A 116,312-nucleotide genomic window follows, 5' to 3' on the forward strand; every position below is an offset into this window, starting at 1 on the left:
AAGAAGGCCTTTCAGACGAAGGAGCCGGCGTTAGAGGTGACTGCACCGGGGGAACTATGTGGCGGCTAACTGAAAGGCAAAAAGCGGTTCTCAGAAATGGCAAGAGCAGGAGGACATTTCAAATCCGGGGGCTACGCACCTCCAGAGGGGAACGAGGAGGTTATGGGCTTTCAGTGCTACAAACGCATCCTCACGTTTCGACTTGCGTTGATGTACGTTCAGTCAGGTAGCTCCCAACTTGCAGGAAGCCTGGGGTTGAGGGCAAAATCTCTCCTGTGTTCTGATCCCTCAGCCCCAAAAGAAACCCCTTGAGGTGCTTCCTGGCTGGCTGTGGTCTCCCGGAGCCTTCCCGAGCAGAGCAGCCCCTCTCTCCCAGCCGGCTCGGCGCTCCTGGGCAGGGAGCTGCGGGAAGCTGCTGCCAGAGAGCAGCCCGGCCCTGCTGTGGGCAGGGAGGGCAGGGCAGAAGGCGGCGGGACCGGGGCATCTGCCAGCCCTGGGGAGAACTTCATCTCAAGCCCCTCGGGGACCCGGGGTGGCACCTGCAGGCTCCTGGGGGGTCTGTCACCTGGCAATGGGTGAGGTGACAATGAGCCCTGTCCATCCCCCCCACCCCCCCATTGTGACACTGCCTGGGGCCACTCAATTTCTGGGATCACGGGGTGCCTGGGGGTCACTCAGTGTCTGTGCGGCACCGGGTGTGCGTGAGGCACTCGCTCGGAGACACTGACCCTCTGTGGGTCCCTCAGTGTCCGAGGGGCATTTGGTGTGCGTTGCGCACTCTGTGTCCTTGAGTCCCTCTCTGTCCGTGTGTCCCACAGTGCCTGTGGGGCTCCTGGTGTGGGCGAGGCGCTTGGTGTCTGTGGGTCACCCCCTGCCCGGGGCTCACTTGCTGCCTGAGGCGAGGGGCACGAGGAGGAGGAAGGCTGCCCGCTGACCACCCTCCCACCCTCCCGGCTCCCCTCCAGACACAGAAACTCCTGTCCCCCCCCGAGGAAATCTCTGTGTTTCCAGGCAGGGCAGCAGCCATGGCCTCAAACACCCTGTCCCAGTATCTGGACACCGCCTTCGTCACTCCTGACTGCCACAACATCAACTTCAAAGTGCTGTATAACCTGCTGCAAGCCATGGTCCAGCGCCTGGGAGACCCACCCGCAGAGGTACAGCCCAGACAAGAAGGGGCACAGGGCGGAAAGCGAGGCGGTGAAGGTTATTTGGTCACCACGTGGAGTAGACGGTGGGAGGGAAACGGGGCAGGGAAGGGGACAACCATCCGTCTCCAGACCCTCCCTGCTGGGCTGTCTGGGAGTGATGGGGCAGTTACCACGCTTGGAGAGACTTGGGTCCTGCTCATCCCCAGGGAGTTCAGGGATGGGGAGTGGGATGGGTTTCATCAGAGTTGCCTTGCCTCCTGCTTCTGGGGTCCTTGGTTTTGCCGGCTGGAGGTCCAGGACCCCTGGCGTTCCGGCCCCATCATCCCCTTCATCCCTTTGGTTCCTGCTCCTGACCTAGCGCTTAGGTACCACGTGTGCTCCTCGGGCAGCTGAAAGGCTCCAGCAGCACCTCCTGGGGCTCACCTCCCACCGCAAAACCCTGTTAGGACAGAGCCCCCTTCAGCGCTGCAGGGCCAGAATCTGCTGGGGCTGGGACCTTTAGGGAATCCACACCCTGCGGACGTATCCAGGCTCCCCTGGCACCAAGAGCACTTCCCCAGGGCTGCAGCCTGGCTGCCCCGGGGCCCAGGCTGTCGGGGCAGTGACCCAGCCAAGGGCTCCCAGCCTCAAGGGCCAGCAGCCAGGACCCCCCGGCACGGGTCTTGCGGGGAGCCTGGTGTGGGCAGGCAGGGCTGGATCCATCGCTGCCGACTTGGCTTGTGCCACAGCCCCCGCGGGGCAGGGCTGGGGGCTCTGGGGAGCTGCTGCCCCTTCTTGGCCCTTGAGGATGGGACCAATGTCTCAGTGCTGCCCGTGCTGCCCTCTCAGCCCGGCTGGGCTGGACCGTGCCCTGTCCCCGGGCTCTGTGCCGGCCACAGCGGGGAGGAAGGTCCTGCTCCCCAGGGACCCTCCACTGGGGCTCATCCCCACCAACCCTCTCTGGGGCTGTGGCTTTCTCACAGGTTCTCCTCAATGAAATTAAAGACATGAAGGCCACACAAGCCCGTTTGGAAATGGATTTACAGAAGATCCAGGAGGCGCAAGTCAAGTAAGAGGACAGCAGAGGGTTTCCTACCCCGTGGGGCTATGAGGGAGACTGGGAGGCCGAGGAGCATCCCGGTTTTGGGGCACGCGGCCCCAGCAGCCCCGTGGAGGCTAAAACCTCCCATGGCCCCATCTCGCTGGCCAGGTCCACTCTGCAGCTGAAGCAGGAGCTGAATGAGCTGCGAGAGCAGCAGAAGACGGGCAAGGCCACACTGGAGCAGCTGGTGGCCCAGACGGCCAACCAGCAGGCACAGGTGAGGTCTAGGGCCGAGCACTCCCACTGCCAGCTGGATCACTGGGGTGGTCCTGGTGGGGTTCCCAACCACGTCCCTGGGCTGGAGGAGGCCTTGGAGCCTCCATGGTCTCTGGACTCGTTGAGTGCATCCATCTCATCTCAGTGCCCATTGCTTCTCCCATTCTCGCAGCTGAATGACCTTAAGGAGGCTCTGGTGACCATCAAGAAGGAGCAGGTCCAAGTGCAGGCAGCGCTCTCTGCCAGCACAAACGCGCAGGAGGAGCTCAAAAGCTTAGTAAAGAGTGTCAAGAAGATCCAGAAGCAGGTGGACTCCTCTGCCCACCATGCAGCAGAGAAGGTAGGACAAGCAGAGCCAGGTAGGGAGAGGCTGGCAGGGGTCGGTGTGGGTTCCTGGTTGGGTGGCGTTCCCTGTAATGTGGGGGAGCCCCTCGCTGCCCCCCAGATTGGCTTGTTGATGTCATCAGGATGGTAGGCAACAAAAGCCTTGAGGAAAAGGTCCTGCAGGAACTGATAGTTCATAGTCACGGGCCAAGTGAGCAGGGTCCGTCCCCACGGGGCAGCCAGCCCCCCGAGCATGGCTCTGCATTGATATCTTCCTCCCTGGATGAGCAGGAGGAGCAGCTGAAACAGCTCCAGGCTGCAGTCAAGCAGCTGCAAGGGGACCAAAAGCAGGTCAGCTCCGCCGTGGTGAAGCTCCAGGACCACGTTGAAGAAAACAAGAAGGATATCCAGGTAGGTGGCTGAAAGCCCTGCAGGCTCAGAGCATCCTCCAGGCACATCCCGGCTGGGGACCACAAGGGACTTGTCCCCCTGCCAACGTGCTCGTAGCCCTGCCCAGCTCCAAATGCCTTTCTGGGAGGCTTTGGAGGAGGGTGGCGAGGCAAGGGGGACTCGAGGGGCTGGGTGGTATCTCAGGCCACGCTGGGTCATCACGGGCGGGTTTCTGTGTTGGAAGGCTTTGTTCCAGTCTGTGGGGAACATAGAGGAGGACAAAGCAGAGAAGAAGGACTTGCAGCAGCTCAGGGAAGAGATGAACTCCAAGGTGAGGACTCTCTTGTCCCCTCCAGGCAGAACTGGCATCTCTGGGGCCTGGCAGCCTCAGGCAGCCTCCCCGCAAGGGTCTCCCCAAGCAGCTACCCCTGTCAGGGACAACCACGTCCCATCGCGGGGTTGCTGGCTGACAGGGTGCTCCCATCCACAGCTGGATCGCGAGGAGCTGGGGCCTCTCACGCAGCAGGTGATGAAACTGCAGAAGATCCTGAATGAGCTGCGCAAGGGGGCATCAAATGAACCGCCTGCCAACGCAGCTTTGACTAAGTGAGTGTCACAGGGACAGTGGTGGCTTCAGAGACAGCACTCGACCCCTTTGTGGCCTCTGGCCATCTTGGCCAATGCCCAAGTGTGGGGATGCTGAGGAAGCAGCTGTGCCTTCTTCTCCCACCCAGAGCAAGGAGCAGCTTCCCAACCCTAGAGGAGGTCCCAGGAGGGGCCACCCCTGGTTTGGAGCCCTCCTAAACGCACACTGGGCTGTGGGTGCAAAGGGTTTCTGGTGCGAGGGCAGGGGACACTGGCTTGTGCCCTGGGGCAGGGCTAGGACACACAGCACCCACAAACTTGAGTTGTGACCTGTCCTCCTGGGAAAGTGCAGGGGTGTTATTAGAGCTGAGGAAGCGATGAAAGCCGAGTGAGGGCTGCTTTGGATGGCAGGCGTGGGCTCCCCCTCCTTCACCCCATGTCCTTGCTCACCCTTCCCAGCCACTGGCAGCTGCCAGTTTTTGGAGCTGATGGTGGGGCCGAGGGGAGCGTGCCATGGCGTTGGGACCTTGCCAGGGGAGCGAGGATAAAGCAGGCTCCCTCTCCAAAGGTTCCCCCCAGCCCCTCGCTGCTCCCCGCAAGCCACATCCCTGCCAGGAGCTCACCCAGCCTTTCTCTCCCCTCTGCAGGCAATCGCTGGGCCGGCGCTCCTGCCTCTCCTGCGACCAGACCCTGGCCACGTGGCAGCCTGGCCTGTAAGGAGCACTCGGCACACCGGGGGGAGTAGGGAGAGAGGGGTGCGGGGGACGCCCCGCTGCGTGGGACACGGGGCCTGGGTGTCTGGGGTGGGGGGGGATCCGACCCTGGCAAGCCCCTCGCACGGCCCTGTGTGACAGAAGTGGGACAGGGACACCTCCCCAGAAGCAGGGGAGCCTGTCAAGGGTACAAGCCCAAGGCGCTCCTGGCTGTAGGGTGGCACCTGGGGTGCCGCGGTGCCAGGCGCTGAGCTCCCTTGTGCCCCATCCCACAGGGAGCAGGCGGCCACGGGCACGTTCTCCAGGGTGCCAAGGAGCTGCGGGGGCCAGCACACCATCACCACCTCGCAGCAGCGCCTCGCGATCCGCCAGCCCAAACCACCCAGCATCCCGCGGCCGAGAAATGTAAGGACGACAATGGTAGGGACACGGTGGGGAGAGCGAGGCCGGGAGAGAGATGCTGAGCATGCAGAGGGGTCCGTGCCTCAGTTTCCCCAGGAAGAGCTGGGGGTGGGAAGGTTGCTTAGGGATGCAGGATTCGGCCCTATGATTCACCCAGTCTGTTTTCTGCTTCTCAGGATGATGTGGAGACATTTCTGTTGGGCCGAGATGGCATTGTTTACCGTGGCCGGCGGTACAGGCAGCCGACTCTGTTCCATGGCAGGGACGATGGTATGGCCAGGGCTGGATTATGGGGGAACCCGAGGGTGTGATGGGGACTGTGAGGTGGGCAGGGCGTCCACGGGGCTGGGGTCTCCTGGACAGCAGCACAGCTCCTTCGGGGTGGGGACAGGACCCCTTGTCTGTGCGTCTGCTGCCGGGCAGGGGTCCTGCCGCCTGCCCCGTCCTGGGCTGGCAGAGCTGCCCCGGGGGCTGCAGGGGGCTCAGCCCTTCCCCTCTCCCCCAGGCTGTTGAACCAAGTCCTGTGGGCAACTCTCCGGCCACTGCTCCTCCTGCCCCTGCAGAGTGGACTCGGCACGCTGGGAGCCAAGCGGGACAAGGAACACAACTGGTGGTGAGAAAAAGATTTGACATTTTTTCTTTTATTCATTTCACATTACTAAAATCGTTCAACTGCACTGGCGCTCTGGTTTTCATTTTAGCAAGACTGATTTGAAATCTGTCCCCTATCTCCGCCGTCTCCCTGCCCCCAGCCAGCCGTGCACCCTAGAAAGCTGTCACATCGGTCAAGCGTGACTTCCCCTTGGGCAGGCCATGGGGGACACTGCCAGCCACCTTCTCCTTGCTCCACCATGCAAGTCTCCTGCCTTCGGTGCTGACATTTATAGTGCAAGGAAAAGGCTTTTTTCTTTTTAAGACAGGCTTTTCTTAACTGCAGAGGAAGCAGATTATGCCATGCTTACGGTGCAAGTGGAGGAACTAAGTATCAGAAGATTTTGCAATAAAAGAATTTTTCTATTTGATGACATATGAGTGGGGGCTTGGCTTTGCTTAGGTAGCCTAGAGAGATGCTTGGCATTGCAGTAAGGAGATGGAACTGGACTTTCAGGAGGACAGGCTGCAACTGTGGCCTTCAAGGTAGATCAGCAGAGTTAAAACCAAACCTCTACTTTAAAAGACTGTCCAATAACTTCACACACTGGCACGCTGCAGCAGGAAAGGTGGACAAAACTAGTAAAATCCTTTCAGAGCTTGACTTACACTTAAAACTTCAAAAGCACTCAGTAGAGATCTGCGGTCAGAAACAGGGAAGAGAGAGGACAGCAAAAATACCTGAGAAGCCTGAAGGAAGCACTACAGTGGAAAGAAGCGCACACATGAAGGACAGGATAAGAGAGTGCTGCACTACATCCAGGTGAGAAATTTGTACTCAAACTTGGCTACACCACACTGAGACAGATGCCTGGAAAGATACTCATAGTGGGCCAGTAAAATCTTGGATTTCATACAGGTCCTTGCGGTTTCTTCAATAACATTTCCGGCAGCTGAGTTTCCTTCCTGGAGAGTTGTATTTGGACACTACTCCCTCCGACACCAGATCCACCTCTTAACTTCTTTAAGGTATTTACAGCATGACAGCAGTTTGCTAGAGAGAGGTATTATGTCTGCAACAAAAGGTCTTAAAACTATTTATGAATGACAACCCCAGACAATTGAAGAACGTGCAATGTGTTCTGGATCTGTGTTAGAACACTTTAATAATTATCTTTACAGTTCTGAAAGGTGATGCTTGGATGGAAAACTGCATGGAACTCCTGAATATAAAAGACACAAGCCAGGGTGTACCAGTTAAAACTTGGTTTCACACTAGGTTAACAAAGTCACAGATGAAGCTGGTTATGTCAGGTAGAGGCTAATATACAGGGAAGATGAACAAGATTCCTCTGTACCCATGCAGCCAGTGCAGTCTGACATCTTGGGATCCACAGAGGAAAGGCAAACTGTCTCAAATGTTTCTCCACAGGAGTCCTGGAAGTATGTCCAGAGCTTTGACAGGGAACTCAAAAGGACTTCAGCCTTCACTCTGATCCTCTTAGCACACTATCACAGATGACAGTCCTAAGACACGATGCTTATGGAAGAACATACTATGAAAAACAGGAAACAGTTTGTCAGCTTTAGCCACAAGAACAGTGACTGAAATCTCTTACAGGACTAGAAAGTGAAAGCATGGCAAGTTTCACAGGAATTGCTATTTTAAATAAATTATTATTATTATTAAATCCTTCCTATCACCACAGGCTGGAAGTACTGGGAAATCTGTTTAGCATGGCACCTTTCTTCCTGTATTTGGGGTTAGAATCCCATGGCTAGGCTTCAGTTACATTTGATTCCTGATAAAGCACCCCATTACCTGTTAATACAGCTCATCTAGTAATTTCTGTTAACACAGGAGAGTAGGCTTACTGCCTTAAGATCCTCCCAAGTTCTTGAGCCTCCAGAGAACATAAAATTTAGAGTATTAGAGGTCTGAGCTCAGTTCCTGCAAGCACTACTTGAAGCAAGTAGGAGAAACATTACATTCAGCTCTCCCGTGAGAAGGCAGTGGTTTTATTGCTGTACCAGACTGCCACACCAGAACAGAACAGCTTCTCCTGATGGTACGTGGTACAGCAGCAGCAAGCAGCTCTTCTCCTGCTTGTGAATAACTAGACAACTTAGCTCTTGTTTGGGCCTACAACCATTACCAACAGCTAACATGATTCAGCCTCTGCTGGAAGGTGAGACAAATTAATCATCAGCCAGCTTTATGCAAATTAATAGCATCCAGACATCCAACCAGGCAGTGGCACAAGTAAGAGTCCCTCTGGAAACAGCACAGGATTCCCTTCTTGCAGCTTTACTGAAAGCCTTCCAGTGATGGAACAGTGAAAGCTAAGCAAGAACCTTACAGAAAAAAGAATGACGTGGCTGAGTTCACAACAACACAGAACTAGCATGTGTAATAAGTATGCATTTTACCTTGTTTCTCTTTTTCTTTGAGTGGATCTGCATTATAAACTCTGAATCCATTTTCCATTCCACATGCAAAGCATCCTGTGGCAAAAAGCACATATATATACACACATATATCGTAACTGCAAGATACACTCCAGAACTAAGCAAGAGTCAGAGGGTTAAGAGAGCATTACTCGATAACAGCACTGTTAAAGCCGAGCTAAAGACCACCTGCAGGCTTTGTAAGTGATTGCAAGTGAAAGCCCTTTAGAGAAGTTGTCCTCTAAACCGGCCTCTAATGAGAGTGGAAAGCTCGCTATTTTCTTTTTAGGCAGGTGAAAAAACAATGAAAGGAAGGGAGAGCAATTCCCAACCCATCTGTATCCTATGCCTTGCACTACAGAGGGAAGGAAACCTGTATTTTAACTTCTACAACAGCCATTACAGAGCAAGTCCCCTCCTTTCTTATCAGCATTTACACCACAATTACAGCCCCTCCATCCATTTGTTCCCATTTCCACAGAAGAGAGATTCTCAAACACAGCTTTTAAAAATACTCTAAAGATAAGCTACCAAGTCAGATGCCAACAACTACAGGCTAAACCAAGGAACGAGTAGAAACCAGATTAAAATACTCTGGAAAATCGTTTTAGTTACTTTTATATACAGAGTTGTGCAAGTGCCTTTTTAGTGGAATCCCTCAAACTACCAGTATCCTGTCCTGCCGTTTAACTTGCTAATGGGTGAATGTAGCTCCTGATATATAAAGAAATGCCCCTGTGAGGTTACGGCAATTACAAGTCATTAAGAAGCAGCCACCGTTGCTAGAGGCAGACTGACAGAAGATTAGTTGCTACACAATTTACGTGCACTGCATCAAAAATCCAGTTAGGATGCTCGAGGTACTGGTACAGAGATACTCAAATTAGTCTGGTTTTATTCTTATGCACTGAAATGGCTGCAACAATTTACATCCCCCAAATAAAAATCAAGGAGCTATATCTAAGTACATCTTTTCCCCAAAATCAATACCCAAACCCCACAGGCTGGGTGGGAGAAGGAAGTCTTCGTTTTTAACAGAAGGTCTCCAAACCAATTGCTCCCAGCCACATGACCCAGGATTTCCTGCACACCAGACTAGACTGATTTGCTGTGGAGAGACGGCTCAGAAGCTGGCAAAAAGGCTCAGAATGCAAGAGACTGTTTCAGGTCCTGCTGGTGTTACAGGTCACAAACAGCTCACTGTGGTCCTCACACTGCAGGCAGCTGTTGGTCTTTGTGGTTTGCACACTGTTAGCTTAATATAGGCTCAATTAAAAACTGTATATGCTCACTAAAGACCAAGTGAGCAACGTTCAATACACACATTCCACTGATGCAGGTTAAGATATCCAAAGAAACATAGTTGGGGATGTCTTTTTGTTGTTGTTGTCATAACAATACAGAAACATATAATAAATTTGATCTTGACAACAGTATTAGTTTAAAAACACCATGATTTGGGGAAAAAATGCAGCCAATTTGAGATTCTTTTTAATATTTCGAGAGTTTCATTCCAAGTAAGACCACTTAAAAAAACCAAACAAACAACAAACAAAAAAAAACAACACAAAAAACCCCCCCAGAAAACAGAAAATCAACCAACCAAACACAAAGCTCCCCAACCAAAGCCCAGCAGCAACAAAAAGACGGCATCACACACCTCCTCTGCTTTGCAGACCAGTATCTGATGAGGTGGAGGGTGGATATCTAGAAGCATCCATAGGATTCCTGTTCACTGAACTCACACAAATGAAAAATGACTACAGCATCCACCTCTGTACCCTTTGATGCAGAAGGGAAACAGACCAACCCTCTTACTTTAAGTGCAGGCACTTGGAGCACTTACATGCCAGGTTGTTCTTACAGTACTGCAGTTAGCTAAACACACAAAGAGAGGGGTTAACAAGAGCACAATAACTATAGAAAGATTAGTAAATATATTGAAATAAATGCATTTGAATTAACTACCCTTATTTCGCCTCCTCCCTCCTCAACGCATTGTCCTTTAATTTGCTCTGTGAATAAGTAAGAGTGTGCTGCGCTGAAACCACAGGGCCAGTAAGCTGCCACCTTGTGTAGGATACTTTGCTGGGATAACCAGAAAGCAAATTACAATGGAAACATTTGTCTCTACATGAAGCACTTCTGTACAGGATGACAACTGATCTGTTGCTGGTAGCTGCATCTATATAATTGTTTTTCCAGTGACATTTTTATGTCACCAAATTATATTTCCAGGACAGAGAGAGGGGGGTGCTGGGATGCTGAAACCATTCTGTAGTAACAAAGCACGGTGAAGTTTTACTTGGGTTAATACCAGCAGCTCATAGCAAACGCAAATGGGGCGTTCCCAATGCAATAAAACACAGACATTACATTTCCTGTAGCACTGCTACAGCTTTTCTGCAGGGCCCTCCTCGTGACTAAGACACAGGCTGCTTTTAATGTCTTGGGAATATCCATGCTTTTAACTGCAGACAGAACTGAAGGAACATGAGTAATGGTGATACCCCCACACAGCTGATCATTACCGGCAGAGATAGGAAGTTCTCAGTCATGGCATCCCCCAAGCCAAACAAGAGAAAAAACACACAGGAAGATTACTGCTACTCGTTCAATTCCATGATACAGGAAGAGCTTTGGAGCTCAGTGTTTCCCACACGACTGATCCCAGCATTCAGTGTGATCACAAATTGGCAGTTCAGCTACAGCTCAGAAGCTCTTGCTGCGAGAGCAGTCAGAGAAGGGAATTGCTGCAGCAATAGGTGTGCTTCCTTCTACAGAAAGGTCACCTCTGGTTTACGAGGGGATAGACACGCTGTCAGAGTCACTGACAGAGGACAACTCAGATAATTAAATTCTTTTTAAAGTATTTACTTCAGATGCTCAGGGACCCTGCATCCACAGAGTGACTGCCCTTACACACAGCTGCACTGTTCCTGCAGGAAATGCAGTTTGCCAACAGTCCCAGTGAGGCCCCACTGAGTTTTGATTGTTGCTCTAAAACCATGGGAAAATGAAGAGTTAAATTAATGCCTATCCTAGCAGATGCCACAGGAGGAAGGGGTCATTGGAATAGGCAGGCTGGAAGGCCCAACATGTAGAAATTGCAACAGTGGAGTCCAGGGAAGTGACTCTGCAGGCTCCTAGCACCTTAGTTTTCCTCACTGCAGCAAGTGGTGTCTAAAGCCATAAAGGAGCCCAGAATCCTTCTAACACTCATGGGATTCTGTAGCTGAGCACTTCAGCCCACTAAACGAGAGCAAATGAATAAGCCAAGTGATTTAACACCAAAACAAGTCCATACCTGAGTTTTCAAACTTGCTCTAGACTACTACAGCAACCAAAGAGGGACTTGTCAGCAATTTACACAGATATTTTCTGGTGGGGTAATTTATTATGATGTTTTGTCTACTCATCTCTGTAAAGCATGTTCATGTCCTTCTGAAAGCATGAGAAAAGTGCCCAAAATCAGGAGTACACTAGCTTGAAATAAAGAACCTAAAGACAGAGTATTCCATCTTAAAACTGAGAACATCTGACAATACAGCCCTTCCCTTTTGGGGAGTTATATTATTTCTTAATTTTCTTGTTTTATAGAAGTGACAAAGGTGCACAATATAAAAATACAGCCTCACTCAAAAAAAAAGAGTGAGGGAAGGACACTTCAGAAAAACTGCCGATGCCAGTTTTATCACTTATCAGTAAGGGAAGGTATGACTTGGACAGACTTACTAGCTCATTCCTCCCATCCTCCCACCATCATGGGAGGGGCTAGTCTTAAATTATTAAGAAATTAGGTTATTGTGACAATATATGCAGACACCCACACTACTAAGCTTCAGCACTCCCTCCAGTGACTCATATTTCTATTTCTGGTAGGAGCAACAAGGAAGAAGTGAGCTTTTCCTCTTATCTACTCTTCTTTGAGCAGACAAAGAATCGCCTTTAATACTTTACTTGTTTAGGGTGTTTTTTTAAAAGCTAGCATGCTACCTACTGTTCAGAAGTCATCACTGCTAACCAGAAAGAGCTCCAGGATCCTGAAAACGAAAGCCAAACATGCTTTTTATTCAAGTTTCTGTTGTTATTCAGTTGGCTGGACAGGGTGGGTAGGGTGGATTATTGTTAGGATCAAGTTGCTCAGATCACAGATTCCCAAAACAAATTCCTTAACACACTTTGTATGTGATATTATTAAAAAAAAAAAGGTGTTTATGTTGCATTTACTAATACGAAATTTAAGGAAGCCTTGCAACAAAGAACAAGTTGTAAACCCCAAGATGATGTTCTGAGGGTATTCTGCAGTAAAAGAGAAACTTAGTATCCTGGACATTCTCTTTCCAACCCAGCCCCGTGACAGACCAAGCACCAAATATCACTGCATCTACAGACCCCTGCAGCTATGAAATGAAGCTACTCCTTGCAGATCATTTCCTCAGATCTGTTGCAAACACAAGATGAAGACAAGTGCTAACACAGTTGCTGAAAACCAAACTATTCTTACTGTCTCCAACTCAGCAGGACAGCACAAAGAGAGCTAGCAAAAGGCACACTTCATTAACAGCTTGATATACCACTGACAAATGTCACCAGAGAGGTTAGACTCCGATCAACAGAACAATTAGTGCTTACACACAGCTTCAAGAGCATCAGCAACAGGTACATGAACTGCAGTCTACCGTGACACAAGCTGCAAGAGTGTTTTAGGCAAGAGTGTTATTTGTTACGACAAAAGGACATTACAAAATGATGACCTGCTATTCCTTATTCCACAAAAATGACACTTACTCATAAGTCTAGTGCTATTTTTATATTGCAAATACAAGACAAGGCATATGCATCTCTATGCTCGGAAAAGCCTTCCCCTTTCTAAGCAAGAGGAAAAAGATAAAGCAAGCAGAGAACTCGGAAGCTTTTCAGTCATCCATGGATCTATACTTGTCTGCCAATATGACAATTGCCTTTAACCACCATTCTATAAATATAAATCAGGCCAAAAAAAGAAGTTACACCACTACTTTTGAATGCTTGGTTCTTACACTAAGACAGTGACACTATGAACTACCTTTCAGCATGGCTGTTTCAGGAGCTCAACCCTCTGAGGACAGGGTCCGAGGCAGCCCTGTAGCACCTCAGGAGGGAGCTGGCTCACTCCCAGGCACCCAGACCAGCCCACAGCCTCCATGAGCAGATGGATGCAGGGATGCACCCCAAACAAGCAGGTAAGTGTGTGGGGGATGCACCCAAAACTGCCCTGCTCCCACTCCTTCTCCACTCTGCTCTCGTGAGGCCCCACCTGGAGCCCTGTGTCCACTTCTGGAATCCCCAGCATAAGAAGGATATGGCACTGTTGAAACGGGTCCAGACGAGGCTACAAAGATGCCCTGAGGGCTGGAGCACCTCTGCTATGAGGACAGGCTGAGAGAGTTAGGGTTGTTCAGCCTGGGAAAGAGAAGGATCCAAGGAGACCTTAGAGCAGCTTCCAGGACTGAAACGGGCTCCACAAAAGCTGGGAATTTCTACAAGGGCTTGAAGTGATAGGATATCCTCAGAGGGAACGGTTTTAAATTGGAAGAGGGAAGATGTAGATTACATGTTATTGAGAAATTCTTCACAATGAGGGTGAGACCAGGTTGCCCAGAAAAGTTGTGGCTGCCCCTGCCCTGGAGGTGTTCAAGGCCAGGTTGGATGGAGCTTGGAGCAACCTGATCCAGTGGGAGGTGTCCCTGCCCATGACAGAAGGTTGGAACTGGATGGGCTTTGATGTCCGTTCCAACCCAAACCATCCCATGATTCTACCACTCCTCTCCTGGCACCACGGCCTGCCCCATTCCCAAAGCTTTCCTGCTGCCTCCCACAGTGGCCACAATGCCCGGGCCATGGGTGGCCTGCCTTCTGCCACAGGGCGCTCCTGGGGGACAGACCCTCTCCCTACACCCCAGTCTCTCCCCCCTGCTTCCCATCACGCAGCCCAGCCCCCCCATACCTCGGCCACTGTTGACCCCCAACCCCACGCCCCAGGTCCTTCCCTTCCCATCCCACACCCTGCCCCCACTCCCCCAGTCCCGTCCCCCACACTCCACAACACCCCAGCCTGTATCCTGGGTCCCTCCCAACCCCACAACCCAGTTCCTTCCTCCCTTTCCCCCCAGCACCCCAGGTTCCCCACAACCTCGCAGCCCAACCCCACATGCCCGCTCTCCCCATTCCTGTTCTGCATCCCAGTTCCTCCTCAACCCCGCAACCTCACTCCATCCCCCCCGTTTTCCCATCCCACACCCCAACCTCACACCTAGGCTCCCCCTTAATCCCACACCCCAGCCTCCCCCCCTCCTTTTCTGCACCCCAGCCCTCCTTCCCCCTTCCCATCCCACACCTCGGGCTCTCCCCGCTCCAACCCTGCACCCTAGCCTCCCCCTCCCCTTCCCTTTCCAGCTCCCCCACTCACATCCCGCGCCCCATTCCCTCCAGCTCTCCCATTCCCATCCCGGGTCCTCTCCAGCCCCACACCCCAACTCCCCTTCCCCTCCCTTCTCCCATCCCACACCCCGGGCTCCCCCCAACCCCACAGCCCGGCCCCCCAATCCCGCACCTCAGCCTCCCCATCCCCATTCCCATCCCCCCCATTCCCATCCCGGGTTCCCCTCAGTCCCACACCCCAGTTTCCCCTTCACACTTCCCATCCCACACCCCAGCTCCTCCCATCCCCCCGTATTCCCACCCCACACCCCAGCCCCCCCATTCCCATCTCAGATTCCCCTCAGTCCCACACCCCAGCCCCCCTCCCCCTTTCCCATCCCACACCCCAGCCCCCCCACTCCCATCCCAGGTTCCCCTCGGTCCCACACCCCAGCCCCCCCGCTTCCATTCCTCTCCCACAAGCCGGGCCTCGCCCAGCCCCCCCTCATTCCCGTCCCACAGCCCGAGGCCCCGCCGCCCCGGAGCCGAGCCGAGCCGGGCCGGGCCGGGCCGCCTCACCGTGGTCCTGGTTGAAGCCGGCGTAGAGCAGCCCGTTGCCGTGCGGGTTGGCCGGCAGCAGGTTCATGGCTCCTGCCCGGACGCGCCCGCCCGCCCGCCGCCCTTTAAACCATAGCGGCGCCCGCCCGCCTCAGCCCCGACGAGGGAGCCCGGGCCGAGCGGAGCCGAGAGGAACCGAGCGGAGCCGAGCCCGGGCCGAGTGTAGCCGAGCAGAGCCGAGCCCGGGCCGAGTGTAGCCGAGCAGAGCCGAGCCCGGGCCGAGTGTAGCCGAGCAGAGCCGAGCCCGGGCCGAGAGGAGCCGAGCGGAGCCGAGCCCGGGCCGAGAGGAGCCGAGCGGAGCCGAGCCGGACCGGCTGGCTGCTGCTTCCACCCCAGCAGGCAGCGCCGCCGAGCGCAGAGACCATCCACCCGCCTCTGAGGAGCGCCGAGCGATCGAGCGGCGGTGGCGGTGGTCGGGGGGAATGGCGGGCGCTGAGCGAGGGCAGCGGGGATCCCTGGGGCTTGAGGCACCGGGAGGGCCTGGCACGGCACGGCAGAGCCCCCGGGGCTGAGAGAGCTGCCGCAGCGAGGGCAAACGGGGACAAAGAGAAGACATAAATAAATAAGAAACAAAATAAACAAAGCAACTCCAAAAAAACCCAACCCCAAAACAAAATGAGCCATCCAAATGAGCCCTGAGAGTCAAATATTGAAACAGGAATCTAAAAATACTGGAGGTTTTTGAAAGCCAAGGCCATTGATCCAGTATGTGGAATATTTCAAAGTGGAATATTTTGATTTAAGCTAAAGTACTGTCAAGTTTCATCTCAGCAGTTGTGGTTTGAAAGTTAGACAGAATGTCCCTCTTACAGCACGATTTCTTTCTCTGAGAGCTACCTGAGAGGAGGTTGTGGAGAGGAGGGAGCTGGGCTCTTCTCCCAAGGAACAAGGGACAGGACGAGAGGGAATGGCCTCAAACTCTGCCAGGGGAGATTTAGGCTGGACATTAGGAAAAAATCTTCACAGAAGAGGTCATTGGGCACTGGCAGAGGCTGCTCAGGGAGGGGGTTAAGTCCCCTTCCCGGGAGGTGTTTAAGGGACAGGTGGACAAAGCGCTGAGGGACATGATTTAGTGTTTGATAGGAATGGTTGGACTCGATGATCTGGTGGGTCTCTTCCAACCTGGTTATTCTATGATTCTATGTTTTCCTTAAAACTGTGTTTTTCAGACGGAGCGATGATCTGTGCTGAACGGATGTCTCTTCTGTAATCACCTCTGCAGTATTTTTCTATCTCAATGCCGAGGTCAGGCAGAGCTGGTTTCAAAGCTGCAAATGAGCAAGACTTTTGACTATTGGAAAGTTTCATAACATTAAAATTAGACCTTGGACAGTAATACCTGCAGTGACCACTAGGTACAATATTCTTTTTGCACTCATACGTGTATATATATACACACATATATATACAATAGCTTGAGTCAGAAGGGACCTCAAAGATCATCTAGCTCCATATATATTTCTATGTTATATATTTATACTTATATATAAAAATAATCACATTGCATCCTTACAAGGTTTTGTGTCCTCAGGCAGTCAAGAGACTTAATACATGAAATGTAAAAAAAAAGCCAAGAAGAGCTTGTTAAGTCTTCTTTCCAACTACAGGCCCAGGCTTTACTCACTCCACATGGGATTCCTGCAGGCATTACCAGAAGGGAGGAGCGCTGCTGCAGCCTCTCCTTCTCTTAGCGGGCAGGAGGAGCAGCGAATCTCACCTTGAGGACACACACATCCATATTAATGTTCTCCCCAGCTGAACATTCTTACCGCACAGTACATACGGAAAGAAAACAAACTAATGACCTGGTGACTGAAGAGGCCAAGATTACAGTTTGGAAGGAGTTTATAGTCATGCACAGACCCCGAACACTCCTGAAGTTGGCATGTCTGATCCAGGTTTAACCTTTTGTTGCTCTGGGCTGCGATCCACATTTCTTTCAGCTGTGGACAGGCAGTCTCCATCATCTAGCAGCTTCACCCCAGGACCTGCAGCACACCAGCACGTGGAGCCTGCTTATCACCCAGGGAGACATCCCACAGGAAGCCCTCCCAAGGTCTTAAACTACAAGACTTGTTCCCCACTGCTCTTTTAAGTAGCGATGCCTTCCTAGGTCCAGGTCCTGGCATAACATCAGCATTTTACTGGCTTGAATTTTCACTGCTCCCTTGCAGAGGCTGTGGACATCTGTGCTGATCCAGAAGGAATATCATAGAGACAACTTGACAGCATCTCACATTAGTGAAGACACCTGGGAGAAACTAGGATGAAGCTACACCATCCCTGCCAAGGTCTATTATTGCTCAGGAGAGCACGTCATACAGTTCCTTTGCAAACAGAACGACTTGGCATGTGTTATTCTTCCATATTTCAGTTACTCACCTTGAAGACATGTTGTATCAAAAGCATTACATGATGCTTTTAGGATGACCTCACATTCCTGCTTCCTTGTTCTTCAAAATCTTCTAAAGGAACAACCTTCCCTAGTTAAAGAAAGCATAATAGGACTTCTTTTCCAGAAACATTTATTTATTTATTAAATAGTGTTCTTTCCTTATAAAGCAGCTCTTCAAGTCATGTTCCTTTTACCATAGTGTCTTTGGCATTTTCCTCCTAGAACATTCTTGGAGACTGGTATAAAGAGTAATTTTTTTTCTTTTTACAGAAAAATAAGTATTTAAACCACAAATTCATTTCCCAAAGTATTAAATAACATACCAAAAACTTTATCAAATCTAGTACATACACTAATGGGACAAAACCTTGTTGTGTATGTGCATAATAATTATATATACGTTTTTAGCTTAGTTAAGTTAGTGCTTCAAAGCTATTGAGGAAGCTTTAAAAAAAAATCCAGACGCACAATTGCAGCATTACTAAAATTTGTCCCACTCTTTGTAGAATTTAACAACGTACACGATACATTGCGTTTAAAAACCTCCGCCTGAATGGGCAAACCAAGGACTCATTTTTGTATTTTTGAATAGTTTGCAAAAAGACAATTTTTATACAATTACACAGCAAGTCACTTCCCAGATTTCAGGAAATTAAGAACTGAATATAATTATAATTAACCCCTATGTGAAAACAAGGGTATCATGCAACTAGAACGCAGTATGAAAATCCAACAGTCAAATGCCACGTCCTTCCAGTCACACTGAACACATCATTCATTCCAAAGCAGCATTACTGCGGGAAGCGAGCTCTGAAAGAAGACTCCTCTTCCTTATTTCTGTCTCTGCTGTGTGATACATACACAGAGTGGGCTCAGTCATTAAACAAGGAGTCCTGGTGTTCAGTGCTTCCTTCACACGAGGGGATTCCAGCCAGGTTCCCTTCCCCATAGGGAGCTTAAGCAATTTTACAGCTGTTTCTTGTACAGTTTTTGGGTGGGCTCTGCGGAGGATGGATGGTTTTAGCTTTCTTTAAGCTGTTCCTTTTATTGATGTTGCTGGATGTGAGGGAGTATGAGCGTCCATGCATCATCCCGGCATTAAGGCCGTTTGCCATAGAGAAAGATTTGAGGTGGCTTCTTAAGGCAACAGGGAGAGGGAGCTTGTCAACAAGATGCACGGGGGTACAGGAGACTACGGCACGGCAGCAAAGGTCCTGCAGACTCAGTACTTAAAAACAGACATAAAACGTGCATTGCAATAGCATGCTTATGTCAGCCATGTGGTAGCAGCACACCCAGCACTCTGCGGGCCCTCTGTCCTTCCAGGATGAATTCTTATTTCTCCTCCCACACCCTTTCCCACACACACATTATCCAAAAAATCTGCTGTTTCAGTTTCCTGTTTATGACTGAACATGTAAGTTCTATGAAAGACGTTATTCCCTAAAAAAGTAGGAACAGTTTAACGACTGCAGATATATTTTCTGTTAGAAAGCAAATTCTACAGGATATCTGGTTGTTCTTTTTTGATGTTTTTGCATCAAAATGTCTTTAAAATATTTTATATAAATGAACCATAAGTCTTAGCTAGAAATGTATTTACACATTTTCAGTGCACATCGCTTACCCTTGTTCAGCCTCCAGAGCCTGTCCATTCCGTGTCTCATTAATACTGTTCTTGCTAGCTCAGTGAAGGACTCTGTAATATTGAAATTACAAAGTGGACTGACTTCAAAAAAAGTCATGCCCAGTCTCTCAGCGTAGGCTTGTGCTTGCTCAGTAGACACTTGGCGCTTGAAGGCTAAGTGGAGGCGATTTCCAACCAGGATTTTTGGCACACCAGGAGCATGCTGAGCAAAGAGAAGTAACAAACAATTAATATTTTGGCCTCCATTTTCCCCTTCCCTCAATTAAACCAAACAAAAGCTTTTCTCAAGACTTCAAGTCTAAGTGGCAGGTTGGACTAGATGATCTCTAGAGGTCACTTCCAGCTTAAGATATTCTATGATTCTCTGATCTCTTCCTCAGGGAAGAGAGGCTTGCACAGATGATGTGGCAAATCTACAGCGACTGCGACTACAATATCAAATCTTTGCCCTCCATATGGTTTCCATCAACACCTTTAAAGAAATCAGATGCTTGAGCTGATACATTTCCAACTTTCTAGAATTATAAACATAGAGTTCTAATCTTGGCATCCTGGGTAATTCTGTAGTAAGCGCTGCCTGCAAATGCCAGGAAAACAGTAGGAAGTATTGCAAGCAGTTGGTTTTCATCATCCGTTAGAGACTAGGGACAGTCTGGGATTGTACCTTACCTCATCTATTTCTTTTATCCATCGATCCATTCCATCAAATGACCAACGATTTGTAATATCATACACTAGGATTACTCCCTGTATTAAAAAAAAGTTAAAAACTAAGTTTAACGGAGAATACAGTCACAGAATAACTCAGAGAATTTACCTGTAAAATCTCCAAATCTGAAATAATCGTGCAAGATGCTGAGCAACTTCTCAATGAAGCAGAACCTCAGCATCCTGTGAAACCAAGCTCCATTACACATCAGCCACGGGGCAGAAGACCTCGCTTCGTTTTCGGGTCTGATGTGTTGGCAAATATTCTTTTTACAGCGGACAAGTTTGTATGATCATACACACACACGTTATAGCAAATAAATATTCTCAGTCACATTCAGTAGCTTAAAGGTTCAGTGCTCTCTGCCATTCTGGAACATAGCAGATGCAGCTTCTCTGAGCCAACACACGTAATGAGTTTCAGCAATACCTCAAAGTCTGAAGCTGTAGTCATCACATTTCAGACTATGTTTGTATTATTTCATATTATTCTTCAGAGTTTTATGTTATCAATTGCTCTTACGGGCTCCACAGTTTTAAAAGTAGTATTAGGGTATCTTTCTCATAGTAACTGAAGTATGTTAGCTTACTTTGCTTGATGTAACCAACAAGAAGGCATAAGAATATATATTACTGTATTTTACCCTGATTCAAATTCAAATTCATGGATTTTCCTCCACAAAAGAAAATCCTGCCCCTTGTTATTTCCCACGTTTCATGTTACCTTTCAACTGTTATTGAATCTGTGTACAATCTACAAGGGAGCTACAGAACCCATCAGGATGGTTTGCCAACTCCACTTTCATTCATCTAACAATCGTTACAACTTTCTCAAGGATGAGTCCTTTGCTTACCTGAGCACCTCTTGAATAAGATCGAAATATGGTGCAGAATCTCCCTTGCCCTGATGTGTCCCTAAAGAAAGTAAATATATATATATTTTAAAGCAATAGGTGGCCTCCCATGTTCAGAGTTCAACTGGATTAACCTGTCTGTGCTGATCGCTATCAGCTCTTCTTCCTGTAAACAGGCAGTAGCAGTCACTAACGCATAAAAGCTCTTCTTGCTCTCAGTGCTTTTTCCCTTTCCTCTACATTTCTCAGGTTTCTCAGGCTAAGAGGACAAGAATTTCAAACTTTACTCTGGTCATCACCCTTGAAAAGCAACGCCTATTTACTCCAGGGTATGCCACTAGACTTTGCATTTAGTTCAGCTTGAAGAAAGATTCTGTTTTCATGGTAAAAGAAAAGTGGGAGGAAACAATAGCTTTAACCAAGGAAACTAATAGAAAACCAGTGAATACTTGAATACAGCAGCAACAGTTCATCAAGAGTCCAGTGGGACGAAGGTATCCCAAGAGCCATAGACAGCATAGATTTTTAATAAAGGGTGCACCAAAAAAAAAAAAAAGCATAAACAGTTTGGAACCAAAATCAAATTTATAGAGAAGGACATAAGGGGCAGAATTCCATAAAGACTTTTTCAGGTAGATTACTCTTCAAATGCAAGGCACATATTTCTGTATATGGTCAACTGTAGAAACATTTCCAATCTCTTGTTTTAAGGACTTCGAAGAACGTCTTTGTCCTTCACAAAAAAAAAATTAAAACATCTTCTTCCTGGCTGCTTCTCAGATAAGATTTAGGTGGTGGTTTTGCTAAGCTATATAAAGTGGAAGACAGAAGAAGAAAGTAGGTGAACAAAATATCAAGTAATCAAGATACCATTTGGCAGAATACTATTATCCATCACTTCATTTAACATGTGAAACGTTTTGAAAATCACAAAGGCAAAACCAACCAATGAGGAATAAACTAAAAATAACTTAGCTTTGACACACAGGCACCTAACTCCAGTAATTAGAAAAGTTTCAAACAACTTTTTTTTTGGTGTTTCTAAACACCAAAAGTAATTTTAAAGATAGAAATGGCACAGAACTGTTTCTTTATAGGAGGAAAACGATATGATCATCATTGAAGTTCATTTTCACCTCCAACTCTCTACTCTATCTGAACGCTGCTTGTTCCTAAAACCTCTGTCTCTAATTGTTCTAGATTATGGTTCCTCAACAATCACACTCCATCTCCTTTTTCTTTGGCACTGATCTTCCTTCTCCCTCTTTCATGCCATGAGTTCAGGGAAACAGAAAAGCAAAGTGCTTAGGAGGCAGTAACGCTGCTGCATTTTTGAAGTTATATCACTTGCTGAGTGTTTCTAAACAAACCAGAAGATGGCCACCTTCAACCAAAGCACCCTGAGAGATCAAATATTTGGCCCTACAGGGAAAACATTTGTTGTAAAATAATTTTATTTGTTCTTGATGTGTTTTTGTGAAGATCAAATTACATCAGATTGCAGATCAACTACATTATATGACAAATAATGCCGCTTTTTTTTTTTTTTTTAAATGAGACTGTGGATATTTAGTCAATCATGACTAGTAATAAATTGAACAAAGAGATGCTTCCATATGATCGCATACTTTCTAGGGTACTTCCGCAGTTCTCATTACCCATGTATTTTATAGTCTTTGAAGGCACTTCAAATCTAGCTCGAGGGCACTTGTAATATTTTGTGCCTCTCTTCTTCATGTTACTCATTTCTCACGCTGAGAAACTGCAGGGCCACCTGTTTTACATGAACGAGATGCAAAACAGGGTGAAAAGGAAGCGCAGCTCATTAATATTTCTGAAGAACAAGGGAACTCCTGCCCCGAAGATTTTCAGTTTTGTGTCTCTGCCATATAAATGATGAGGAAAGGTGGAGCAGATGCTTACCAGAGCTGCAGCTTGATTTGTCGGCCATCCAGAAGAATCATCGTAGTCTTACAATCGATACCTGTGGGGAAGAGAGTCGTACAAACCTTAGAGCAGCCTGCAGGTGTACAAACACACACCGAGCAACAGATTTTAAAGCAGATAACTTTAGAAAAGGTATTTGTCATTAGCACTCTATTAAGTGCATAGAGTTGTTAATATACGGTTACAAAGACCTTTCCTATTACTTAAGCTTGGTCCATTCAAAGCAGATGTCTCAGGCTCTCTTCAGGCTGATGAATGATCTGTTTTCATCATCATGACAACATGTATGCTCAAAGAGTTTCCTCTTTTCAACAAAAGGGCACAAAACTAGTTTTTTTGCCTTTTCTCTCACTAAACACTGTTTTCCCCCTTTGTTCCTTAGCTTTACTGCCACCATTACGTCTTCCTTCTTTATCCCCTCTGACTCATGGATGGCTCTTATATCAGATACTCACGTCCCTCTTTTGTAAAAGCAGCAGATGGTGCAAGAAGCAGCTTGCCTTTTGTCTTCCAGCCTTTCCCATTGCCACAGAGAACACCCTTCTCAGCCCACCAAACCTATGCAGCTGGTGCCCAACAGAACACAAGCAGGTTCCATTTATTCCTTCCCTTCCCATTCCCAGGCTTTGTGGCTGAGCTATAACATCTCTTTGAAATGGGCTGAAGAGGTAAGGCAGTATTTAAGGGAAGTATGTGTTCTCAATATGTGTACACAGTTATGCATATACACACACACACAGAGCTTAGCTCACATCTTCACTGTACATTTTGTAGTCTTTGCAAACATTCTTCAGTGCTATATAGTGTTACCTTTTTACTGCTAACCTGACATGCTCCAGAAAGCAATTAAACTACGTAAAAATAAGCTCAGGTCTAGCTTTACTGTTCTCTTCATCAAAAAAAGGTGTAAAATTAATAAGGTAAAACTAATCACAAATGGTTGTGCAGCTGCAGGTAACCCATGAAAATATCCACCACCACACCAGGGTCAATGGCTCTGAACACTGTGTTTCAGTACTGCATCCACAATTTGCATAATTATAAACATTAAAATAAAAAGAAGCCTTTATTTTATCAGATGTTATTTAAAAAGTGTGGATTCAGTGTTCACACTGTGCAGCCAAGCAACACAGTTTCACTGGTAAATGCATTTCTTTCATGTTTTCTTTGCTATGTCACAGTTAACTTCTTGAATTGAATGTTTGTTCACAGAGTCCTCCGAATGACCTTTAAAAAGCACAGAAACTGGCTTAAAAATGTACCGAAAGGTAATGAGACTCATATTGAAAAAGAGAGACACGCTGTATTTCCTGAGCATAAGCAAAACAAGGGGGTGAGAAAAATACATTGCCATGGAAAAACAAATGCCTGCAGATGGTGCCCTAATTACTACTACTAATTTCAACACATCTTTACCATAGGAGCAGGGATGACAGTGCTGAAGATGATCCTGTACGAGAGGGCTAGTTTCATCATTCCGAAATTCCTGGAAACACCTAACACACAGAATAAACTGTGCATAACACTACAGAACTCATTCCAGCATACCCTGCTACCGCTGACAAATACCTCCACTCGTTTATCTGAAGTTAATGAAGAGGCACAAATGATGTTTAGCAAACACTGACACACGCCACACAGCGAATGGACACCCATCCCTTGGTTACAAGACTTAGCAAGCGTAGAAAATCAGCACTGCACAGCTAGAGAATACTCAGCTGAATCAACCGGGCACTGTGCTTAGCACCACAGACCACAGACTGCTGCAAGCTGCTCGTGTTTGGCCACACATACAATAAAAAATGTGGCATTTTTTTCATATGACGTGCACGAGACAAGCCTGAAAAACACACCATTACCAGCTGCTGTTTATGAAAGCATCTCATGGGCTTCTCAAAAGAGATGGATTCAGAAAATTCCTATTTTCCAGCTATTATACAGACAGCAGCAGTTGGTAACATAACCTGAACATCTCTCTCATTAGCATTTGCCATTGATTAAGAATCAAAACAAAAAGCCTTTTACCACGAATCATCAGGAACAGCATGAAACCATAACAATGAGACCAACAGATATGGATTGTGCTGTTGCAGAAATCAAATGTCCTTCCAGAACATTATTCACTCATTTAGTAAGACAGAATAGCTTTGTTTGGATATGCAACTAGAATGTATCTCTATACAAGAAAGGGAATAAAAAGGCTGCTAAAATAACAAAAATCAACTTTGAAGTAAAACAGAAAAACCTCCAAGTGCTTAATACGTTCACATGGATTTTTTTAATAAAAATTATTTGCCTAAAGCCACACATGGAAATCAAAGAACATGAAACGAGCCACTCGCCTTGCTGAAGGGTTTGGATTGCTTCAATCTAATATGATTTTGTTCTTCTCGAACACAGAGTTAACAGATAGAAAACTGAAAGAAGTATTACCGAACGCAGGAATGTGGTAAGATTCCCAAAAGTGCATTCAGCTGTTTGGTAACAACCGCAGTAAACAGGAAGCCATCAGCCTTTCTGTATCAATGCTCTGCAGCCATGACCACACTAGGCTGTGCTTCACTGACCACACTAATTCTGTAAACACAAGTTATTTTAAGGCTTCCTGGGAATTTCTGCTTCTCTTGAAGCTTATAGCAGTGTATCAAAGTTTCTGGATTTGTGATGGGTCACTTTAGGGTAGAATCCTTCAGTTATTTAAGTTGCTCATCTTCTGGTCCACCAAAGGCAACGTTATTCACACCAAAAATGTTTTCTCTCAGGTTTAGTAATTTTGATTCCATGATTTACAGAGTTAACAGCCAGTCATTCAGCCTTGCAGCCCTGAAAAACAGATTGACATACTTGAATGAAGCCTGAATGCAATGGACTACAGACAGACCATAGGTTACCTCTTGATAATATGACACAGAGTAAAAACCAGGTTTGTTCCTCAAAATTTTTCATAGGAATTGGATGTTAGCCTAGTATTTTAATGGATTTGAGCTTGTTCTGCATTTGCTTTAGATCTGTGTTTCGATTTAGATAAATTCTACAACAGGGGAGGAAGAAAAATGTGAAAAAAAACCTTAAGAACTTTAAGACTAGATTCTTCAGAGCTCTGCTTTACCAATCCAGCACAGAAAGATTTTATTCAGTGGCACATTTGACTTACAAATGCTCCTAAGCCCAACCCTTTTTATACCTGAGAAAGGACAGGACACAACTTCATTTTTTTAACATGGTGCTTAGTTACATTTTAGCTCAAACCAATAAGAACTGGTTTCACTGTTTTTTATTCCTCTTAACGTGTCCTTTCTTTAAAGTTTAAGGCATGCTGTTCCTCATAAATAATTGATGTCAAATTAGCAGATTTCAGGTTTGATTAAAACTTCAAAATATTATAATAATAATCATCATTTAACTCCCTGCCTCCATGGCCTGACTGCCTTTCAGAGATTTCAATGTTAAACACCTCCAGCAATCATCCACTCCATCAGTTTGTCCAAATTACCCATTCCATCGTAGTTACTCAGACATACTGATGCCTCCTTTCCGCTGTCTTTTTCTATGCCAATAATTAAATGCCTATGGATTTCATACATCCTCAATGGGATTCTGGGCCTGTGTTTAACAACGCCCACTAAAAACATCCTTCAGGTTCAAAGACTGTCGACTGCACTCCAAAAATACAGGTCAAGGTTTCAGGGAGTGCTTAAACCTATTTTCTGTCAGGCATGAAGAGAATTCAACAATCCCATCACTTCCCACTTAAATTTTCCCTCAGCTATCTAGCTTTTCATATACACATACACACCTTAAAATTAAGATTTAACTTTTCTCTTCAGAACACATTTGTAACCATTTCAAATACATTTGAGAAACGGCAACTTCCAGCTCCATCCGTTTATTGTTCCAAGCAAAAGGATCCACAGCTAAGCCTTTGGTTCAAAACTCAGCTTTAAAAACTAAGCCACATTTCCAACATCATGCCCAGTTTTACTGCAGGGCTTGTATCTGTTGATCTGTAGGCACAAAGTTCAGGTTAAGTGATCATCAGATTTGCCTCTGCTTGCCATTTCAGAATAATCATATTTCCAAACTCCAATTTTTTCCCCATCACACTTAAACACAGCACAAAAAAAGCCATGTGTGAAAAACACAGATCGCCTGTTCAGATTGAAATAGACACTATATTTTTAGATCAAGACTGTATTCCTCACTTCATTAATCAAGCCATAAACCACAACTACAAAGTCTCACAGCTAATTCAGCTATTTCAATGATGTGAGAATTTTCCCATTTTTAAAGTGAAGCTGTTTGTGTCAAAACTCAGCTTCAGATTTAGCTTTATGGTCACGGACGCATGGCAGTACCGCAGGGCATCCTTCAGCCCACCTGCATGGCTCCAAGTGTTTAAAGGAGTTACATTCACAAGAAATCTACCCCTCAAGAAAACAAAAGTGCTTTTTAAAAGTAACACAGAAGCTTTTCCTAGTCACAGATTTTTAAGGCATTGGGTTAAAACCTGACAATCTCAGGGCACTCCTAGTTGGCTCTCGTCCAGGCTGTTGTACTTGGAACCAAAGCACATAGTTTGGGAGCAAGAATCACGGCGTACTTCCAATACTAATTTCAAAACAAACCCACTGAAACTCCCAAACCCGTAAAAGCCCTACAAAACTAATTAGCCTGCTAATTTACACAAGCAGTAACCCAACAAGTTTCTGTTCACCTCCTTACTGACAGTACTGGTAAGTAAACGAGCCAGCACTTTACATATAAAACTCACATTCTTCCCTAAAAGAACATGCAAATGCTGTAGGTACATTTTGTTTTCATCACGCTTTGGCTTGCAGCATTTCTGCTAAGGTGGCCAAAAAAGAACTCGGCGTTCAAGGCAGGTGACTGGAAAGAAAACTATTTGACATCAGCCAATAAACAGCTTTTAACCAAAACTAGTGAATGATCCTTTCAATTCAAGTTAAGGGGAAAGGAAATAAAGATCCTGAGATCCTACCTCGTTCTCCTCTGTCTTAACACGGACTTGTTCACAACGAAATGGCCCAACACATTGGATAAATCTTAATCCTGGCCCAGGCAAACACAATTTTGGTTAGGCCAAAGCAGCTTAAAAGGGCTCAGTTACCTTGAAGTCTGACCTGGGCTTTGTCTTTCTGTTGCACACCTGTCTGGGAGCCTCAAGGTAATTTTATTTTCACAGCCACTTTCCCTCAGATCTATGGAAAAAACTGGGGCAGGAGGGAAGACACCAGTAGCCCAAGGGCAACTGAGTCAGAATGAATGAATTTGCACAAGAAAGACAAAGGAAGAGGGGAATTGTTGCTGTAATCTCTTTTGCTACAACAATCTAAGGTGTTACTTGTAGCAACAGCAAATCTCCAATTCATTCAAGCAGGTTGGTTTCAGGCAGGAATCTGAAAAACATTCACATGGTGTTAATATTTTAAGGCTCCTTCATTCTGCAATTGTACAACACAATGTGCTTGACAAAAAATTAGGTTGTGGTGAATAGGCTTCGTTAAGAAACACCAAGACGAGGTATTGGAAAAGGCCATGGCAAGAAAATGCCTGGTTTGAATATGCGCGTGCGTAGAGTAAAACAAAGAAATATTATGATTACTATGGCCGAGTAGAAGAAAGCGTGCAATAAAGCAGAACTAATTTTATGAAAGGTCCACAGAAACATATGAAAACCCACACGCTGCCAAGCAGGCCTGGGAGTTCCGTTGCTCCATTAAACCAAGCAAGACAAATATTCATTGTTTGAACAGATGCGCAGGATCAGTTAACAAATACAAACCCCAGTACTGATGGGCTGATCTGATAGGAAACACTGCAATATCCTTTACCACGGTGTTTATGAAGAACATGGAAAAAGAGGTAAAAAGGCATCACTCAGCTACGCTGCCATGTATCAGGGAATAAAACACAACACGCTGCTCTCACGAGGCCAGCAATTCTTGGCACGACAAATCAACAGAATAGGTAGCGTAAGGCTCCAAACTTGAGATCTGGGGATGAGGGAAAGGCACACAAATGGAACCCAAGAATAAACACAATCTGAATTAAATAATTCTTTTACAGAATGGAAAGTACTTGTCATAAGTACAGCAAGAATAAAGGGGATCAGTGAAAGGAGAAGAGCAAGTACTGAGTAGCGACCTCCATTCAATGAACTTTCTTCACATGCAGTATATCATACAATTTAAAATTAACATCATTTGTCAGCAGCAAGCACAGCTCTGGTAAGACAGCACGTTAAGGGGTCGTCATAGTTAACATTTAGAGTAGGATCTATTACTGCTTTACAGACTCATCCCAAAATAGGCTAGATGCCCTATTTGAAGCAGCTATTTCTTCCCACCAATGCCATGGAAGCCTACAGTAATGAGCTAAGAAACTGGATGTCTTCTAGACATTTAAACTTGGTGTATGAAATTAAATCTTACCAGCTTTTCCTTGTACAAGGATGCAGTTTATTCCTCTTAAACTGGGATCAATGGACATACAACTGAATTTTAACAAAATGCAAGGGAAGGGAAATTACTCCTATTCAACCTTTTAGGAGAAGTTACTTCATGACAGGTAAGGATGCATCCAATGCAGTCAGGCTCAAATGATGTAGGAAAGGCTGAGGATACAGGCAGAGAAGGGATATCTTGTACAGACCATCAAAGAAACTGGGTGACTTACATGCAGTGTTCTAAGTATTTAGAGCTTGATACATTCAAGAACATTATAAACTGAGGACTGAGGAAATATTTGTTATGAACTTTCACAGTTGAAATCCATCCTTAAGACAGACTAGACTATAATATGTGTAAACATGGAGGCTCAGTAGGTACAAAAATCCTTAGTTATTGCCATGCCATCTGTTTATATCCGCCCTCCTCTTGTAACTCAAATCCCTCTCTTCAGACCTGCTCATCTTCTCAGGGGCAAGAACTTCTACCAGCCACTGTGAAACAGCAACCTTTGCAGAGCAGTTTGCAAGGCTCTGAATTACCGTACTGGGCAAACCTCGTGCAGCTCAGGCTGATAAATACCCTGGTGAAAAGATGACTATCCATAAAATAGCTCATAAAACTTACAGCCCTGTAAATACACATTTTGGAGTTATCAGTAGCACTGAAGAATTTCCAAGCTGGCTGGAATAATTCAGAAAGAGTATTTGTATTTCTTGGCTGTCAAGACATCAGTGCACAGAGTTATCGTGCTAGCCACACAACCAAAATGGGTTTTAAAAGCAAAACCACAAGGATTACGTGCAAAAGTCCAAAGGAAGTCGGCTGAGTTCAGGAGCTGGTCAAACATTCTCTCTCAAGTCACATCAAGACACATCACAGACTTCAGAGCGAGGGTTTATAACCTCGTTTGTGTGTACAGAACAGAGGTGCACCAGGCACCCTCTCCCCAAACCTCTGTCCTTTCTCTTCAACCCTCTGAGGAGCACGAAGACCAAACACACTGCAGCGTCCCGAGGAGTAATTTAGCAAAACTATTAAGCAAACACCTGAACATGTACTACAGATGCCTTCAAGGTACATTGACTCGTAAGGAATGGTACAGAGAACTCTCATTCCTCCCTCCCTCCAGTTCTTTCCTGTGAATCAGAACTACAAACTCAATGTAATAACGTATCCTGCAAAGCCTTCCAGTGAATTAAATAGTCACACACTGGCATTAAATTAAAGCAATGGGTAATTTGACAAGATAATTTGCTTTTTAATGTGCCACACGATATGTATGCATTAGGGGAAAAAAACAAAGCAAAACTTAAGAGTATGTAGAGTATGTTCTAGGCAAACAAGATCAGGGGAGTGAAATGAGTAGAATGGGAGGGAAGGAAAAGAGAAATCCCTGTTTCCCCGACCCATTATCTTAGTTTTAAATCAGTCTGCAATGTTCACAGCTCCCTGTCCTGCAGACAGAACATACCTCACTTGGATTGGGCTCTTCAGTCTTGCCCTTTAAACAGCTTAAGTGAAAGAACACACTACAAACACGAACCTTGATCTTAAAGGGCTACAAACATGACGGTGAAAAAAAGGGAGGAAAAAAGTTCTGCTCTTCTGCTCTTTCAGTGACAGCAATTTCACAGCAAAAACCTTTGCTGTTTAACAAAGATCTTTTACTAGAAAAATGTTTTCATTAGTATTTCCCTGACAACAGAAAAACAACAGCTGAGGAAGATAAACCCTGACCGCTACATTCTGTGGTTTAACACATTTCTCTTAACCTTGGTCTCTCAATACAGCTTTGCACACAGGATCCTCTCTGTGGGATTTTAAGCCCCAACCCCCTCTCCTTTCTGAAAACCACCTAATAGCAACTACAGCACATCTTTCCTATGCCCCTTCCCCTTTTGGTATTGACAGAAAGTCACTCTGAGAGCATGTTTCCTTTCAACGAGTGTATTTTTCAGTGTCCATTCTTCAAAGATGTTAACATCTTGTATTCAGTGTGATCTATGCCTGCCAGATACGTCTTCCTCTCTAATCAACACTTTTTGCAGACTTTCCCCATCTCAAATGCAGGGTCAAGCAGAGCTGGCTCCAAAACTCCAAATGAACAAGACTTTTGACTCTTGTGAAGTTCATAATAACATTAAAATGAGCTCTTGGCGAGTAATAGAATATAGAATCATAGTATCATAGAAAAACCAGGTTGGAAGAGACCCACCGGATCATCGAGTCCAACCCTTCCTATCAAAATATGCATGAAGTTCCTGGGAAAATTTATCCACATGCACGTGAGTGTGAAACACATCCTGCTCAGCTCCTGCCTGGCTGCACACGATGGATGAGAATCGCTCCTCGTGTGGCCCAGGTGGTCACTTGTTAAAACTCCAAAATGAGTCTTGGAGAGTTTATTTGCCGGCATTTTCAGTATCAGCTTAAATAAATAACTGGCTCCAAAGCTCCAAATTAATAAGAGACTTGACTGTTGTAAAGGTCATTAAAATTAGTCCTTGGAAAGGCAGAATATGCTTAAATTTGAGGGGAAAATTGATCCGCAAGCCTGTAAGGTTCAGGGAGGTTATTCTCCCTCTGTATTCATAGAATCATAGAATAACCAGGTTGGAAGAGACCCACCGGATCATCGAGTCCAACCATTCCTATCAAACACTAACCCACGTCCCTCAGCACCTTCTCCACCTGTGCCTTAAACACCTCCAGGGAAGGTGAACCAACGCCCTCCCTGGGCAGCCTCTGCCAGTGCCCAATGACCCTTTCTGTGAAGAATTTTTTCCTAATGTCCAGCCTGAACCTCCCCTGGTGGAGCTTGAGGCCATTCCCTCTCGTCCTGTCCCCTGTCCCTTGGGAGAAGAGCCCAGCTCCCTCCTCTCCACAACCTCCTTTCAGGGAGTTGGAGAGAGCAATGAGGTCTCCCCTCAGCCTCCTCTTCTCCAGGCTAAACACCCCCAGCGCTCTCAGCCGCTCCTCGTAAGACTTGTTCTCCAGCCACTGGTGAGACCGCTCCTCGAATCCTGTGCTCGGTTCTGGGCCCCTCACCACAAGAAGGATGTTGAGGATCTGGAGCGAGTCCAGAGAAGAGCAACAAAGCTGCTGAAGGGGCTGGAGAACAGGCTTTATGAGGAGCGGCTGAGAGAGCTGGGGGTGTTTAGCCTGGAGAAGAGGAGGCTGAGGGGAGACCTCATTGCTCTCTACAACTACCCGAAAGGAGGTTGTGGAGAGGAGGGAGCTGGGCTCTTCTCCCAAGTGACAGGGGACAGGACGAGAGGGAATGGCCTCAAGCTCCAGCAGGGGAGGTTCAGGCTGAACATTAGGAAAAAAAATTTCACAGAAAGGGTCACTGGGCACTGGCAGAGGCTGCCCAGGGAGGGGGTTGAGTCACCTTCCCTGAAGGGGTTTAAGGGACGGGTGGATGAGGCGCGGAGGGGCCTGGTTCAGTGGCAGGCAGGAGTGGTTGGACTCGATGACCCGGTGGGTCTTTTCCGACCTGGTGATTCTGTGATTTTAAGCGGGAATAAATTGCGTCCGGCTCCTGCCCGGCTGCGCTGGGGATCGCTCCCTCGTGCTGCCCAGCCCTGAGGAAGGCTGCCCGCTCTCTAAAGCTCCAAACCGCATCTTTTAGAGCCGATTTCCCTCTCTCCGGCGCCCGCTTACCCGCGCTGTGCCCGTAGGGCTGCTCGGCGGCGCCGTCCCGCAGGCTGCCCAGGATCTCGCCTTTGCCCACGTCGCTGTCTCCCACCAGCAGGAACTTCAGCAGGAAATCATAGGCTTTCCCCGGGCTCCCCGCGGGGCTCATCCTCCCCGCGGCTCAGCTCCGGCGGCATCGCGGGGTCGAGCGAGGAGGCGGCGGCGGCGGCGACTTCGTCCCGGGGCCCCGTCCCGCCGCGCCCCAGCGCCTCGGGCCCCGCCCCCCGCCCCCCGCCATTGGACAAGGGGAGGTTAGCCCCGCCTACAGCCCCGCTCGCGGCTCCACGATTGGACACCGGGCAGGGAGCCCCGCCCTCTTCCCCGCGCCATTGGACAATGGGCAGTTAGCCCCGCCCACATGAGACCAGCGGAGCGCAGCTGTTGGGCACGTGACTGTAGCCCCGCCCCCTGAGCACTGCCATTGGACACGGGACTATAAGCCCCGCCCCCTGAGCGCCGCCATTGGTCAATGGACTAGAAGCCCCGACCTCTGCACCATCGTAGCGCTACAACTTTTAGACGAAGAACCGTGTGAGTCCTACAAGAATGTTTGTTTGGGTTTTTTAGGTTATACAGTCGTGTCTGGACGCGCTGCAGCGCCTCAACGTCCTTCTTGTAGCGAGGGGCCCAGAACTGAACACAGTCCTCGAGGTGCGGCCTCCCCAGTGCCGGGTACAGGGGGAGAATCACCTCCCCGCACCTGCCGGCCTCGCCGTTTCTTGCTCAATCCCGGCCCCGGTTCCAATTCCCCGGCGCCCACGTAGCCCCCGGGGCGGCTCCGCTGGGAACAGCGCGGGGGGCGGCGAGGGGCTGCAGTACCGTGAGTGGCCACGGGGCGGCAGCACTGTGAGGTGTCCCTGGCGGGAGGCGAAGCGCGGCGGGTGCAGCCCCGGCTTTCGGCCACGCGGCGGCGCCGCCCCAGGGCCCCGAGAGCCCCCCGGGTGCAGTACCGCGATCCGCCCGCCAGGCGGCAGCACCGAGGGGGGGGGGCCTGCGAGGGGCCTGGAGGGATCACAGAATCACTAGGTTGGAAAATACCCGCTGGATCATCGAGTCCAACCATTCCTATCAAACACTAAACCATGTCCCTCAGCGCCTTTAAACACCTCCAGGGAAGGTGACTCAACCCCCTCCCTGGGCAGCCTCTGCCAGTGCCCAGTGACCCTTTCCATGAAAATTTTTTTCCTAATGTCCAGCCTGAACCTCCCCTGGTGGAGCTTGAGGCCATTCCCTCTCGTCCTGTCCCCTGTCCCTTGGGAGAAGAGCCCAGCTCCCTCCTCTCCACAACCTCCTTTCAGGTAGTTGGAGAGAGCAATGAGGTCACCCCTCAGCCTCCTCTTCTCCAGGCTAAACACCCCCAGCTCTCTCAGCCGCTCCTCATAAGGCTTGTTCTCCAGCCCCCTCACCAGCTTTGTTGCTCTTCTCTGGACTCGCTCCAGAGCCTCAACATCCTTCTTGTGGTGAGGGGCCTAGAACTGAACACAGGATTCAAGGTTTGGTCTCCCCAGGGCCGAGTCCAGAGGGAGGAGAAGACCCTCTCAGCCTGATCCAGTGGGAGGTGTCCCTGCCCATGGGACTAGATGGGCTTTAAGGTCCCTTCCAACCCGAACCACTCTGTCACCATTCTGTGACTCGTTTGACTTCACTGTTCTGTGACTCGCTCCGCGCTGGCCACGCCCCTCACCCCTCTGGCCACGCCCCTCAGCCCTCTGGCCACGCCCACCCCCCATAGGCCTCCATAGCTGTCTGGACCCGCCCTTCAGCCCGATGGCCACGCCCCCCTTACGTCAATCATATGGCCACGCCCCCACGCATTGGTCCCTGCTCCTCACTTTACGTAATTATATGGCCCCGCCCCTCCTGTTACGTTTCCTATTGCCCCGACCCTCACGCTGCTCTGGCCCCGCCCCTCACTTTACGTAATCGGATGATCCCGCCCGTCACGCTGCTCTGGCCCCGCCCCCCCCGCGCGCGCCGCCCCCGTTACCAGGGAAGTGAGGTCAGGCGCTATGGCGGCCGCGAACCGGAGCCGCTGAGGGGCCGGCCCAGCGGCGCAATCCGCCTCCATCCTCACCGGGAACCGCGACCGGGGCTCTGCCTGCCTCGCTAGTACCGAGCGGCGGGGCCGTGGCGGTGATGGCAGCCGGGAACGCGGGGCTTTGAGGCGGCGGGGCGGGCGGAAACGACGGGCGAACGGAGGCGCCGCCATGGAGCTGAGGGTCGGGAACCGGTACCGGCTGGGCCGGAAGATCGGGAGCGGCTCCTTCGGGGACATCTACCTGGGTAAGGAGCGGGCCCGGTGCCGGCCCGAGGCCTCCGGGGGGGCGCGGGGCGGATCCAGCCTCGCTGGCTTCGTGTCCTGCCTTGGGAATTTCCTAATCGGGAATTCTGGCTCGCCGAGCTGCCTCTTCCCATTGTTGTCTCGTGACCTTGGGCACTGTCAGGCTTCCTAGCTGTGAAATAGGGGTAAATCCCCTCGTTTAGAGGGAAAAAACCAAACCCACCGCGGTCAGAAAAATGGTACAGGAAATCAGTGCGTCAGGGTTAAATGTGGCTGCGGTGGAGTAGGGAAAATCGCTGTCACGGGGATGTTTGTGCCTCCTGCAAGGCCTGAAAAACAACTACACAACTACAGGAGCCCAGGTTGCGGTGAAAAACCCTCCAGTCCTTCAAAAAAACATCACGGTTGGGCTGTCCTGGTGCTTGAATGTTGCCCTGGGGCCTTATTGTGCGGGCCTTGTTCTGGGATTCCCGCACAGTTGTAAAGTTTGAGAGGTTGGTATTGTCTTTCCCAGTTTGTTTTGTAGCTGTGGTTTGTGGGAGCAACCGGCTGCAGCCAGTTCCAAAAGCAGGTGTTCTTGAAAGTCTCGGTATATTCTGCAGACTCAAGCCATAGGGAATGGGTTAAATCCGCAGAAATGCATTTTATAAACTGCCACATAGGAGCGAGTTCTCTGCCTTGGAGAATTGTGGTGGCTGCCCCATCCCTGGAGGTGTTCAAGGCCAGGTTGGATGGGCTTTGGGGCAGCCTGATCCAGTGGGAGGTGTCCCTGCCCATGGCAGGAGGGTTGGAACTGGATGATCTTTAAGATCCCTTCCAACCCAAACCATTCTATCATTCCATGACTTAGAAAAACAAGTCGAAACGGGAGGGAAGCTAGAACTTGCAGGGCTAAGGTGCATTGGCTGCGTACTTCTGGAGGGTAAAACCGACGTCACTGTGTGGTATGTTTGGCAGCGTACGCAGCAGGAGAGGAGTTTTTTCTTCCTAGACAGCAGTGCTGCACAACTGGCATTCCAAAATGATTTGTTAGCAGCTTGTTTACAAGCAACGACATACTGGTTATCCTTAATAGACATCATGTGCCTGGTGGAAAATCCATGCTTCCCGCTGAAGGCATGTGGGTATCCAGAGGCAGAGGACATGATTCCTTCTCTCTGCAATGCTTGCATAAAAGATTGAAGGCTGTTGTGAGAAAGGTGGTGGTAACGCTTATGCAAACTTCCTCATTAGCTGCCATTGGGATTTGGGGTGGAGACAAAGACAGCAGTTAAAACCTGAAAAATCTTCAGTGATTTGAGAAACTCCTACTTTAGCCTTTGACTAGGGCTCAAGTAAATCGATTTGTAAATCAGTTTGTATTACAGTATAAATTTAAAGTGCAAGAAAAAGAAACTCTGTTTTGTTTGTCACTTTTATCTTGCGTACAGCCCACACCAGTACAGTTGCACAGGAAATAAGTCCTTTGTGTATTTGTATTGCCGCCATGCTCTGTTTCGCACAAGAATTCCTCATCCTCAGTTTTTGACCTCTTCTTTTTATCTCCAAGTAGGCAGCGTGGATTTACTTTTAGGGCTTGCTGCAGATGTCATGCCTGAGCCAGGAACTAGCAGAGAATTAGATGCCTGGAAGATCCAGCTAATGGCATGCAGTTGTTTTTCCAGGGAGGTTGCTGTGTCTCAAGAAATGAAGTCTTTTTGTAGAAACTCATTTAGTTTGCCTGATATAATCTGGTGAAACAGCAAAATCTATGTTTTTTTCATGAAAATGAAATACTTGGGTTTTTTTTTTTGAAAGAACAACTTTGGATGTGGCTGTTCAGACTGCACAGACTTGTGCTTTAAAATGACTTATGAAAGAGTTTTAAGTACACATACCTTCTGGTGGCCTTAAGTCAATTTTACCTTGATGTAGATCTCCAGCTCAATTTTATGCTTTGAAAAGGCAGATTTGATTAATTTTGTCTGTTTCCAGTCTCTGTGTTTTTTTTAATACAGCTACAAGGGTGTTGAAGACGTGCCAGGGCAGAGGGGAGTGACCTTCTTTCTTTCTTTCCATCACTTCTTTGGAATATGGAGCTTAAGACTGTTGTTATTGTCATAGTTCTTTAATATTCTTTCCTATTCTCCCTCTCCCAAAATATGTCTTCTGGAATTTGGAATGACAGGGTCTGTGGGACAGAATCTTGAAATGTAAGGCACTATTGTAAGTAAAGGAGTATTGATGACTTAAAGAACATAAAACTTGGGAATTTAGTGCGCTGGCATCTTTTGAAGTTACCCTGCAGAGGAAGATATGAACGAAATGGATTCCCAGATATTCAAAACAGTATAAAAGATGGACAAGGGTTGGGGACGGAGGTCAGAGTAAGTGTTTGTTTTGTTGCTCAGTGCATGAGGTCAAATAGATAGAGTCATGAAGGCATTGCAGCTGCTGTGTTTTCAAGATTCTTGCACTGCATATTTATTTTTTTAAGAATGACTTTTGGATTTTAAGCTAATTAAAATAATCTCCAAGGGTTTCCTTATGACTGAGGGTTTTGCATTTCCAAGTAAATTGGAATTTTGCAGTTTAAAAGAAAATACTTTCACAACTCTAGACTTTTTTTCACTTGCAAATGATGACCTCGTTTTACAGCTTGTTAAAAGTTACTACTTTTTAATTACTGAGTCTTCTTATAATACTGCTTCTTGCTCCTTCTTGAAGAGTACTATGTTTTCTTTAAAATATGTACTTTTGGTGGCAACAGAATTATAGAAATTTTGCCCAAGGGTTTAAGTGGGGATGGAAGTCCTTACTGGACGACAAACACTGTATTGCTTGGAAGAATTATTTATATTTTTCGCCTCGTCTCATCAGTTTTGGTGGACTGGGATATTTTCCTCTCACTGTTGTAATATGAAATCTCTTGTCTTGAAGGAGAGGGTTTATATATTAGTGGGGTTCAGGTTAAGGATCTTGGCTGTCTTAGGTGATAAAGACTTCTCGGGTAGAGCAGCCATCCTAAGGAATGACCTACACAAATGTAGTGAATGTAAGGATAAGCAAGAAAATTCTGGAGTTTCATGATTCGGTATGAAGATTTTTCTTTACTTAGGGTGGGGAGGTAATATTAGATCACAAGATAATGCCTTCCTGCTTATATTGCTGATCTGTCCTTTCACATTTCTGGATCGATGTGCACTATATCTCGTTTAAAGTCCACCAAAATAATATATTCAGAAGATATGAAACGTTCAGATTACAGATTGAAGAGTTTCCAGTTGCTGCTCCTGCACTGTGATTAAAGTAGCAATTGGGGAGTCTGTCAGTTCCAAAGGAGTCATATAGGACAGGTAGATACAGCCTTAGTTTTCCTTGTGTCTTCTAGTTACTCATCTTGAGTTTTGCTTATTGCACTTAGAGTGAGCTTCATGTGGTTTGTTTTCTTAAGATGCCTTGTGAAATGCCCAGTAAGTATCGACCCTGGTGTTCACTCAGAGTAACTCGCTGTACCAGCAGCACAACCTTAACACTCGCACATCCACACACACACAAAAAAGTCTTGTGTGACTCAGACAGTTCTATGCGCCATCAATTCCTTGCAAAGCGAAGAGTCGTGCCCGCTTTGAGGTGCGGGATGTTAGCCTGTCTTTGTTAGCCTTGGTTAGCAAGACTTTATAGGCAAAAGGCTATAAAGCACTGACGTAGCTCCTTAATCTCAGGAACAAGATTTTGCAGTTATAGTAGTTAGGTGAGCACATCGGCTTAGCGCTCTGTGATGGACAAAGAAGAGCATGTGGAAAAAAATAAGCAAACGGGCAAGAAATAGTTGTGCATCTCTGTCTTAATTGCTTTGTGTGACTCTTCAGAGGAGCATTCCGGAACTGGAAAAGGTACAGGTAAGTGAAATGGGGAATTATTTGGGGTAGTCAAAATGACTATACAAAGAATGACTTCTATACAAAGAGTTTTTGAACTCTGAAGGTTAAGGGAAGGTGAGGTAGGGTAGAAATCTGTGAAATCCTGAACATCATGGAGGAAGTGAGTACAAAATGATTGTTTACCCTCTCTCTCCAAACAAAGTAGCAGACCTCAAGTTAAGCTTTTAAGCATGGGATCAGAACAAAGAGCAGGTGATGTACTTGACGTGATCCTAAACCGTGAAGTAATGTAGAAAAGAGAACGCCAGATTCTGAAAGTAGCGAGACTTAGCAATATGCCTGAAAAAAGTTGCACATCTCATTTTGCCAGTTCCTGTTTTCCCGTAGCTCCCAAGTGGCCCGGCTGTGACAGTATGTGTTTTCATGACTTGGTGTTTCTTTTTAAGAACTCCAGTTTTCCCTTACATGTGCTTAAACTTTGAAAGTGAAAAGGTAAGCCAAGTTTTTCAGTCGCTTGATTCTTGAAACAAGAATTTGATAAGTTTTTTTAAAGTTTTTTAAGGGGACAAATTCTTGATTCTAGATGATCTGCCTCCTAGCTGGATAAAATCATAAGATACCTGAGTACATCTGGAGTATGTTGAGATTTAGGGAAGTTGTAGTTTTTTGTTTCCAAGGCATAAGAGATGTGATCTGAACTCCAGGCATTTCTTACGTTGGGAGAGAGATGTGCGCCACACCTATAAACGTTCATTCTGAGTACTTCCACCACAAACTGGAATTCAAAAGACACCCTTCAGAAGATGAACTCCTATTTTTCTTGGAATGGGGATAGCAACAGTTTTGGCTTCCTGTGCTACAGTCTAATAGTTGTCTCTTAAGCTGCTCGCCTGTCAGAGAGGATCTTTAAGACTTCAGAAGTGCTTTTACAAAATCGTTGCTGAAAGTGTTTAATCCCTGGATGTTTGCCATTGAGGTTGTCAAGATTCATTTTGTTTCAGTCTTGACAAAAGAAATGCACCTTACTGAATATTTTGACCCATGGTTTACATTTTTCTGGTTTTAGGAACTGATATTGCTGCTGGAGAGGAGGTTGCAATTAAATTGGAATGCGTGAAAACCAAACATCCTCAGCTGCACATCGAAAGCAAAATCTACAAAATGATGCAGGGTGGAGGCAAGCAAATTATTTTCCTTCTTCAGGGATTTAATTGGGTTTGTCTTTGATGTATCTGCCCCAGATGTATTTAATGCTTAAGATGTCTTTTGTATATAAGAAGAAGATGGGAAAGGTGGCAGGGTGGGCAAAAAGCACACCTCAGCTCTTCAGGAAGTGATGTGGAGTAGCAGTTCCAAATCCATGGCTACCAAAAACTTCATGGTAACCACTGAGATTCTCCAATGCTGCACCTGTTCCCGAATATTAAAAAATGAAAACATCAGCAATATGAAAAAATGTTTGTTCCTGTCTGGCAGCAGACTGATGGACTGTTGGTAATGACCCTCTTGGAATTCATCGTAAAAGTCTGGAAGATTGGTGTGTATGAACTGTATAAATCCAGTAGTTGTACTGACTAAACTGTTTCCTTTCTCCTAGTGGGTATTCCCACAATTAAGTGGTGTGGAGCTGAAGGGGACTACAACGTAATGGTGATGGAGTTGTTGGGACCGAGTCTTGAAGATCTCTTCAATTTTTGTTCAAGGAAATTCAGTCTCAAGACAGTCCTGTTACTCGCTGACCAAATGGTAGGAAACCATTTCGTTGATCTTGATGGTAGAGTATGTTGGAGTATTAAAATTTCTTGAGAGATTATAACCAGTTGTGTTTTATTCCTGTGATTCAGAGGTGAATAGACTGCATCTCATCAAAAGTGGTTATGAGGTCTTAATTTGAGTTTTAAAAACTAGATCTGACCTGTCTGCAAGCCAGGTGTTGCAGGGCTCAAAGGCAAAAAAATTCCCTTGAGAAGATTTTTGGAAACAAATGTAAAATACACACAGCGAGAGAGCTGGAGAGAATGTTTATCTCTTGTCTTCTAAATTATGTTTTCCTTAAAGCCTTTATATTTTACAGTATAAATTTTCTTTACCTCTTGTATCATTAAGACAGTGTTGCTAGTGTTTTTGTAAGGAAAAGGGGGTATGCCCGGTGTCTTGATGATGCTTTTTATTTCTCTGCGTTTAGATTAGTCGAATTGAATATATTCACTCTAAGAACTTCATCCACCGAGACGTGAAGCCAGATAACTTTTTAATGGGCCTGGGGAAGAAAGGCAATCTTGTCTACATAATAGACTTCGGATTAGCAAAGAAGTATCGAGATGCTCGAACTCACCAACATATTCCATATCGTGAAAATAAAAACTTGACAGGAACTGCCCGTTATGCATCCATCAACACTCATCTTGGAATTGGTGAGCTGGAGAAAGCAATAAATATAAACTTGAGAAGTGTCAATGCACATGATTTTAGTGCAAGTAGATGTTGTTTTATTGGGTGCATGGAAGACAGACCCTGTTTCTGGCACCTAACGGTGCAGCTCGTTTGGCATCGTATGTCATGATTGGGTGGGATTTGATCAGTTTGTAATTATTTTGAATTAGCACATCTTTTTAATAACTGCAAGGGTGGTGGGCTTCTTCTTACTGGATGAGTTTATCATGGATGTAGTAACTCAGCTATCTTGTGTCTTTCTAACTTTTTTTGTGACAGTCTTGTTACACAATCTTTTGTTTTCCTGTAGAAAATGAAACCTAATGAGTCCACTTTTTTATGCTGTTGTAGAGCAATCTCGCAGAGATGACTTGGAGTCCTTGGGCTATGTACTGATGTATTTTAACCTGGGCTCCCTCCCCTGGCAGGGACTGAAAGCAGCAACAAAGAGGCAGAAATACGAACGTATCAGTGAAAAGAAAATGTCTACACCCATTGAGGTTTTGTGTAAAGGATATCCTTGTAAGTTACTCTTCTGTGGCACTAGGCCTACATGTTCCCGTTTTAGTGGTATTTCCTTTTTTTTAATACTGAATTCTACCTGTCTTTTCTGCTTCTCTATCCCTTTTTTTTGTTTGTTTTTCTTCCCCTTCCCTCATCCCCCCCATGATTGGGTGCCTATGTGATAAAAGTACTGTGCTTTCAAAGCTGGGATCTTTGTGTTTGTAGACCATTTCCAATTATCCCTGGTCTTAACTATTTGTAAACAATTCCTGTGCCCTCAAGTCGAAGGGTGGCTTGGTACGTCTGATTAGTGCTGTACTGTGTGCATGCCTCTGTGCTGGCTGGATACTCTTAACAAACAAATAGCTTTTTGAGAAATCACCTGTTTCTTTGAAGTGGATTATGTAGTCAGATGCATCTCTTAGCAGTTGCTGTCATTTCACTTGGGAGTTGTCGTTCCAAGTTCCTCTGGTTTGGCCTGTTGATGGTCAGCATCTGTGAGAGGCATAAGAAACCTTCCTGTATCCTAAGGTTGTGCCTCAAAGCTGTTCTGTTTCTCAGTTTGGTATTTACACCGCAGTAATAACTAGGTGGTTTTGAGCCCTACAAAGTTATACTTAAATCTGTTTTAAAACTTGTTAGCATTAACTGCCATCAGAGAATATTGTTGATCTTTCATGAGAGTTCTGTCTCTGTTCTTTCCGTGCTTTTGGCCTTCCTGACTACAATAACAAGAACTGTAGTTTTTGTTAGGGTTGTATGAAAACTTCTTGTCTTCTGTCTGTTTCAACTGTCGCTTCGTGCTTGTTCCTTTACATTCATTACCTGTGTTTTTTCCCTGGAGTTAACAGCCAGGGAAGACCACAACTTGTGTGGTGCTCTTTGTTAGAATTTCTTTCTTAATGTAAATTATGGACATATTTCAGCTGGAAAGACTTGAAGTCAAAAGCTGGTATTTTGATAACTGCTATTATTTCTGACACATTGAATTCACGATATTTTTTTTTTTGCTGTGCGATACTTTGTGTGAAGGTGTTCATATAAGAACAGGTGTTCAGACTATTGCAAATCTAAAAACGTAGCATGACTTACATGGGGAATTTGTATGGGTCCCCTAGTTTTGTGTGTTCTGAGAGGTAGCAGACATCAATCTTTGTGACAACAACAGAGATATGCAAGTCTGTGTCCTGCAGTAGATTGCACTTAGAAATATTCAAAGCAAAGAAAAGCAACAAAACCTCTTTTCTTTGCTCAACTGTAGTTTTAAACCTGTCCTCCCCCTCACCCCCCATCTGTTGGCTAAATAACTCTGATATTGGGTCCTCTCTGCTGTTGACAAATGAGGTCTATGCCTACTCTGTGATAGACAAATAATTTCTTTTTCGGCAATGACTTGACAGATGGGCTCTAGTGTTGCTTTCAGTAGATGTCTAGTTTTAGGTCATTATTCTTGTGGAGATAGGGTGGTTTGTTGGTTTTTGTTTTTTTTTTCCTGTGGTTCAGAATTACAAAAAGCAAATGTGAAGCTGAAGGAAAAAAACAGACTTTCTTTTATTACAGCTGAATTTGCCACATACTTGAATTTCTGCCGTTCTTTGCGTTTTGATGACAAACCGGACTATTCCTATCTAAGGCAATTATTCAGAAACCTCTTCCACCGACAAGGGTTCTCCTATGACTACGTGTTTGACTGGAACATGCTGAAATTTGTGAGTAGCTGACAGAGCTTTCTCAAACTTTTACTTTCTTTGTAGTGGTATTTTTTTTTGTTTTACTAGACTGTCAGTTTTGATTATCTTAACTGATACTGTAAGATTTACGTGCCTTTTTCCTCCTGGAAGCTCTGTTGTCTAGAAAAAAAGACCAGGAAATGAGAAAAACCAGGAGATACAGGAGCCATGAAATGGGGATTGAATGACAACTAAGCTGAAGTTAATGTATAAAGCTTCTGAGATACTTCCTTGAGGGCAGTCACCAGGCTGTGCTGTGGATTTATTATTTTCTTCCACCTTGACCTTCAGCACAGCTCATTTGCAGCTGTTGAGGAGGTGTCCAGCTGCTCTAACGGTATCTGTGTACATTATCATTTTGAAGACTATCTCAGCAGTTCTATGAACAAAATGTTGTTCTCAGGAAATGTTCTTAAAATAATGCCCTAGTGAACGTCAGTTTCTGGGTTTGTTGTCCAGTTCTTTGTTTTCAGTATTTTTATCCAAATATATAGTTGTAAGTTCAATAATCCCCCAAGTTGTTCACTAGTCTTCACCCGTAGGGTGCAAGCAGAGCAGCTGAAGATGCTGAACGTGAAAGGCGAGAACGAGAGGAAAGACTGAGACATACACGAAATCCAGCTGTTCGTGGATTACCCTCCACTGCTTCTGGCAGGCTGAGAGGAACACAAGATGTAGCTCCTTCTACTCCTCTTACCCCAACTTCACATGCTGGTAAGTAAGCAAATACCTGGATAGATATACCGCGTGACGACTTTAATTTGAAGTTGATTCCTGGTCATTGGAAATTCAAAATTAGAATTGGGATACCGAAGTGATATTTGCCTCTGATCAGGGTTTGGGTTTTTTGTTTGTTTTTTTTTCTCCCCCTGTGCTTTACAGTAGATTGACAGTGATTGTGTACACTCATTACCTTCTAATTGCTACCTAGATTTCTGTGAATGTAAAATAAAGGCCTTCGTTTCTCTTGTTTGACTCTGTTTAAGTTTTATATGCAAACGGCAAGAATGTAATTGTTGCAGTGATTGTGTTCTAATGCCATTTCTTATTATGAGAATCTGATGTGGTTTTTCTCACAGCCAACACCTCTCCTCGGCCAGTATCTGGTATGGAACGAGAACGGAAAGTGAGTATGAGATTGCATCGTGGTGCCCCAGTCAATATCTCGTCGTCTGACTTAACAGGCCGACAAGATACCTCTCGCATGTCAACTTCACAGGTAAAAAAAGATTTTTATATGATGGAAAAATGAGGGTGATTTGGTAAAGTTAATTTGCCAAAAGAACACACCAGCTAACTGTTGTGATTTCATGTTATTTTCCAGATGATGTTGACTCTTAATAATATTTAATGTTTTAATGAATGTTTTAATGTTTAATGATATGGCTGTAGATACTGTAAAAAAATAATATTTTTTGTTTTATCTTGGCAGCAATAAGCATAAGGTGCTCAAGTAATACAGTCGTTAATGTTATGCAATCACACAACTTCCTAGAGATGCAGCATTTTTTACCCACAATTAGCGTTCACCTCCTTTGCTCATTGAATTTCTTATATCAATGAGGAAGCAGAGTAAGTTAGAGGCAGTTGAGAGTTCTGTTTCCAAATCAGCAGAGCAGAAATATTGCTGCAGCACAGATGAGAAATGGTGGAGAACAGAAAAGTGCAAAAGTGAGGAAATGCTTTAGTGCAGCATTGTAATTTAGAGCAGATAAGAAGCCGCATATGTGGATTATAGGTAGGTCACAGACGGCTCATTTGCAGAGGGTGGCAGGAGGATGAATGATGGAGAGATTCATAACCATAGTTGTCACTGAAATCACTCTCATTGGTCACAGTGACTTAGCAAAGAGATTATAGGAATGCTTCTTTTTAAGACTGACAAACAATGCTTAAGTATATTTTTTACCTCTTTATGCTATAGCTGAAACATTCCTTTTTCAGGGTATTCACACAGACTTGTCCTAAGTAGAGCGTGGCCTGGCTTTGTACAGCTTGCCTTCAGGCTACAGAATGGGGAATCGCCTGTACTGTGGGCATACTGCACCGTTACTGGGAGAGCAGTCTGTTACGAGGACTGGTACAGTCGCCTGGGGGTTTTCCATCGTGCCTCAACGCTGTGCCGGAGTTCTAACTGCATAATTTTTTGCCATGGACTGATTTTATCCCTCATTGATGGAATATATTGATAAAAGTTAACTCGATCCCTTTTGGTTTTGTCATTTAATTGGCAGAATTAATTATTTTGGATAGTACGTGTGCAGAATTAATTATTTTGGATAGTATATGTTCTTATATTATAAAATATTACTACTAGAGGGAATGCTATTTTAGATGGAGGCTGGGTGGGTATCTCTAACAAAGACTGATTGTGAACTGGATTGGAGAAACAATTCTGCTGTAACAAAAATGAAGTGGGATTTTTTTTTGGGTTGGTTTTCAGCTGAATGAATTCTTTCACCATGTAGCTGCACAAATGTTTGTGCTTGCACAAGGGATGAACAGTTCAGGAGCAGAAATGACTGGATGAGAATAGGAGACAGATGAGGCTTTCTGTGTTGGCGCTGATGGCAGTTTTTGCCAGCTTAAAAATTGTTCACTGAACTACAATTCTTGCCACCAGAAATTGTCCTGTTGAGATACTTGTGTGGCTGAAGTTTGTCAACAGTGTGAAAACAAAACAGTAGAACTGCATAGTACGGGTCTTGTAAATATGCACAAACACCTGGTAGAGGGATATAAAGCCAGACTCTTCTCAGCGATATCAGTGAATGGAAAACAGGCAGCGGGCACAAACTGAGATACACGTAAGAGAAAACAATTTTACAATGAGAGTTAGCAGGGACTGGAACAGGTTTTCCTTAAGAGGCTTTGGAGTCTCCCAAGAGGGAGACTCAGAACCAAGCTGGGTATTGCCATGAGCAGCCTGCTCTAGCTGACCGTGCTTTGGGTAGTGGCTTTGGACTAGATAATATTCAGGGGTCCCTTCTGACATCAGCTGTGATACCGAATTCCCTCTGAACATGTACTCAAATGTAAAGGTGGTTTCCTGGTACAGTGTGTTTGCCCAGGGCTCGTCTCTGGCGCTCTGAGCAAATCTCAGATGCTTTGTCTCTGTTACCAGTCAGATAAATAAGTAATGGGAGTAACAGAAATAGATGCAGTGGTGTTCCTTAACTATGTTAGGAGAGAGGATAGGTTTCATTTTTTCTATATTACTAACATGTAGCTCAGTGTGCATGTGACACCTTTCTAAACATCATAAGGTACGAGTAATCCAGGTGGCTTCTTGCACATACATTTTGGTTCTGCCTAACTTGTAAAATGGGAATACTCTGAGATTGTGTAGGACTGTGGGGTTTTCTTGAGTAGTCTTTGAATATCCAGATGTATAATTTGTGATGTGGGCCAACAGTACAGCCTGGATTAATAGCACATTTCCATACCTACACTTTTTAACACGCTGCTCCCAGTATGGGATCCCTCAGTTGACTTCTTTACAATCCCAGTAGCAGCCTAGTCAGGATCTTCTCTGAATTTGTTCAAATGTTTGTTCATCATGTCTTCATTTAGTTCTTACCAAGGCAGTGAACCCCTGCTGGTCTCCACTCATGGTCACTGAATAACAGTGTGTGACTGCGGTGTGATTTAAACAGCTTCCCATGGGCTCCTTGGATGCAAGGTGGATGTACTTAGACTTTACTTTATAACATTTCCCCTTGAGCTCATTAGAGAAAACTCTTTTGATTTTCTTAATTCTTGCTTACTCAATATGAGGCAAGGCTCAAGTTGCAAGTATTCATAGCTTACGCTCTTAGCATCTTCGTAGTGTTAAAGGTGTTCTTCCATAATCAAAATGCATCCCCAGGTGTTAATGAGCTTAGCAGTTAAAGCCGTTATCTTTATACCTTGTTCTTAGTCAGCAAAAACTAAAGTATCCGACTTGAACAACAAGGTTATTAGGAGAATTTTGATGGGCTAGGTGTAAGAATATGGAAAGTGATCCATACCACTTCTTACCAGAAGAACAGTAAAGAACAGCAACTGTTTGTCCACGTCCAAGTGTGTTAGTTTCCTTTGTAATAAGTGTTAAGTAAATATGTTCCTTTTTCAGGAAGCATTTAGACCATGCGCCTGGTGGAAAGCAGCTTTTAACATTTGCTACGCGGATCTACACCTCTTATGTTAAGAACTACATTTGTTAAAGCTATTTATAATTTGATAAATTATTTTGTTATTTTATATTACTTGGATGCCTTGGTTTGGTAAAGCAACACTGCATCTGTGATTTCCACCTCTCATCATCTAGAGGAGGGGCTGCTTCTCATTAAGCTCTGGGCAATGGAGATGTGCAGAGCTTACTCAAAGAAATAATGAAAGCTACTTAACTTCTAAGCAGAGTTCTTAAAGGCAACTCCACGGTTTTTATCTACCTTTTTTCCAAAATGAATTGTAATTGGCTGAGACTGAAACTGAAAACCAAGGCTGGGAATATGAGTAAAAAGAACCAAAATTCTCTTATGGAAAACAGGCCTTCTCAGAGAAGTTTAACACTCACAGAAAAGTGGTAATTTGTGAGAATAGCAAATAGGCGTCATAGGTATTCCTGACCTCCACGGTGTTTTCCAAACAGCACCTAAATCATTCTCATTAGGAAGATTACCACTTTGTAACACGAAGTAATGAATGTTCATTAGAGTTACCACTAGCGTGTCTGTGGAACAATTTGTGAAACTCGTGTTTCTCATGTGATCACATAAATCTTATGGCACATGTTATTCAGTCCTTTTCTCAATTTTATAGAAGGGAATACAACAGCTAAAAACCTGCAAGTTGTGGGATGTTTGGCAGTGATAAACATTAGTGAAAGCTGAATAGCCAAGTGAAGCCTGTTCAGGTAGTGTGTTACTGCAGCGCTCCAAAACCTGGTCTGGATGAAGTGGAGCCCATTGCCATATACGTGGGAACTGTATCTGTGTTGAGCAATGACTGAGGCTTTAGGTGTAATATTCAAGAGATTAGTATGATGACATAACGAAAGGACATAATCTCATCCTTGAATCTATATATGATACAGTAATGAACAGAAATGGAGTGGTTATGTCACGTCATTAGTGATACAGATACTGGAATATTATGCCTAGTTCAGTTCTCAGTACCTTAAATTGTTGGAGGACTGTAAGTAACACAGAGAAGAGGCATAAGTGAGCTTGGGAAGACAAATGGTATGATGCAAGAGTTCCATATCAGTGCCTTTCAGTTTGTCTGAAAGGTAGGAGATCATCTTGAGGTAGCTGGTGTGGTGTGTTTTAGAGACAACGATTTTAACAGGAACTGACATTTATGGAGGAAGGATCTGAATAACTTACAGCTTAAAATTAAACCCACTCACATTTAAAGAAAAGTGAAACAGAGGTCTAAGTGAAGGCAGTTAGCTACTGAAACAGCATCTAGAAGAAGCAGATCATCTGTCCCCTTTGCATCAGAACTGGATTAATTTCTAGGTGGTGTATTCAGGTCTAAAGCAAAACTAAATTACAGGTCTCCATACAGTGAAGAGTTGTGATCTGTGCTGGATGGAAAATCATACCAGCTGTTAAAAAAATCCTTCAGCTCTTAAGTTCTACAAGTGAATTGTTCACAGAGTCTCCTTTAGGTAGTCAGTCTTTGAATGTTAAGAAGTGTTGTGGAGGAGGTAGTAAAGGTCAGGAGTATTCCAGTAAATGCTACTTTACATCAGTTTCATCAGTCCACATTGCACAGGCTGCATCCCTAAAGCAGCGATCGCCTTGAGACTAGTTATGGGTGAGTAGCCTTCACTTCCTTTCGCAGAAGGTTCGGTCCAACTGTCTATGCTATGCAGCAAGTTGCTTAATTTTTTTTTTCCTGAATGTGGCATGTTCAGCACCCAACAGCCAAAGCTCTGGATGATTTCTGCTGGTCATAGAAGTATTCCTTCTGTAGCTGGAAGACGTAAATGGAATGCTGCACAAAGAAATATTTGTTTAAGTCTCTTTGACAGGAGGAGTTTTTAGAAGACTGTAGCCACCACTGACATTGAACAACTTAAGTGTTTTGCTGCTTCCCTGAGAAAAAAGCAACATACTCCCAATGGCTCTGCATTTCCATCTTCTCGTGAGCAAATCTTTCTCCGTAGGTCCATCTTAATAGGGATCATACTCTGCATTGTTCTTCTGACCCTGTCAGCTTTTCCTTTCTGAGGAGTAGCATTTAGTTCCTTTTGCGTATCTCTTAATATGATAGAAATATCTTATAGAAGTCTGAAATTGGAGCTCCTCAAAAGATGCATTTGCTGCTGCAAGTTTAGGTTGGATAACTGTTAGACATCTTTATGTATTGGGGCAGTGGAACTGTTACAAATTGCTGTCTTTTCCCCTACCTCAGAATAGCATTCCTTTCGAACACCATGGCAAGTAGCTGCTCGTCTCCTTTCGTTGGAAGGCAGCACTGGGTGAGTGCTTCTCATTAGACACAAAAGCATTGGATGGGGTGGGGAAAACAAGAAAATCGTTAGAAACATCCAACTTTGCTTCTCCTCACATTATCTCATAAACGGTATCTGTGCCTTACGGTCAGATGCTTGATGAAGCATTGGTTTTTCTCTTAACGTAAAAGTAAACGTTCTTCCAAAAGTTGAATTGTTGCTGCTGTTCCACTTGGACTCTTAAGCAGAATTGACGAAAATAAGTGACATAAAAAGACCCTAAAATCATTCAAGCATCAACAATAAAATAAAATAACCAAGTCTAAATTTTAGCTGTTTGAGAATTACATGTCTCTCCAGGGATGTTCATGCAGACGTGTGTCATCCATTCAAAACCACATCTGCTTCACAATCATAAAACCAAAACACTTGTATGAAGACTCAATTGACTATTACTCAAACAAGGCTCTGTCTTGCTGTGAATGGAATGTTCTACTCTAGCCGTATCCATTTTCGCATTCTTCATTCCTTATTTTAAAAATACTCAGTTCTATCCAGATCTATATTTAAAAATGTTCATGTACTAATGAGAATAGTTCAAACACAGGCATCTCGGAGGAAGACAAGCTTGGACTTGGGTATTTAGGACTCCTTTCCCCTGTTCAGTGCAGTAGAAGTTTCAGCGTTTGTGTGCAGCTTTTGGCTTTTTAGTCTGTTCTGCTTTTGGAAATAACGAGTTTCATCAGGGAAATAACAAGTTTCAGTTGGAATCTGAACCTTGATGGCTGAAGGTTGCTTTCTTAAGTATTTCAGGAGCTTCTTTGCTTTGCTTCTTCTGAAAAAAAGGCTGTGAAATTTTCTGTTCCTTAATAAATTCTGTTGTATAACTCCGTCTGCTGCCTCACTTTCTCTATAGAGCCTAAGCTTGCACTAATCCTGTATCTCTAGTTGAAGAATCCTGCTATTCCTCTTCCATTTTCTTCTCCTGCTTTGTGTGCTTGGCTGACTGTGCACAAGCTGCTTCATAAACAGTTTCTAACATTAAAAGATGGAACTGTGAGTGGTAGCTGAACATTTTAAGTCCAATTATCAGACCTGAGTCAAAAATATAAGAAAGACAAACCTAGAGCTTTGCATTGAAAAGCTTGCGTGTGGGAGACATGCAGATTCTGGTCTGCTCAGGGTCATGTCCGCGTTGGTTGGCCTTTATTGTATGCCTCACTATTTGTAACTCTTTACAGCTGAAATCAATACTGAATACTGATTCAACTGCTTAGACATTTCTCACTTCTTAAATTGCAGTGCTGTGTGGTTGGTTTTCACTTTCACAGCAAAAGCGTTATTGAAATAGTGTCACACTGTTACCGAAATGGTCAAGCTATGTCTTTGAACACAATATCCCATAAAAAAATGAAAAGCCATTGAAAAGAATGATTTTTTTTTTTTTAACTCTCTAATCGGATTTTTTTTTTTTCCCCACAACTTAATTATTCATTGAGTCTATTTCTGCACATTGGTGTTGGTTTTGTCTGGTTTGTTCTTTCTTCTCTGCATGTTTATGCTCTGTTTACTTTTCTTCAAAACATCCCCTCTGGCTGGAAAGGTGAATTTTCCATGTTAACTTCTAATAAAGGAGGAAAACGCAGGCAACTGTGTGTAGCTACAGGTGGGTGTGACACGTTGCATAGCTCGTTGGATTTTAAATTCACACACTTGCTTTTGACAACAAATTATTTAAAAGTACATTGAGAGGCACTTGTATGATAACTGGAAGGATGTGTGCTGACATTGTCTTGTTTTTTGGCTTTGGTAGATTCCTGCTCGGGTAACTACCAGTGTTCTCCAGTCTGCTGTGCACCGATGAAAATTATTTTGCCGTGGAGGGCAGATAATGCATGGCTGATCTCCTATGTTACCAATGGCTTTACTAGCAAAAATACCCTAAACTAGAGCGGAAATATTACAATTGGAGTTCTCCATGTGACTTAAAAGGCACTTGGAGGAACATGGACAGACTCCAGCAGCTGCCATTACAGGACGCTTTTGCCAGAAACCCAGTGACCTTAAGAGAACCCTGTGGTAACAGGGCTGGAAAAGAAAGATGGTTTACAGAGTTGACCGCCTGTTATCGGATGGCCATTTCAGTTTTCCCTCCACAGGCGGCAGACTTTACCCCCTTTTTATTATTCTATTGTAACTATAAATCTTTTACTTGGTTTAAGAAAGTTTTTTGTATCATTTTGCTAAAATTATGGGCTTAATTCTCTGTAAAGAACTCTTGCTTTGTCTGATTTGAAAATGTAGAATATAAACAAACCTAAACTAAAGACAGTGACTTGAAATTTCTTGTTTAAAAAAAAAATTAGTCGGGCAGGGAACATGTAAATGAATCAAAACCATTTGACTTTATTTAAAATGTTTACTTATTTGTATGGTCCCATTCTGACTGAGACAGTTTTCTCATGGAATTTTTAAAACTGTTAGAATTTTACTTTGCTGTTTGCTGTCTTCATTCACATTTAACATTTAACTTCCTGTGTAAGACAAAGGAATTTTTAATACTCAAATCTTTTTCATAAAAGAGAACTAAATACCCTGCAAGAGAGTCTTAGTATAGTAAAGGTGGTGATAACGGATGTCTGTTTTTCTAAGGAATATGAAGGACAAAGTGAAAGACTGGCATTCAGGGGATTTAGAATTTGAAAGCTTGTCCTATCTCTCTGCATAATTTGGGTAAATAGATAGTTTCAAACATTGTTTTTATTGGTAAAATTTTGTTTCCTGCACTCTGAGGCTGGTTAGCTTGGAGGGTATTGCAAGTGGAAAATACACATTGCTACTGAGTCTAGTGAATTTGCACGTTTCATTCAGCATCTACATGTTTAAAAATAAATAAACAAGTAGATTCAGGCCTTCTGTTTCATGCCAAGTCTCAAAAATAGGAATTCTTTTTCTTGAAAAACAAAAGAAAACTACTTATTCTTGCTGTGAAATCCTGAGAATTTTTACAATTCAGGCGCATGCCATATTTAATTCTTAACTCTATTCAACCTGAGTGTGCTCGGAATCCTTAGCTAGAAACAAATGACTCGACATACTTAGGTTGACCAAAAAGCTGTTGCAGGTGTTGTTGGCACCTGTTGGTTATGGAATATGGGAAATTCTTCATAGTGTTTGTTACTGTAAATGGTCTCGTAAAGTGAAAGTAGATATTTTGTCCTCACAGTACTGGGAACAGTATCAGAAGTACTGTTCATGCGAGTATGACTGAAGAAACGGGAAGTTCCACGTTGGAAATGGAAGTAAATGCAGAGATGTTGTTTGAGAAATTCTTCCCTGCTTGAAAACAAATTTTTTTAAAGGCCTGTTGGTCTTCAGAGTTTTATGAAGAGTAATTTGTAGTGTTTTGATGTTTACAAATTCATTTTTGCCCCTGTCCAAAGTCCACATATTAAGTATGAGTCACTCTTCTTGGGTGTTTTCAGAACATTAGCTACGTGCTTGTGTGTACTCTGCGTCTGACTGGGGAAACCTGTGTTTGGGGAGAGGATACCTTACGAGTTGGATCCATGGATAAGTTTGCATAAGAGAATTATTTCCTCAGTTACTATAAACTTCAGTATTTTAGGCATGTGCACTACCATTTGAACAGTTTTACACTTCACTGTGCTTTTCTTGTAAATATCTGTGGTTACTAATGTACTGTTAGAGGGACTTAAAAGGCAGCCTCTTTATTCTCTGTATCTGGAACATTGGATTGCTGTACTATACTTAAAAGTTGACTGCAGACTTCTAGAATTGTACTCACTTGTGGGCAGTTTTTGTCCTTCATAATAGTTAAATTCTATCATGCGGAAAATAGTTAGACTGTCTATATAAACCTGTGTATTGGAAACCAGTATCTCAGAGCACTTCATTTGTACTACCACTGTATTTGTGTACTTTAACAATTGTGTAAATACATTCATAATAACTTCCATTCCTCTTTGGTGTAACTTACTTACAGTGAGTCCTTATGCCTTGCTTGGTGTAACCTTCTCCTTTCTTTCTTTTTTTTCTTTATTTTTCTTTTTTGTTTTAAGGGGTTTCTGTTTTTTACAAAGAGCGTTCTCAGTTGCAAACATTTAAAGGCAGCGTTGTGGTACTAAAACTCACTGAGGGATTTGAGAGCCATGGTCAGAATGCAGCGATTAGGGTACGCAGCAACAAAGAGAAGGCAACTCATTGTTTGATCACAGAAAATGTCTTCTGTCTTTTGAAAGGTAAACAGTTTTGTTTGGATATTGCTGCTTTTGCAGAAGCCTTTTTTTTTTTTACACTCTTTTACCCAGCAATACATTGCACTGATAAGAAGTGTGGGAAGACAATTGTTATTGAGACTTGGTTAGTTATGTGAGCCAGGATAAAAGCAAGGAAAATATTGAGCTCTTCCCACAGTGCCCTGTCTAATAAAAAGTCCTGGGTTTTGCTGTATCATTCCCAAAAGTATGCTCATAATCTGAGTGGAAATACACCTTGAAGAATCCTCTGTGGTTTTGATTAGCAGGCCTGTAAAAGGTGAAAGGATGTTTAATTGATTCTCACGGTTTCAGTTAGAACTGGCTATGCTTTTATGTGGAAAATACCATCTGTGCTGCTGCCTTACCTAATCCCGATTGCTGCGAGTCCCTGAATTCTTTGTGGTATAAGACGACAATTGAAAATAAACCCTACGCTTTGAGAGATATTAAGTGAAAGCATTTAAGGAGTCTATATATTCCATGTTAACTTCATAAAAGAACAGCAGCTCTCGCCTGGAGGAAGGCAGGTAGAACTCAAAGGCATCTCAACCTTCATTCTCCAGTTGGGAAAACTATTCTAAGCACAACTATTTGTCTTCATGTCCTCACATTCCAGAGCTGAATGGCAGCTCCTCCATAAAGTCTGTCAAAGGCAACACTCAGAAATTAAATTTCTCAACAAGATTCTTTACAATTAATTTACGGATTTGTAAGTAGATAATTGGCTGAAGCGTACGTGTTCGTTTCAAGACTATTTATTTTCTCTTTGTAATAGAATGAAATAAAAAGGAATTAATTTTGTTCTGTAACTGGCTTTACAAAAGCAGCACTTCATGTGTACAAAATACTAAGTGAAAACAAACAGCGCTGCTGTTTTTTTAATAGTGCTGAGCCATCTGGTCAGAAATCCAGATTTAATCCAGTTGTGGGGAAGCGTAATCCACCGTGAACTTAATCCTATGGCAAATTAGCTCCTAAAACTCACAGGACGAAACAGGTTAATAATAAAAAGGTTTTGTTGTTAAAGAATACTTCATTATTGAAAGCAGTACGCTATCCCTGTGATGATAATTTATGTATATGTCTAGATTTAAGTGACTGCATGAACTAGAGTTGTGCAGACTCTACATAATTCAGTTTTTTTTCCTAGGAGGCCTCCTCTTCAGTAAGAATCTGTTTCACAGCAGCATCCTACAAACTTTATCAGCAAATATTTACACAGGAGTAACACTTCATGACCTTTTCCTCAGACCTAAGACCTTTTTCCATCACCCTAAAGCATTAAGTTCTAATCTGCTGTGTCTCTGCTGTGACCAATCTAGGGTATTTGGGGTGGAGTGGGATGTGGAACAAAAGAGGAATTCATTGGGTACATTTATGCAGTAGGGAGAAAATGTCTAGTCCTGATCTCATAACCAGACAAAACATTTAGTTTAATTACAGTCCTCAGCTTAGTTCAGAGCTGCAAGCATTACGGGCTCAAAGGCAATGCAGAGCGTCTGGTATTTCCCATAATCCTTATGGAAAGGATAAACCACTGATTCATAGTATTTTGAGGTCATGTGCAGATTTTTTTTGAAAGACCCCAAACAGCAAATGTCGCTCTGGTTTTATTGCTAAGAAATTGTATCTTAAATTTGTCTGACACTGTCAGTCACCGGATCTTACACCACATTTTCCAACAAGACTGGTTTTTCTGTGAAAGAATCTTAAATACTAAAATCTAGATACGCTTCTTCGTTGGATTGAGAGTTTTCCAGTGAAAGGCTTTAAACTGCTAAAACAATTTAGATGAAGAGTTAGAAGAGCAAGAGCTTCTTCATTTCTTACTGTTCCAAAGCATTCATCTAGGGATAGTGAGGCAAGTTGCCAGCTGGGAAGTTGCTGAGATGATGAAGCAGGTATTGAGATCAATGAAGGAACAAACAGCGTTTCACTAAAGGTAAGTAGCTTTTTACTGTCTGCCTCTAACTTTCCATGCTTTCACAGACAAATGCAGGATGCCAACCTCGCAGAACGTGTCACTGACTCTTGCAGTAGACGCGCCTTCGTCCTGCTGCACAAGGATGAGCTCTGTTCCAGAAGTGCTGAGATGTCTACTAAAATAATAAATTCCAAAGCCGTTGCTTCTTATATGTGTAGTGCCTCTGCCATTGTCAGAGTTGTTTATTCTTCCAGTGTTGGTGGGTCGCCTTCCTTGCACAGGTCCAGCAGAGGGAACAGCAGTGGTGGAGCTTGGGTCATGCCCATTTTCCTTCACAGCGAATGGCCTGGCTCCTTCCTTTCAGACTCAAAAGAGAACCAGAGGCAAAGAAACTCTTTGTTTTCCTGTCACAAGGATGTGCTGACTGCATGCTAATAAGTTTTGGCATTTCAGTCCACCTGGAAACATTCTTTCCTGTAGTAGCACATGGCTTGGTCTGACCAGCTGGATAATAAAGCTTTGATTACACCTTAAGTCTTACCAATTTAACTAAACTAGCATAGAAAAGGTAATCAAGCATCTATTCAAACATGGGGCTTTATGTAAACTAGATATTTTTGGTGTAAATACACAGAGAACCTTACGAAGCTGAGCTTCAAGAGATTTCTCCAGAATTTCTCGGCAGGAATTAGAGCTGGGCACAAATAGCTGTGAAACCTATAGGTTGTAAAATGCAGCTTTTGTTAACATTGAAGAGAACGTAGTTTTGATTCGGTTGTGTGTAGCCTTGAGATTGTTCCTTGAAGAGCCGGTCTCAGCTGGGGTACCATAAGATCCAAAAAACCCACATGAAAGTGGTGTTAAACTGAAGAGCATCCCTTGAGGAAAATGAGAGCTTGCTGGCAGGTCAGCACTCAAAATATTTAGGGCTTTACAAGCCAAAGCAATTCATGAAACTTTACCTGCAAACAAAACTCTTTAGAGGACCAGAACAATCTTCATGGAGCACCACAAAATTACTAGCTATTATTTAATCAGTTGATGATTTAAAATAGTCTTCAGGATCATTTACAGCAGGAGCCCATTCCCATTTTGGAATTGGTCAAACTATGAGTCATGGCAAAAGCAGTCCCCTTGCCCACATTAAATTCTGGCTGCCTGTCAGCTCAGTGTCACCTTTTATTTTCTTCTCACTAAGCACTCTGTTTCTGTGTAGCTGTTTGAGCATGGGCGCATGAGGCCAGTTTTCCAAATCTGGGTGCTCAAAGTTATTTTTTCTAAGCGGATTTTCTCACACCCACGGCTTTTTGACAACCAAGTAAGTATTTATTCACTACATTTGCAACAGTTTACTAGAAACGCATTAAAAAAATAAATATAAATGTACACGTTACAATAAAGTGCATCAAGGAGAAACAAAAAGTCATCTCGCTTGCACAAAGCTGAAGTGCAGTCCTGTAATCACAGAGACAAGTGTGGCAGAGGGACACGGACACACAGACACGAGGCAGCACTTACCGCTACAAGCGTTTGCGTTGTCGGAAAGCCCTCGGTTGATGATCACCTACCAAATTGCAGCTTTTCTTTGTGACGTGACAATGGTGCATCGGTGAGTGTATTTGGGATTGTCATTTCCAAGTTTGGATTGTTTGATTAGGGGAATGTTGTCATTTCCTTTTAGAGGGTGATTTTTCGTTGTCTAACACACACCTGGTTGCATGGGATCTAATATTAACAAGCACAAGATCTGCCCAGCCCTTCACACTGTGCATCCCTCCCATTGCAAAATGAAATCTAGAAATGGTGATTTAAGATTTTTAGTTCTGCTGAGGTGATGTAGGCTCCAAACACCTAAAGGTGTTTCTTTAGAAGTTGTAAAAAAGCAAACTTATCTTTGTACAGGAGGAGGAAGGAAATAGCTTTAACTCATTATTGCTTATTGTCTAGTAAATAGGGAAACTGTTCTATTCTACTGGGCCTTTTCCATGTTTGATATATAGAGATACATACATAAATACATATATATATATGCACACACATACACACCTCTATATTTCCTGTGTGTTACAGGCATTCACACACACCCTCTCCTTGCAGCAGGAAAATAGGGGCCGAAGATCCATGACTTGATCAAACATACAATATTTTAACCCTAAATCCTATAGGACACAATTTATAGAATGTACAGGGGGGTAAAAAGCTTCTAAACCTGTGCTAGGCTGTGCACTAGAAGACTGTTCATTGGGGAATAATCTATAAAAACTAGCAGGTGGTGTAGAGCATTACACTCAGATGTTTGGCCCTTGTGGTTTTCACTTGGTTTGCTGTCTCTGAGGAAATTGCGTCAGTTCCCAGAGCATAGTAGGCAAAGGCAAATGATAACCTTGCTTTTGGGATGCTTGGGAATTCAGTCATACAATTACCTGTCTTCCCTTTCCCCTTTTCTTCCCTTTTCTTTTTCCGAGTCGCAACATTTTAACCAGGTGAAGGTTGAAGAAAGGTTCAGCCAGGGAGCTGTTGCACAGACCTGTTGTGCTTGCAGTCGGTGTCTCTCTAGCAGCGCTTCTCGGCTCTGACCACGCGCATCCTTGATATGAAAGAGAACATCTCACAAACCGCCCTGAAGGGGATCTCGGTGGTGATTAAGGAAATACTAAAATACCTGCAGGGGTTTAAAAGCAATTCTTTGCGAATTTACAGAAAGCAGAGGTAACAAGAAGCCAGGCAAGCCTTGCCAAGAGACAGGGTTCCAACACAGTCCTCTCTCTCTCTACCTCAAGTTCCTTGCTGGTGTTCTAAGACAGCACTAAGACCCAGAGAACCTAAGGACTTGCTGCTTGCCTTTAACATCTAGGGGCAGGAGGTGGGTCAGTCTGTAAGACAGGAGCTCAGTGTGAAGCTCTCTGTGGCCGTGTTGGTAGGAGCAGTCGGGTTTGCGCCTCAGCACAGCCCAGAACACTGGCCTGCGGCTCTCCAGGCGTCCTGCATGGGGGTTTCCTTCCCATCAGTACAATCTCTTCCCAAGGAAACGAAGGCAGCTGGGTAGAGGGAGGAGCAGAGGGCTAGACACACCTGGATGTCACCCCCGAACGTGACAGTGTGGAAGCAGGGAGCTTAACTGGCTCCAGAAGTACCCTCAAGGCTGCCAGTTTTGATGTTGGTAAGAGATCCGCGTCAAGAGTTTCTCATCTCTCTGCTGATGCTTCTTGTGAATAATGAAAATGGTAAAAGATTTTATTGCCTGCTTAGCAAATTAAATTCCACCCCTTATTTCTCTGAGGCCGTAAGATAATTTGACCTCTGCCGTGCGGTGACACCTGCTCTCCCCGATGCTGCGGTCACTCGTGGGTCTGTGCTGACAGGAGCACTGGTGTCCTGCTCAGAGCGGTTCATCTTTGAGTCAAGGGAAAGGACTTGTGTCCAACGAGAGACGTTCTGCCAAGAGCAGGCTTTCTTCAGAAATTATTTATGGTGCCTTTTGAAAGATATTTCCCTCATCTTAACCGCTTCCTCTTCTGCCCCATTAAAATAATTGTAACATAACCTTCTTGAGGCCAGCTTAAGCATGAAGGTATTGTGTACAGAAAATGAAATAATCTGCAGTCAGTGTGATAAACCCAGTGTGATAAACCCAGATTTTTGAGATGTTACCGTCTAGGCAGCTTGCAGAATGTACAGAATCTTAAAATCGTGCCAAAACCTGAGGGCAAAGCAATAACCATTTAGTTCTGTGCAAAGAGCACAGCATTATCTAGCAAATAAATCTGTTGATGGAAACCCACAGTAAGACAAAAATGGCTGTTTGAGAATCTGAATTCACCTTGGGCAAGGTTCCTAGTTTTTGCTTTTTGAAACAGAACAGGGAACTGGAATCTGAAAGCTATATCAGGGCTTTGTGAATCATCTGAAACAGCCTCCAGGGATATAAACTGATCCGTGGATTCCACTTCCCTCTTACCCTTTCATACGGTGGCCTTTCTGGAACAGGCGGTGTTGTGTTCCAACTACTGATTTAGTCTTTAGATGAGTGATAAAGTTCTTATAACTAGGACGTGCCAGCCCGATTCCTGCTGCTAAATTAAGAAAAGCTTTTAAAGTAATGCATTCTATGCGATATAAAAATAAACAGTTTATTCAGTGCAGCATCCATTGTTTTTCAAAATCACTCAAAAAAAAAAAAAAAAGTCACGATCCTAACTTTTCAATCTCTGTGCAAGGTTGTCCTGACAGTGTCCAACCATTCTGAAAACCACCAGGATGGAAACTGGTATCCAAAAGATAGGGAATGGCTCGCGGTTTTGGCATTTTGTTGGATTTACTGTACATTTCTGTTAAAAACGGTCCAGTATGTAACAACTAATGTTATTTTTAAAAGAGATGCGGGGATTTAAGGGATCGTGGTCTCTAAGTTTTCAGTTATTAAGCAGAATAATTTTGGCACCTGAAAGCCAATGTTCCTTTGCTACTAACAAACTGGATCTGGAACGATCAGTCTGTTTAGAAGATTGTTACTGCAGTCACAAAACCTAGAGAGCTTTTAAGGAACCAGAAGGTGGGCTGCGGTAACATGATTCTGTATTAGAAATTACACTTCTTGAACGTGTTTGAGTAGGAAAAAAAAGAACATACAGAGTGCCTTCCTTTTCCCTTTCTTTTCTGTTCAGCGTCCTCACAATGAATCTTTTCCCTTTCGGTGTTTCTTCAAATGCGCTGTCCCTGCCTTGTCTGATCGGTTTCTGCTCCTCCTTTCCTACACCAGTGTCAGAGAAGATGTAAGGACTGGCCAGAGACTCCCTGTTCTGTTTGAGCACTGAGGAGCTGACCCCGTTCTCGGCTGGTCCTTGTCTATCGCTGTCATCAACGTGATCAACAGTTCTGACAGGTTTCCTCAGCCAGCAGGAATAGCACCTTGAACTTAAGCAAAAGGATAGGGATGAGGGATAAACGTGAGGGTGAGGGAGTTAAGACCTTCTTATGTTGCTAACGTGGCATTTCAGAGGTGGCCAACGCATTTCAAAAGATCCAGGCGCTTCCCTCAGTCCAACCCGCTATAGGTCAGCGGGAAGCTTATGCTATTTTCTTACATACAAAGTGGACACTCAAAAGATTCTACTGAGCCTAAAATCCGTTTTCTCCCTCTTCCTTGTAATATTTTTCAATGCTGCAGGGAAACTACTGCAAACCATGTGAGCACAGGCTAACTTTGCTTACGGTCTGTCAGGAACAACTCTGCTCGTTTTATTTCCTTCCAGTGCTGCCTCAGCACCACTGGTGGGATCTGCTGAGGGTCTCTCACGTGCTTTCCCACGTACAGCATTTCCAGGTGACACTTACAAAGAGTACAGGCTTGGACGAAACTCAGAAATACATTTACATAATCAAAGCAACAGATATTATCAAAATTAAATTAGGGCTGAGCCGATTCATCTAAAAAGCTAAAAAAGTAAGAAATTCAAAAACCTAATGGAGACCTTTAAGTTCCTGAGATTTTTGTCCATCTCAAACTTTTTCCCCTTCACAAAGAACGCAGAAAGGGAAATGATGTTTAGCCACACAACACAGCGATTTCACCAATACTGTCTGAAAACAAACATATAATTCTGCTTTTCTTAAAATATATTCTTCCTATATCTCTTCCAAGTGAGCAGTTTCTGGTGATGCATAGCAAGACTCGACTTGTGTTTATAAAAGCTTTTTAAGTTTACATAAAAAGTACAACCACAATGCTTCACCTTTCACTGATAAAGCTAATTTTCCGATAAAAGGTTGTCTAGTTATTCAGCTTCCAGAGACCTGATGAGCTGACTGGCCTCCATTAATAAAGCAGATGGCCCAGCCCTAAACTAGTTCTATTTCTAAAATAAATAGTGTTGAAAATCTTTATTTTCTAAACACTTTGTTGGTTTTCTGTCATGCTCACACACAGGTTTCTGGGTTAGTTACAACTTCGCCATTCTTTTCAGGCTCATCTTTCAGAAACTGCTCCACTTCAATAGAGTCCACCTTGGCATCTTCAGGAGTTTTGTCTTCAGATTTGTTTAATTCTTCTCTTTCTGCTGCTTCCTCTTTTGTATGTGGTTCTTCTGGCTTTTTCTTAATGCAGAAGAAGTTTCCAAAGGCCAAGACCAGTGCTGAGGTGGTAACTTCAATTCCAGCAATAATAAAAACAAACATGTACCTCTGTGTTGCATCCAAGAGTTTTCCTGAAAAAGACAACATTGCAGGTAATTAACAAAAATTATTCTCTTGTAATGATTTTTTTTCTGCTTTTTCTAGACATTTCAAGGATTCCTGCCTAGAAGCACCATGACTGCCTAAGCAAGTGTTTTGAAACAGCATTTGAGTATTTCTCAATTCTCTCAATTCAGTTTAACATTCACTGATTTTAACTCACATCCTGAAACACACCCTCCCCTGCACACACAGAGCCAGGCAGTTCAACTGAAATAAAACACTTCATGCTTTTTAGCGTCTGGAATAATAAACATTTTATGGCAGTGAACTGGTAGAGTTTGAGGGGAGGAGCGTTCAGTTCAGGGACAGTAACATTTATGTCCTTTGATTAGTAATTCATTTGTAATTATGAATTCAAATTGATTAATTTGAATATTTTGTATCGTACCCTTATTCTTGGGTTTGAGCTGTGCAACAGAAACAGCTGACCTTAGTTAAAACTGTCCAGTTTTATAGCCCTCCTCTTTTTTCCTCTTTCTTCTGACACTTCTCTTCTTCCTCCAAATCTACCATGGGCACAGAGAATCTGTCCTAGTGCTTCCCAAACAAAACTGACAGGTTTCATGTTCTGAATTGTAACTCTAGAGAGCCTGAACTTCACAAAAGTTATTCACTGTGTGTAAAACATCTCATACAATTTTAGCTATCTGCTAGTAAGAGGTTCAGAGTAGCTTTCAGTGGAGAGAGAGCATCTCCAGATGGCAATCCAACCAATCCTGAAACAGATCCAAGAAGGAAAAGACTCATCCCACTCTGTCTTGGACTATTTCAGCTTCTAACTGCAGGAAGTCATTGAAGCATGTGCAACACTAGCACAATGCACACTGCTCGAGTGGCTGGTACTGTCTTTTTCTCTGCTCCTGTATCATAAAATCTGTTTAAGTGGATGCAACGCAAATGATTTTGAATCGTGAACAAAATGGAAGCACTTACCCGCAGATGGGGGACCAATGAGAACGGCCATAGCTTCTGCCAGGAGCACTAAACCAATAGCGCTGGAGAACTTCTGAGTACCAACGATGGCCATGAGAACTTCAAACTGAAGAGCACCTACCATTCCATAAGAAATGCCAAAGAAAATGCAAAAGACCACCAGGCCACCATAATCGACAGACATGGAGCCCATGAGATCTGTAAAGCCATTGAAAATCATGGCAAAGCTGAAGAGGTAGACGCAGCGTGGTCTGACCCATTTAAGACCAGCTATCATTCCACAAATGGGCCGAGCAAAGATATCAATGAATCCCAGAATAGTCAAAAGAAAAGCTGCTTTGGTGTCTGGATACTTTAAATCCTTAGCATAACTCACAACAAAAACTGGGGGAACAAAGAGACCAAGCACCATGATAGATGCTGCAAGTGTGTAGATCACAAATCCACCATCTTTAAATACGCTAAAATCCAGAAGTTTTTTCTTCGCTTTCTTCTCAGCTGGTTCTTTGGTAGCTTCAGCCTTTTTGGGTGGCTCCAAAGGTCTCATTAATGCTCCGCACACACAGCAGTTGAGCAGCATCCCACCCAGTATGAGGAACCCTCCTCTCCAACCGTACTCGTGTTGTAGGATCTGCCCCAACGGTGAAAGCGCACAGAGAAATACGGGACTCCCAGCAGCAGACAGCCCGTTGGCTAAGGGACGGCGCTTGTCAAAGTAGCGATTTAACATGATGAGAGAAGGCTGAAAGTTCAGTGCCAGCCCCAAACCTGTAACAGAGGGTACATAAACATCAATACTGACCTACAATATCACCATATAAAAAAAAAAAAGTCTAATTACAGTTTTTCTCATTCGTGATCTGAGAAAAGAGTTTTATTTCAAATGGACAAACGAAGTCAAAGATAACATTTTTAAAAGCATTCCACCTGCCATAATATTCTGGTACTCTATGGTCACACTTCAGTGATTACAGCAGTAGCTATAAAGCATACCAGAAAAATTAAAACGACAGTTTAATTCCACATTTATCTGCCATGTTCATAACATCTGGATGATTCTGGTGGTTTAGGTGTTTGTCACTTATACAGAATTTCTGGGCCCCTCACCACAAGAAGGATGTTGAGGCTCTGGAGTGAGTCCAGAGACGAGCAACGAAGCTGGTGAGGGGGCTGGAGAACAGGCCTTATGAGGAGCGGCTGAGAGAGCTGGGGGTGTTTAGCCTGGAGAAGAGGAGGCTGAGGGGAGACCTCATTGCTCTCTCCAACTACCTGAAAGGAGGTTGTGGAGAGGAGGGAGCTGGGCTTTTCTCTCAAGGGACAGGGGACAGGACGAGAGGGAATGGCCTCAAGCTCCAGCAGGGGAGGTTCAGGCTGAACATTAGGAAAAAATTTTTCACAGAAAGGGTCATTGGGCACTGGCAGAGGCTGCCCAGGGAGGGGGTTGATTCACCTTCCCTGGAGGTGTTGAAGGGACAGGTGGATGAAGTGCTGAGGGACATGGGTTAGTGTTTGATAGGAATGGTTGGACTCAATGATCCAGTGGGTCTCTTCCAACCTGGTGATTCTATGATTCTATGATTTCAACCTACAGCTAAGACAGGAGCTAACTCATTTTCAACCACACACACACTACTTACCAGTAATCACACCTGCTGTTAGATAGATCTGAATGATGCTCGTGCAGAAGGAGGCGATCACCATCCCCATGGAAGCAAAAAGGCCTCCCACCAGCATTACGGGGCGACAGCCGAAGCGATTGACGCATACGCTGCAGAGTGGACCTGGGCAAGAAGAACAAGTTGTTAGGATAAACCGATTTTTGCCATTGATTTTGTTCATAGATTTAATTTTATATGCAAACTGGATGTGCTTCAATAACTTTTGGACTTAGGTGATTCATAGTAATTCTTCTTTGGAATGTCTTCCTTGCACACAAGTAATGATAGGCAATCATGATTCATGCTGTAAATGGCTGTATGATTCACAAACAGCACTGCATGATGCAACACTTTTACAACAGAGAAGAACCTACCTGTTCCATAAAGCATGGCCAACAGAATGGAGGAAATCCAGGCAGTGTCACTATATCCAATGTCAAATTCCCGGATAAGTTCTTTAAAGAAGACACTAACTGCCTTAGGAAAGGCATAGGAGAATCCCGTGATGATAAAACAGCCAAAAAGGACAGCCCAGCCCCAGCCTCCATCGGGTGCTTTAACACCAGATGGACCATCATCAGCTACAACAGCTCCCATGATGATGCTCCAGAGTGTTCCCTAAGAAACAAACAAACAAAAAATCTAGTTTAAATACAGACACAGTGTAATTTTAACAATTTGTTCAAGTTAGCCCTTAAAAACTTGAAAAAATACATAAAAATGAGATGCACAGTTGATTTTTAAATGAAAGCCCCTCACAGCTCTCCCACCACCAAAACTGGATTTCAACTAAATCAGTGTTTTACAGAAAACCAGAAACAATCACAGCAGCCCAGAGGTGTTTTTTACTTTCACAACTATGTAAGAACTCCAGCATTAAAGTCGGCAGGATTTTTTGTTCCAAGACCTTGTTATATGAAACTCCCAGAGCAGTCGCTTCAGAGACCTACATGTAAAATCCTGGTGCATCACAAGTATTCTGTGCAACAGTGGACAAATCACCCAGGCTTTTTGTTCCCTGCTGAGGACAGCAACACAGTCCCAGTGCACCAGTATCTTGAAAAGACAGACAGATCCCTTTGAGCTGCTGATGAGCTATCAGTTTTCATGCATCAAGTAAGTACTTAAGCTAAACTGCACTGAAAATCTGCACTGGCTGGTTTTGTGGATGATGGGAGTTACTAACTGCAGCAATGCTCAGCAGCACTGTCTGCCTGAAGCAAATATCTTCCATTATTGTTCTTATCTACATCATCAGGAATTATTTTATATATTTTACTTGATGAATTTCATCTTCCACATCTTCCTGCTTGTGCAGCCACAAGCACCTTTGCATCTAAAAAGTAAAACCTTTTCTCATGAGAATGTCACGCGCTACTCATTAAGGCTGCAGAGTTTTAGAAGAGAGAGAAGGGAGGGAAGACACTGAAAAGGCGGATGAACTATCCTTGTGAGTGCAGAGGAGCGCAGGGAGGTATTGCAGCCCAGCAGCAAGGTTTTTGTAGCCTCTGTGTATTACAGAAGTCTTGAAAATCTTAACATGAGCTTCAAACAAGCTATACATTAACTCTTACATGTACAAAAATTGACCATTTTTTTCTAAATGCAAGGGATTACTCCTACAGGGTCAATGTTTCAGTACGATGGTGCCTAAGAGAGGAGTGCAAGCAAATGATGTGTTCACCACTTCTGCTTTCAGAAGCAGAGCTCTGCGTGGTGATGGTTGTGCACTGGCAATAAGGTAGTTCTTACAGCTCCGTTTCAGAACCAGACTGTGTGGCACAGCAAACTACTCAATGCAGACTTTCCGTGACGACAGAGGATTGTTAATAGTTCTGTCAGAATGTACCTCCTGTGGCATTTAGAGCCGCCCTCCCACTTCTTGGAAGAGATTACTTTATATACGTGGTGCAGAAATAAACCCGGCCGTGCCTATAGCTGTTCTGTTACCCCAGTCTGAACACGGACTGTAAGCCTCACACTACTGGCTTAACCTCTTTTTTTTCTGGAAATCGAATAGAAAAGAATTTGTCTTAAGTCCATACAAGTAGAACCTAAAATGGTTAAGCAAGAAGTGAAACCTTGGTGAAACTAGACAACCGTGTGTTTGCTGCTACGGGTGGCCGATTGCTGTAGGCGTGCGGAAAACACACGGCGTGTGGGACGGGGTGAGTTCTGCACCAGGCTCTGGGGCGCTAAATCAAAGCCTTAGAATCACAAAATCATAGAATCACCAGGTTGGAAAAGACCCACTGGATCATCGAGTCCAACCATCCCTATCAAACACTAAACCATGTCCCTCAGCGCCTCATCCACCCGTCCCTTAAACACCTCCAGGGAAGGTGACTCAACCCCCTCCCTGGGCAGCCTCTGCCAGTGCCCAATCACCCATTCTGTGAAATATTTTTTTCCTAATGTTCAGCCTAAACCTCCCCTGGTGGAGCTTGAGGCCATTCCCTCTTGTCCTGTCCCCTGTCACTTGGGAGAAGAGCCCAGCTCCCTCCTCTCCACAACCTCCTCTCAGGGAGTTGGAGAGAGCAATGAGGTCTCCCCTCAGCCTCCTCTTCTCCAGGCTAAACACCCCCAGCTCTCTCAGCCGTTCCTTATACGGCCTCCTGCCAGTCCTCTGGACACTGGGGTCTGTCTACCCTTCAGAATTGTTTTTCTCAGTAACTCTGGTACGATACAAAGTACATTCTCCAAAAAAAAAGTGTTAATATTTGGTTTTAAACCCAGACAGCGCAGAGCAGGTGCACCAAGTATAATCCTTCACTGGCAGCTCTGTAATATTTAATTACAGAGAAATATTTAATTACATGGAAAGATTTAATTACAGAGAAAATACCAATTCAAGTATCTTGGCTCAAGTGTATAAAGAGAGAAATCGGATGGAAAACCGAAGGAGTCAGGGGGCAGGGGGAATTCATTCCCACTGCTTCAAGTGGTCTGAATGCTTCATTTGGAGTCAATGATTTAAGTATGAGAATTAATTAATAAGTTTTGTTGCAGGTGGTTTGTATGTTTAATTATCTTGTCATATAATGGTTGGACTTGATGATCCAGTGGGTCTTTTCCAACCTAGTGATTCTATGATTCTATAAATCTGTCTTAGACCAAGAGATCATATGCAGACAGTCTCCAGGTATGGAAGAATAACCCGAAAGGATAAACACTCCCTTAGAGCTGCAAGAATTTATCGATATGCTTAATATTTATCGATATGTCTTGTAAGATGTAGCTGGTTTAGGTCAGGAGAGAACTGAAGGGAGTCTCTGGACACGGCTGAATAACTTAAAAAATACATTCTTCAGGGATTTACACAGTTCTTGGTCTAAAACTAGTATATCTACAACTGCTTTTGTACAACATGTCTTATCGAGAAGAGCATCTGATGCTGATATATAACAGGATAGCAACTTATAACAAATAATCTCTTCCTTCACGTCCGATTCAGCGCTGAACAGCCGAATATTATTGTCTTTGCCTCTTAGACTTCGCCCTTTTCAATACTTCACCACTGAACGAGCCTTTCTCACAAAGTATCAGGGAAAGGTCGTGTAATTTTTCTCCTTTTGAATGAACCACCCGTGGCAACGGAGCACCGGGGCGGGTCTGGCTGGCCAACAGCCCGCGCCAGCCCCTCCGTTATCCCTCGGGGGAGCGGAGGATGCTCCGGGGCTGCCCCTGAACCCCAAATCCAGCCTCCACCCCCCCGGCCCCCCGGCCCCTCAGGCCCCGCTGACGCGCGAAGGCGCCGGGGCCGCCCCTGCAGGGCGCGCGCGCGCCGCACTGAGACGTGCAGGACGTGACCGGGGCTGGGCGGGCGGGGGCGCTGACGTCACGCCGCGGAGGGCTCCCTCCGCGCAGCAACCCCCCCCCTCCGCCGGCGCGGGGCGGAGGGAGACGCGGGGTTTGAGGCCGGCGCGCTGCGGCTCCGTGAGGGGAGGCGGTGGCTTCGAAACGCGGCTGCGGGCAAACAGCGGCAGCCGTTCGGTTAAGAGTTTCTTCCCTGTGAGAGCGGTGAGGCACCGGAACAGGTGTTCTTGAAGTCATATAGTCTGTAAACTCAAGCCATAGGGAAGGGGTTAAATCCACAGAAATACATTGTATAAACTGCCACATAGAAACGAGTTCTCTGCCTTGGAGAATTGTGGTGACCCAGGGAAGTGGTGGCTGCCCCACCCCTGGAGGGGTTCAAGGCCAGGTTAGATGGGCCTTGGAGCAACCTGATGCAGTGGGAGGTGTCCCTGCGCGTGGCAGAGGGGTTGGAACCAGATGGGCTTTGAGATCCTTTCCAACTCAAACCTTCCTGTGTTTCTATGATTCTTTGTGTCACGTCTGGCACCTCATCTGGCTGAAAATCACCATAAACCCACACACCAGTTCTTCCAACGTCATCCATTCAAACTGCCTGTGAACATCAGTCCTGCACGTCTGCCTGACTCCATCAGCAGCCGCTGCCAGCACAGCAAAATGAAAAGACCCAGCGCGAGTCCGGTATCTGCAAACACAGACAAAGGTACCTTCATGCAGGGCACCTCGCTGGGCCAGCCAGCACCCACCCCACGGAGCAGCAGGGATGCTCCCACGTGCAACGTGCAAAGGAGCATTCACCTCAACAGTGGTCGGGTCCCAGATTATTTGGCTTCATCCAGTTCAGGGACACTGCCCAAGCCTGCCAGGACCGCTGGCTTTGCTTTCTGCTCCTGCTGGCTCAGCCCTGTTTAGAGGGAAAGGATTACAACCGGCGGCAGCACGGGTTCAGCATCCCCACCACAGACATGGCAGCATTGTCAGTATTGATTCCAGATGCCTCTTATCATAAATAGGTTCTTGCTTTGCAAACGTGTAAAACAAAGTGAGCAATGTAGGTAAATCTGTGGAGTTTCATGCTCCTGAGCCTATCTTCCTATTACCACAGAAAGTAACACGGGACGGATCCCTCAGGAGGAAATATGAGGTGGAGCACTTCCCATACGAGGACAGGCTGAGGGAGCTCGGTTTGTTCAGCCCGGAGAAGAGAAGGCTCTGAGGAGATCTTACAGCGACCTGACAGGGGCTACAAGAAAGCTGGGAAGGGGCTGTTCACAAAGCCTTGTAGTGATAGGGCAGGGGCAATGGGTATAAACTGGAGAGGGGCAGAGTTAGACTAGACATAAGGAGGAATTTCTTCACTATGAGAAGGGTGAGGCCCTGGCACAGATTCCCCAGGGAAGTTGTGGCTGCCCCATCCCTGGAGGTGTTCGAGGCCAGGTTGGATGGGCCTTGGGAAGCCTGATCCAGTGGGAGGTGTCCCTGCCCATGGCAGGGGCGTTGGAACCAGATGGGCTTTAAGGTCCCTTCCAACCCAAACTATTCTATGATTCTGTGATTGTAGTTAGCATGGTGGGTGGTGCGTCCAAAGTAATGGTGCGGTGTATATAAAAGGAGAGCATTTGTCGTATAAAAATGAGCAGAGAGAAACGGCAAGTATCTAATACTGGTCTTCAGCCAATACCCTTACTTGAACCATATCAGTGTGGGAAGGAAGGGAGGCCAAGTAATATGGCCAGCAGCATGGGAAGGAAGGACATTTGTGGGTATGCAGGCTGATCTATATACAGCTTGAGAACTTCCTCAGAATTAATTTGGTTTAACTATGGCAGAAATCTACTCAGCCTTGAATTCCTAGGATAGAAATAAATAACGGTTATCAAAAAGAAAACATGAACTTTCACGTAGGGAACCCAGTTTAGACTGGAATTCAGTCTGGAATCCCACTAGGTGGGGAACTGCAATTACAAAATGAGGAGGACAGTCTAGGCTGAGCAGGGTAGAGATCTTCCTTCAGTTTCTTATCTGTAAAACGAAGAGAATCATGATTCTCTCTTCAGAAGGTGCTGGGAGTATGGATGTACTGGAGAGCATACATTGACCCATACTGCACTAACAGGAGTCATAAACCTCCTGTATTTGCCCAAGACTATTAAGATCTAAGCAGACTAAACAGAAGATGTATGCTATCCTCGGGTTTGAGTGAAGAAGCCCAAAACTAACCAACTCTACTGAAATTTTGCAGGAAATGATCCCTGCAAAAATAATTTTATTTTATATCCTCCAAACCCTGGCTATAGCCCTCTACGTATCAAACAACTACCGTTTCCATTCACATCACTGACATCTGCCTGTGCAGCATGACTTTAACTCTTTCCTGATGCTCTAAAGCACTAACGCATAGTTCTTTAATTTGCATTTTATTTACTACAACTCATCCTTAGGCACTTTGTACAAACTGTTTTGATGGGCCGTGGATATGACACAGTAGCTTATTTCTTGTGGCTTATCTGCTTAAACATCAGCCAGTTGTATTACACATTCATTTCCAAAGGCTGCTGCGAACTCCTGTTCCCTAAAAAATCATTACCCTATTTAGCAACGCCTGCCCTGCCCTCCTGTCCTGCCCGCAAGGCCCGGCAGTGACATTCACTCTCCCATTTGGCCTCCTCTGTTTTATCACAGACAGTTTTCCGCTTCCGATGCATCTCCCTTTCTTAAGGGTTTGCCAGTTTTCACCATTCTCCCATCTCTCTTGCAAAATTCCTAGGATAAACCACTCAGTAATACTGTGCTCTCTTAGCTGTCCGTGATGTTCCGTACCAACACTTACTATTAATCAATCTCCAGCCCCTACTTAGCCTCAAACCATTTTAGTGTTCCCTGCTACAGCACACTTAGGAATCTCCATCACAAGTTCCCAGCAGCCTGCAGTGACACAGTGAATCCACGCTGCCATTTTATGTGTAGCAAATAATTCTAACCAGTGTAGATTCTGTTATTTGGGTAAAGTGCTCTACAAGGGAAGTTGTGCTTATTGATTTTTTTTTTAAATTTATTTTTATAATGAAAACATTGCAACCCTGTTCTTTATATTATCTGGGAGGAGCAGATTATATTATTGTTTTGGTTTCCTGTTTTAATTTTCCCTTAATGAGCATGGTTCCAACAAGTACCCTTATCTTACACTGGGCCATAAGGAAAAGAATAAGCCACAGATTTGCATACTAACTTCTCATTTGAGGAAGTATAAATGTGACATTCTTCTTAACAAGGAATAGCTTTTTTAATCTCAAGATAAATACTTGCATAAGTATTCTCTTTAATTAGAAACACAACAGTAACTTAACAGTTTGATCCAAACAGGTACCGCCTTCAAAACAAATACACTAGTTCTATGGCGACAGCATTGCCAGCCTCCCTAGTTATTGTCTGTGCAGCAAATGCCTGTTTTTCTGGAGAAGTGGAGTTATTTTTCTGAAGCTTATGGCTTTCCTATACCACCTCCATTACCACAAGGGCAATAATGTCAGCATCACAGCGGCACCTTAAGACCAGACAGCACGCGCCGTTTCTCTGCACAGAAAAAGTGACAAATGTGCCTTCAGTTTTGTTTGAATTATCCGGCTGCTTTCCGTGTGCATTCAAAAATAGAACTAGCAGAATCCCAACTTCAGACGGACACTTACAAGTCATTCTTCATGTATCATGAAAATTTATTTCAGCCCTAGAGCTACAGTAGCTTTGCAATGTGTCAGAGCGTTAGAAAAACAGAAATTCTGGGCAATTTATAGTAGAAAATTGTCCTTATTTTGTCTAGCACAAACCCGAAAACTAACAGAGCTAGACAAATGCTAATTAGGGATCCTGTCCTGTCATCAGCTGGACATCTGCACTTATTTTTGTGGGACACCATGAACTCCCCTGACACAAAGCGCTGGGGCGCACGTGCCCTGTACCCCAAGACGGTTGGCGCACGTAGCCGCGGTGGGAACAGCTCATCCTGCTGCGAGGTGTCCTTTTACACAATCACTTGGGACAGTGCAGCTGCGTAACATGGTGTCCTACGTCCAGAGACGTCAATTCGGTCATAATTTAAATCGTCGGTTTAATATTATTATTTTTTTTTCCGATTTCCCTAGAGTCCTGTTTCCAGCCGGCCCCCAACAGGTGTATTCTACAGAAGGATTTACATTTTCGCACCGCCACGCCTTAACCAGCCGCCGCTCCCTTCGAAATAAACATCGCAAAACCACCCGAGCCTCCGCTCCGCCGCATCCCAAACCGAACCGTTTTCCCACGGATTCGTCCCAAAAGCGCGGACCCGCCGCCCCCCGGGAACCTCGCGGGGAGGCAGTTGGGTGGCCGCGATCCCACCTCGCCCGTTTCTTCTCTCCACACGGCAAGACGGAGACCTGTTCACGTGGAGCCGGAGCGAAAACAAGGGCTCCTTCCCGAGGGATGCGGAGGAGCGCGGCCGGGAGAACAAAGGTGGGGAGAACCGCGCGGCCGGCACCGGGGGGGCCGCGGGATTCGCCCTCCGGGGCTCCGCATCGAAAGGGGCGAGACGCTCGGTACCGGCGCGGCGAGGGCAGGAACAAAGCCCGAGCGGCCGCCACGCGCTCGGGGACCGGCGGCACCGGCGGGGGGGGGAGTGCGGGGTGCGGACAGCGGGGCTCGGCCGCCAGCACCGCTCCGCGCCCGGACAGCGCCGGGGCCGCTCGGGAGAGAACGCGCCCCGCGGTGGGGGACCGCGTCTCGCCCACCGCCCGCGGCTCCGCACCCGCGGAGGCCCCCCGGAGCTCGCTCGGTCCGCTTCACCCGCCCCCCCCGCGCTGACCTCGACGGTCGCGCCCAACAGAGCGCTCCGCCGCCCCGCGCCCGCCGGCCGCGCCTCGGTACCTGAGTCCCGTCCCGCGCCTCGGCGTGAGGATGCTGCCCGCGCTCCCCGAGCCGCCCGCGCAGGACCCGCCCCGCGCCCCGCCCCGCCCCCGCCGCGCCCGCGGGGCTCCGCCGCCACGTGACCGCTTCCCGCCGCGCCCCGCGGAGCGGCCCCGCTGCTCCCGCCGAGACCGGGGGGGCGGGACGGGATGCTGCCCCGCACAGAACCAGGGCGGGGTGGGGTGGGATGGATAGAAGGGGAGAGAATGGGATGGGATGGGATGGGATGGGATGGGATGGGATGGGATGGGATGGGATGGGATGGGATGGGATGGGATGGGATGGGATGGGATGGGATGGGATGGGTAGAAGAGGAGAGGGTGGGATGGGATGGGTGGAATGGGATGGATAGAAGAGGAGAGGATGGGATGGGATGCTGTCCCGCACAGAACCAGGGCAGGGTAGGGTGGGATGGATAGAAGGGGAGAGAATGGGATGGGATGGGATGGGATGGGATGGGATGGGATGGGATGGGATGGGATGGGATGGGTGGAATGGGATGGATAGAAGAGGAGAGGATGGGATGGGTAGAAGAGGAGAGGGTGGAATGGGATGGATAGAAGAGGAGAGAATGGGATGGGATGGGTGGAATGGGATGGATAGAAGAGGAGAGGATGGGATGGGTAGAAGAGGAGAGGGTGGAATGGGATGGATAGAAGAGGAGAGAATGGGATGGGATGGGTGGAATGGGATGGATAGAAGGGGAGAGAATGGGATGGGATGGGTGGAATGGGATGGATAGGAGAGGAGAGGATGGGATGGGATGGGTAGAAGAGGAGAGGGTGGGATGGGATGGGTGGAATGGGATGGATAGAAGAGGAGAGGATGGGATGGGATGGGTGGAATGGGATGGATAGAAGAAGAGAAGATGGGATGGGATGCTGTCCCGCACAGAACCAGGGCAGGGTAGGGTGGGATGGATAGAAGGGGAGAGAATGGGATGGGATGGGATGGGATGGGATGGGATGGGATGGGATGGGATGGGATGGGATGGGATGGGATGGGATGGGATGGGTGGAATGGGATGGATAGAAGAGGAGAGGATGGGATGGGATGCTGTCCCGCACAGAACCAGGGCAGGGTAGGGTGGGATGGATAGAAGGGGAGAGAATGGGATGGGATGGGACGGGACGGGATGGGTGGAATGGGACGGATAGAAGAGGAGAGGATGGGATGGGATGGATAGAAAGGGAGAGAATGGGATGGGATGGGATGCTGCCCTGCACAAAGCTCACACAGGGTGAGATAGGATAGGATGCTGCTGGTGTGCATGCTGCCCCACACAGAGCCCAGGCAGGATGGGATGGGGTGGGGTGGGATGCTTCCCGTGTGCATGCTGCCCCGCACAGAGCCAGGGTGGGATGGAGTGGGATTCTGCCCTGCACTAAGCCCAGGTGGGGTGAGGTAGGATAGGATGCTGCCTGTGTGGATTCTGCCCCGCACAGAACCCAGGCAGGATGGGATGGGATGAGGTGGGATGCTTCCCGCATGGATGCTTCCCCGCACAGAGCCAGGGCGGGATGGAGTGGGATTCTGCCCTGCACTAAGCCCAGGCGGGGTGAGATAAGATAGGATGCTGCCCAGCAAAGAGCCCGGGTGGAATGGAATGGGTTGCTGCCCGCGTGGATGATGCCCCAGCTGCCCAGAGGAGCACAAGCGGGGCGATGGATTTAAATGCACAGGTTGGCTGCTGTCACCGAGGTTTGTTCTGTGCTGCTGTTTCTGTTTTCCAGGGAGTGATAACAGTTTCTTCCTTGACTCCTTACATAAGAAAGGCTTTGTGAGCTTCTTTTTTTTCTTCCTTCTTTTTAGTCATTTTGATTGTGATCTTTTGCGTTCTTCATGTAATTTACAGGCTTCCCTCCTCATCCTCTACCAAGGGAGCACCCCCTGCAAATGCACCTGCTAAATTTCCTTGTACATCCAGATGGAGTGAGCTTTCTGCATTGATCCACTGTGACTCTACTGCTATTCATATAAATGTTGGATTATAACACTGAATGCGCGTTGATATTGCTGTTATTTATCATCCATGGGCTTCTAAAGTGCAGTATAGAAAGCAGCACTCCTTAGGCGACTTGGGGCTTTAGGAAATTCAGGAGCAAGCGCTCCACTTTGTCTGCTTACAGCATACAATCCAGTGTATAGGGAAAGGATTGTCTCTCTGTACTCGGCACTGTTGAGGCCACATCTCAAATTCTGTGTTCAGTTTTGGTCCCTTCACTATAAGAAAGACATCTGGAGCACATCCAGAGAAGGGGAACAGAGCTGGGGAAGGGTCTGGAGCCCAGGGGTTCTAGGGCTGTTTAGGCTGGAGAATAGGAGGCTGAGAGGAGACCTCATTGCTCTCTACAGCTCCCAGAAAGAAGCGTGCAGTCTCTTCTTCCAATGAACAAATGATAGGATGAGAGGAAATAGCCTCAGGTTGTGCCAGGGGAGGTTTACACTGGATACTAGGACATGTTACTTCACAGAAAGGGCTGTCCAGGACTGGAACAGACTGCCCAGGGCAGTGGTGGAGTCACCATACCTGGAGACATTTTGGAGAAGCATAGATGTGACGCTTGAGGACATGGTTTAGTGGTGGAATTGGCAGGGTTAGGTTTACAGTTGGACTTGATGATCTTTAAGGTCTTTTCCAACTAAATCTGTGAATCCTACCACCTCTGTGGAAATACACAGGGGTAGGGTTCTAAATAGATGAGGATAGGCAGGATATAGTATTGTCTTGTGAGAGCTATGGTGTTGCATAGATTAGTAGCTTCCGATATTTTAGAAGCTGCTCACTGAAATCAGGTATTACAGAGGGAGACTCTGAAACACTTTTGACACTGTAGGAATGTTTTTTTCCCCGGCACACTACATTTGCTTTGGCTTTTGATGCAGTTTTGCTGTAGTACCCATTTGTACCTGCTCAAGGATTCATTATGATTACGTGCAAAGGTAAGTGAGGTTGAGTTGTTTCTTTTGGGTAACAGCCAGTGCACTGCTAATCTTAAAGATAAGTAAAACCAGTATTTGACCATAACTTGAGTTTAGGCTATTGGCTTACAAGCTACATGAAGATACTTGCAGAAGAGCAGAACCCACTGATTCTTACGGAGTTTCTGAAGTAAGCAATGCAGTACCTGAGGCCCAGCAAAAACTGGTGGAGTTTTGCAGCTGAAGAAATTTTTACATGTCTTTACAGGTAATCTTGGTTCTCCAGGAAAAGGAAGTATGATCTCTATTGCCAGTCCCAGAGTACTGGAAAAACTCCTACACTTTTCGAGGAGGAGACTGTTTTATTTGTCATGACCTCACCCACCCTCTGACTGTAATTTCGTAAGGATGATACTTCCGTCTTGCAAAATCTTGCTTTGTTACTCCACTTTACTTGAATCATCACAGAAATGTATAGCCAGCAGTAGAATTTTTAATTCAAACCCTAGAGGTATGTACTTTGTGAAGATATTTTCAGGAGGGACAGAGGTGCCTAGGAATGGAGAGGCACAATAGTGAAAGTGAAGCTGGCATCCCCGGAGGGATTTAAAAGATGTGTAGATGTGGTGCTTAGGGACGTGCTTTAGTGGTGAACTTGGCAGTTGTAGGTTTACAGTTGGTCTTGATGATGTTACAGGCCTTTTCTAACCTAAACGATTCTATGATTCTCAAATACCTCAACCATCAGTATATGTTATCGCTACTCAAATGATATAGGAAGTTAAAGAAGGAAAGAAGTGTTAACAAAATGTTAAAAAGACAAAAACAAGGACTGGTATGTCCTTCGCATCTGTCAACATCACCCCTACCAAAGCCTCCATCTCTGCAGCTTAGGCAGCTGAGTGCAACACGTGCTCGCTGATTAGCCTTCAGTTGTAAAACACTCAACATTGTTTAAAAGGTTAGTAGTGTTTCTTCTAGAGGCAGAAGAGTGTCACTGCAGTTGGTTTGTTTTTCAGAAGTAGAAGACCCTGGGCATAGACCAGCTGCTGAGAGAACTGACCTGTGGTCTGCGGTCTCACTTCTGTAGTTGACAGTTCCTACCATTTTTGAAGAACGCATTTTCTGAAAGAGATGTGTTCATAGGGGATGATGTGCCAGGGAAATGACACTCCCCCAACATCAGCACCCAGATCACTGGATTTGATTCAGTATTCAACAAGGCAGTAGTGTAAGTGAACAGAACACAGGGCTGCTGTGCTTGTAGAAGCCTGCACAGATTCTGGATAACCTCATAAACACTTGGAACTGAGACGAAGGCACAACCCCCGTATCTGTTAGGTGGAATTACATTGCCTGTGTTTAAGCATTAAATATGCCACACTACGCTAATGAGTAGAGGGAATATTAAAGTGTAGCGAAGAGAACTCAAAACACAGCAACACCATCTAATTAAAAAAAAGCTTTGAAAAATTCTTCTTTACGGTTCTGATTAAATTGAAAAAAACATTCTGCATCTGAGTATTCATCTATAAATATGCCACTTACTACAGATATTTGCAGAGTGTTGTTAAACTCAAAAGGAATCATTAAAATAGGCAAATTCTTTGTCCAGAGTAGACTGAGAAAGTCTGTTCAGTTTCTTGCGAAAGGGAATGCTTAATAAGAAATAATAATATCATTGTATTATACTTAATAGATACTAGAATCCACTAACCCTCCACTAAAAAGTCCTTCACTCCATAATTCCTTGCCAGTTTCCAAATAAATAAGGATCCTGGTGTGTTCTCTGTTTACATATTCTGTTTGACTTTGTGGCTAGGAAAGCTAATGATATTCTGGATACTGAATAGAAGGGCACATTTTTGGCTTACGGTCAGTCTATTATCTGGGAGGACCCCAGCTTTCTAACTGGTTATTCCTCACCAGCTGCAGGATTTTACATTTTCCTCTGTTGAACATTCTGAGATTTCTAGATCGTTTCCATTAAAAACAGAGTGATGTAGTAAGTTTAATAACTGTTTGCCATTTACAGCAGTAAGGACAGTCAGAGAATGCTGGAAATCTTTGCCTGAACAGGCTTCCAAAAAAGGCAGAAGCAACTGGAGTATTGTTGTTACGGAGGGTAGGTGACATTAGGACAAAGTTTCATTGCTGTGGAACTTAGGGCTTCCCTACCACCTCCTGAGCTGTAGAAAGGCTTCTGTGTATCGTAACGGTTTTTGGTGGTTGCTGCTTCCTGTTCTGAATGCCAGCTGTACTCTTTGCTGTTCCTGCAGTTTGTAAGAAAGTCCCAAATATTACCTTAAAAGTAGCTGTAAACATTTATTCTTATTAAGCTTTTCTAGATTTTTGTTTTTAATGTTGTGGTTTTTTTATTTGCACTTGAATGGAATCTGTTGTATTAATGATGGATTTTGACTGCAGTAATTTTAAGAACGTTAAGAGTAACATAAAACTTTTCAAATGGTTTCCTAAACGGCTGACGTTGCACTGTGCCATGTGTGCAACCCTGCCTTTGAATCAAAAGGTACACGTAGCAAATCATGTAGTACAAAGAGCCCTTGTAAGATCTTTATTGCAGAAGGGCCAGTAATATTCAGAGTTGAGGTTTCAGTAATTCTGTTTCTAACGCAAGTATGAAAATAAGGTCTTGTTATATGACTCTGAAGATTCAGTTGAGGAACATTAACTGTACCTACAAAGATACAGGCTTCAAAAATATGAACCCACAGTTATCATATAGGTAGACATGGAAAAGAGAGATATGGAAATCAAATTCTTCAAGCTTTGATGATACTGGAATTTAAATGTGTCATTTAGTTCCTAAACAACAGCATCCACCTTTCAGAGGGGATCAAAAATTTCTGTGGAGTCCTTTGCAAGCTATAAAGTTGGCCACTTTTACTTACAATATCATCTTTTAAATGGTAGCTCTGAATTTCTATATTTTGTTTATATACTGCATAACAAATACATTCCTCAGGGTTCTGTGGTGTTAAGTTATTTGAAAGAAAGCTGCGCTTGAAAGACTTTCCTGAACCACGTTTTAATTTTTATGTCAAATCAAGCAGACTGTTGTCCATATTCACCTACCGAGTATCTGCATGATGTTTCTCATAAATCTGTTACCCGGCTGTCCAGGCAGGCATCGCTGGAGCGTGCCATGGCTCTCAAGTGGCCGGTCTCTGAGACTGCTTCTCCATAGAAACAAGGATGAGGCTGGCAGGATAAATAGTTTGTGTAATCATAAGTCTTGTCATAGAGCTGGGCCATAATTAGTCAGACATAGCCTTTGGACTGGAAACTTAAAAGTGCTACTGAGACTAGTAGTGTATTTGTAGCCAGGAAATCCCCTGCTTTTCATCTCTGAAATGCAGCATTTTCAGAGGGTGGGTCTATTTTCTTTCTTCTTTTGTGAAGCGACGGAAACGACGTGTAGTGTTGCTGGTTCACAGTGTGGTGATGGGGCCAAAGACTCGTGCTCAGAGGTTGTTACTCTGGACGTGGTTCAAAAGGTGGCTGAAATCTTCCTTTAAGCGTAAATCTGACTGAACTCACTAGTGTTTGATGAGAACAGAAAATCTCTCTTTTCTTAGATGCCTGTTCATTTTTGCTAACAGGGGAAAAGGTTTCCTTTCATTTCCATCTGTGAAGCCAGGACATTTCCTCTATTTATTTTAGGTATAGACAGTTTTCTACATTGATCCCCAAATCCATGCTGTGTAAACTGCAATCTTTTTGATTCGCTGCTAAGATTAAAATTTACCCATTTCACACACTATGAATCACTATAAGCCACCAGTTACTCATTTGGGGAACTAACACGCTTTTAACTACGTGACTGGGGGCTGTCAGAAGGTGCCTTGGAGAAGATGACGGCTAGGTTGAAGTGGTGGGGAGGAAGGGTTGCAAAAGATAAAAGTGATTGATAGGTTAGGCAACTCCAGGCTAAGACATAAAGGAAAGGAGCACAACACCAGTCCAAATGCTGTATGGATTTAGACATTCGCCTACTATGTATTGATTATACTGAGTGCTTTTAGAGGCCACTGCAGGGGATAAACCAGGCTGGGACTTGCACTATAATTTTTCTGTGCTCAGAAGATCTGGAAAATCATTTGAGGCCGTATTTCACTGTGGTGTTTTAAAGCAGAGGTGATTCATATAAACAAATTAACCAAACCAGTGTGAGGTTTACAGTTGGACTTGATGGTCTCAAAGGTCTTTTACAACCTAAACAATTCTGCGCTTCTGTGAAAAACCTTTAGTAATTGTTGTTTTCTAAAATTCTATATAGATACACTTCATGTAGCTAAGAGAAATTTGATTTATTTCAGAAGTCAAATACTCCAGTTGCTTCTGCCTTTTTGGAAGCCTATTTAGGCAAAGATTTCCAGTATTCTCTGACTACCTCTACTGCTGTAAATGGCAACAGTAATTAGATTTACTGCATTACTCTGTTTTTAATGGAAACAATCTAGCAATCTCAGGATGGTCAACAGAGGAAAATGTGAAGTCCTGCAGCTGATTTATTTCAGAAGTCAGATTATTAGTTCCAATTCTACTTTTCAGTAAGAGTTACTGATGGAAATAAACCCCTAATTTCTTTAGATGAGGTGGGGTTAGGAAATACAATTCTCTTCTGATGACCTCGGGAAAGATATGAAAGAACTACTGATAATCTATTTTCTTCAAATTAGTGTACTTCAGATGTAATTCACACAACTTTAAGGTTCTGAAAGGACTGTCAGCTGGCAAAGCCATTTAAATAAACAAGAAAGACGAAAAAGTGAGAGAGCGTTACAGGAAGTTTGCCTCACGCCTTCCAGACAAGCGAGTCATCTTGAGTGACTAAGGGAAAGTCACGCCTTGCATCCAGCTCCTGCGTGAGCTCTCTCTCGTCGCTCCCGTGTAGGCAGTGCTCTGCTTCAGTCGATAAGTACATTTTTTAATAATTAAAAACCTTGGTAGCAGAACTTCTTGGTCTGTGCCACGTAACCTCATGCTGCAGTTGGCCTGAACGCGTTTTAGAAGGATTTTTAATGGGTATAAACTGGAGAGGGGCAGATTTAGACTGGCCATGAGGAGGAATTTCTTCACTATGAGAGGGGTGAGGCCCTGGCCCAGGTTGCCCAGGGAAGCTGTGGCTGCCCCATCCCTCGAGGTGTTCAAGGCCAGGCTGGAGAGGCTTGGAGCCCCTGATCCAGTGGGAGGTGTCCCCGCCCATGGCAGGGGGAGGGACTGGATGGGCTCACAGGGAATGGGAGCTTGGCTCCGTTTCCTCCCATCCCAGCAGCTGTGCCAGAACGAGCCAGCTCGGCAGCTGGGAGGGACCAACGCTGGAGCGGAGGGGGCCAGACGGGGCCGGGCCAGCGCTGATTGGCCCGCCTGGTGGTTCCCATGGAGCCGGGGCCGCCGCGGGGCCGGGGCCGGTCAGAGATTCTATCGACCCCCCGGCGCCCCCGCTCTCCCCGGGGCCGCCTGCGCCCCGCTCTCCTGCCTCCCCGCGGCGCCCTCCGCGGGGCCCCGCAGCCTCCTCCTGGCCTCTCTGGAGGCGTGCAGGGTGCTCCATCCCTGGCCGGGCCTTCCCCCGTGCATGTGGCTGGGGATCCACGTGCGGGAATGGCTTTACCTTGGAAGGGGTAAGATTTAAATCAGACATGAGGAAGAAATTCTTCACCGTGAGGCTGGGGAGGCGCTGGCCCCGGCTGCTCAGGGAAGCTGTGGCCGCCCCATCCCTGTGGGTGCTCAAGGCCAGCTTGGATGGGGCTTGGAACAGTCTGATCCAGTGGGAAGTGTCCCTGCCCATGGCTGGGGGTACTGGATGATCTTTAGGGTCCCTTCCAACCCAAACCGGTCCAGAGTCCAGAGAAGAGCAACGAAGCTGGTGAGGGGGCTGGAGAACAGGCCTTATGAGGAGCGGCTGAGAGAGCTGGGGGTGTTTAGCCTGGAGAAGAGGAGGCTGAGGGGAGACCTCATTGCTCTCTCCAACTACCTGAAAGGAGGTTGTGGAGAGGAGGGAGCTGGGCTCTTCTCCCAAGTGTCAGGGGACAGGACGAGAGGGAATGACCTCAAGCTCCACCAGGGGAGGTTCAGGCTGAACATGAGGAAAAAAAATTTCATGGAAAGGGTCATTGGGCACTGGCAGAGGCTGCCCAGGGAGGGGGTTGAGTCACCTTCCCTGGAGGGGTTTAAGGGATGGGTGGATGAGACGCTGAGGGACATGGGTTAGTGTTTGATGGGAATGGTTGGACTCGATGATCCGGTGGATCTTTTCAAACCTGGTGATTCTATGATTCTGTGTGGTTGTCCCTTCCTGCCATCCCTGAGGACATTTGCTCCAGGGCCTCATGGCATGTTGCCCTCTTTACTTTCCTGTGTGCTCTAGAACACAGCACCCATTTCTCAGTCCCTGATGCAGTTGTTTCTTCCCATTGTACGTTGTCTTCTACGTGTGCAGTCCCTTATGCCTCCTGCTCCTCTGGTCCTGCAAGATGACAGAGCCTGATATCAAGCTATTGCATACCCTACGGCACAGCATGCAGCATACTTTGCTAGAGGTGTGTCCCTGTTCAGCACCTAACATCCCCAGTTTCTCATGTGTATTATTACCTTAGCCCCCAGCTTTTGCTATGTTTTATCTGTTCTGATCAGATTGTATAATGCAGGATGTGTATGTGCTGTTTTACATGTCTAACCTTGCTTCCAAATTAAATGACAAATCAGCCACTGGCAGTAAAGAAAGTGGCAGCACACAAGAGATGCTAACTTGTACCACAGGCTGTCGTCATTTTTTTTCTTGGAACTGTGTTGATATGATTTCCTTGTTTTTAACGCAACACCACATCACAACTACTTAACAGCATAGCTGTGGCCTCTGGTGGTTCCTGTCATGGTGACGTTCAGCACGCAGTGAAAGAGATGTGCTGCTACCCAGGTGGTGTTGATTCCCTCTGTTACTGCTTTATCAAGGAAAAGAGTTGTTTCTGGAGACACTAGGCTGAAACTGGTTGTGTGTCATTTTCTTTCTCATGCTCTCTTCTATATTTTTGGGAGCAAGAGAAACAATCGCAGTTTATTAGCTCTGCTGGTCTGTTATGCACATCTGATTCTTGCTACAATCATAGAATGGTTTGGGCTGGTAGAGACCTGAAAGATCATCCAGTTCCAACCCCCCTGCCATAGGCAGGAATAATAAGGATATATCACAAAGTTAGCAAGGAAGAGAGAAGCCGGTACAAGTTCTTTATACTTTGAGCAAAACTTTACAGCTTTATACCTCTTTGACAAATGAGAGTTGTATGGAAGCCTGAATGTTCTCAAGTGTTGCTCTGAAATGTTTTTCACTGTCACCTTGTCTTATTTGGATGGAAAGTAGCTAGCTCAAACGTGGCATCAAACTTCCCATTGTTGAATTAGCATTTAAGTAGGAACAGTTGTGACATCTCCACAAGATCCGATGTGCTAACCAGGTTCAGATGTGTGTGATTTACAGCCAAGGTGTCATTTCCTGTTGGCAATGAGGCTGATTAACCTAGTGAGTGCTATTAGGCCGTTGTGTAGGGAAGGGAAAAATCTATCAATCGTCTCTTTTGGGATATGCTTGAAGTAAGTGGTTCAGTTGTAGTGGGTGTCTTTGCTGTTTAGGTTGTATGGGTGAGCTCTTACTTGTATGTGCGCTGTTTGCTAAGTCATCTTTTATGTCATCATATATAGGTTTACTGTTCTTCTTTTGATGGTAAGACTTCCCAGCAACTGGTGCAATATCAACCTAAAATTACACTGTTATTTCCATTATGATCCCTATTGCAACTGGCTTGCAATTATAATTATCGCTGCTATGAAAGACAAAATGCTCCCTTCTCCCCTGTTAAATTGCATTTCTAAGAAACACAGCTCCCAGTGATGCAAAGCAGTATTTTAAAATTACAGGAGGGCTCACTCATTCATGTTTTTATATTAAATGAATTATTCCTATGATATATAACCAAAAGTCACCTCAGGGTGCTGCTTTCAATTTACCAATGAGATATATGGAGATAGGAAGGAAGGTTGTTTTTATAGGAAACTGTGTGGTGCCTTTTAATTCTAAGGTAATTGCTGAGAAACATTGTAAAAGAAGTATCATTTTTTTTTAACTACCTCTTTCCAAGAAAAATTGTGACTTCAATTTGATGATTTCAAGTAAGTAGTGGGCTGGAGCTGTGGTCTTGTTTCTGATTTATCACACAAAGGCTAGGCTAATAATGTATTGCTAATTTTAGCTAATGAAACATATGTCAGATTTTTAAAAGGCACTTAGAAAAGTATTTTGATACCTTAATGGTTATAGACTGAGCATAGTTTCTTTCAGTGCTTGTGTCCAGAAAGTATCTCATAGGCTTTTTTTATCTTTTATGTGTTTGTGATTGGAGTGGAGCAAGGAAGGCAGTTAGATTTAGTTGGACTTTTTAACTGTGGTGGCCATCAGGTGTATTTGGAACAACAGTAGCTGAAAGGAAGATATAAAATGAACAATTTTTCCTTAGCATTGCCTGTTATAGGCAGGGAGGCAGTTTGGTTCACAAATATCTTCAACAGTGACTTTTACAAAAAATACAGAATCATAGAATCAAATCTATTTCCTCTTACCTAAATGAAGGGGATACTGCTTACACTATTTTCTACATGGCAGCGTGTTTTGAAGATTGCCAACAAGAAGAGGAATATGAATAGAAAACATATTTTTATTGTAATTGCATTAGGGATAAATATAAAATGCAGGCCAGCAGAACTGAGGCCACCGGTGCATTGTGTCCTCTTGCCATGTTTGTTACTCAACGTACCTGGTAAGAGAGAGCTTGAATTTTTTTATACTTGTCTTGCACAGTAATCAGAGACTCGTTTTTTATCCTGGAGAATTAGAGTTGTTGAATTTGTTTACGAAGAAAAAGGTCGTCTAAATTGTGGCACTCTTTAGCGTAGGGTTATTGCATCACGTCTGCTGATCTGGAAATCTCTCTTTCATTTAAAGAGATTAAAGAGCCACTATTTGAAAGGCATGCTTGTCTGATTTGTTCTCTGCATCCCTGTGCTTATCCAGATGGGATTATCCGTAACCATTGACACAGAAGAATACTGTACAGTGAGAGAAGCTTTATTGACTCCAGAGATTTGGGAAAATCTGAGCAGAAATTATCATCTTTTTTATTTATTTTTTTTAAAAAGCAATCATGGTGCTTAGAAATAAACTCTGAAGAAGTAAAACCAAAACATTATAATTGGATATGAGGCAAATACAGAGGATAAACAATAAGAGGAGATGGAAGTGAAGCAGGTAAAGGGTTTTATCAGTAAAAGCACATCCTCCTGTGGTTTATTTTCTTTTTAGTTTTAAAGACAATCAATGTGTTGCTGAAATACTGCTCTTTCCTTGTACCTGTTGGCTTGTCTGGTAAGTAACTTCAAGGTCATTTTAAATGTGGACTGAACAGTAGCTCTAGTCCCGTAGGCAATTGTGGGAGGAGAAGACAAATGGGACACAGCAGTTAATATTGCTGAAATAAGAGAAGGCTGGACTCTGACTGGACTTGTCATCAGTGTCTTCAAGAAAGAGCAATATGCATGTTGTAGTTTACGGTGCCTGAATCTTTTTATGCCTCTCTTTTCAGTCCCTATAAAGAAAGGAGAAAGTTTTCCCACCGCAAAATTTGTGGCATTGCAACACTGATTTGGGAAGTCTCATGCAGGACTATAAATAAAAGGAAATTCTGTTTCTAGGAGTGGCCAATGCCTGGTGGTCTAGGAAACTTTGCAATTTACATGTAACGGTAATTAATTATCAGCTATGCAGTAGATTGGGAGTGATGATGTACTTGATTTATATTAATTAGTGGTCTTAACTGTCTTCCATCGGCTCCTGTTTCAGATTTATAGTAGTGTTACAAATGGAGAAAGAACTAAATCATCTCCTTCAATGGAAAACAAGGGAAGGAAAAGAGCTACATGCTAGCCAGTTCCCATGTTAAAATAAAATGTTGTGAGATATCAAAATGCAACTCCAAGACATAAATTTAACAAATCAAAAGATGATTTTGTCTATTTTCTAAGAATTTTAGAAGGGTGACATAAAGAGTTAGAGCACTATGGTGTCACAGTCATTCATCTGATAGCATCTAAAGTGCTAGACAGGCAGGGATTAGTGACCTTGGAGTCCAACCAGGTAAAGCAGAACAAAGACTGGTGAGGGAAAAAGAAGCCAACTTCATTATCGCTATCGACAACACATCGAAGAACATAAATTAGAGCTGGAACAATTTTGTGGGTGAGACGTGACCTCCTTGGAATAGCATGCAGGAAAAAAGAAATGTAGCTTTTCTAAGACATGTTTGGATGAGAATAAAGCAGTAACATCATTCATACAGCAGAGAGCACTTTGAGCAGAGAGATGGGCTTGTCTATTCTGACAGAGGAACACTTAGAACATGAACAGAGGGCCAACAAGTGACTTGGGCTATCTTTACGTCTCCTGTTTCTTGCTTCCCACAGTGATTTGTCTGATTTCTGGCAATGTGTTAGAGAAAAGATAGCACTAAGTGAAAGTGAAGGCACTCGCACACAACATACCCCTACATAATTTACAAGGGTGCGTGTTGGGGAAAACATATGACTGGGTGGAGATGGTGTGATTATAAGGTGAGGAGCAGGAAAGGATTTGTCAGAAGGAAAAGCTTTTTCCATAGGTGCTGAAATGCCTCTGGGAAATGGGATTGTGATGCATCCTGTGTGTTATAGCAAGATGCACTTGTCTTCTGTATATGTGAGGGGACAAATGATAATTGTGAATAATATTATCTAAGGTTACTAGGTATTAGTTTCTACATTGAGGTGCGGATTCAACACAAACGGTTCAGCTTTCCAACTATTTTAAGCCGTTGTGTGCTAATCTTATGAGAGGAGCTGGGTTTATGTGCTCTTAAATACATTTTGCCCCACCTTCTCTGGTGGGGCTCTGGGAAGGAAAGAAGTCTGGGGTATATCCAGTCTAATACAACCAATTAAAAGATGAAGGTAGCTAAAGCAATGCACTTGTTTAGTTTGACTGTTCTCACTAATTTTTATTGTTCTGGATAGACTTCTAAACCTTGTGCAAGGAGGTAAATGCTCATTTCTTGTTTGGATTTTTTTTTTTTTTTTGCCTCAAGGACGTTAGTTCTTGTTTATTATAACTACTGTCTTCAGATATACCAGTATCTTTGTGATTATTCTCTGTTTAAAATGGTAACTACTGTAAAGTGTTCTGGGTCAAACTGCATTTGTGATGTAGAGGTGGCTGGGTAAGGTTTAAATTATTTTTTTAGTTATTAGAGTTATTATCTGACATGGGTCCGCAATTCCTTAAATGTCACTGATTGATGTTACCATGGTTCTGGAGCGTATGCAAGCTCATTTAAACCCAATTCAGGAATTCTATATGGAGCATACCCTGTGGGAATGGAAGGAGGAGTTTGAGTCTTTTACACCCAGTGCTGTCTCTTTGCCAGGTTGAGCTGGATACTGATCACTGAGCAGAACAGTAATTATTCCTCTGATCTGCCTCGCCCTGGAGAGCTGTGGGATGAACAAGGAGGTGTATAAGTGCCTGTCTAGACTACACTGAGATGCTGCTTCTGTTAGACTTTATGTATATGCATGTGTTGGCTATAGGATTCAGATTAATTCAGATGAAGTGTACATTTAAAAGCAAAATCTAGCAGAATATGGATATACAGGTAGCTGTTTGCGACTGTCCAGTTCTAGTTTGCTGGTCTGTCTGTGTAGCTATTATAGATCAACTTCATCTAACCAAATGCATGGAGAGAAAAATCCAGGAGGTTGAAGAACTTGCCTGTCAAAAACAGGTGTAAGACTGGAGAAACAATGTTGTGTTGCTGCAGTGCCATCTAGCAATCCTCTTTTTTAATTAAGAATGTTCTGGTTTTAAATTGCTGTAGCTGAATAAGCATTTTTTTTCCCATTTTTATCTTAAATTGGTGGGATTTGTAATGACAGTTTAGAAAATTATGCACTACTTGTGTAGTAGCTATTGCTTTGTTTGTCTGGCAGCTGCCCCTTGTAAGGAACTGCTAAGAATGTGTTTGGTAATCTGAGATTGTGTAGGACTATCCTATGTAGACAGCACATGCTAAATTTGTTAACCTTGAAACTGCAGGAAAGGGCAGCATCTAGAAAGCGGAGGAAGCCTTAGCTAACATGGGTAAATGCACACTGTTTATCATACTCGCCATCATAAGGTTCCCCCCCTTCTGCCTTTTGTAATTGTTATAATTTCATCATAAAAAGATAATCTTACTAACAGTGAAACTTGACCGTCAATTGATACCTTGAGGGAGGCTGTTATACCACCTCTGGCTATGTTACAAACTTTGAAGAATACTAGAACCTTCCTTGTTTCTGTATAAAAATGTGTTTGATATTAAAATTATTTTAATTACTTACATATGAATGTGCTTAATAGTTAGAACTAAAATGGTTATTTTTTGGCCTGTCAACCAAACCAATATCTAATATAAATGGAAGTGGTAAAAGAGATTTTTAAGCCGTTACATCTGGCACCAAACACCTGCCAATCCAAACCTTACTCATAGTTCAATTTCTGTGCCTTCTCTTTGCTATAGTCCTTTGTATCCCAGATTTTGGATATATTTTGAAAATCTGTGTGCAGGTCAATGTCAGAGGGTAAGAGCATTACACAACAATTGCTTGCATGTCTCCTCTTTTATTTACATTTAGAGTTTTGTTTTCTGTAGGCACTATTCGGTGGTCTCCTAACAACTCACTTCTGCCTTATTTTAAACATAGTCTCTATTTTTGTGTGAATGCATGCTCAGGAGATTAATCTGTGAGTTAAATCTGAATATTCGAGGAAGTATTTTTGACCTCCCTGCAACATATTCTGCTGACAAGCAGATCTTGATTTCTGTTTCCGTGACTTCCAACAATGATTCTTTGAATTTGCTCAAACCAAATTTATAAGAAAGTCAATCAACAGCACTAAAATGTAACATGCTTGTCTTGCTTGGATCCTCACTTTGTTCTGTCTCTCTACATCTTTTAGGCAGGAGGAACCAGCTCATGCTGCTCACGAAAAGGATGCAATGCCAGCTTCAGTGAAAGAAGTACAAGTCAAACAATTCAAAAATTTGAAGCAGCAGATTAGAGAACTGCAGATGAGGCATAAAAGTCTGGAAATTGAGCTATGCAGAAGAGAATGGAGTCACAGTGCTTGTTTAAGAGAGAAGGATGTTCTTATTAGAAAGTGAGTGACGTGTTTTATCTTGGTGCAGTAGGTGTGATGAAAGAAACTCAGAACATCATACCTAACAATTTTGTGCCCAACTTATTTATGTAAAAAGCTCGCAGTAATTCATAGGTAAACAGATACCGCACCTGGGGTGCTGTGTCCAGTTCCAGTCCCCACAATTAGAAAAAGATAGATGGTCTGGAAAGGGCCACAAAGATGATCAAAGCACAGGAGAACCTGCCCTGTGAAGGAAGACTGAAGCAGCTGGGTCTTTTCTTCCTGTAGAAGGCTTGAGGGACCTCATTACAGTTTTCTAGGACATCAAGGATGGCTGCAAAGAGGACTGAGGCTCTCTTTTCTTTTTCCACAAAGTGCCACATGGAGAAGACAAGGGACCATGGGTACAGGTTGTACTGGCAGAGGTTTCATCTCAGTGTAAAAAAAAAAGGTTTGTTTTTTTTTTACAGTGAGAACAATCAATTGCTGGAATAACTGCCCCAGGGACATGGTAAAGTACTCATCACTGGAGGTTTTCAAGATTGGACAGGTTACTAGATAATGTCATGTAGGCTCCCTTTCCCATGAAATGCAGTGCCACTTGAGCTGAAGTGACCTCCAAAGCTGATTCTAAATGAATAAATAAAACACAAAACATCCTCAGTATTTATCCTGATGAAATCAAAACTTTGCTCTATGTATCACAGGTATAAACAGCAACTGTCTCTGGCAGCTGAGCGAGAACGGATTCTGGAACAGAGTAAAATGCAAGCAGAACTGGACTGGCAGCAGCTCTGTGAGAATGCTGAAAGTAACCAGTATCAGAAATCAGAGAATCTAACACAGGACCTGTCTTCAGCAAGAGAGCAGGTGAGAATTTCAAACTAACACTGTTTAGGAACCATCTGTTGCATAAAGAGCTATGGAGATTTTTCCCACTGTTGTGTTTCTCAGAGAAGGTGTGACTTTGGTCTTTTTTTCAAAAATATGTAAGATGGCAATTCTGCTTTTTGCACGGCAGTTCATCACATGTATTTGATCAGAGACCAGATTAATTTTCATGGACAGTCTCTGATACTGGCCTTTTGTCCCTTGTAATGAAGTCAAGTCAGCTTGAGAGATGTCACTGCTTTTTTCTTGGCTTTGTAGCAGAAGAAGAAAGATCCATCTCGGAGCAGCACCAGGTCAAGAGGAGTTTCAAGTAACAGTACATCTTGAATTGTATCAAGGGAACACTCTTCATCCTGGAAAACTCAGTATTTTTGTGGGGGGAAAAAAAATTTCTATTTTGTGAAGACTACAATCTTCTGTTTTTGAAAAATGAAATGAGTGTTTATTGTTTAGAGACTATTACACAGTGGGCTAACAATGGTTCTCAGTGACCAGTTGCCTAGTATACTCATGGGTCCAGAGGAAACACTTTTTTACATAGTTTAGAAAGTAGGCCTTTACTCTCTGGTGTTTTATTGTCCCCAAATAATTCATAGGCCTCGATAGTTGCGGCAGGGGAACACATCTGAGAGGAATCTGCGTTGTCGCACACAGCAGATAGAACAATGAAGCCAAATTGTTCTTCTATGAAGGCAGTTTTTGACAGAGTCAAAAGAGAGATGGTTCAAGTCTATGCCACATGATTTAAAGTATCTTTTTATTTTCTTTTTTTAAATCTCTTCACTCTTTGTCCTTGAGATACTGATATCCTCTGCTTTCCCTCCCTTCCCTCCCAGGCTGAAGCTGATCTGCAGAAAACAGCCTATGGGTTGCATGAAATTAAGACTGTTCTTTCTGCTTTACCTGTGGAGAGAGAGCAAACAACACGAGCATCCTTTAATCAGAGTGTTTTACCTGAAGGGGAGAAACAGGTCAGACAACACTGAATGTCTTGACTTCATTCTGAGATGACAACTTTATGGGGCTTGTTTTCACTGGACTTCTTGTAAGCAGTTCATCTGTTTTATATGTTTACTTGAAAATACAGATATACCTAGCCTGGAATACACATAGATTAGATGTCACGTGTTTCATTATGGTTCTGATCCATTACTCGCTGTCAAAAGGAGCAAGCTGGATGTAGAGAGTTGCTCCAAAACAGGACAATGTACTGCACCATTATGGCACATCAGAATGGGAAGAATTAATTTCTGGAATGTTCCTGAGACTCTGTTAGCTGGAATTCAGGGTAGGTTTTAAAGTTGTAAAGTTAAAATTTTTAGGCAATCCTTCGAAATAGTGCTTTGCCATCGGTTTAAAATTATGTCTCTTATTTTGATATTACAAACTATTTTTCCTTTCGTTGCTGCTTATTAAAATATATCTATTAAAAAAGGCATTCAAAATTGCAAATGCAATGCTGGTTTGAGGCCGTGCTGAAGGACAGTGCCTTGAGAGAACAACATTGTCTTTCGTAGAAGAGTGTGCTGCACTGCGCCCTACTGGGCAGCTCCGAGTACTCAAGAGTGAGCAGTTGGGAGTGGATTATCAGAGCTTACTGGTGAGAAACAGCAGCGTTAAGCAATCCTTGTGGTTTCTGTGTGCAGGAAGTGTTGTGTTCAGAAGGGTGCTTCCTGAAAACATTGTTTGCTAGTGGTGTACTTTTCATTTATTACAAAAACTTACTACGCAGCAAGTTGTTTTTCCAATGTAATTTCAAACTGTACTGGTTTGCAAACTGATTGCTCACTTACCTGGAGAATCGGGCCAGGGAGGGCTTCTTTTACTGTTCACATTCGCTGCTGTCGGCCGCTGTAAATGATTGTTACTGGTCTTGGCAAGGCAGTTTTCACTGTCACACTTTATTGTTAATGTACTTCATCTCTGTTTTGCACTTCTGATCTGTAGGGTAAGCAGTCTCTTCTCCTCACCATAACAGCCTTGGAGAGATTGTAAAAGCAGAATAGAGATTATCCTCATCTTCTGCATACCCTGCAGTCTTAGAGCAGAAAGAGCCGCAGGAGAAAGAGGCTGTAGGGCAGCTGTTGTCTTTACAACAGGGAAATGTGAAGAAGGCCATTAGTGTTTCAGATCACACTCACAGAAGAGATTTATGACTGGGGAAATAAGGGGGCTGAAGGAAGTGGGGAATAATGGAGAAAACAGACAAGGAGTAGAGTATTTGAGGCTGTGAAAGGCATAAATGTTGAGACTGAAGTATTTTGGTGATGCATGTCCTGTGTGCAGGGCCTCATGAATTGCCTTTTCCTCTCAGAAGGCAGAACTGTTGCATTGCAACAATTCAAGGTTAGGGTTGAATATAAAGAACTTTTCTGGGGCTGAAAAACATAAATTAGCAATGTTTGATACAAATATTGCAAATACATTAGATAATCTTTTCCTTTTTGGAAACATCTGGTCTGGACAGTCTGTAAATTGGGATTCACTTAGTGGCTGTAGGAGTGAATATTCCACAATTGCAGAACTTTCTGATACTCATGTACCAAACAGTATCTGCATTTCTGAAATGTCTGATTTCAAGTGTTTCTATCAGCTAGAGAGGATTTTACAGGGGCGGAATCCAAGTTCTGCATTCTTTGTTTGGGTGAAACCAGTTATAACACGTCACCATTGGTCTAATGTAACTTCTTTAAAAATGCTTGCAGTTACACTTCAAATGAAGAAACAGCAGAAGTAAATAATGTCAAGGTCCTGATATCCTGATATCCCAGTCTTTATAGCTCATTGGTCCTACTAATTTATTTTTTTTTTCCTGAAGTTTGTACTGGGATTTCTATCTCTGGAGGTGTCCAAGGCCAGGTTGGGTGGGCCTTGGGCAGCCTGGTCTAGTGGAAGGTGTCCCAGCCCATGGTAGGGAAGTTGGAACTAGATGATCTTTAAGGTCCCTTCCAACCCAAGCTATTCTATGATTCTGTGAGTTGCACCTATTTTAGAACTGCAGTGCTTAGAGGTTTTCTATATATTGTCCATTGTCCAGATGTAATCCACAGACTCCTTCCCCTTTTCCAGTTCAGCAAATGATGTCCAGCCTTTTTGTGTTCTTGTTAACAAACGATCCCCAATGACTCTTTCAAGAGTTTGGCAGGTCAGAAAGGGGACTGCTCTTGAGCCTGTAAGGCCCTTAAAGAGTTGGGGTGCCCATGCATGGAAGAGAGAGTGAGCACAGTTTGAAGAACAACGGTGATTAGGTAGAGCTGCCTCTGGCCATCCTCTTCCCCATCTGTGCCTCCTTCCCTGTCTCATTTTATTGTCATAGCACTTTTTTTCCTGGCAAATCCCCAGTATAATCAAATCTTTCTTTTCTTCCTGAGCTTCTTTTATCCCAAGTCTCTTCATGGATTCATAGTATTAGGATCTCTGTTTTGTGATATGGAGAGAATATGTTGCTCATTAATGAAGTGTTGTTATTGTGTTGTACTTCTATTTTGCAGGTATGTAAGCATGCTGATAGAAGTTATCTGAGCAAAGATATTTCTACCGTGGAAATAAAAAAGCTGCAGGAGCAGAATGCCAACCTTCGGGCTGCTATTGCACAAATGAGGAAAGAAATGGAGAGTCTTAATGACCAGATGGAGCCTTCTCTTTCTCTGACAGAAAACAGGCAGCTTGCAGAGCAAGGTGATGACTCTTGCCACAGACCTCTGAATTCAATTGAGGAAACATAGTGGTCACGGTCACAAACTATGAGGGCAACTCAACCCACAGATGTGTAAAGGTTGTGGCGGTGAGGTTCTCGGGTTTCCACAATACACAAGCACACAGAGGTCTGAGGTTCTGAGTTTGTCTCTATTGCAAACTACTGCAAGAATATTATTATTAAAAACAAATATACACACACTAAGTCCCTACAAAATTACCACCAGGAAAGCAGGGCTCTGCGTGTGTGTATATATATATAAAGAGTAAATGTATATTACAATTTATTACAGAATTCCAACTAGTGGAGCAGTAGAAACATAGAATCACAGAATGGTTTGCATTGGAAAGAACCTTTAAAGATCACATCTAGCCCCCCTACATGGGCATGACATCTTACACTGGATGAGGTTGCTCAAAGCAACTTCCAGATGCATCCCTTCAGCAGGTATTGTCACAAGTCACATGATTTTTAGCATCTTTTAGAAACGTTTCAGTATCTCATGGCTTAGACTTCCATTTTTACTTTTTTCATTATCGTTCATGGTGAGGTCAATGCTGGTAGCATTAAAAAAAAACCTCGCAAACCTGCAGAAGATTTGTCTGTTACAACTGGGTATGTTTTGTAGTAGATTTCTGATAATTTGCTAAATTTGGATTTGATTGGCTCTTGTGCAGAACTGCTTAGAAACAAAACTGGATTTTTTTCCTCATAAACTTTCTTGTGACTTTTGGAAGCCTGGACAAAGGAGGAAAGGAAATCAACTGTAACTTGGTGATAGAATAACCAGCGCTGATTTGGTTTGTTTTTTTTCTAACAAAAATTGGTCGAGGTAGAAGTTTTTCAAGGGTATCTTTTACTTCTGTGGAGTAAGTAGCCCTGTGTTTAGCACCTTTACCAGCTACATGAGTGTGGTTACATTGCTGCTTACTACATCTCTGTGCCTCGTCTGTGTAAACATTTAACCTCTAATTGCTTCAAACTATTCCAGAACCATTGTGCGTTTTCTGTGTTCCAGAAAAAGATTTATTTGATGAAAGGATTTTGTCATACAAACTGTTCTGCTGTCATTATGTTTCTCTCTTAATTTTGCAGTGAGACTGGATCTGTTACCAGTTTGCAGAATTAGTTTTCAACTGTAATTTGTACAGTGGAGTGACATCATGAGCTGGTTTATTGTGCAGTCATTTTAACAAATATAGGTATTTCTAGCTTTGTTAATAATGAGACATTAATAACCAAATAAAGCAAAACCTTGTTTAATTTTAAATTAAAAAAAAATAAATTCAAGCATAGATTTTTGTCACAGGCAGCTGAAGTTAGTTACCTGTGCTTTGGAGATGTTATATTCTGGTATGTAAAAGATTTGCTGCTGCCAAAGTTTAGCAGTGTCTAATAGAAGCAATAATCTTTGTCAACTGATAAACGTAAGTTTTCAGAAATCTATTATCTGTTTTCTTTGTGGTTGAAATACTTTATCAACTAAAATAATCTTTCTTAATCCCTTTTAAAAATATATGGAGATTATTTTCAGTCATTGAAAGAGATGAGAATGTTAAATTTGACGTTTTTAAGATGGTGACAGTAACTTGGAGGGGTACTTCTGGTTTCTAGAAAGCCATCTGTTCTTTCCCCTCACTTGTCCATAGACATCAATATATTCAGACTTGCATTTTTCCTAGAACTAAAGGAGAAATTTTTTGGGATTAACTTTCATTTGTTGGTGATTTCTTTTTTCAACTGTTCTTGAAAGAAGCTACTGTGTCTTAATTATTCTTGTTATACTCAGTATTGCCAGTTTCCCAAGAATGATTAAATAATGCAGATTGGAAGAAACAAAAACTTCTCTGTGCTCCTTACCAACGAAATGGCTTTTCTAATGTGTCATCTGTAGTCAACTCTGCATTCTCTAGCTAACTGATGTTTGTGTATGGTGAGACTACTAATTCTTATATTTTTTTCACTGTGTTCACAATACGTGGGCTGAAGTGGTGTACGCGTATATTAGCGAGACAAGTTATGAAGCAGCTGTTGCTATGAAGGTCTAAACTTTGTATAAATACATATACATTCATAGTATGCTCCTTTTCTCTTTTAGGTTCATTGTGCACAAATAAAATTCCAGCTGGAACCATTTTGAGCAATATCAAAGTCAGCTCAAACAACTCGGATTCTGTTGCAAAACCAGGCACAGAAAAGGTATGAAGAGTTTTCAGCTACCTAAAATATCTGCGTGCACGTATGTGTGTAATTAAATACATAGCATATCATTTTTGTTTGAATAAATACTAAAAACTAAAGCAGTATATAAGCTTGTGTGATCAGTTAGTAATCCATGTAAGTTCAGTGAGAACCAGCAATGATGTTTTCAGCCAAACTTATTCTTTCTAGGGAATAAAATTTGACTAGTTATTCCCTGGCACAAGACACTTGTGATCTTTCAAGCCCTTCCTGATATATTGCTTTCCCACTTGCAAATTCTGAAACTGCTGGGTATCACCTCTTCAAGTTTTCCTTTGTGAATCCATATTTTATCCTAAATACTAAAATTCTTTCAAGTGCTTTGTAATGAGGTCAATAGAGACAAAGCTGTCACTACTGCACTCTGATGAGTGTACTAAATGGAGTCTGCAGCAAGACAGGTTAAAATACAGTTAGTAATCTGTAAATTCAACCAATATCTGTTTTATGCTTTAATCTTCATGTTAAGACTCACTAGTAACTACTCAAGTTCAAGAAAATGGAAATAATAGCTAAGTAATATATAAGGACAAGAAGTGCTGATACATAAACCCCTAAGAGCTTTAAGAACTGAAAAAAAAATCAAGGTTTAAATAAAACTTTGGAGCCTTGGGAACCTTATGTGAAAACATATGCAACCTACCAGGTGTTTAATCTTAGTTGTATCTTTTTGTTGAATGTAGAAGGAGATTTGTTTCTTCCTGCTGTCAAGTTATATTTAGGAAATCACTGTGTGCCAGTATAGACAACACATTTATTTTTTTCTCTTTGACCACTTCCAGAATTGGGTGAGGAGTGAATTTTATAGCAACTGTTCTTTTCTGTTGCAGAAAGTGCTTTACAAACTGCTGTCCAAGATGCATTCTCATTTTCTTCACGTTCCTTTAGTGGGGATAGAGCCTTAATAGAAAAGTAGAGAGTGGCTTTGCCTTGGAGACACTAAGATAGGAACTGAACATCTCTGGCCAGAGATTAACCCTTTGCATCATGCTGCTAAACTAGAATTGAATGCTCAGGGCTGGGTATGAGAACAAGAACATTTTTCAGGTGGCGATGTGCATCTTCAGTGTGGAATGCTGAATTACTTGTGCTTTATATGTATAGGCACGTAGTAAATAGCTGAAGTGCTTTTCTTTAAACATTCTTCTATGCTGTCTCTGTGCTCGTTACATTTATTAGTTGCAGGCTAGGGATGTACTTGAGGCCATGATGAATTACAGGCAAAAATATTTCTACATTGGGGAGTGTTGAGCGATACTGGTAGCTAACCCTGGGCGTGCAGGTGCGAAGTCAATACAGAGAGCCACAGCAATAGTTTTCTTCTTTCTATTTATGGCCCCAGAGCCTCTGTTATAATAATCTCAAAATGATGGATTCCAGAGCTGAAGATATAGCTAAGAAAAGAATAGGAAAGTTTATTGTGGAAACCAGTAAAACAGGCCTGTAGACTTTTGAGCGTATAGTTGTTTTTCTTATTTTCTCTTTGTTCAGCTCAGAGGAGAGTTTTTTCCTCTCAGCTTTTTAAGTACCCATCTTTTCCGTGTTTTCTCTCTTTGTATGGTAGAGTTTTACTCTGGAGATGCATCTAAAGGTAAAAAGACTTCTGGGTTCCACTCCTAGTTCTACGCTATTTTCTCCACCTCTATGCCCCATAGTGTTTGTGGACCTGGGCGTTTTCCATGTATGTTCTCAAGGGCCTCCTCTTTTATCCAAAGAAATAAGAGAATGAGCATTGTGTGACGCACTAAGGCAATGGTAGTTGGGATTTTTTTTTTTTGTCAGTATGAATAATTCCTTTCAGTGTGTTCAATTGCAGTGTTCAGGGTGATTTAGTTGAAAACTGATTTGAGTTGCACAATTAGCATAGTACACTTGCAGCTACTTTCTATATAGAAGAATAAACATTGAGATGAATGAGAGTTTTATAAAATGGTTGTTATATATGTGACATTTAGACATTTGTGGCAATGTGTAGTATTTAAAAAGCCTATAGAGAGGCAATTTGTTCAGTGAATGATGAGCATTTAAATGAATATTGAAAAGTCTTTCTAATAAGAGGGCTGAAAGGGGACAGTATATAGCTCTGAAAAACAAGGATGTGATCGTTGGGGCAAAGACTTTATCATAATTTCTATGTGCAAGTGGATTCAATTAGATTTGCAGGGACAAAACCAGTTACAGAATCTTTACTTTTCACTCTGCAGCCTTACTTTAAAACAACATTGCAAGTTATATCTACCCTATATGTGTGTATGCACACAATGATTACAGAAATGAGGGTTTGTGGTAGATTGCTTTCTGCTGTGAAGTGGCTTGTAACACATTTTATCTTAAAATTAACTGCTCTCTAGTGTGCAGCTATACAGTGTTTATCCTATGTGTGTTATTTTACACTTAGGGTTAACAATATCTATGGGAACGTCCCTGGCCGTTATAGTGATTTGCTGCACAGTTTATTTTGCCCTATATTGCTAACAAAATTTTTAAGACAGACCCTCAAAAACAGGCTGTAGACTTCAACTTTACACTTTTTCTTCAGCTGGTTTCTAATGTGTGTTTGTACAAAACTCTAAGCCTGCAGACCACAATTTCAAAATGTTCATTATAAGCACTGTTTTTTTTCAGGGGCCAAACCCCACAGTTCTTGAAGAAAAGATGGTAGATGTTGGTCTTCAGTGTGGTGTCGGCTGTACTGTACAAGAAATGCAAAATAAGCTGAAGGGAGCAGCAAGAAAAATCTCAGTTCTGAGCCAAGAGAAGCAGCAGCTGATTGAAATGGGAAACAGACTCAGAGCAGAACTCAGAGTGGTATTGAAGGAAGGTAAATTTATTCTGCAGAAGAATTCTAGTTTGTATATTTAGAATAAAACCTGGGAATCAGCTCATTCTTTAAGCTGGAGAGAGCTATTCTTTAATATCAAACAAAGCACTGGACTTGACTGATTTTTCATCTGCGTGGTTTGTGTGAGACTGTGGTGCTAATTGTTGTGAGTAAGATTATCCTGTGGTAGGAGGAGCTGTGATAGAATACAGAGTCTGTATGCAGTAACTTTTTGTTGATGAACACCTTAAATGAAAGACTCCCCCGTGCTTAGATGTCAGTGTGGGAACTGGAAGTTGAACTGAGAGTTCTTTTGGGAGCAGAAAATAAATAGTTTATCTCTTGGAATAAAAACTAATGTGTTATGAATGTGGAAGAGAAAGCAGAATAAGCGTACTATAGAGTAAACTTGAATCAAGAATATATCTAACGTAAGGAAATTTCACTGTGGACATTTAAGTTCCATGCAACAATTGCTTTGGCAATAATGCAAAGGAATAAGGCCTTTCTGCACATAGTATTGAATTTGTCTGCAGTGAGAAGGCCTGTGTTCTGTGGTTCATTTATATCCACTATAAACACTTGGGAATGTAATACTGGTGACAAAATAACAATGAAGAACTCCTTCCTCAGTATTTTCTCTCCTCTGTAGGACTTTGGCATCCTGTTAGCACTAAGCGCTGCACTGTTTGTTTTGCCTCTGGTACTCTTTTTCCAAGAGAGCTTGTCAAAAGAATACACTGCCAGCTATCAGCTTTAAAGCATCTGCAGCACAGAATTGCAACTCAGGTAATGTGCTCTCTGAAATCTTGTGATAATGAGCAGTAAAGCCAGTTCTATTTCCATGAATATAACTTTCCTTAAAACTCTACATGTAAATGTCTTTTACTGACTTTAGCTCAAATATTCCTTTGATACCTTGGGAGATTTCATAGAACCATAGAATATCTTGATCCATGAGGATCTTTATACTGAGCAACCTAGAAGTTAAATGGTATATGCTCTTAAACACAAATAGGCTTGGGGCTATCACCACTCCCTGGGGAGCTTGTTCCAGTGCTTGACCGCCTGCTTAGGGAAGAACTTCTTAATATCGAGTCAGAACTGATACTGCTTTGAGCCATTCCCTTGCATCCCATCACTGGACACCAGAGGGAAGAGATTAGCACCTCCCTGTCTGCTCCCCCTTGTGAGGAAGATGCAGACAGCAATGAGGTCATCCCTCGGTCTCCTCTTTTCCAAGTTAAAGAAGCCAAATATCCTCATCTGCTTCTCACACGTCTCGCCCTCTGGTCCTTTCATCATCTTTGCCCTCCTTTGGACAACCAAAACCCCCAAATCCCTTGCTGCAGGGCTGCACCCAGCCTCTTGCCCTCCAGTCTGTACGGACATCCAGAATTACACCATCCCAGGTGCAGGATCCAGCATTTGCTCTTGTTAAATTTCATATGGTTGGTGATTGCCAAGCGCTCCAATCTATCAATATCTTTCTAATTTAGTATCACTGGCAAACTTGCTTAGTGTGCACTTAACTTTTGTGGTCCAGGTCACTGATAAAACCATAGAAGAGAACTGGCCCTAAAAATGCGCCCTGGGGAACACCAGTAGTGACTGGCTGCCAGCCAGATGTTACCTCGTTTATTTGATGGGTTATATTTGGGGCTTCAAAATTAACTTTTTAAAACATGACTTTCATCCAAGGAATTTCACAAACACTTGTGTTAATGCAGCATAAATGCAATGCTGTATTACGAGGTTCATAGAGCTTAGTTTTAAATAAGTAAGATGGGCCATTTGAAGGATTTGCAGTGTGTTTTCAGATAAACTTGAAAATGATTAATCAGTGAGCACGTTTCCAAATGTCCACAGTGGTAGGATTTTAAAGCACCCTTGTCCAAATTATTGTACTAGCATGTTTTCCATATATGAAAGCATCTAACCTGTCTCTAATCTTTTGTAATTAAAATACAACTTTTAATAGTTCAGTTGCAGCTTTCATCGGAGGGACAAGTGGATAAATACTGGCTCTCCTAGTCGTTAGTGGCAGACCTCCCAGTGACTTCAATAATCAGGATTTCACTATGTACTTTACTTCATTGATCAGCACATTTGTTCGTGTGAGGATTGAGTCAGAGCAGCTGATTGTCGTTGTAATTTTGAGGGCAGTAAACAATGTTGTTTCAAAAAGGATGAGGTGATTGCTCTGACGCATCAAACACCAGTAGAATTATTAACCAAGTTCAACTAGAGAAACACTTCCTCTGGGAATCTCTGTGGGCAGCTTGTTCCAGTGTTTAATCACCCTCCCAGTTAAGAAGTTTGGCGTTTGGGTCTTTCTCCTCTTTATGTCTAAACAGTGTGTCCTGTGCTTTGCTTTCTACCTGTTGCCTCTTGTTCCTCTGCTGTATGCCACCGAATCTGCCTCAGTCATCTTTACTGCCTCGCACGTCCCCATCAGGTGCTTCTCCGTGTTGAAAAGATCACTCCTGGATCTCTTCTGGAGGTCAAGCAAGGCCAACTTCCCCAGCCTCTCCTCATGTGTCAGATGCTCCAAGGCATTGATCATCTTTGTGGCTGTTTGCTGGACTTGCTCCAGTGTGTCCATGTCTTTTCTCTATGGGGGGAGTCCAAAGGTGGATGCAATACTCCGAGTGTGGTTGCACCAGTGCTTGGTAGAGGGAAATAATCACCTCCCTTGACCTGCTGGCAGTGCTTTTCCTGATGTCAGCCCAGGGTACTGTAGGCCGAAGGCCTCTAGAAAGCGTCACTGCCACACGTTCAGCTTGTGGTCCACCAGGTTCCCTGTCTCCTTTCTGCTGAACTGCTTTCCAAGCAGTCAGCCTCCAGCATATTAGATTGAAACTACAATCTCCTCTGCCTCTAGGGGAAAATCAACTGAATTAAAGCTAATATCCTCTGGACAATTCTGTTTAATTTTAATTCTCTCTTTATGCATTCTTATTTCTCTTAATTGAAATCAAGAACAGATGGAGAGCCTTTTTGTGGAGAGCTAAGTTTTATCCAGGAATATGTAGGAGATTGAAGTTTACTCTTGCTACATGCTAAAATCTTTGTGATAACATGAAACTAGACAGGAGATAATTCTACAGTGTTGCCAGATTACCTTTAGAAATCACAACTGTCATCCATTTACTTGAAACACATTCTAAAAATGCCTTAAAAGTTTTTACATCTAGACCCATTCTAAAAAGGTGGAATAACCACATACATTTTTGTTATCACAAATTTCTTCAGATCTTATCTGGTCAGCCAGATAACCCTACAGAGTATATGTAGAATATTAGAGTTTATGAACCATCTGGCCAGTTTGAATGGCAAAGGTGAATTCCCTAGAAGAACCAATGGAAGAAAATTCTAATGAATACTTGATTTTTCTTACCATTAAGAATGGTGTTAAAGAAACAAGCCAACATATTAACCTCTGCATTTGCTTAGAAAAACCGCTACAAATTAAGTAAATGAAGGTCAAGTGGCTCAGCTGGCACCACTATAACCAGTTGTATGTCTGGGGATGACGCACTTTCTATTTGTAATTTAGTTCTGCCAAAAATAGATTATTTTCTTTCCTGTGCAGTAAAACAGTGCTGCCGATTAGCCATGTAATTATGTCCATGGGAGTGTTAGCTGGAGTAATTACAAAAACTTCTGGGTCAGTAGATTTAAGAAAACAGTCTAGAAAGTGGAAGTGCAAAGATCATCCAGTAATTAATTAAATTTGAGAACAAGTGCTGACAGGGCCAAGTTTGGTGTTCTGCCACCACATCTTTAGGCAGACAGTTATCCAGCTCCTGCACAGGATGCTATTCTCTTGGATAAAGAACAGTAGTAAAAATGGATAGTAATTGTTTGGAGGGCTCAAATGTTTGAATATGAAAAGAAAAGGCTCTCCAAGCCTCCGAGCACACAGCAGTATTTCAGCCTGGAAAGGCACATATCTGGGGAACAAAACAAGTACATGTATTTCTTGGCTAAGGTGAATCAATCTGACTGAATCTATGGCAACATTTTGGAATACATTCTAAGGGATCCTGACTCTGTTTGGACATTCTATCATGGGGGCTAGAATTTCTCTTCCTAGCAGAAGATATCCAGCAGGAGGGGTACTCCTGAAGGCTGCCTGAAGTCTGTGCTGTTAGGTTCAATTAGAACTGAATTTGAACAGGTTGCTTGAGTGCAAGTAAGCCCCTGTTCTTCTTTACTGCCCATTAGTCAATGAAGAAGTTTTAAAGGTTGCAGTGTGAGCAAACATTGTAAACCATCCATCAGACAGTGATAAACTGGGAATGCCATCTGGTGTCCCTTTATAGTGCTAATGGAGATCTATTCTTCCTTAGATATAGCAGAGTCTAAGATAAGAAAGAGAGACTGAGAACTGTAACAGGTCAGCCAGGTAAGTGCGATGTGAGCTGGAGAATCTGGTATATTTTACCAAATGTATCTAATCCAGTTCTTTTGACATCAAAACTGTTAGTGAGGGCATCAAAAATACTTGTTAGGACATAGCATTGAGAAAGCTGCCTGGGTTCTGTGATGGCAAAGGCTCAACTTATTGGAGCTGTGTGAGAACAGGTCTGGAAATGCAGCATTGCTTTGCAACTCTTCATTGACAGCCTGAGGACCTGATTGGGACCTGTCACAGTGACACTGTCCCAAGCAGTATTAGCATCCTGTAGCATGAAGAAGGTCCTCGGAGAAAAGTGTTGGGGAGCACTAAATGTATAGCCTCACTGGCCTATCAATGATTCATCCTATGGAACAGTGGCATGGGCTACCTCTGGAGCAGGAGATCTTAAACTTCTTGTAAAACTCCAGGGAGAAAAGGTCAACTCTGGTCCTAGAAGACTGTCCTGAGCATAGGATTCGGATCTCCCTCTTATGAGGTTTCAGAAGGGAATAGGTTAGAGCTTTTGAAGTGTGCGGGAAGACTGGAAAGGCTGCCCACAGGTGAAGTCCTCGTGGAACGCTTCAGCGGGTTTGTGGATATGTAATTTATTTGGGATGCTTGTGAATGTCTTATTAGCTCTAAGTCAGAAACTTGGCATCTTCTATTCACTTTTACTTTCCATTCACTGAACTGTTTCTTAAGCTCTTAAAATTTAACATTGGGAATATTTTTTCCAAAGGAGGTTAGGGTGCAGCCAAGCATTTGAGGAGACCTTTTGTAGCGTTCTTGTTTCATCTGTGTGCTGCTTGGATTGAGGTCTGAAAAGGATAAGCTAAATGCTTATACTAAATATGTAAACGTGATCTGAGCAAAATTGCTGCAATTCAAACCCACTTTTTTTTACGTTTTTTTTTGCTTTTCTACCTCTTTAATCTTTCTTTCACTACTCATCTTAGAACTCCGCTGGCTCTTAAATTGAGACCAATGGATGTTTATTGCCCATCCATCCCAGTCTTCTCTTGCCTTATTATTAATGAGCTCGGTACTGTGTTTCCTATTTTCCTGACATCTTCTGTCTCCTATGTTCTTTTTGAAGTCATTTAAGATTATTCTTGGTTTTGTAAGAATGACTAGATTTTAAAAATACAATGTGTCCATGGCTCTTGGAGAGGTAGGATTTGATTGAGAGTTTCCAGGTTGGGCGCTGATCTCTGGGAGCAGCAGTCCAACATCTTCCACTCATAGGCTGCTTGGAGGTTAACAAAAACTGAGAGAATTTATTACTGTCACACTTACAGGAATTTCAGTGCCAATTACTTTACATGATGGGCTCATGTTTTGTTTCTTTAGTCTTAAATACATAGCCTTTTGACAGGACAGAAGCAGTTCACTTCTCATCAAATCTCACTCTAATTGCTATGTGTTGAAAGCAGGAGAAACTTTGTGGGGTAATTAGGTTTTTTTAGTTGCTGACAAATTATTTTTCCATAACTGCTTTATTTTATTTGAGGAGTTTGGACTTTATTGGGAATTTTTCTTCTGTAGTTGAATTATGGAAAAAGACAAAAAGTGAAGAATGACCCTGACAATATAAACTTCAGTAAGAAGCAGCAGCAAGAAATGTAGATCTTGAACAGATTAAGTAAGAGGTTTATTAGAAAGGCAGTTTAGACATGTCAATCTGAAGGGAACATAATTTTTTTTTAATGTTTTGTTTATTATTATTTTAACTGATTGTTTTAAATCTAGGAGTGTGACAGCAAACAAAGCTATCAATATATTATTTTTTGAGACCATGGGTAATTTGTAATGAAATATTTCGTATTAGGAGCTGCAATATGCAAAGCAGCAGCGTCCCCCAAGGACCAATTCTCTGATTACCTGCCCTGACTTAAAGGAAGAAGAAGCTCCAAGCAGCTGTGGGGAAGAAACAAAATTACCATCCACTGAGGTACAGTGCTGTTTATCATCAATGTAATTTGCCTTCGGTTGGATTTTTCAGTTGCTGTTGCCCAACAGTCATCCCCTAGAAGGCTTAAAAATATATGTGTTTAAGTCATGCATTGTTCCTGAGCAAAGCAGTATTTGTTAACGCTTAATAAACTACTGTTTCTCAATCACTTCTGTGATGATGTACAACGTTAAAAATAATAATAATTTTCTTTTGTCTTGCCTCTTGCTAAAACACCCTCTTTTTCTGAGACCAGGACATCTCTGTGGAATTTAACCAAATTTCAGTCGTCTTTGATGTGAAAAGTATGTATCTCTACAAGATTGTATTTGAATTTGAACAGGTTAAACTGGAATTCGCTCTTGAAAATCATGGGCCAAAGCCACGAAAGGCAGATACATCCTCAAAGGTCGTTCAAAGTCAGCCACTTAGGCAGAGTCCTCGTCAAGCACAGCAGGTCCAGCTTTCTTCATCTGGAGCAAGTAATTTCTGCCAAGGTGTTTGGCAAGCATTAGAAATGGAATCAAGCCCTTCTGTTCTCAGTCCTCAGAAGAACACCGATGAGGGTAAGCGTGCTTTGTAAAGTAGTTGCAGCGTTTGGCTCTTCTAGAAGAATGGAAGTATGGTAGAGGATTCTACCCCTTCTACTATTGTTTTTACATGACCAATACTGTGGCTACAGTTCTGTAATCGGAATATGAAGATCTAATGAGTTACTTAAAAGCAATTTCACTGTTGCCAGCAGAAGAACTAGGAGGAGTGCCCGTATAACTCTGGTTTTGATGCCTTTGTTTGCAATATTTCTCCCCTTTTATTAAATACTCACGGCAAGTGCAAATACCCTTCTGTCCTAACATCGTCTAAACCTTATCTGTGGCAGATATATGAATGTGTCTGTCTGAGAACTGCACACTTCATGTGTTGCCAGGTGACTGTTAGATCAAATTGCAATTTGGGCAATCCTTCCTTACTCATTAATTTTGTGGCAGGTTAATAGCTACAATACTGCTTCGTATGCTGAGACCTAAAGGCCAAGAGCGAAATCATGGGCATAATGTGGTACATGCTGTTGGCACATGGTGAACTAGATATTGTTCACTAGAACATTGTAGTCCAGTGATACAAGATGGAACATAAAAATATAAAAGGAGGCACAAATTCTTATACGTGAGGCAGCATCCTGACCTTACCTGTCAGACAGCACCGGGTTTAGGATAAGAGATAAAACCTAGGGCATAGGCTGAACATTAATCTGTATTGTACTCCAAAAACCACTAGGTGTTCTTGGAAATTTTAGCAGGAGAGCTAAGTAAGAGATGTGCAGAAAGTATGGCCTCTGCATGGGCACATTGTAAAGGAACTTGTGAATGGTGGCCAGACCCTTAGGGATGCACAGTGAAGAGAAAGAAAAACAGTGGACACAAGTTGTGTCAAGGTACATTCTGAGCAGGGAGTGATAAGCTCCATGACATTTTACCCCGCTGTCATTTCCAAACTACATTGCATCTATTTTTAAACCAGTGTATAGGTGCAATGAAATACCTTTAGCAGTACACAAGGACAATAAATAATATTTATAAGGGCTATCAAAATGAAGAATGGATTATCAGCGCATTTGCTCACAACAGCAGCGCGTTGCAGAGACAAAGTAATATATGCGGACAGACCTGTAGGGTTGGAATGGACAATGCTGACCCAGTTGGGGTCTGTGTGCTTTATTTGTGGGACTGGGGCTGAAATGATATCTCGGGTCAGGCCTATATTGACAGGATAAGCAAAATAATGTCTTTGAAACATTACTGATAGTGTCATGCAGTCGCAAGCTGCCGTATGCGTGATGCAACACTGCTGGCAGCCTTACAAGGACATCAGTTTCTTAATGTCTCGAAATTTCCAGCCACCGTTGCAAAACTTACTGTAGATTGGGGGGACCTAGAGAATAGCAAAAAGGAAAGATGACCCTGCCAATGTGACAGAAGTGAAGCATCAACAAGGGATGATATTTTCCTGAGAACAACCTTCATTTGCTCTCTGCATCCAGATTTACCCTAAGGACCCTTGGACAGAGCTTCTCACTCACGCGTGCAGGCCCTGAAATACTGCGAGAACAAGACTTCTGTAAACTTTTTTATGTTGCTTAGCTTTTCTCCTCTAGGAAACCATCCAAGTGGTATCTTTAATTTTCCTGGAGTGATTCCTGTGTTTCAGAAAATGAGATCGTGAAAGCAAAGCTCGTTCTTTTTTTGTAGAACATCACCACAGGGCAGAATACATGAAGTTGTGAAGGAGTTCTGCTTCTCATTTTCAGCAGAGGCTTGCATTATTTTTCATGTCTGAGATAATAGAAAATTCAGTCTTTCCTGTTTAAAACTACTCACTTGAATTTAGTACATTCATCAGACGCGTGGTTACAATGGATAGAACAGTCGTTAAGATGGAGTGACTTGGCACTGGGCTCTCAGATACAAGCGACGCGCACACAGACTTAAAAGCTCAGTAACAAAAAATGGTTTGCAACAAAGCAAGCAAGTTATTTCACTTATTCAAACATTTCTTTTGCAAGTTCAACTGTGTCTAAATCTGTCATACCAGTAGCTATGTTTTATGGATATTTCTGGTGAAAGAGGAGCAGTTGCAGTGTGGGAATGATTTTTTCTGAACCTGTTGAACAGCTTCCTTCTTTTTTTTGTGTACAAAACAGCCTATTGGGACTTAAAACAGTTGGCATGTCAAGTAAGCCTTGCAGGTTGCTATATTCCCAGCATATGACACAATTCAATGACTCAAGTGTGTTTAGAAGGGTTTATGCTACGTGTTAACACTGGGTTAGTGAAGTGGACTGTTACATACTTTATTCATTTCTACATTGAATTCGGAACTTGTGGAAGCTTCCAAGCAAGTCAGAAGGCTGTGAGATGTTTTAATTTTCTCTCGGCTTACTCTGCCTGCTGACTTAGTTTGTACTGCAGGAATGAGAAGGATCTAATATGTGTGTTAGTTCTACAGGCAAGTAGCAAGAAAGGGTTTAGAAGAAACACGGGTTCCTTGTTCAGGTGTTTGTATTGTTGTTTATTATTGAAAGAAAAAGATCCTGCTGCAGAGGTACATGGGTACAAGCCATGATGATGTTAGACACGTCTGTGTTACGTACATAGACTGAACTAGTGAGACATAAACTCTGTGTTTCTTTCATTTTTATTGCCCTATCCCAGAGGCTGAGAGCAGGTGGGAGACTTTGGCTGGTGAACCATATTCTGTGTGTCCTGAATGCTGATGAAAGGCCATTGGCAAAGGACAGTTGCTTGTCAGAAGAATTGTATGCTTTCCAATGAAAATCACGACAGGCATGTACAACCATGTGATTCACGCCTGTGTATGCTGCAAGATTTCTCTGTTCACCTTTGGGTTATAGGGCCTTTTTTGAATTTAGATAAATGCTAGGCAGGAGGAGCAGAAGCTCTGGGAAACATTTGGAAAGGTGGAATTAATTTTTCTTCAAGTAATTCAGCTTAATTAAGTTTTTACTTGCTATCGGAGACGGGGTTTTATTGTGAAAGGAAAGAAAAACATAACCCACTAAAGTCTGGCTGTAAGACTGTGTTTATATTAAGGCCAAATGTTGTGAAGCGTGCTTTGTTGTATGAGCGCGTGAAAAGATCCTGATCAGCTGTACCTCCTTGGGTCAACAGAGGCTGGGGTCGGTGCAGAGGGAGGAAGAATGTAATGCAAGCTGTGTTTGCACCTTGAATGTCCCTGCTAGTCGCTTGTTTTATATGCTTGTCGGGAAGATGAAACTTCATGTTTTCCATGCCAGAGGAGAGCTCCAGTTGCAGTGGACGGTTTTGAGAGGCCCCACCTCCACAGATACCCAGAACTGCCTTCTTGAGTTTACACTGTAGCCTAACAAAGAACAGATTGAATTGCCTTGCGGCAAAGTAACTTTTCTGGTTTACTATTTAAACTTAGAGAGGGATGGTTTCTTTTCCTATAGCTCTCATTGTTACTGCTACTTGCCCGGCTGGGTGGTCTGAAATTCTACACTTTGTGGATCAAAAGTTATCTGAAGTGTTTCCACACTAGACAGAATTTCAACAGCTTTGACATCACTGACAGTTCTAGGAGCAATCCATGTGGGTAAAAAGCTGGCCAGAGAAAGGATCTGGTGAAATAATAACAAACAGAAAGAGGGGTCTGGCTCTGGCTTCAGTCCGCCTCCAATCGGAGAAAGACTCATGGTTCCTTTTCTGCGTTACATAAAACTTCATCTTTGAAGTGTTTCACAAATATTAACTAATCCTCTCATTACATTTTCTTCACTTGAAAGTTCTCCTCCTGAATAGAAACCTGTTTGAGTTCATATTCCTTCAGAAGCACTGTTAGCCGTGGGCAAACACCTGGTGAAAAGTTTCTTAAATGAAATTTTCCATCTTTGGAAATTGCAACTTCCTTGTACAAGAGGTCTGCCTGTGTCTGTGTTCTCTTAGGATCTTTCACTTTAAAGAGCGTTTCTATTTCTGGGGTATTTGTTTGCAATTTTTGGTTTTAAATTCATGTGTTAACATGGATTTTTGACAGTCCAAAACTTTACAGTAGCCATACAGAATGCTTGTATTCTGTGTTGTTCTTCCAAACACCTAACTACGAAGCAGCTTTTACTAGTTATAACTGTACTAATGTCAAGAGAAAAGCATGCAGAAGGCAGAGGAAGGGATGCATGTGATGCATTGATGCTTGGTTACTGTGCCTCTGGATCTACAGGAGCAGGGCTTTTATTTCTGAAAGTCATTTTCTTGGCTGAATACAAAAGACCCTTCAAAACTGAGAGAGTATTTTGAAAAAAACAGACTGTCTGTGAGCACTGTTCACTGTCTGCTATTTATGGATCTGCCCATTGCTGTTGCTTAGACCATGAACCAGGTAATCTCGTTCTGCTGCAGCTCCTGTTCAAGCAAAATAAACTTTAAAGCTGTATCCAGTCCCTTGCAGACGTGACTGCCTGCACTGTTGATGTTGTGACATTCTGCTTTATTGTCTCTCGGATGTGGTAGAGGTCTAGGTTAATGTGCTATAATGATTAAAGACCTTTTTCTGGGCAGGAAAATGCATCCAAAGGTCTCTCATGGGCTCAAACATCCTCTTTCACCACCTGTAGGTAACCACGAGGTGGCAAGCTGAACAGCGTGAGCTGACATGAAAAGCACAGGGTGCCCTGAGCCTTTGCCACCTGCAATAACAAATGCCGCCAGCCTGATTCTGCGCAGCGATTGCACACACACGAGTGAACAGCTTGTTCAAGCTAAGCCAGAACATAACTATTTTGGAAAGTGTTATGTTTTGATGCTTGCCACAGTGTGATGCTTTGCATAGTGCTATAAACTCGCATTATGGAATGAATTAATCTACTGAAAGAATATTTTTTATTTCTTTCCATGTAGAATTCTGTTTGGACTTTATACCACCTTCTGTTGACTATGAAAGTTTACCTTACCCTGCTAATAACTTACATTTATCAGTTTGTGCACCTCCTCTTCTTGCCCTGTGGTTGGATAGTGCCTGGGATTGAAGCCTATTGTGCTCAAAAACAAGTGGTACAGAATTCTGTAGTGTGTATTATTGCAAATCTATTGTGACTATTGCTGCTGCCTGCTTCGGCTCTCCACAGAAAATCTGAAGTTAAAATCTCAGTGCCTTGAAAAATAAGGATTATGTGGATGGAGCCAAGCACCTGTAAATATTACCTATAGCTTACAATGAATACTGTGACTGACCAATTCCACTAATCTTACCTAATGAAATCTGTAGCAAGACTGAAGTTCAGTTTGTTTGAGAAAGTGAGGGGATTATGTGAGACGCTGCAGAATGGACTCTGATTGGTATCGTAACCAGTATCCCTGCTGCTCAACCAAAGACATTACTTTTTGAGTTAGTGCTCTCTAGTACACACAGCTATTTTAGACAATAAAAATGAAGATTTCTATGGTAAATGCCTTCCTATGTCAAAGAGGAGATATTGGTAGTAGTGCAACGTTGTCAAGCAGCCAGAATTGCCTTTGAGCCCTTTGCAACATGCATATCCAAACATGTTTTACTGCAGCTTATATGGCTGCTGGTGATGTCTCAAAAAAGGTCAAGAGATTGCACCCAGCTACTTTATACCATTTCACAAGAGGGGAGTAGGTAGCTCTGACTTTATATGATGTTGATGTTGCTTTGAATGATACCATGACCTCTCACGAAGGAGAGAAGGGTGAACTTGTAAAATGGGGTATTTAAAAACAGCTGAACAGATGGGTGATGCTTGATTTGAACAGTTACACCGGCCTTCCAGCTTCCTCCCCTCTGAAGCAGTCTGAGTCTGCTGCTAATGAAGGATAGACAGCTACAGATGAAGTGAGGACTGAGACAGAGATGCTGATGTGTTACTCCATCAGCATAGCGAGCCTTAATGGACAGTTCTGTACCTCTAATGTACAGAAATGGTTCTGTTACTCAGTATAAGGCTTCAACAAGGTGGCACTATCACAGCAACGTATTTGGAGAAAAAGGGTAAACTTGTTCCAGTCTCATAGTTAAATACAAACATAACTATAAAGTGTTTTGGTTTTGTTTTTTTTGAGCAGTGGAGTTTGAAGTTGTATGTTCAACTGAACAAGCTGAAGAATCTCAGCAAAATATCAAAACCAAGGATAAACTTGAAATGCCAGATTTGACAGTCAGAGGAACCAGGCTAGAAGTTCAGCAGAAGTCAAAATCCAGGAATTTATCTTGTGCTCATCCCAGAAAACCAAAAATCTCTTCTAAAAGGACAAAAATCCGCAACTATAACATTAAAGACTGATTTCGTTGTTGGCTGCAAGTTCCAGGTCCAGGCTTGCTACTGATTTACTTTGGAATCTGTAAATCAGATCTAAATATCAGCTTAATTTTTATTTGTTGAGTTGGGATGTTCACTGCCAGAAGAAAGAGTAAATACCATGTTTCATAGTGTGAACCCTAAAATAAAGGGTTAATCTATGTATATTATGAGATTAGTCTTCACTGTTAATACTGATTTATTTTAATTATAGAGGTTAAATATTGCTTGCATCATGGATTTAGAAATGCCCAGCTAATTCATATGAAAAGCCTTGTGTCTTCGGGCAGGGCTTGAAGGTCTTTAGCAAATATTTTGTTGAGAAACTGTAGATGTGATTTAAGTTTACAAGTGGGATGCCTCAACCTACTTTTCTCTTATAATTAACAGTGCAACCGTTAATCCTGCGCAGCTGTCTTTCTACTTGAACGAAAGGGGTTTTAAAAGATTACACCTGAATCTGTTTTGTTTCTCATCTTCTGTATCTCTTTCCCCTTGTTAAGACGGTATGGAAGAGTGTAAAATTAAACTTATGTTGTCACACCAATCATTATGTTTTTCTTTAACAAGAGATTGCATAGAATTTAAAGTAGTGAAAAACCACACATTAGCAAGAATTAGAATCATGCTGAAGCACTGTGAGAAATAGGTCTTACAACAGATGAAGTGAAAAGAAAACTTGATCAAGTTGTGATGTAATAAGGGATATCTGTGTAGTTATGAACACACCAGGATGCTAAAACAAGTAACCAGCGTATGTTTATAATGTTCTCAGTAATGCCATGCTGTCTTGGGCTGTTACAGTGATGACTTTTGCTATAAATGAAGGAAATACACATGAAAACCACAAGAAAAATGTTTTTACGGTGAGGAGGGTCAAGCACTAGAACAAATTGCCCAGAGAGGTTATGGAGTCTCCGTCTGTGGAGATAACCGAGCCCATCCCTCTACTCGAAGAGGGGTAGCTGGATCAGGCTGGCCAGGACCGTGTCCAGTTGGGTTTGGAGTTATCTCAGGAGATCCCTTCCAACAGAAGCGATTCTATGAGTGGTATCACTGAGTTCAATACTTGCTGCTAAAGACATATAAACATATATAAAATCAAGGCAGGATTAATGAAGGAGCGCTATTTAACCATGAGTGGTTTTGTTTTCTGTTTTCCTGCAGCACTTTTCTTTTTAGAAATGCTTTCCTGGTATTCTTTGCAAACAGCTGCTCTTTTTGGCACCTGATGATGTGGTAGAAATCATTCTGAGAATCTGAATAATTATTTTTCTACTCCATGCTGAAAATGTTTTGCTTTAGTGCTAAAGGTGCAATGATGCTGTAATCAGATGCTAAATCTGCAATAAATTTCATTGAGAAATCACCAAGCCAGTGCGAGGCCTGAGAGACCTTGCAGGCTTCTTTCTAAATAGTTTAATTACTTGAAAATCCTGTCATTGGATTCAACATTTAACATTGTTCATGAGCCGGAACAACATGATGCATTCCCTTAAACCAGGCCCTGAATGAGCTCTTTCTGTAGCTCAAAGCAGAGTGGTTTCTAACAAGAACAGGAATTTTGGCCCAGAGCACACCAGTTACAGCTCTCGCTAGTTATTTCCAGAGCACAATGTGTAAATTCTGAGGTTTTTAATAGCTATAGATGATCCTGAAAAATAACTTTGTTGTTGTTTCCAATGCCATGTTTAATATTGAAGTTTGGAGTTGCGCAGGATTTCAGTGCTGGGAAGATTCCATGTGCGCTTACAGGTGCCCTTAGTAAAAGGGTGGTTTGTTCTGTAATCTTTCTACTACTGCATCTGAGACGGGAAAACGTTATTCCTACATCATGGATACAAATTTGTGAGATGCAGGCTTCAGAGATGCCTTTATCTATGTTTCTTTGCAGGTTTTTGGTTTATTTGTTTCCTTGTTTGAGAAGTTTGGGTGGGTTTTTTTGGTTTTTTTTGGGTGATTGGTGTCATCGCCGTCCCCTGTACATCACCCAGCGTGCCCGGTCATGCAGATCTCTTGCCAGGAATGCAACTTTAATTTATTCAGGTTCCCTGAGGAACAGGTTTCCTGATGGTAACTGGAGGTGAGGGATGAGGATGGCTCTTCATTGTTTCGTTTTGGCCATAGGAAAAGGAGGAGTTCAATCACTGTACCTTTGTTTCAGAGTAACTATAAAAACACAGCGTGAAAATCATAGAATCACCGGGTTGGAAGAGACCCACCGGATCATCGAGTCCAACCATTCCCATCAAACACTAAACCAGTATGCTGAAAATTAACAAAGTATGCATAATAACAATAAATATTAGGAAGGTAGGTTTTGGGTCCTGCTGGGGGAGGTGGTGCGAAGCGCATTAAACACGGGAATTTCTCATCTTTTTCTCTGATGACCCAAGTACTTCAATTAAACACCCTTGGGAGAGGGGCGGGTTTAGACTGGACACAAGGAGGAATTTCTTGATGGGGAGAGCGCTGAGGCCCTGGCCCAGGCTGCCCAGGGCAGTGGTGGCTGCCCCATCCCTGGAGGTGTCCAGGGCCAGGTTGGATGGGGCTTGGAGCCCCTGATCCAGTGGGAGGTGTCCCTGCCCCTGGCAGAGGGTGGAATTAGGGACGATCTTTAAGGTCCCTTCCAACCCGAATTGCTGGGGGATGCTCTGGCTGCGGTTTGCAGCCCCCCGAGGCAGCGGGAGGTGCCTCTGCCCAGCCAGGAGGGGCTTTATGGTCCCTTCCAACTCAAACCGTTCCGTGATTCTTAAAAACCAGATCCAGTTCTATGAGTCTAAGAAAAGGAGCGGGGCCGGGGCCGCCCTGGGGCAGCGCGAGGAGAGCCTGAAAAACGAGGATTCCACCCGCTCGCGGGGTTCGGGGCAGGCGAGAGGGTGCGAAGGGCTGATTTTATTTTTTTTTTTTTTCTTTTCTCTCGAACGGCAGAGCAGGGCCGGCCGGTGGAGTCCCGCGGCCGCCCTCTGGTAACCCCGGGCCGGGGTGAACGGCCGCCGCCCCCCGCCGCCCCCTCAGCCGTCACCACATCGCCTTATCGCCTAGCAACGCCCCGCGGCGCCGCGCCATTGGCCGCGCCCGCCCCCGCCCCCGCGCCGCCGCCTCCGCATTGGCCCCGCGGCAGCGCGCCCCCCGGCTTTGTGTCCGCGGGACCCGCCGCACCCGGGGGGGGGGGGGGGACACACACCGGGGGGGATGGGGACATGGGGAGGGATGGGGACCCCGAGAGGGATGGGGACACCGAGGGGATAGGGATGTGAGGGGGGATGGGGACAGCAGGGGGATGGGGATATGGGGAGGGATGGGGACACCAGGGGGATGGGGACACCGAGAGGGATGGGGACACTGGGAAGATGGGGACGTGAGGGGGATGGGGTCACCGAGAGGGATGGGGACCCCGAGAGGGATGGGGACACCGGGGGGACGAGGACATGGGGAGGGATGGGGACACCGAGAGGGATGGGGACATGGGGAGAGATGGGGACACTGGGAAGATGGGGACGTGAGGGGGATGGGGGCACCAGGGGGATGGGGACATGGGAAGGGATGGGGACACCGAGAGGGATGGGGA

The 116,312-nt window shown here is 43.9% G+C and overlaps 4 protein-coding genes and 1 long non-coding RNA gene across 9 annotated transcripts; 2 read left to right on the forward strand and 3 right to left on the reverse strand.

Annotated features, from left to right (window-relative positions):
• Positions 1–6,593: 6,593 nt before the first annotated feature.
• LOC138729010 (uncharacterized) lies at positions 6,594–15,205 on the reverse strand. Its single transcript, XR_011338805.1, has 3 exons — positions 14,883–15,205; positions 7,884–7,958; positions 6,594–7,009 (listed from the first exon to the last, which is right to left on the reverse strand). It is a non-coding gene; the product is annotated as an uncharacterized lncRNA (long non-coding RNA).
• A 2,421-nt stretch (positions 15,206–17,626) lies between these two features.
• On the reverse strand, positions 17,627–32,832 carry LOC138729009 (ras-related protein Rab-40B). The gene is made up of 6 exons (XM_069872844.1): positions 32,607–32,832; positions 22,450–22,510; positions 20,527–20,587; positions 19,634–19,711; positions 18,944–19,166; positions 17,627–18,544 (listed from the first exon to the last, which is right to left on the reverse strand). The coding sequence occupies exons 1-6, from the start codon at positions 32,746–32,748 to the stop codon at positions 18,273–18,275; spliced, it is 837 nt and encodes a 278-aa protein (XP_069728945.1). The 5' UTR covers positions 32,749–32,832; the 3' UTR covers positions 17,627–18,272.
• A 1,783-nt stretch (positions 32,833–34,615) lies between these two features.
• CSNK1D (casein kinase 1 delta) lies at positions 34,616–56,308 on the forward strand. Of its 5 annotated transcripts, XR_011338793.1 has the most exons (11): positions 34,616–34,922; positions 39,850–39,960; positions 40,381–40,529; positions 40,969–41,197; positions 41,568–41,738; positions 43,281–43,429; positions 43,993–44,164; positions 44,530–44,669; positions 45,395–45,668; positions 45,704–49,922; positions 51,709–53,874. XR_011338793.1 is itself a non-coding variant. In XM_069872593.1 (10 exons), exons 1-9 carry the CDS (start codon positions 34,847–34,849, stop codon positions 49,886–49,888), a joined length of 1,230 nt encoding a protein of 409 aa, XP_069728694.1. In that variant the 5' UTR covers positions 34,616–34,846; the 3' UTR covers positions 49,889–49,922; positions 51,709–53,874. The 5 variants fall into 5 exon arrangements, 3 of the variants coding, with proteins under 3 accessions (XP_069728694.1, XP_069728693.1, XP_069728692.1); XR_011338792.1 differs by having other exon boundaries at positions 45,395–49,922; XM_069872593.1 differs by lacking the exon at positions 45,395–45,668 and having other exon boundaries at positions 49,856–49,922.
• A 3,907-nt stretch (positions 56,309–60,215) lies between these two features.
• Positions 60,216–73,712, reverse strand: SLC16A3 (solute carrier family 16 member 3). The gene is made up of 5 exons (XM_069872590.1): positions 73,640–73,712; positions 65,299–65,542; positions 64,904–65,047; positions 63,267–64,034; positions 60,216–62,302 (listed from the first exon to the last, which is right to left on the reverse strand). Exons 2-5 carry the CDS (start codon positions 65,519–65,521, stop codon positions 62,016–62,018), a joined length of 1,422 nt encoding a protein of 473 aa, XP_069728691.1. The 5' UTR covers positions 65,522–65,542; positions 73,640–73,712; the 3' UTR covers positions 60,216–62,015.
• On the forward strand, positions 68,501–113,322 carry CCDC57 (coiled-coil domain containing 57). The gene is made up of 13 exons (XM_069872923.1): positions 68,501–68,944; positions 69,846–69,924; positions 72,958–73,228; positions 89,700–89,900; positions 90,590–90,752; positions 91,610–91,744; positions 94,265–94,451; positions 96,569–96,669; positions 99,337–99,532; positions 100,185–100,321; positions 105,766–105,888; positions 106,232–106,454; positions 112,509–113,322. Exons 1-13 carry the CDS (start codon positions 68,501–68,503, stop codon positions 112,724–112,726), a joined length of 2,478 nt encoding a protein of 825 aa, XP_069729024.1. The 3' UTR covers positions 112,727–113,322.
• The last annotated feature ends 2,990 nt before the right edge of the window (positions 113,323–116,312 follow it).

This window comes from Phaenicophaeus curvirostris, chromosome 19, assembly GCF_032191515.1.
Source record: "Phaenicophaeus curvirostris isolate KB17595 chromosome 19, BPBGC_Pcur_1.0, whole genome shotgun sequence".
NCBI lineage: Eukaryota > Metazoa > Chordata > Aves > Cuculiformes > Cuculidae > Phaenicophaeus > Phaenicophaeus curvirostris.

Bases quoted from the DNA above. Each gene is read 5' to 3' on its own strand.
- LOC138729009 (XM_069872844.1), bottom strand. From the start codon at position 32,748: ATGAGCCCCGCGGGGAGCCCGGGGAAAGCCTATGATTTCCTGCTGAAG. The intron at 20,588-22,449 runs GTAAGCATCTGC...TACTTTCTTTAG, and splicing joins CAAATCAAGCTGCAGCTCTG to GGACACATCAGGGCAAGGGA. The intron at 19,712-20,526 runs GTAAGCAAAGGA...TTTTTAATACAG, and splicing joins CTTATTCAAGAGGTGCTCAG to GGAGTAATCCTAGTGTATGA.
- CSNK1D (XM_069872591.1), top strand. From the start codon at position 34,847: ATGGAGCTGAGGGTCGGGAACCGGTACCGGCTGGGCCGGAAGATCGGG. The intron at 34,923-39,849 runs GTAAGGAGCGGG...TTCTGGTTTTAG, and splicing joins CTTCGGGGACATCTACCTGG to GAACTGATATTGCTGCTGGA. The intron at 41,739-43,280 runs GTAAGTTACTCT...CTTTTATTACAG, and splicing joins TTTGTGTAAAGGATATCCTT to CTGAATTTGCCACATACTTG.
- SLC16A3 (XM_069872590.1), bottom strand. From the start codon at position 65,521: ATGGGAGCTGTTGTAGCTGATGATGGTCCATCTGGTGTTAAAGCACCC. The intron at 65,048-65,298 runs GTAGGTTCTTCT...CTTCTTGCCCAG, and splicing joins GGCCATGCTTTATGGAACAG to GTCCACTCTGCAGCGTATGC. The intron at 64,035-64,903 runs GTAAGTAGTGTG...CCTCTGTTACAG, and splicing joins AACAGCAGGTGTGATTACTG to GTTTGGGGCTGGCACTGAAC.
- CCDC57 (XM_069872923.1), top strand. From the start codon at position 68,501: ATGAACCACCCGTGGCAACGGAGCACCGGGGCGGGTCTGGCTGGCCAA. The intron at 89,901-90,589 runs GTGAGTGACGTG...TATGTATCACAG, and splicing joins AAGGATGTTCTTATTAGAAA to GTATAAACAGCAACTGTCTC. The intron at 106,455-112,508 runs GTAAGCGTGCTT...TTTTTTGAGCAG, and splicing joins TCAGAAGAACACCGATGAGG to TGGAGTTTGAAGTTGTATGT.